We start from the raw sequence: 144179 nt of genomic DNA on the forward strand, positions 1-144179 counted from the left end.
CTGACAACATCAGGGCTCAGACATTCCCCTACATGATGAATTGGCTCCTCCTTGGCCAAGTCTTCACATTCATTGAATAATAACATTCCCCCATGTTTCTCCAAGTGCATGCTTTGAATTAGATCATCTGCCCTCTAGCTCGCTTTGCTTGTCTGTGTTAAATGTTTGATTCATTTTTACATTCAGTATTATCTATAGAGATTGCAGGGCTGAACCTAAATCATGAACTAACTATTTGAAGCAATGAGGACTCCCACTCTGCTTTCCAGTATTCTCTTGGCAGCAACTTGACAGTATGTTCAAAACTCATATTCATATTTCACTCTCTGAGCTAGTTCCTTAGTAATTTCCAGGTTTTAATTAGATATTCTATCCTTCAAGTTTAAGTGTCGTGCATTCATCAGAGGTGTCCTAAAGTTCTGGGTATGTTACATCACAGGACATTGCAGTAATACAAAGCTTTTAGGTGATGTAGTAGAAAACTTTAAGACCATGAAAGAATTTAATGAGATACAGTACATGCCGGGTCCATTGTTGTTGGCTGTATCAACGATTTCAAAGTTCAAAAGTTCTAAATAAATTTAATATCAAAGTACATATATGTCACCATATACTATCCTGAGATTCATTTTCTTGCAGGCATTCATAGTAAATACAAAGAAACACAACAGAATCAATGGAAAACCGCACACAACAAAGGCAAACAACTATTGTACAAAAGACAACAAACCACAAATATAAAAGAATAATAAAATAATAAATAAGCAATAACTATGGGGAACATGAGTTTAGAGTACTTAAAAGTGACTCCATCGGTTGTGGAATCAGTTCAGTGTTGTGGGGAGTGAAGTTATTCTCTCTGGTTCAAGAGTCTGATGATGGACGTATGATAACTGTTCCTGAACCTGAGGCTTCTGGGATTTGGATGGGGACCCACAAAACATGGCTTGTAATTTTGCAGATGGCCCAAAAATAGCACCTTTGACAGTGGCTATCAAAAATTACTGGGGCATCTTGATTAGCTGAGTAAGTGAGCTGAGAAATGGGAAGTGGAGATTGATCCGGGTAAGTGCGAGGTGTTGCATTTTGGAAAGTCAAATCCAGTTGGGCCCTGGTGAGAGCAGCAGAACAGAGGGAGTTGGGAACATGGTACCCTGAACGTGGAGTCACATGGAAACAATGTGATGAAGGAAGCTTTTAGCACATTGACCTTCATCAGCCAGGACACCATGTGTAGACATTGTGAGGTTACATGATGCTAGTGAGGTGGCACTTGTTGTGTTGTGTTCAGATTTGGTTACCATGCTATAGGAAAGACGCTATTCAACTGGAAAGAGTACAGAAACATTTCACAAGGATGTTGCAGGGACTCAAAGGACTGAGTTAAGGAAGAGGCTGGACAGGTCAGGACATTTTTTTCCTTGGAGCATGGGTCACCGACAGGAGATCTTTACAATTGTGAAGGGCATTGGTATGGTTAATGGTTAATTTGCCTAGAGTGGGGGGGGGGGATCACGAAATAGGGGGCATGGTGACAGGAAAGATTTAAATGGGACTTGAGGGACAACCTTTATACACAGAGGTAATAAGTATAAGAAAGAAAATAAGGTGGACCAGTCTCGATGGGCCAAATGGCCTAATTCTGCTCCAATATCTTATGGTCTTGTGGTATATGGAATAAACTGCCAGGGCAAGGGGTTGAATCAGGTTCCATAACAACTTTTGAAAGTCAATTGGACAGATTCATGGATAGAAAGGGTTTACAAGAACATGGGCCAAACAGGCAGCTGGGGCTGGCTTAGGTGGGCATCTTGATCAGCTTGGACCATTTGGACCAAAGGACTTGTTTCCCTGCTGAATAATTCTATGACTCTATGTACAAAAATTTCCATGTAAGAGACACCAGAATCAAAGGTCATAAATGCATCAAAGTCACTAAAACTAGGTGAATTGGCTGTGCCCGGATAGTGGTTAGGATGTAAGACGAACTCAGGCAGAGAGAAATGGAACTAAATGCCATGGAACAATTTATGAGTGTTAAGTAAGCCAAGCCTGTAATGGAGATAGGGACAGAAGTTAATACTGGTGGGAAGGGGAGATTCAGGGTAATTCTACTATCTACAACGAGATTATTTTCTGTACTGTAATGTTGAGTTCATTCTTTGTAAGCTTCATGGCTTCTAGTGTATTTTATTTATGGGAAATGTTGCTTTTTTATGTATCCACGAGCATGTTTAAATGATGATCGTAGTGGACAGCAGATTCTTGTGGTGCACCTGCTTGTCAGCAAGAACTCAGCAACTCAACGTGTAAATACTGTGCTGTCTTGTAACTAACATCAACACTTTGGATATACCTATACCATGTCAAGTGCACTTTAAGAACTTTATTCCACACTGGTTTGCTTATGCCAGGCAGTGCGGAGTCTTTTACTCTCTTAAAGATGTTTATGGCACAAAAGGAGGGCATTTAGCCTCTGACATTTGTATTCACATCCAGAACCATTTCCCAGTCCTCTCTTTCTCAGATTTCTATATCACCTTCTGGATTATGTGTTTACAAATTCAGCAATAGTTTCAGCATCAGTCAATTCCATCTCCCCCCCCCCCCCCCACCCCTATAGAGGTTCCTCAACCAGCTGAATTCATCCAGATTCCAGCATCTGCTGAGGAAATAATCTTTCATTTTTCATATTACCAACCCCTTCATCATTATATTTACCTAAGTGCTTCAGATCTCTTGTTTTATTTTCTCAGACCTTTTGACATTTATTGTAACTAGACCTTTTATCCAAACACTCGCACAGAATCATTTCAGTAGAAGGGAAATCATTCAGTACATTGAACCTGTTCTAGACTTTCGAAAAGGCATTCCAGTGCATCTAAATCACTGGCTCTTTTTTGTCTGTAACCCTACCGACTTATAGAGTCATAGGAACACCACAGCACAGAAACAGACACTGTGGCCCATCTAGTTAGTGCTAAACTATTATGCTGCCTAGTCCCATCGACCATAACCCTTCATTCTTCTAATCCATGTACTTACCCAATTTTTTTTTAAATGTCGAAACCCAAACCTCATCTACTACTTCCATGGGTGGATGCATACTCTCGTTCTACAATCTCACCCACTTCTGAGTGACATTTCCCTTCACGTTCCCCTTAAGATATTTCACCTTTCACTCTTAACTCATGACCTCTAGTCCTAGTCTCACTCAATCTCAGTGGAAAAAGCTTGCATGCATTTACCCTATCTGTACTCATATTTTTGTATACCATAGCACCATAGAACAGTACAGCACAGAAACAGGCCCTTCAGCCCTTCTTGGCTGTGCAGAACCATTTTTCTGCCTAGTCCCACTGACCTGCACCTGGGCCATATCCCTCCATAGCCCTCTCATCCATGTACCTGTCCAAGTTTATCTTAAACGTCAAAAGTGAGCTCGCATTCACCACTTCATCTGGCAGCTCATTCCACACTCCCACCACTCTGTGTGTGAAGAAGCACCCCCCCCCCCAATATTCCCTTTAAACTTTTCTCCCTTCACCTTTAACCCATGACCTCTGGTTTTTTCCTCCCCTGGCCTCAGTGGAAAAAGCCTGCTTGCATTCACTCTATCTATACCCATCCTAATTTTATACACCTCTATCAAATCTCTCCTCATTCTCCTACGCTCCAGGGAATAAAGTCCTAACCTCTTCAACCTTTCTCTGTAACTCAGTTTCTCAAGTCCTGGCAACATCCTTGTAAACCTTCTCTGCACTCTTTCAACCTTATTAATATCCTTCCTGTAATTAGGTGACCAAAATTACCTCTATCAAATCTCCCTCAATTTACTATGTTCCAGAGAATAAAGTCCTAAGGTACAGAATCCTGAAGGCACACACTCAGCAATTCAGGAACAGCTTCTTCCCCTCAGCCATCCGATTCCCAAATGGACATTGAACCCATGACCACTACCTCACTACTTTTTTATTTCTGTTTTTTTTTTTGCACTAGTTATTTTATCTTAACTATTTAATAGACATTTATATATATACTCACTAACTGTAGTTCTGACGAAGGGTCTCGGCCCGAAACATCAACAGTGCTTCTCCCTATAGATGCTGCCTGGCCTGCTGCGTTCCACCAGCATTTTGTGTGTGTTGTTTGTAGTTCAGCTTGTTTTTATTTCCTCTGTATTTATTATGTATTTCATTGTACTGCTGCCATAAAGTTAACAAATTTCACCGGTGACATTAAAGCTGATTCTGATTTATTTTCCTTCAAATTCTTACCTGCTTTCTTTTAGAAAGCTAAGGAAGATTCTGTTTCCAATGCACTTTGGCTGCGAATTCCAGATTACAACTCACCATATTGTAATGACTTCCCCATGTCACGGTGTTGCAATCCTTCAGCTGCAAAATGAATAGACCTTGAATTCCAGGCTCTGATTCTTGCCATTTCCATGCTTCTCCTTAGAGTGAAATCTGCATAACCAGAGCAGGATTCTGCTCTAATTAACACAGCTCGTGTTAAACGGCGTATTGAGGGACTTGGCATGTCTCTGCTCCGGCTGTAGAGTAACCTGCACTCTCAGGACATCTTACTGCCCATGTGAGGGAGTAATTCCGTGATGTTCGTCACATCTGTGGCTGCTCCCTTGAACAGGACTACCCTCGCCCTCTGCTGGCTGGGCCGTGTGAGTATGGTTCTCTTGGTGCATCTCGGAGTTCAGTCTCTTCCTGCTCCGGTCTGTGTGTCTTTAAGGGCTGGTACGCCTCTCCGCGTGCTGCGCAGCAAAATGTCAACAGCTGTGCTGAATTGTGTGAAGTTCTGTTACGGTCCTCTTGGGCGTATTACATCATGATGTTATTTCAAACATTTTTATCTGATTTTGTAGTTATTAACTTTTTTGTAATTTTTTGAGGGAGTTGCGATTTGTTAATAACAACAAATGCCAGTACACATTTTCCAGGCTTGTGTTTTTAAGCCCTCAAGGTTATCTTCTCCTGTACCCTTCAGCGGCTTTCTATGAAATGATGACCTTTATTCTTCGTTTATGCTTATTACACACACACACACACACACACACACACACACACACACACACACACACACACACACACACACACACACACCCCCGCACCCCCCCCCAAGTTTTGGTGCATCTGGCTGAAGTTTAAGGCCCACAATTGTTCTGTTATTATCCATTGATCTTTTTAATTTTACTGTTCAGGTCAATGGGACCTGTTTCCACATTATCTCCTCAATATTTTGTATGACCTTGTTTTTTTTCTGTGGTTAATGTAATGAAGATGTTTGAATGGTGCACTCAAGGAAAATGTTTTTGCTTGTGGAGCAGAGATTACCCATAAACCTTCAGTGTCAGATAGTCATTCATAAATCCAATATTGAATTCAGAATAAGCTCCTTTACCTAAAAGGTTGTAGATGAGTGGTTATGTGGAGCTTGCCAACTCAGGGAATAGTGCAGAAATATTAAAGGCGGGGCTGTTCAAGCAGACAGGAGTGAAGGGAAGGGAAATGAAGGTAATAGAGAATTATACTGGTAGATTTAGATGAGGAAATGTAGGGGGAGGATCTAATGGACCGCGTGCTCTACCTTTGACCTGATGCTTGGCTTATTTCTGTGCAATAAAGTATATACTTAAATCCTTTCAATCTCATCAGGATGTGTGCAGAGGGATAAAAGATTAAAACTTTTGTCCAATAGCCATTTCTCTCCTAGGTGTAATTCTAGTTTTAGTGAGAAATTAGATTCCATAAATAGGGACAAGTCTTTCTGGGTAAATAATTCAGTCAACTAGGATTTATTCTTGGTGAAGGACTTTGGATTATTCTACTCAGAGGACATGTCTATGAGCATCATATAAATAACTTATAACTGAAGCTTAACTAGTTATGATCATCCTCATGTCCACTGGAATGTTGAGAATGAGCACTCTAGCTGGTTGTCTTTGGCGGGGGTTGGGGGTGGGGGGTGTCAATAAGAAAACGCCTGTCCCAGAAAGTTAGCTTTCTCAGTCTCAACTGAAGGTTAGATATGAGGCCCTGGTAATTACACAGAATGGTTAATGGACATCTGTGTGAATTTCATCTACCAGTAACATACTGAACCTTCTGTAATCAAACTCAAGATTGATGTAAAGGGAACCCCAGAAAAAAACTCAGCAAAATGATTAGACTATTTTTCCCTTTCAGCCTGCTTCTCTATAACATATTCTGTCTCTTCCCAATTTCTTGAAGCTTTGGGACCAAAAATCTTCTTGCCTTCTTCTGAAATATATCCAGTGCCTTCTGTGATGGAGTATCCCACCCCAGTAGTTCCAGAATTGTACATCTGTTTAAAAGAACTTGTAGGAGAGAGCAAACAATTTGCAGGGCAATGGCAATTCCAATACAAGTTTCACAAGGTGCAGGGAAGTGATTGATGGCACTGGTCAACCAGGAACTGGCAACTACCCAGCAACAAGAACTAAGATTCAGATTCAGATTCAGTTTATTGTCATTTAGAAACCACAAATGCAATGCAGTTGAAAAATGAGACAACGTTCCTCCAGAATGATATCACAAAAGCACATGACAAAACAGACTACACTAGAAAATCCACATAACGTTTGGCAATCCCCAATCCAGAGTCCGGAGAGGCTGCTGCTGCTAAGGTGTAACTTATAAAGTGTTTCCCTCCAAAGAAACATTCTGGAACAAGCCTGGTAGTGCTACGTACTATATATGTGAGAGTTTCATCTTAATTTCACTGACCTAGACTCTTTGAGAAAGGATGGGTGGTTCCTGGTGGTGACTGTCTTGACAGGCTTTGAGCAAGTATTCCTTAGGTGTATTTCTGTATATGTAGTGTAAAGTTAGTTCACAATTTGGAATACTGTGAGCAGATTTGGGCCCTGTATCTAAGAAATTATGTGCTTGCCCTAGTGAGGATCCATAAGTATGATCCCAGGAATGAAAAGCTTAACAAATGAGGAGCATTCAATGTCTCTGGACCTGTACTCGATGTAGATCAGGATGAGAAGAGATGTTGTGATGGTATTGGGTTTGTTGAGTGCAATGTTCTAATCTCAAATGAAGCCCCTAAGCCCTATCAGATATAACTACCCATAAATACTCTCACTAAAGGGAGATTGTCCTGTAGCTACACAATCTTCAAAGACTTGTTTACTTCACTGTTTATTCTCCATGGAGAGTTAAGCTACCAACACCCCACTACCCAAGTGATGGGTCCCCTCTCCCTACCAAGGAGAAGATACTTCAAGCTAACAAAGTAGTTTAAAACATACTTCTTTTATTTGCAGTGATAACATTTACATCCAACAGTGATTCATATGGATCTGCTCAATAGTTGGGTGGACTTTATCTGTGATGTACAAGGCTGAATCCACTGCCTTTTGTGTGTTTCTCCACTCAAAGGCATTGGTGAGGCTCTGTCTAAAGAAATGAGAAGCAATTTCTTCAGTGAAATGGTGGTGAGTCTGTGGGATTAGTTGCCACAATTTGAGCTGTTGGGGCAAGTTACTGGTGCTTTTAAGGCAGAGCCTGATAGGTTCTTGATTGGAAAGAAAGTTAAGAGTTATGGGGAGAAGGTGTGAAAATGGATTTTAAAAATTCAGCCATGAATGAATAGCAGAGCAGACTTGGTGGGCAAATGGTCTAATTCTGCTCTTATATCTTATGATCTTACTGTTAGACAGAGAATTGTGATGCTAAAGTCGAGGGGTTTGGAAGGAGCAGGCATTTTCACATAGAAACTAATTGAGATTACCATTTCTATTTCCCACTTCAGTAATCAGGAAATCACTCTGCTCTGAATCTACCGTAAATGGAATCAATCTTTGCAGTAGACTCTCTGCATATTCATTGTTTCCACATCTATTTTTAAGCAGGAGTTTTGAGCAATTGTGCCAACATTATTGAAGTAATTGGTCAGTACTTACTGATTTTCAAAGCCAACACTTCTGAATACACACATTGTCCATCATCACATGTAAAGAGAAATGAAGCTGTATTGACCTTCTCAGATTTTAGCTGTACAAATAAAATGTTGTCTGATTGGGAAATCAGCAAAATCTAAAATGATGTCATTGCATTGGGCTCCCTGTCGCCCACACTTCCTGAACCCTACACTAAAGCCAGCTCTCTCCATTACTGCATCTACTTTCCAAGTGCCCACAAATATTTGCTGCTGTTGTATGAAGAACAGTCACTCCGGGTGGCAGAATAAAGCCACGGTCACAAGCACAGGCATCACAGCAGGAGGGTTATTGAATGCTCTCTTCCATTTCAACAATGCAGGTTTTTTTTAACAAAGGTTTGTGGTTTTCATCAGCTTGGTAGATTTTACTCACTGTGTACCATTCACGTGCTTGGGCACTGTAAGCTATACCCCATGGATATGACCTGCTGTTAACTGATTATACTCCAGTGTATTTGGCAACAACTCATAAAATTCTCACTTTGTAACTTGTGACATTTAATTATATAATTCATTGAAATGATACTCTCTTTGGGATAGATGGGATATTGGGATACTGTCCAAATATGATCCAAGTACATGGACCAGATTAAACAGAATACACCTCAATCAAAATCCACTAACCACAACAGAAAGGACAGTATTTCAGTCCATTCACTCCACTCAACATAGCAATCTACTTCCATCACTTTCCCGTCTAATGTCCTACAGTCCAAATCCACCACTCTATTCTGTGCAACGTGGTCCAAACCCATCTGATCAATTCAATGCAAAGCTGCCTATAGAGATGTAAAAAATAGAACTAAGATGCATAAAAGGAGTAAGGATGCTGGAATACAGGCGGAAGGAAGAAGTATCATATCAGATGCAAGCAGAATGAGGTTTAAAATGTGATGAATATGGTTGATAAGCTACAGGCACATGCAACTATGCAGTAACATGATTACCGGTAGATAATATAAGAAATTCACGAATCACCACTGAAAAGTCTGAGATACAGGATAAAAATCCACTATTACTAAATTTACGTGAAAAGTAACAAAATAAACACTTTCTTCAATTTACATTACTTGGCTAATGCACAGATGATACAGCTTTATGTTATTGGAAAGTGTGATGAAGACTCTTCTATAATACAGGAATTGCCTGTATTGATTGCAAATCATGGTTTTGAGCAGTTTGATGTTTGTAGTCTATGTGACAGAAATTGGTACTTGATTTATTAGTGTACACAACATCAAGGAAGGCAGGAATTACTGCTGCCTTGGTAGCGTTTGAGGACTTGATCAAATATTCCTTTCTTCACATGGACAAAGACTATGGTGAAATTGGTGTCATTGATGTCTACCATTGTTGAGATTTATGGCTAGAACCACAGGGTAGTTAAATGGTATGGACTATTTAATGAGAACTTTGCATTAATAACCCATCCACAAACTATGTAAGTAACCTTGCAGAATGGGCATTCATTACTGACTAGCTATAGGGTATGAGTAAGAAAAATTTAGTTACTTGTTTAATGAAATTTAGTGTTAGGGATCAAAACGATTCATGTGCATAAATACCCATGTAACTAAGGGCTGCAATGCTGGCTGTCTTGCTCCACATAAAGAAAAGCAGCATAGGTGGCCTAACAGGGGTGATTAAAATCATGAAACATGGTGATAAAGTGTATGCAGAGAAGAGCAATGGTAATGACCACAATATAAAGTTATGCAATAGACATTTCACTGTATAAGACTGATAATATACATACTTAACTTTACAACTCCTCCCTTGGAGTGTCAGACACTCTGAGCCTATAGGCTGGTCCTGGACTTATTTCCACTTGGCATGATTAACATTATTATTTAATTATTTATGGTTTTGTATCGCTATATTTCTTCACTATTCTTGGTTGGTGTGGCTGTAACGAAACCCAATTTCCCTCAGGATCAATAAAGTATGTCTGTCTGTCTGTCTGTCTCTGAGACTTCTGTTCAATAGTTGTATACATCAGTTAGTGAAGGACAGGCAAAGCCCCTCAACCAACCCAAATCCAAATCACCATAACTAAAGCAAAAGTTATACGATATGTGAGGTGAGACAGAAGAAGTTTGAAAGTGATCTGAGGGGTAAATTATTCACACAAAGAATAATTAGTTTCTAGAGTGAGCTGCCAGAGAAGGAAATGGAGGTAGAAACAGTTAAAAAAATGACAGCAGCATCCAGACATGTAGTCAAATGAGCAAGGTATAGTAGAATTTGGAATTTATGCAGACAAATTGGATTACCATAGACATGGTGAGTTACAAGGCCTGCTTATATGCTGTATAACTCCACACTTTCTCTGCGCCATACAAAAACTACCTAATCTCCTGGAAGAGGAGAAAACCAGATTTAAAAAGCAATCTGGTAGAAAACTAATTCCTCACTCAATCTCCTGAGAGATTAAACTTATTGAGTAATACGTTCCCTTACTCACCTTGAGTTCTCTGTAGAACCTGCTATTTGGATTTATCATAGAATCAGTCACACAGCACAAAAATGCTCCTATAGCCCACCAAATCCATGCCAGTGGTCACCTGTTAATACCAGACCCAGCATTATCTCTGTAGCCTTCTGTACTTCAGCTATTTAAGTGCCTGTCCAGATGTTTCTTAAATGTCATGACTATATCTGTCTTTGCCACATCTGTAGCAGCACGCTCCAGGGATCAACCTTTCTGTGTGAAAAATCTTAGCCTCTAATCCTCTTTAATCCTCCTTCTCACCTCAAAACTACGCCCTCTTGTTTCAGACATTGTTACTTGGAAAAAGGATTCTTACTACCTACCCTTGTAACTTAAGTCTTTCAATTAAGGAATATCTTGGTGAATCTCCTCTGCACTCTTTCCAAGATAATCACATCTATCCTCCAGTGCGGCAATCAGAACTGAAGACAATGTGCAGCTTAAACGGTCCTTTGCAAATTTGCAACACAGCATTCCAGCTCTTACATTACATGCCCCATTCAATTAAGTTAATTTAGATGCATTGTCACATGCACCAGGGTACAATAAAAAATCCTTGTTCACATAGGTGGTAGAAACATTAGTTATCGTTGTATAGATTATGGAACAGAACATTGTATGAGGAGAGATTTGGTTAACTTGATTTAAACCAGGAGATAGACAAAAAACAGAAAGCTTGTCGAACTCTTAACCTGACACTAGTCATAGGGAAAATAAAGGATGAGCTCACAAAATATTTGGCAAAAATCAATAGGAATTGATAAAGCCAATATGTATTTCTGGAAGGATAATTATTTTTACAAAACCTATTGTGATTTTTTTGCCCAGTTCTGACAAAGGGATTTTGGCCTGAATCACTTTTCATTTCTCCTTGCACAGACACAGCCCGATCAGCTGAGTTCTGCCAGCATTTACTGCTTTTTTCTAAATTTTAGATTTCTAGCTTTTGCAGTTTTTTTCTGGTTTTAATTTTTTGGGAGTATTTTGTAACTGGTTGAATAGGTGGGCCAATAAGCAGCAGATATAATAAATGTGGATTTTCAAAAGGCTTTTGTAAATTCCCAAATTAAAGTGCATGATTTTGGTGCATTTGTCATGGACTGACAATTGGTTTGACAACAAAAAAGCAGGAATATGTGGGGCTTTTCTGAGATGGCAGGTGATGGCTAGTGTAGTACCATAGAGATCAGTGCATGGGGTCCACCTGTTCATGATATATTTTTCAGTGATTTACATGAGAGAACCAACCCAACATTTTGAGAATTTGCTAATGACACTAAATTGGGTCAAGTTGTGAACAGGATGAAAAGATGCTTAAAGATAATTTGGATAGATTGAGTGAGTGGGTAAATACATGGTAAATGTGTCACTTTTCGAAGAAGTAACAGAAAGGTAACACACATAAAGTGCTGGAGGAACTCAGCAGGTCAGGCAGCATCTATGGAAAAGAGTAAACAGTCGGCATTTAAGGCTGAGACTCTTCAGGAGTTCTGATGAAGGGTCTCAGTCCGAAACATCAACTGTTTACTCTTTTCCATAGATGCTGCCTGGCCTTCTGAGTTCCTCTGGCATTTTGTGTGTGTTGCTTGGATTTCCAGCACCTGCAGATTTCCTTGTGTTTAGATTAGAAAGGTAGTATTTTTGACTGGGGATAATTTTAGTGTGAGATTTGGGTATTTTGTGCATCTGCCACTAAAAGCAGATAAGGCGGCAAATATTTTGAGCCAGAATCAATGCACCATGTTACAGCTTTACATGGCCTTGGTGAGACCATATCTAGAATATTATATACACCTTTCATTTCCTTATTGGAAAGAGGATTTGCATGCCATTTAGGTAGTGTAACAAAGGGTCACTGAACTGAATCCTGGAAGGTTAGAACTGCAGCATGAGGAGGGATTTGGTCAACTCGATTTGTATTCACTAGAGTTTGGAAGAATGAGATGGTAAGCAGTCTCCCCTCCATGGATTTGGTCTACACTTCTCACAGCCTCAGGAAAGCAGCCAACATAATCAAAAGCCTCACCCATCCCACATACTCTCTCTTCTTCTCCCTTCCATTGGACAGAAGATACAAAAGCCTGAAAGCACCCAACACTAAGATCAATTATAGCTTCTTTCCTGCTGTTGTATGACTACTGAATGGTCCTTTAGTGTAAGACGAACTCTTGACCTCAAAGTTTTCCTTGTTATGGCCTTGCTACACTTTATGGTCTGCCTGCACAGCACTCCATTCTGCATTCTGTTATTGTTTTACCTTGTAGTGCCTCAAAGCACAGTTGTAATTAAATGATCTGTATGGACAGAATGCAAAACAAGTTTTTCACTCTACCTTGGTACATAACAATAAACAGAATATTAATAAGAAGAACTGGGAAAGTGGGAGAAGGAAATGTCAAAAGCTATCGTCTGTGAATGGCGAGTGGTGGGGAAAGAAGGCGAGGGCCTGGGCTGCAGGATTAGAATCAGGTTTATTATCACTAACATAGGTTGTGAAGTTTATTGTTTTGCGGCAACAGTACAGTGCAAGACAAAAAGCTGCTACAAAGTTCCAATAAATAATATTACACACGAGGAATAACAAGTAGTGTTCATGGAGAGCTCAGAAATCTGTTGGCAGATGGGAAGAAGCTGTTTCTAAAACATTGAGCAGGATCTTCAGGCTTCAGCATCTCCTCACTAATGATAATAATGAGAAGAAGGCATGTCCTGGATGGTCCTTATAGATGGTCGCTGCCTTCTTGTGGCATTGCTTTTCGATAATATCCTTAATGGTGGGGTGTGTTGTGCCTGTGATGGAGATGGCTGAGTCCACAACCCTCTGCACTTTGGATCTCTCCACTATACATCTATAGAAATTTGCAAAAGTCCTTGATGACATACAAAAGCTCCTCTGAAAACCTTATGAAATATAGCCACTGGTGTGCCTTCTTCCTGAATGCACCAATGTACTGAGTGCAGGATAGATCTTCCAAGATGTGGGCAAGAGCTGTGGACGAGGACAAGAAGAGGACTTAAAGGAGATGGAGGAGAATAGAAGGAGCTCATGAGAGAGAGTCAGCAAGAATTGTAGAAGGAACACAATGGGATGGGGTGTGGAGATGTGGCATGAACTGGTGTAGGGGAGGCAGTTAGAGTGGCTCAGTTGGATGGGGTGGTGGGAGAGTCAGCAAAATGGTATTACACAGCCCCTATTAAAAAACAAAAAATCAGTACAAAGTATGTTGGTCATTTCCCGTTAATGCAGCATAGATGTTGCATTAGGCTGAATGATGTCACAACAACCAGCTCTCACTCAATGTCAGCAAGACCAAGGAGCTGATTATTGACTTCAGGAGGAGGAAACCAGAGCTCCATGAACCAGCCCTCTTTGGGCGATCAGAGATGGAAAAGGTCAGCAAATTTAAATTCCTTGGTGTTATTATTTCAAAGAACTTGTCCTGGTCCCAGCATGTAAGTGCAATTATGAAGAAAGCACAGCAGCACCTTTATTTCCTTAGTAATTTGCAAAGACTCGGCATGGTATCGAAAACTTGGACTAACTTCTATGCGTATATGGTAGAGAGTATGTTGACTGGCTGCATCACAGCCTGGTATGGAAACACCAGTGCCCTTGAATGCAAAATCCTACAAGAAGTAGTGGCTATGGCAGTCCATCATGGGTAAAGCCCTCCCCACTATTGAGCACATCTACACAGAGTGCTGACTCAGGAAAGCAGCATCTATCATCAGGGACCTCCACCACATGGGTCATGCTCTCTTCTCGCTGTTGCCGTCGGGAAGAAGATACAGAAATCTCAGGACTCATGCAACAAAGTTCAGGAACAGTTACTATCCCTCAAACATCAGGCGTGTGGACCAGTGGGGATATTTCCCGTACTCAACTGTTCCCACAACCTATGGGCTGACTTTCAATTACTCATCATCTCATGTTCTCAATATTTAATGCAAACCTCAGGGGTGAATATGGTGACATAAAAATGTACTTCAATAATAAATTGACTTTGAACTTTGATGCTGCTACTAACCACTTAACCTTGTTGCATTCTTTGTTGTTTCTTTACTGAAGCCTCAATACTACCATGACGAAGTGTGGCCCAGGTGGGGCAGACACCAGTCTGTCCGTTTGGGAGCCAGGGTTGGATCAATCTCATCCACGGCTGTTCCAACATGGGTGACTTGAATTGGCATCACCTGATGGAGCCATTAAACCACGCAAGCCTTTACATGGCATTAACGTGTTGTTGCAGGTTGTGAACATCCTCCACCTGGTCTCACCATGATTGACACAGCTTTGCCACGGTCCATAGATGCAACCATGAGCTGGGGGAGTGGCTTGAGAATAAACAATTAGAATTGTGAGAGGAAAACACCTGCCATACAAAACAACATTACTACCATATCCAACAATTTTAGCAAATGGTAGAGGTAGGACCTACAGAATGGTCACTTTAGCCTAGAGCACTTAAGTGAATTCAATACTTTCAGATAATCAGACCTTTCAGTCTTCTAATTTTCAGCAATTCTTCTTTTCCCTCTCCCCAATCCCTTTTGGAATTTCAGCATTTTCTCCTCCCTCAGACAAGGTGCTGTTCCCAACCATTAACAATTCAGCTGTTACAGTTGTCCTATTTTACACCCTTTCACATCTCTTGCCTCTTTGCCTGCAAATGAAACCATATTCTTAAACTTTCCCTATTCCAAGTAAAGGTCATCAAATTAAATAACTTCTTTCTCCGCATTTGCTGAATGGTCTGCGAAGTAATACCAGTATTTTCTTAAAAGGAATGTAACATGGAACCTTACAATTTTCTCACTGTTAACTAAAGGAAAAATCCCAATAGAATGGAAAGCTGTGGATTGAGCCATGAATGGAAATGTGACAAGCAGTTCTCAGCTGCAGTAGCCAGCAGCAGGAAGAGAACAAGTATAATCTACACCACCATCCACAAGCACAAACACAATAATAGCTGTCCAATCGAATACTATTTTTTTGGTGCAACGTTCTAATTCTACCACATCAAAACCTACATTTGACTGCTTGTAATTAGAGGGCCATATTTTTACAACTATAACATTTTGATTCTAAGCATGATCCACATATCTGGCTTTGTAAGCAACTGTAGTGTGAACCCAAGCATATAATTGCATCTGCTTTTTGCAATGAATGAGTGGTGAATTATCTTCTGTATTTTAACTTCATCAATTTTGCAACATCCATTCTGCAGAAAATAATTCAAACTATGCCCATGTGGTGAGATCCACTTACCAGCAGTGGGATTAGAAAAGTTCTACAGTTGATGTTGATCTTTGGAATATCCTCAACACTGACCAACCAGCTACAAGCTGTAGTTTCCCTATTGTGAAACTATATGTATAAACTAATATTTATATTGTGCCTGTGATAATAACTATATTCTACCAGCTAGCATTGTTATAAGCACACAGTTGTAGAGCAGAGAAAGACCTTTTGCCTCAGCGAATCTCTACCTACATTAGAGGAGGTGCAAGTGACTAGATACCAGAACTTGAAGCAAAAATCCTAATCTAATACTTGCCTCCATTAATTCCATATGTCTGTCCTGCTCACTCACCTATTCAAATATCTCTTAAAACTTGATACTACTTCTGCCTCCACCAACACCTCAAGCAACACATTCAAAATGACAACTACTCTTAAATATTTACCCCTCGGATTCCTTTAAACCAATCTGGAACAGCTGGAAAAATGGCAGATGAAATTTAATTCAGACAAGTGTGAGATGTTGCACTTTGGGGGGGTGGGGGGGTGTAATCAACCAGGGCATGTCTTACACAATGAGCACTAGGGCACCTAGGAGTGCGAAAGAACAGAGGAATCTCAGAATACAGATCCATAATTCCTTGGAAGTGACATCACAGGTCGAGTCATTAAGAAATCTTTGGCACATTGGCCTTTTAAATCAAAGTATTGAGTACAGGAGTTGAGATGTTATGGCAAAATTGTGTAGTACTTTGATGAAGCCAAATTTTGGAGTTGTGTGGAATTTTCGTCGCCTATCTACAGGAAAGATTGAAAGAGTGCATAAAAAATTTACAAAGACGTTGCTGGGACTTAAGGACCTGGGTTCTAGGACAGTGTGAAAAGATTAGGACTTTATTCCCTAGAACATAGAAGATTGAGGGAAGATTTGATAGGAGGTATTCAAAGTCATGAAGGGTATAGATAGGGTAAATGCAAACAGGCTTTTTCCACTGAGCTTCAGTAAGACTAGAACTAGAGATCACAGATAAATGGTGAAAGGTGAAATGTTTAAGGGGAACATGAAGGGATACTTCTTCACTCGGAGGGTGGTGGAAGTGTGGATTGAGCTGCCAGGAAGTGGTAGATGTAGGGTCAATTTCGATACTTAAGAAAAATTTGGATAGGTACATGGATGGGAGGAGTATGGAGGGCAACTGTCCAGATGCAAGTTGAAGGGACTAGGCAGAATAATAGTTCAATGTGGACAAGTCAGCATACAGAGAGGAGGTGCAGCGGCTAACGGACTGGTGCAGAGCCAACAACCTGTCTCTACATGTGAACAAAAGAGATGGTTGTTGACTTCAGGAGGGCACGGAGCGACCACTCCCCGCTGAACATCGACGGCTCCTCGGTAGAGATCATTAAGAGCACCAAATTTCTTGGTGTTCACCTAGCGGAGAATCTCACCTGGTCTCTCAACACCAGCTCCATTGCAAAGAAAGCCCAGCAACGTCTCTACTTTCTGCGAAGGCTGAGGAAAGTCCATCTCCCAATCCCCATCACATTCTACAGGGGTTGTATTGAGAGCATCCTGAGCAGCTGCATCACTGCTTGGTTCGGAAATTGCACCATCTCGGATTGCAAGACCCTGCAGCCGATAGTGAGGTCAGCTGAGATCATCGGGGTCTCTCTTCCCACCATTACAGACATTTACACCACACACAGCTGTTATGACTGTACCACAGCTCTGAGGGGCCGAAGGGTGCAGGGTAGCCCCCTCCTTTGTGAGAATCGCAAGAGCATTATTGGGTTGGATCAGAGGACCCAGGAAATGAGAGAGAGAGAGAGACATGGCCATTGTCTCCTGGAGACGTTTGTGGATTGGGGACTATGCTACGTGCACGCCCTCGGGCAAAGTGGGCAGGTTGACAGAGAGATTGCATCACCCCAACCTGATTGACATCTACTACCCGACAGGTTAAGATAAAAGGGGGGGCTGTAGGGATAGCCCCTCAGATGCACCAGAAGAAACGCTAGCGATCCCGTAATAGCGGGAAGCCACGTGCGTTCGGTTCCCTTGCCTGGGGGCTGGTGGCTGGTACCACGGAAAACGACTTGGAACTAACAACGGGGAAACCAACTCCCCCGACTCAACGGATTGGCCTCATAAAAGACCAGGGCAAGTTTAAAACCATCTCTGTTAAACCCAAAAGGCTGCAGCTTGAAAGGACAGTGACTTTTGTCTTTCCATCGGACAATACAATATCCCCTAGACAAACGGTAGAGCTATTACTTAATTGATGATTATTATTATACCCGCATTTTTCGATTGAGTATTGACGACGTATTTTATCTGAATGTCTGTATTAATCTTATTTTTGTGCCCCTTTATAAATAAAGACTTTAAAAAATAGTACCATCAGACTTCAACGGGCCTCTCTATCTTTGCTGGTAAGTGACCCAGTTACGGGGTTCATAACACTGCATCTGCAAACAGCATTATGAAGGACCCCACGCACCCCTCATACAAACTCTTCTCCCTCCTGCCATCTGGGAAAAGGCACTGAAGCATTCGGGCTCTCACGACCAGACTATGTAACTGTTTCTTCCCCCAAGCCGTCAGACTCCTCAATACCCAGAGCCTGGACTGACACCAATTTACTGCCCTATACAGTGCCTATTGTCTTGTTTATTACTTATTGTAATGCCTGCACTGTTTTGTGTACTTTATGCAGTCCTGGGTAGGTCTGTAGTCTAGTGTAGTTTTTTTTGTGTTGTTTTTACGTAGTTAAATGTAGTTTTTATACCAATTCATGTAGCACCACGGTCCTGATAAACGTTGTCGTGTTTTTACTGTGTACTGTACAGCAGTTATGTTCGAAATGACAATAAAAAGTAACTTGACTAGATGGGCCAAAGGGCCTGTTTCTGTGCTGAGATGTTCTATGACACTACAGCACAGTTTTGTTCTGGCAACTTGGATATATTTGAATATATTTGAATTTTTTCTGAAAACCAGAAAGTAGTTACCATAAAATTATTAAAATCTGTTACGTTCAATTATCTGCTTTAACCAAAGATTTGAAATCTTGCAATATCTGTAAACATGGTGCTTTTCATTCATGCTAATTTTTGCTGACATTTTTTCAGATATTGAGCCTATAATCTTCAGTCCCAAATGCTCCTGATCTGACTTTAGTTTATTCTCAGCATTTTGTTTTTATTGCAATATCCAGCATCTGCTATTCTTTTGACTATCCTGAAAAAAATCTTTGCTCAAGCTTTTGGTAAACCACCTGTACACTTTGATGGACCCGTGACTGATAATGCTTCTGCAAAACACATGATAAACTTACAAGTTTCCAATAATACATGCTGTTTTTTCTTCTTCTTCATATAAGCTACAATACTGATACCCTGGATTCCTACAGTTGATACACTTCAGTTTTATTAGCTAAGAAATACTTCTGGGACATCTTAAGATCCAGAAAATACTTTTGTAAATCCCACATTATTTTATTTTTAATCTGCATTACAAAGTAATGCCCTTGATATAAATCATATGGTTCCACATATGAAAACTGTCTGATATTTGTTTCAATATTCATTGCAACATATTAATGAAAACAATTATTTATTTTACCATGTACTTTTACCATGTTTACCTTGTACTTAAAGCATTGAGTTCATTTGTGCAAAACTGAGAGAGTTGGTCTTATTACTGCCACAGCAGGGTGAAACAGATTCCCACTAAGAGGGAAAAGTCAGCCATTTATAAAGGGCTGAAACAATGAGATTATAAAATCCATTTGGGTGGGAATTACAAACACAGATGCTAACAAAAATGAACAAATGCAAAAAGACAAAAGTTTGTAAACCATTACTGATCATTTAAAAATGCACCACTGGTAATTTAAAAGTACAATCTGAGACATTTGTCTGTACCTTTCTAAATTATTTGGGCACATGCAGTGAACTTAATGTGAACACAGGAATATGCAGGAATTGTCTCTTTAGGTCCATCTTTTGGATTTCAAACCAATACTGTTCAAAAGTTACAAATAATCTTCTGGAGGAACTCAGCAAGTAAGCAGCGTCTGATGGAAAGAGAAGAACAGTGAACATATCAGAGTTCCTCCAGTAAACTGTTTGTTGCTCCACATTTCAGCATCTGCAGTCTCTTGTGCACTTGAAATGTTTACATCTCGGATTAGCTAGAATGAAATTCAATTTATGCACTATTGTTCATTAAAACAAATACAGACGAAGTGTTTAGGAAATTTAAACCTTACAGGCAACTAAATGCTTCATTCAATAATTCCTAAAGCACTTTGTACAAAAAAATCCATAAAGTCTTCAGGTTCTTGACATCTTACTAGTCATTTGAGGCACCGATACTTCAGAAGACACAAACTCCTTTTTTGTATCCAGCGTGCTGCTACCGTGCAACAGTGGAAATAAACTTTCGAAAGCCATTTGGCCTGTTCAAATGTTCAGTGGCTTCCCTGTTTATCTTTAATGAATCCAACAAATTTTTAATTCTCTCACTGGCTGGCTGTTTCCTCCTCTTTTTGCTCCTTCCACTGAACGACTGAGAGTTGGGAAGAAGCAGGGCAGCTAATCCCCAGGCACTGCCATTTGGATGCTTTAGATCTTCCTGCTGTAAGATCCAGGCACTCTCTCTGGCTGCTGTCACAAACCTATCCAGTTGGGTTTGATTGACATTCTTGCTAACATTCTGTGCCTGTTCAAATGGATTCTGGATGTGCAGTGGTGATGCTTCAGATTTATTCTGTTCCTTTCCCTGGAATGGTTACAGAAAAAAATAAGTATTTTGTAGTACCTCCTATTTATAATACTGTCTAAAAAGCAACAAAAATTAATTCATGTAGTTTAATATATTTGTAGGCACATATATACTCTCGGGTTTATTTCTGCCTTGAGTACTGGAACAACTGAAGGTAGAAGGAAGCATCAAAGATTAAACTACATCAATAACTTCCAGAATTCCACAACTTCAGGATTAACAAGTTCATAAATACAAGAATTTATTTATTAATATATTAATACACACAGTGGTAAATGAAATACTTATTTAGAATCAACTTTAATATTCTTGTTCACCTGTACCACAATGACACCTTTAAAGCTTTTATTCCTGTACAAAGATTTTAAAACAGTAAAGACTGCCTTACATCAAGTAAACATCCAGAGTAACATTGTATAAATGAATTGGACTGCTGCCCAAGATAAACTGATGGGTTTTTGGAATTCTGTGTTTGTATTAAATTGTAGGCTTTTGGTTGCATATTCAAACTCTATACATCATTCAGTAAACTCACAGATCACTCCAAAGAGTTCATGGAAATAAAATCCTTCAAACTGCTTTGTGTAAACCCACATTTGGCTTCTCTGCATTAGCAGTATTGACTGCAGCTAAAAATCAAGCATTAGATAGCTCTATCATACCACTCAATTTTGTTTTGCAGTTGGCCAGAAAGAACTATAATGTTTGATAGTATCACATGCTACTATAATACTTATAGTAATTGATAATTAATGATAATTGTAATGTTTAATGTACTTTAACTTAGAAGGTGGAAGGCTGAAATGCTGCAAAAAGTTAGAAGATAATACTCTTAGAAAACAGAAGAGACAATTGGTGGTATAAAGAAAGTAAATGTTACCTTTATCTTTATATAATGCAAGTGTGGTATACCTGCTGGGAGTCCATGGCAGTCCTATGGGCAATCAACAGAATGAGAGGAAGATGATGATCCAAAGATAAATATCTTTGGATCTACAGGGGAATGTTTGCCAGAAAGAACTACAGTCTACAAATCAGTGAATTTGAATGAGTTAATGACAGTGAAAGTAGGCAAAATAGTCTTTGTTTTTGCCATGTGGTTGAAAGAATGGAGGTGGTCATTTTATGAAGTTGTTCTGTAACCTCCATTTTGTGAGCCATCTTGTGAACTGGTTTTGATCAGGATTAACTGTATCGAATTGCTCTAAAGTGGACACAGTGATGATCTTGATAATCTGCTGAACTAGAAATCATTTTCAAATAATACATTATTTGTGAGCTGTTCTTTGGTATGATAGAAAGAACATGCACGTTTCTGTACAGGTTGAGTCAGTGTCTGACCTGAGTAACTTGGGCCTAGTAACTGACTGATCCGCTCTGATTCAGAACAGAGACATTAATTATAAGTTGTCACTTGTGAGAAGTGCAATAAAATGATGCTGTCTTTGACCAGGGCAAATGGGGTGCTGACACACATTAACTAGATAGGTCAGAGCAACAAGATCGAAACACAACATTTGAATTATAAGTGTATAAAATTGAGATGCTTTGAATTCAATGCAATGACATTGTCTATTTTGCCTGTGAATAATCAGCCTTTCTTGCAATATGCACTGGTGCTTCAGGCATATAGCAACAGTGGCACGAGTTACAGCGAGGGATAGAAACTGTATCCTTTGGAAAGTTACAACGTTGCCATTGGAAACGTGACTTTAGGTCTAGTTACTGGAGGATGAATTTTGCCTCAGCCAGTAGTAGACATGGTAACAAGGGTGAACCCCACAATCCAACACACTGATATAGATCAATATATGTGGGACTACGTCGATAACAAGTTACCACTGATTTCTCTCTTGACCATAGAGTGGACACAAGTTGTGGAGGAGGCAAGGGAGATAATCTATCAATGGACTAAATACACTAAAGTAATTAAAACATACACTGATAAGGCAGAAGTAGTATTTAGTGACTCAGCTTTTGAAGTAAGTTTTGAAATTGGGGATCAAATGTTCAAATACATCCATGGGTGAGGACAGTATCACATGCTGCTATAATACTAATTTTATACATGTTGGTAACTGCAGTTCTTAATGTACTACAACAGAAGGTGGAAGGCTGATATCTTGCAAAAGGTGAGAGGATGATACTCAGAAAACACGAGACAATTGTTGTACAGCATGTGTGAATTCAGTAAGTAAATGTTACCTTTATCTTTATATAAGGCAAGTGTGGTATACCTGCTGGGAGTCCTTGGCAGTCCTATGGGCAATCAACAGAATGAGAGCAAGTTGATGATCCTAAGATAAATATGTTTGAGGGAGATGGTTGCCAGAAAGAACTACAGTCTACAAATCAGTGAACTCGAATGAGTCAAGGACAGTGGATGCAGTCTTTGTTCTTGCCATGTGGTTGAAGGAATGGAGGGGCCTTTTTATGCAGCTGTTATGTAACCTCCATTTTGTGAGCTGTCTTGTGAACTGGTTTTGCTCAGGAATAGTTGTATCAAAGTGCTTTAAAATGGACACAATGATGCTCCTGATAATCTGCTGAACTGGATATCATTTTCAAATAAGTTATCTGTGAGGACTTCTTTGGTACGATAGAACATGCAGGTTTCTGAATAGGGGAGGCTGTATCTGACATGATTAACTCAAGTCTAGTAACTGACTCGTCTGCTCGGATTCAGAACAGGGACATCAATTACAAGTTGTCACTTCTGAGAAGAGCAATAAAATGGTGCCACATCGGACCAGAGTCAATGGGGACACAGAGGGATGCCTGGCGAGCGTAAACTCTTTATCCTGGGTATTACCTTTTCTCTTCTTTGACTGCTCATGGAGAATCAGGGAAACTAATTGTTTACATAGGTATTCAGTTGTATAAATTGACATGTTTGTGAACTGAGCCACTAAACGTACTTGTCAGTAAATAGATTCTTTCCGTGCTTAACTGATAATTACTATTGAGGGTTAATCCTTGTAACAGTAGAATCATTTGTAAATAATTGAAAATAGAATTGCTTGCTTTATTACAACATATTTTGTTAGAAACTGTATCAATTTCTATTTTATTCTTTTAATAGCACATGAAATTTGATAAGCAAATTATTAGGAATACTTTGAGAGAAGAAAATACTTGCCTTGGCCTAACTTATAAACAGTCCATTGACAGGTTGACAAAACTTTAGTTCTGGCTTTTAAGTTTAAACATTAATCAAAATATCCTCTGAATTCTCTGATGGTTCAAGTAGTGTTAGTGATCCCTTTGGATAAATAATCTTCAGTCCTAATGTTTTAAAAGCAAATTAGCCCAAAAATCTGGAAGGATTATCAGTCTACTCACTGCCATTTAGATTAACCATTTAGTACAAGTTGCGTTTTCCCTGCAACATCCACTTCAAAGTATCTGATATTTAATTCTTAATTATCAGTTATTCATTGAGTAAATTTTAAATAATCCTATATTTGCTATTTTTAACTCCAGCCTTAGATATGCCACTAAGATGATTTAACAAGGAAAAACAGGATACTTATGTAGAAGAGGATAGTTTTTATCTTCGCACCTCCCAGTTTTGGCAAATGTACTTGAGGACCGAGGACGCGCTGGCATTATGACATTACTTAAAAAAGGAAAGAAGGGAAGAAATAACCAATCAGTTTAACTTCAATATTGGGAGTCAATTCAGAAAGACAGTATAAAAGCCTTTTTTTTCTTAAATAGCATAGATTAATCAAGAACAGCCTCTGTGGATTTATTACAGGAAGACTGTGATCAACGATTCTTTTTAAAGGAGGTCATTGAGGGTGATGATGAGGGTAGTGAGTCTGCAGCCTACAAAGCCTTTCAGTAAGGCTTCTAACAAACATTCACAAAGGTCAAAATAGTAAAAGCCCATGCAAGCCATGGGAAAGTGGTAAAAAGGATCCAAAGTGAGCAAGGAGCAAGTTTGTAGGAAGTTGGTATCAGTATACTTCACAAGGCTCAGCATTCAGTTTCTTAGTTTTATACTATATGTTAATGACTTAGACCTGTATGTCATTAAAAAAATAAAAATAACACAAACAAAAAAACAAAGTTCCTTTTACAAATTATCACTCTGCAAAATGAACAAAGTGTTCAGTTTTACAGCATTAAAGGAAGTCCCCATTAAAGAATATCTGTGGATTGATAGTTATAACTTGTCTAAGTCGATGGTTTCCTCTTGCTTCATACAAACTCCAGCACAGATTATTTTGATGTCTACAATCCTGTTGAAAGTTCCATTAAAACAATGCTAAATTATTATTTTAATCTAGATCACAAGTATCTCTATAATACAAAAAAAAACAAACGTATAATTATCAAGCTACTAACCTTTCTGATATTGATGGACATTTTACTAAAAGGAAAGGATCCATAAAATTCAAAGAATTCCTGTAAGAGCTCCTCTGCAAAGAAATTTAATGAATGCCATTAGATTTACAAACCAGAATTACATGGTACTTTCACACAATCAATTTCACATTTCCATATTCATCCTGGAGGTGGTGATGGATGCTAGAAAATTCAGGTAAGTGTACAATGATAGTACAGATATTATGAAAGAGCTGATGTGGTCTTGAAGCATATTAAAGTGGCTAAATCCCCAAGGACTGATCAAGACTATCCTAGGACATTGTAGAAAGCAAGGGATGAAAATAATGGGGAATATTTTTATCTTCCTTAGCCATAGGTAAAGTACTAGAAGAATGGAATGAAATGGAACTAGACGAATGTTGTGCATTTATTTAAGGGGGGGGGGCTGCAAGGTCAAGGTAGGGAACTAAAGACAGGTGAGCTCAACCTCAATGGTCGGTAAGTTACTAGGGGGATTGAGAGAGATAGAATCTATCTTCACCTGGAAAGGCTGGGACTAATTAGGGATAGACAGCATGTTTATTGTATGGGAAATCATTTATCAAAAATTTAACAGAGTTTTTTTTTTAAACAGCTGACCAAGAAGATTGAAAAGGACCGGAGTAAACATTGACTACTTAAGACTTCAACAAGACTTTTGATCAGATCCCACATGGTAGATTAGCCTTTAAAGTTAGGTCACATCAGACCTAGTGTGAGTTAGTTAACCAGATCCAAAACTGACAGTGGAGCAGAGGAGAGTTGTTTTTCCAGATGAGAGGCAAAGGAATCAATGCTTAGGCCTCTGTTGTTTGCCAGACATTAACATAATGTATGAAAAAGGTGGGGCATGAACAGCAGCTTTGCAGCTGACACCAGGATTTTTGCTGTGGTGGACAATGAGCAAGATTATCCAACACTACAGCCAAATCCAGATCAACTGGGAAAATGGGCAAACAGCAGATGAACTTTAATTCAGACAAGTGTACAGTGATGCATTTTGGGAATTTCATACAGGACAAGTCCAACACAGTTAATTAGTGTTCTGCTGAGTACTGTAGAACAGAGACACGACACAAGGCAATCTAAACCATTTTATTTCCATGTTAAAGTACACAGTCTCCAGAAAGCAGTTAAAATGGCAGACAAAGTGGTGAAGAAGGCACATGGCATGCTTGCCTATATCAGTTGAGACAGAGCTGGTACGAAAACAGATGACATATCTTTAAGGTGAGAGGGGAAAGATTTGAGGTACATGTTTATTCAAACAGAATGGTGAATACAAGGAATTAGCTGACAGAGGTAGAGGTGAGCATGGAAGATTTAGAGGTAAATGAACTAAATAGATGAAAGTGGGATGAGTTCAGGAGGCACGAGGTGGATCGAGAGGCCTGTTTCCGTGCTGCATTACTTTGATTAACTTACCCAGTGTCTCTCCATTTTGGGAAGGCTTGACTTTGATATCAGAAGCAAATGTGCAGTCGTGACTTTCAATAATATGTTTATCCTTTTCTTCTAAAAAGAAAAATCAGTATTATTGTCAATGTTACAGTTAACACAAATTATAATAAGACAGAAGGGAAGATTAATCAGGTTGCAATTAAAGCTCTAATATTGTCACAGTCAGGTTTACTATCACTGACTTGTACAGTGGCATGCAAAAGTTTGGGCACCCCGGTCAAAATTTCTGTTACTGTGAATAGCTATGCGAGTAAAAGATGACCTGATTTCCAAAAGGCATGAAGTTAAAGATGACACATTTCTTTGATATTTTAAGCAAGATTAATTTTTTATTTCCATCTTTTACAGTTTCAAAATAACAAAAAAGGAAAAGGGCCTGAAGCAAAAGTTTGGGCACTCTGCGTGGTCAGTACTTAGTAACATCCCCTTTGGCAAGTATCGCAGCTTGTAACTTTCTGTAGCCAGCTAAGAGTCTTTCAATTTTTGTTTGGTGGATTTTCACCCATTCTGCCTTGCAAAAGGCTTCTAAGTTCTGTGATATTCTTGGGCTGTCTTGCATGCACTGCTCGTTTGAGGTCTATCCAGAGATTTTCGATGATGTTTAGTTTGGGGGACTGCGAGGGCCATGACAAAACCTTCCGCTTGCACCTCTTGAGGTAGTCCATTGTGAATTTTGAAGTGTGCTTATTATCATTATCCTGTTGTAGAAGCCATCTTCTTTTCATCTTCAGCTTTTTTTTTTCCAGACAGTGTGATGATTGCTTCCAGTATTTGCTGGTATTGAGTTCATTCTTCCCTCTACCAGTGAAATGTTCCCTGTGCCACTGGCTGCAACACAAGCCCAAAGCATGATCGATCCACCCCCGTGCTAACAGTTGGAGAGGTGTTCTTTTTATGAAATTCTGCACCATTTTTTCTGCAAACATACATTGCAGCCAAAAAATTCTATTTTAACTTCATCAGTCCACAGGAATTGTTTCCAAAATGCATCAAGCTTGTTTAGATATTCCTTTGCAAACTTCTGGTGCTGAATTTTGTGGTGAGGACACAGGAAAGGTTTTCTTCTGATGACTCTTCCATGAAGGTCATACGTGTGCAGGTGTCGCTGCACAGTAGAACAGTACACCACCACTCCAGAATCTGCTAAATCTTCCTGAAGATCTTTTGCAGTCAAATGGGGGTTTTGATTTGCCTTTCTAGCAACCCTATGAGCTGTTCTCTCGGAAAGTTTTCTTGGTCTTCCAGACCTCAACTTGACCTCCACCATTCCTGTTAACTGCCATTTCATAATTTCATTATGAACTGAGGGAACAGCTACCTGAAAAAAATTTGCTACCTTCTTATACCCTTCTCCTGCTTTGTGGGCATCATTTATTTTAATTTTCAGAGTGCTAGGCAGCTGCTTAGAGCCAATGGCTGCTGATTGTTGGGACAAGGTTTGAGGAGTCAGGGTATTTATGAAGCTTTGAAATTTGCATCACCTGCCTTTCCCAATGATGACTGTGAACAAGCCATAGCCCTAACAAGCTAAGTAAGGTCTGAGATCTTGGTAAAAGTTATCTGAGAGCTCAAATCTCTTGGGGTGCCCAAACTTTTGCATGGTGCTACTTTCCTTTTTTTCTCTCTAAAATTGTACAAAACAAAAATAATACACTAATCTTGCTTAAAATGTTGAAAAGAATGTTTGATCTTTAACTTTATGACTTTTGGAGATTAGTTCATCTTCCACTGACTATTCACAGTAACAGAAATGATTCTCAAACTTTTGCATGCCACTGTACCTCATGAAATCTGTAGTTATGAGGCAGCAGTGGACTGACTGGCCTCCAGTACTAGATGTTCTACCATTCTTCAAGGTAGAATTTTTATACACCAAAAGGAATTGCAATGTGATGGAATGCAAATGTAATTATAAACATTCTTTTAAAGTGATTATTCTGCATATTTCAAATTAACAGGTGTAATATTTTTCTAGTAGAAGTGAGGAAGAGTGGAATATAGATCCCTATTCCTTTAATAGGAAAGTTATAAACTATTGCATTATTAAGGTTGCTAGCAGCAAAAACCCTATTAGTATTGCAGATTGAGGGAGATGTGAAGTGATTTAGTTCTGTATGAAAGGTAGGCAGAGTATTCATTAAATGGTGTTCCTGTGCATCAGTCACAGACAGCAAACATGTAGATGCAGAAAAGTTAGGAAGTCAAATGCTTTCTTGGGCTATATTACAAGTGGTTTTGACTACAAGGGCAAAGATGCCTTAGTATAATTATAAAGATTTGTACTGAGACCACACCTAGAATATTGTGTGCATTCACTTTGCTGTACTGGGAGTACAAGGAAGGTGATCAGGCTGAATCTTTGGATAGCAAGATTGTCGTCTGCAGAGACATTTGTTTGAGTGTGCCTCAATTTACTGAGTTTAGAAGAATGAGAGAGTGTTTCGTTGAAACACAGAAATTCAGACAGGGCAACACAGATTGGATGAGGGAAGGATGATTGTTGGAATGAGGGCTAGGATATTAAGATTATTGTGTTAAACAGTTGGATAAACTCAAAGGCTGAAGGCTTCTCGCCTGAAAGCTGTATGTTTAATTAAAATTACCTTCACTAATCCTCCCTCAAGAAGCCACAATTCCCTAAACATGATCTCCAAATGATAGAAACTATTTGCATTTCACCTAAGTGGCCATCAGTTATGAGAGCACAGAGGTGAGAGAAGTGGTCAAAGAGGCACAGCTAAATGGACTTTCAGCAAGTCCTTGTGCAAACCTCATGTAAATTAATTTCCAAACAAGGTTCTTTCAAGAGCGACAAGCAATTATTTACAAATTATTTCAGGATCCTCCAGACTGAAAAAATATTAAACAATTGCTTAATTGGCGCTCACAGGAACCTCAAATACCTTGGCATATTTATCACAACCCTGAAGTTAAATTTGGGACAACCTTAAACATGCTATATTATGAACTTATCTACTGGGCTGACAAAAGTGGAAGAGAGTTGCTAAACTGTGCATCCAACTTCAAGACCTTTATTTTCACTAACAGCCATCCCTGCAAAAGCTGTACCACTACAGAGCAAGATCTCCTGTGGCAATTGCTCATGTGAAAAAGGTCTGATTTCTAGGAAGAATCCTCAAGTCACTTCCTCTGGGGTGAAGTTAATTTGCAATTACATTCTGCACCGGAGTTAACCTCTTTGTGATGGATTTTCACAGAGTAATATCCAGAGCTGCAATGACCATGTTATTTATTGTGGCGCAATCTTTAACTCACGTGTCTGGGACTACAGAATACAGCTACATTATTTGTACTTAATTTCTGCAATTATACAAGCAATTATGTTTCTCGTCTATATTTGGGACATGATTAATCACATCCATTGTTGGAAGAGAGCACATGATGAATGCAGCCATAAAAAGATTAACTCACTTCTGTCATGTGACACATACCGCAGTTTAAACAGAATTGGATTAGCAGAATAGCGTCTTACTTTTAAGCAGTAACAGTGCACATTATTAAATGATTTACTGAATTTTGTAGATATAGAAATGAATATCTCAAAACAAATTAAAAAGCATCTAATTTGCTTGGTTCTGCATAATCAGAGTTTGAAGTCCGTACTCATGTTTGAATGAACTCCTACGTCACTATAAATATGCCTATGTTTCAATTAATTTTTAAAATAGAAATCAAGGAAACCTCCAAAAACAAGACACAAACTAGAAATCGGACTCATTAGAGATGAATATAGTTACCTATGCGGTAAACAAGGATATTCAGTAGTTCCAAATAAATGCTTTCTGCCTGTTTTCTTAAAAGGTAACTAAGAAGATTGTGAAATATTAAAAGGAATAGGAAGGAAATGTTATAAGTTTTGTATCTTTAAAAATGGATTAAGCACCAGACCCAGCTGAAATTATATTTTTTGAGAGAAGAATGGAAGTTATAAGCTTTTTCTAATCCTCCCTGGATAAAGTTGCATGGTCAGAGGTTTTAAGGATTCCTCATGATAAACTGCTGCTTCAGTAGAGAGAACAGGCAGAATTGTGGCCAAGTATTTAGTGGCAGCTCCAGGGTTTGATCCTGACCTTGGGAGCTGGTCTGCATGGAATTTGTATGTTCTCCCTTTGTCTGTGCAGTTGTTTCCCTCCATATCTCAAAGACATGCTGGCATCTGTAAGCTATCCTTCATTAGGTACGTTTCAACTGATGGAATTTAATAATGTGCAATCATCAGCAAATTTCCCAACATCTGATCTTATGAAGTATTTGAAAATGGTTGGATGATGGACACACTGAGCTAATTCAGTAGCAATGTTCCCAGACTGAAATGATCAGCCTCCACAACTACAACTATATTTCAATGTGCAAATTTATGACTCCAGCTATTGAAGAGTTTTATCTCTGAAATCCATTGACCTCAGTTAAACAAAGGCTCCTCAGTGCTGCACTCAGTCAAATATGCCTTGATATCAAGCAAATTCAACCTCAGCTCTGGAATTCTCCAACAATTTGGTTTAGTCAAAGACGCCATACTTTTCGATGACATTGCTGAGGGCCAACAAAAGGTGGAGGCGGGGGGGGGGGTGCAAATTCAGAAGACCTTTGGGCAAAAAAAAAAATGATGGGTGCAGACAAAATGATTTTTTGGATACAACTGCTGGATAAGGTCAGAATGGTAAGGTCCTAACCCCAGTGGACTGTGGCAGAGGTGTTAGAGGATGCTGCTGCAGTCAACTACTTTAACTGACTGCAGCAAATTTCAGTGGGATTATGAATAATAGATTATCTTTGTCATATCACATAGAATCTCACTTTGAAATGAGCTGTCAGGGGAAGTGATTGAGGTAGGTACAATATCAACATTAAAAAGACATTTGGACAGTTATTTGTATAGAAAATGTTAATTAGAGATCAAAAGTGGGGCAGGAAAATAATTGGACTAGCTTAGAGGGCACCTTGGTTGGTGCATTAAGTTGGGCTGAAGGTCTTGTTTTCTCACTGTATGATTCTAAATAGGTGTTTCGCCCATGGCAAAAGTGTAAACTAGATTGGAAGAATTCAAAAACTGGAAAGAAAACATGAACCTGGGAGGCTACACTACATTTAAAACTTGAGAGGAGTTCGGATGGAGCTGGGGTGGTAGTTTCCAAGGTCATGGGATCAAGGGTAGGTGTTTGGAGCAGAGGGTTGACGACTATAAATACGGAAGAGAAGTGGACAAACCCAAAAGGGAAACAATGGCTCAGAAGCAAAACACTGCCCTTGCTGGAAATTTTAGTAAGTCAAGCAGCATCTTTAGAGAAAGAACCAGAGTTAACATTGCAGATCACTAATCTTCATCAAAACAGTTATTGATATTATCTAATACAGAGGCCAAGAAAAGGAACCAGAGTAGGAACATGGATAAATATTTTGGATAAACACGTTCAGAATTGGTGCTCAGAAGTAAACCGAAGGTAGATGAAATATTTGCTTCAAAGTGCTCTTCCAGTAGCGCTTCGTCAAATGTTATATCACAGATGTAGAAGTGCTCATTTGGGTGTATAATCAATTGAGGAAATGAAGCAACTCAATGAGGCCACAGACTAACTTTACAAGAGCAATGAGCTTTGAATTACTTGGCTTGATGTCAACATCCACTTAAGCAAATTGAATGTGCTTTTCAAAAACAAAATTAATTAGTTGTGGAAACAATGAAAGAAACTAAACCTCTTCTTATTGAACCTCATTGAGACTCTCCTGAAAGGTGAGATTTGATAAGAGAATACTTCTATTGTTCACTATATAAGTATATAGTCAATAATTAGAAGGATAAAGAGATTAGAAAAAACTTTTACTTGCACGCGCAGGGCTGTTAGGACAAGAAAAACCATTACAAAAAAGTACATTAAATAGAATCTGTAATTTATTTTAAAAGGCAATAAAATACTAGAACATGTTGAGGGTATATAAATAAAAAAAACAGATATAGGACAGAATGTGCATGTATGGTATGAAACCATTGTCAAAGGATATTGAAATCTATGTCTGTATTACCTGCTAGGTCTTTTAGCTGGTCTAGTGTTGGTATAATTGGTGGATTTCTCTTTTGCAGCAGAAAAAGAATCATCATAGTCAAGGAAAAATTAGTGATCCAGGCTCCAGGAATACTACTGGTGATACCATGGACACGAGCCCAATATCGAATGCTGAACACCAGGGCCCGAACCCGAGGGTCAATATTAGAATAAATATAAAGGAGTTCTGTGCTTCTCATAGCAATTCTGTGACAAAAATAGCAGTTAATTGAGCATATTAATAAATGTAATCAATATGTTAATTTCCTATCATTGCTTTCTCAGAAGCTGAAGGGTGGCAATCCAAATTTGTCCAACCTCTCCTTTTAGTTATTGTACTCTAATCCAGCAAGATCCTGGTTAGCCTCTTCCGCACTCTCTGCAAACTCCCAAAATCCTTCCTAGAGTGTGGTGACCAGAACTGCACATAATATTCCAAATGAAGCCTAACCAAGGGTTTATCCTCTGCAAAACAACTTTGCAACTTTTATTCTCAATACTTCATTCATGAAGGCAAGCTACCTTATGCCTTCATTTTGCGCTTTCAGGGAGCTATGGACACACCCCAAGATCCTTCTGTATATCAATGCTCCTAAGGGCGCTGCCATTTATACTTTCTTTTTCCATTAATCTCCCAAAATGTTAAATCTCACATTTGCCCAGATTAAATTTCACCCAATACTTCTTTGTCCAAATCTCTTATAGGTCCTAACTTTGCTGTATCCTTTCACAACTTTCAAAACTCAAAACTTCATGTTTATGTTTTAAGCAATTCATTTTCCCAGTGAATTTCTTTATTTACTACTCTGTACAAGAGCAAAGATGTCCTGAAGATTTTAATAATGTTGAATCAGTGGTCACAACAGAATTTGCTTTCATGAATACCCATAAACTCTTCAATGTTTTTGTTGCATTTTTTAACCTTCTATTAAGTTCTGATGAAGGGTTATTAATCTGAAATGTTAATTGTTTCCTTCTCCATAGACACTACCTGGCTTGCTGGTCATCTGCATCATTTTCTGTTTTATTACAGATTTCCAACAATAACAACTTGTTTTGTTTATATATAGTTACAGATAATGCAATTAATATATGCCATTGTATTTCCTGAACAGGTATTGATTTTTTTTAAAAGTCAAAGCAAAAGGAGCTCCAAATAATTCAAAGCTCAACTCAAAACAATTAACTTTTTAAATATACAGCAAATTAAACTGTAGAGTTCAGTTCCCATAACTAATTTTTAAGCTCATACTTGAAATGCTGTTCTACTACACCCTATGACAAATTAACAGTTGACAATGAAATGGTGAAAACCTAATGCACATGATTATGAGGAGGCTGACAAAAGAAAATCAAATGATAACTTCCATGATTTAAGGGTGTCAGTTGAGAGCAGCTTTTAAACATCTGTTCCTCTAGGTTGATAATCAGCTACTGTGCAAATAATCTTGAAACATGCAAGATATGGAAACAGCTTTGACCTTGAATATATGGGAAAATGTCCTCTTCACAAAGAAAGCCATTTTAATTCCTAATCTCTTTACCTCACCTCTTCATAAGTTTGCTAAGAAATGCACAATAGTAAATAAACAGTAGCCCAAAAAAATTGTTTATTTTTGCCACAATTACAAATTCTGAAAATTCAAAGAAAAATGAACTGGTAATCTTAGAGTTTTTGATGAAAAATTAAATGCTTTTAAAATTAGGGTAAGGTGCAGGAATGTAAAAATATATAATTACACACTGCTCTGAAAAGTTACGTTTGTTGATTCCTATCCATCAGCATCAGAAACTTCCACAGCTTCTTTCCAGGGCATTTCTTACACCCACCCAAGAAAACAGAAAACTTCTGATGAAACTGTGGCTTAACTCTGACACACGAGTAAGAATACTTTCACTAAGCCAAGGTCAAAACCATAGTTAAGATTTAAGTATTTAGAATCAAATTCAATTCCCAAATTTCCAGAATCAATCAAATTCATTTCTAAATTTCAGGTATGGCTTTTAGAAAGGAGACCTATAATGATTCACTTGCAGCGATCACAATAACTACAATGGTGCAACAATTGGCTCTCTTTAGTTAGTCTTCAATGCCTATCATGAGTAGTCACCTCAAAAAATTAACATTCAAAAAGTCAAAAGGTAATACAGATAAATTAAGTAAAAGAAAAATGCTTTAACTTTGGTATTTCTCACCTATTATTGGCAGTGAGGTCACACTGAAATCCTGAAGGCTGATGTGAAAATCGCACCAATGGGCATCGAGCATTGAGTATCTTCTGCATTCCTGTACAACCCGGGGCAAACTGATCAATGCACTCCCCTATCACAGAAAGGATGCTTTGTGTTGCCACCCGCTCTGATGCCACTCTTTTTGTCTGGTACTCCATGGAGAAAGCACGTCCTGTCTAAACAAAAAGGAAACTAGTTGGCAAATGGCTCTTCAAATTTCCAATGATGTGCAAGGACATTTGACTCCTTTGATTGCACGCCAGATCTCATGTTATTGTAGGTGCAGCTGATATATGCTATAAATGGAAATAAATGTAAGCAATTAACTTAATCGTAATTTACACTTAGAATCTACAAATTCTGATTCATCCTAGGCATCCTTAAAAATCACAAAACATCAACTTAACAAGGGAATTAAAACATTGTGCAATGTATGATGATGCATCATTTCTACCTTTTAACATTTATTGCAAAAACAAATTTTATTCCACACATATAATTCTTAGATAGTTATTTGAAAATTCTGTAAGGGTGGACTTTTGTTATCCAAAGGCAATAACGTGGGGGGGTTGCCTGTAATTGCAAATGAAGTCGATGGAGATTAGATATCTCCATGATGTCAAATGCATGAAGTTCAAAGAAATGGAAAGCTGGGAATATCTAGAATCTTCAAAAGAAGAACCAAATTCCACCAGTGAATTCTTTTTAAAAATGCTAAGATCTGTTAATTACAGGAAATAGCAAAGTATTATACTTGTTCAGCTGAAATATTTTTAAGCCTATTCACTTATTCAAGGCGGCAGCATTGTATGAGGGGTGATTGATAAGTTTGTGGCCTAAGGTGGAAGGAGATTGAGTTATACAGCTCTTGTTACATCAACGTGCAGTTCAACTCTTTGAGTGATTATGCAGAAAGTTTGAAGTTAATAACTCATCTCCTTCTACCTTACACCACAAACTTATCAATCACCCCTTGCATAAAGCCTAGTATTTATTTCCCATTACCCTTTGATCTCAAAAGTAAAGGCTAGCTTCTTTATCAGCCACAGTGTTTGTGATGAAGGCATTTTCATTATTCCACTGGTGAGCCACTTCCAAGGTTTATAGCCAGTGATAGACATTTTGATACTAGGTTCTTGTGTCTTGGGTCTGAACTCCACAAAGTACATGGAGAGAAACAAAAACAATGAAATTAAGATACCTGAAGTCTGTTCAGGGATTTCTGAGAGACCAAGGATGTACTTCTTTTACAAATGTGTTGATAAAGTTGAACCCCAGACACTGGTGGGATCATTTTATATCATTTGCCCTTTCAACTGATTTCTTGTCATTCTCTTCTCAGACATCAGAAAATATACTGCAACGGCTTTAAGCATATATCTATATTTACAACGTTATTTACAAATAGAAGGCAAGTGAAGAAGGCCATATGGCAGAATCCATGAGCAACACTTATAAGTGACTAATAACCAGCTTATTAAAATATTTTTCAGTGATAGATTTTCATATTCTTCTAAGTAATATTAGAAATAACACTTTTAATTTTGATCAGCTCTGGCTATAATCACTTGATTGAGAAGCTTTTGATCACTGGCTATAAACCTTGGAAATGGCTCACCAGTGGAATTATGAAAATGCCTTCATCACAAACACTGAGAAGCTAACCTTTACTTTCGAGATCAAAGGGTAATGGGAAATAAATACTAGGCTTTATGATGGGTTGAATAGCATATTCTGCTCCTATGTCTAATAATCTATTAAGGAAAGGTAAATTGACTATTTTTATCAGTAAGTTACTTCAAAATCAAAACTTACAAAGAATATTAATCTATATAACCTAAACATCGACAGACAAGGGGAATTCATTAAAGTCAGCTGAAAGGTTCTGATGTATCATTAAGGACAGCTTGCAGCAACAAGTGTTTTCTAACCACTTTGTGATTAGCTGTCTACTCCGCCTCTGCACTGATGAGCAGATAGTGGCTCAGACTTCAGTAATTGCAATTAAGGTAAATATAGCAGTGACTCAATTTTCTAGGAAAGTAGTTGTTTGCAGACAAAACTGACATCCTTACTCATGAAATAACATTAAAAGCAGTTTTCAAACTCTGAACCAATACTCAAGGATTTTATCCTAATACAGTTGGCCCTCCTTATTTGTGAGGGATTGGTTCCGGGACCCCTCGCGGATACCAAAAAAAGCGGATGTTCAAGTCCCTTATTCAACCTGTCTCTCAGTGCAGTGGACCTTAGGACCCAGCGGAACCCCAGACCTTATTTAACCTGTCTCAGTGTGGTGGAGCTCTGATTCCGCAGTGTTTCTGTTCACGAAAATTATCACAATCACGATTGAAAATAAAGTGAAAATAATAAAGCGATCGGAAAGAGGTGAAACGCCATCGTTCATTGGAAAAGTGTTAGGTTAAGTCGGAATCGGAATAATTTTAAAGGATAAAGTGGGAAAGGCCCTGCCCTGATGAAAGCTACAATTATTACTAAGCAATGCAGTGGTTTAATTACTGGATTTTGGATCCTCCCAGCACTGAAACATATGCTCTTAAGCGTTTTATATGCATAGAAAGGTAAAATATATACTATATACTAAGACAAACATTTGGCTGACGCTAAATAATACTAGATGTATCTGTTCCGACTTACTTAGTAAGAGAGCTTCCAATTTTTTTCGATCCACGATAACTCACGCACATCCTCCTGTATACTTTAAATCATCTCTAGATTACTTATAATACCTAATACAATGTAACTGCTATGTAAAATAGTTGTTATACTGCATTGTTTAGGGAATAATGACAAGAAAAAAAAAGTCTGTACATGCTTGAACAACAAGTGCTGGAAGAGCACTTCTGGGTTTTCTCAATTTGCGGTTGGTTGAATTCGCGCATGCGGAACTCGCGGATAAGGAAGGCTGACTGTACTTTACACTCTTAAAAGATTATGAAAATGTCTTACGTCAAAGCATACAATATTAATCTTGCTATTATACTACCTAACAAACTCAGTATTTAGCTCTCCCAAGGACATTGGGTTACATTTTTATTCTTCAGGTTTAATGATAAGTATTGCTTTAATCAATTGTGACCGAGTATACTACCCAAGAGCTGCTACATGATTGGATATAGGATTCTAATTTTTCGACCATTACTTCAACAAATATCAGTATAGATCTTTACAGGCAGCAGCAAAGCTGCAGTACTTGCTTGCAATGTCAAAGAAACAAGCTACAATGATTTGCCAATTTATATTGGTAGGATTTTCATCTTTTCCTATGCCAACAGCAGCTCTCTGGTGTTCTAAACTGTACTCATAAGAGTACAATCCCTACACTTCGCACAAAAACGCCCTCATTTGTTATCAATTTTCTCCAGTTGTTTTGGTAGATCATCTTTTCCAAAATATCCTCTGCTTGCTCTTCAATTGCTCCTTCGACATAACATTGAAGAGGACTTCACCACTTGGGAGATTGATTCCTCGAGCAACAAGAGCATCTGCAGTCCATTTAACTCCTGCCTTGATTCTCTCTGCTGGCCCTTTGCCATGCTTGGCTTCCAGTAAGTTCCAGGTCACACTGCTGAATCCAAACTGAAATGGCAGAGTGGATAGGAAGTTGTAATTCTTTGTGGATTGGTACTGAGTTGTTGGGCCATCACTTATGACATGGAGGGTGGTTGCAGAGGAGTTCTAATCCTTCAAGTAGGCAAGCACATGAGAGAGATGTGCCCAGACAGCTGCAGGATCATGCCTTGTTGATAGTGAAAATGAACAGAGATTACACCATTGCCAGTGTAGGCCACTCCTATGTGGAGAGAGATTTGTTTGTGTGACTCTCCAAAATGCACCAACATAATTCCTGTAGAACTTAAGACCAGCAGGCCTTTTTTTGTTTTACACATTATCTTGGCAGAGCATCCAAGTTGCTGTTCTGCTTTTTACAGCCAGAATCTTTGACACTATTTGTTGTCTATCATGCCTGATTGCTGATACAGTCGTCCCTCGGTATTCGCGAGGGATTGGTTGCAGGATACCCCGCGGATACCAAAATCCACGGATGCTCAAATCCCTTATATTAAATGGCATAGTATTTGCATATAACCTATGCACATCTTCCCGTATACTTTAAATCATCTCTAGATTACTTGTAATACCTAAAACAATGTAAATGCTATGTAAATGGTTGTTATACTATATTGCTTAGGGAATAATGACAAGAAAAATGTCTGTACATGTTCAGTACAGATGCAACCATTGTAGCTCTTCTGGGAACGCTGATGCTGGCTCGGTATCAGCCAATGCCGAATCTCCCACGATCTTTAAGTTCTTGAGGCTGTAGCGCTTTACATAGCTAGCCAGCCATTCTTAAACTAGCCTTAAACTCCGTCCTCTCGCTCATAATACAAGTAGTGAAAGAATGAGACGAGGGGCGAACAATGCTCAAACAACGAGTGCTGGAGAGAGATTGAGGATCTGTGAAATGGCAGGAGGCTACACATCACTTCATTCACCTGGATTCAGCATAGTGTTCAGCACACGGCAAATTCAAATTTTGCTTTTTGGAACTTGCTGGAATTTTTTTTCAAATTTTTTGATCCGCGGTTGGTTGAATCTGCGGATGTGGAACCCGCAAATACATTGGGCTGACTGTATGTTTTTTTTAAGTACAGAGAGCATCACATTGTGGAAGAGCAGTGTCTTCCTTAGGATTTGGATGTATTTGTTTCTTCACTTACATTTTTGAGGATTCTGGTGTTCAGCTTTATACTTTAATAGAAATAAAGCTGATAAAAAATTGATCTGTCCGTACCACCACTGTGTGTTTACCATCACGGTGTGAAGGCTGAGATAAGATAGCAATGAGAATAGTCTTTTTTTAAAAAGAAAAAGTTGGCTAAGTTTCGCACTTGCTAACGCGACTGGATAGCTAGCTTGTAAGTGCAATTTAAATATACAGAAATAGAGTGAAGTTATTTATTTCTCAGTTAAAAAACTCAAATAGTAACTCATTTGGTGATAACATGTAATAAACATACTCTCAGAACAGGAGGTATATATCTTTAAATTGCTCACACTTCTGGACATCAAAATGTCAGTCTTCTGCCATGACAGCCACATGCTCCCCTGTCACTTCTCATTTCCATGGCAACCACTTAAGCAGTTATTTGAAAAAACTTGAGTGGTCTCTAAAATGTGTTGCATGTGGTAATGGCAGAAGTGTTGGGGTAGCAGTTCTGTCATAAAAAAATGTACAAATTGTATACTAAACTCACATGAATTTGACATGAGAAAACACAAACTAAAAGTTTCATTAATTTAACATTAGATTAGTTTACTTTGAAGACAAAGTTACAGAATCTGGGTAGGAGACAAGCCCAAAATAGTGGAAGCAACACGCACAACACGCTGGAGGAACTCAGCAGGTCAGACAGCATCTGTAGAAACGAGAAGTCAACGTTTCGGGCTGAGACCCTTTGTCAGGACTGAAGAGGGAAGGGGCAGGGGCCTTATAAAGAAGCTGGGGGGAGGGTGGGAAGGAGAAGGCTGGTAGATGCCAGGTGAAAAACCAGTAAGGGGAAAGATCAAGGGGTGGGGGAGGGGATAGACAGGAAAAGTGAAGAAGGAATGTAAGGGGAAAACACTACGGGTAGTAGAAGGCGGCAGAGCCATGAAGGAGGTGATAGGCAGTTGGAGGAGGAGACAGAGAGGAACTGGGATGGGGGAAGGGAGGGGGAGGGATTCCTCCCTCATGGTTCCGCCTTCTGCTACTACCCATAGTGTTTTCCCCTTACTGGTTTTTCACCTGGCACCTACCAGCCTTCTCTTTCCCACCCTCCCCACCCCTCAGCTTCTTTATAGGGCCCCTGCCCCATCCCTCTTCAGTCCTGACGAAGGGTCTCAGCCTGAAACGTTGACTGTTCGTTTCCACAGATGCTGCCTGACCTGAGCTCCTCTAGCACGTTGTGCATGTTGCTTTGACCCCAGCATCTGCAGTGTATTTTGTGTTCCCAAAATAGTGAAACTCTGGCATATTCAAGTTTTAACTCAATTTAAAAATTAAGAAAATATTTATGAAGCATACTGAAACAAAAAGTTTAAGAGTTACTCTTACTTAACTTTTAAAACTACAGTACTTGTTTTTGTAAAAACTTTAAAAAAAAATCTACCCCAGGGAGAGAAAGGTTACCGTAATTAAAGAATCACCCACATACAGACTTGATACCATTTCCATGTTTGCTTCCCCTATGACCTTCATTGTCTGTCACCCATTAAACATTCTGCTTCCTAACCCAATACCACTTAGCACCATCAAGCAGTCATTATAATTGAGAAATACTGTAAATCAACAGTTTCAATTGCTTGAATATATTATATAACTAAAAACTGATAAATAGAATGATTTTATGTAATATGATTTTGATTGAAAAGCATGAAAATTCAATTCCCTCTACTGAATTACAGTACTTTTTACCTTGGTGTTATTTATTCCACTAATGCTGTCCAGATCCAAAAACATGTCTAGATCACAGCCCATCTTGCCAAAGTTATTCACAGATGATCCAAATGGTTTAATTGAACATTCTGGAAAGTAAGCTGATGAAACTTCCTTCAGCAAGGAGCAAACAAGGAAACGAAGGCATATGTTCTCTTCAGTAAGTTGACTCTCGTTGAGGACAGTGTACAATTGTTCATCTATCTGAGAGAAAAAATCCCAACAATAGTAAATCTACAGCCCTCAGGTAAAACCCCCTTACATGTCCAATTAAAAGACTTGTATGGCTCATAAGATCTTGTCTTTTTCCTGTACTTGAAGTGTTTAAGTTCTAAGCACACTCCTCAATCCAGGTGTGGAAAGGCAAATCTAAATGTCACAGGTTGTTTTCTTACAAAACATGCATCACAGCTCCAAATCAACTTCACACTCCATCATTACTAATCCAATTACTAATACGTATATGCATATTAAGTAGTTAATTAAAAATAGTACAAAAACAGAAATAATAAAGGTGAGATAGTGTTCATGGGTTCAATGTCCATGTATGGCAGAGGGGAAGAAGCTGTTCCTGAATTGTTGAGTGTGTACCTTCAGGCATCTGTACCTCCTTCCTGATGGTAACAATAAGAGGACAGGCCTGGGTGATGGGGGTCCTAAATTATGGATGTCGTCTTCCTGAGGCATAGGTATGATGGAAGCTAGTACCCAAGATGGAGCTGACAAATTTTACAACTTCCTGTACTTTCTTTTGATCCTGTGCAGTAGCCACACACCACCCCCCACCATATCAATGCTCTCCATGATACATCTATAGAGGTTTGAGTGTTTTAGTTGACAAACCAAATCTCTTCAAATAAAATACAGTCACTGTCTTACATTCTTTATAGCTGCATAGATATGTTGGGACCAGGTTAGATCCTCAGAGATCTTGACATCCAGGAACGTGAAATTGCCCACTTTCTCTGATTCCTCTATGAGGACTGGTTCACTTTCCCTTGTCTTACCCTTTCTGAAGTCCATTATCAGTTCTTTCGTCGTACTGAAATTGAAACCAAGTTTGTTGCTGCTCAACTAGTTGGTATATCTTGCTCCTGTACGCCCTCTGATCTCCATCTCAGATTTTACCAACAATGGTTGTATCATCAGCAAATTTATAGATGGTGTTTGAGCTATACCTAGCCACACAGTCATAGGTATGGAAAGAGCAGAGCAGTGAGCTAAGCACATACCCCAGAGGTGTGCCAGTGTTAACTGTCAGTGAGGAGGAGACATTATCACCAATCCACTCAGATTGTGGTCTTCCAGTTAGAAAGTTGAAGAGCCAACTGCAGAGAAAGGTAGAGGCCCAGGTTCTGTAACATATCATTCGGGATTGTGGGAATGGTGATGTTAAATGCTGAGCTATAGTCAACAAACAGCATACTGATATAGGTGTTTGTATTCTCCAGGTGATCTAAAGCTGCGTGAAGAAGATCTGTTGTGGCAATTGGCAAGTTGCAGTGGCTCCAGGTTCTTAGTGAGGCAGTTCATTCTAGCCACTCCAACCTCTGAAAGCATTTCATCACCACAGAAGTGAGTGCTACTGCGTGGTAGTTATTAAGGCAGGTCACACTACTCTTCTTAGGCACTGGTATAATTGTTGCCTTTCTGTAGCAGGAGGGAACTTCCAACCGTAGCAGAGAGAGGTTGAAAACGTCCTTGAATACACTCGCCAGTTGGTTAGCACATTTTCAGAGCCTTGCCAGGTACTCCACTGGGGCCCACCGTCTTGCAAGGGTTCACCTTCCTAAAAGACAACCTAATATCAGCCTCCAAGTCAGCGATCACAGGATTACTGGGTGCAACAGGGATCCTCACAGCTGTAGTTATTTTCTCCCTTTCAAAGTGGGTATAGAAGGCGTTGAGGTCATCTGGTAGTGACGCATTGCTGCCATTCATGCTGTTGGGTTTCACTTTGTAGGAAGTAATGTCTTACAAACCCTGCTAAAGTTGATATGCATCCTATGTCACCCTTGAAATAGCCCTCTACAAATCATACCTCGTTTCCTTAAACAGACCTAGGTCAGCAGATTTAGATGACGCAGATCTAGCTCTCAGCAAACAACATACCTCCTGGTTCAGCTTTGGCTCTTGGTTTGAGAACGTACTGCAAGTTTTTGTAGGCACACTCACCTACACAGATTTTAATGAAGTCGGTAACAACTGCAGCATACTCACCCAGATGCAAAGGTGAATCCCTGAATGCAGTCCAGTCCACCAAAACAAAGCAATCCTGTAAGTGCTCTTGAGCTTCCCTTCTCCGTACCTTCTTAGTCCTCACTACAGGTGCTGCAGTCTTCAGTCTCTGTCTATTCTCAGGGAGTAGAAGTACAGCCAAGTGATCAGACTTTCCAAAGTGAGGACATGGAATAGCACAGTAGGCATTCTTGATGGTCCAGTGTGTTGGTTCCTCTGGTACAAGTGATTTGTTGATGGTAATTATTTAGTGATTTTTATTTTCAGGCTAGCCTGGTTAAAATCCCCCAAAATGATGGTGAAGCTGTTGGCGTGTGCCGTTTTAGGCATGTGATCCCATTGCTCAAATCATCTAAGGCCTGTTTGACATTGACCTGAGGTGGAACATATACCACTACCAAAATGATCACAGAAATCTCCAGCGGCAGGTAAAGTGGACGGCACTTAATTATGAGATATTCCAGTTCTGGTGAACAGAATTGGGACATCACTGTCACATTCTTGCACCAAGAGGAGTTGATCATGAGGCATGTACCTCCACTTCTGTTTTTGAGACTCGATAGCTCTTTCCTGACAGCATGTAATAAACATGTATCTGCATTTACACAATTTATTTACAGTTCCAGATATTTAGTTTACTGTTACTGTTTTGTAGATTTGCTAAGTATGCCTGCAGAAAAAGAAAACAAATCTCAGAGTTGTACGTGGTGACATGTATGTACTCTGAAATAAATTTGACTGACTGAGATATTGAATTCCATCACATTATTGAACAAGTGAAATACTTATGAAGTTTCATTCCCGTTTCAATATAAATGAAATGCAAATTTCCCACTGCTGTAATATTATGGAATGGTCTTCTGGTATAATAAGATTAACCTCAGATTCCACATAATCTACCTTCCATGTTATTTTCTGCCTGCACTTTCTCTGTAACAATTTATCTTGCATTGTTACTGGTTTTTGCTTATAATGCCACAACTCACAAATGTAATGAAATGGTCTGCATGGATAGCAAGCAAAACAAAGTACATGACAATAATAAATTATTTACTAACTTACACTCTTGGCCCGAGAGAGTTTCTGTCGGAGTTCATTAAGAGGGATGACGGATTGTTTAAGCAGTGGTAGAGAAGGATGAGTGGAAGTCAATGATCCAAGATGGTTATTCCTCAAATTGAAAAATCTGGATTTGAATGGAATAGCACATTCGTGCTGGAGGCTTGGGATAGTGGAAGAGTGTTGAATTGCTTCTATACTTTCCTTATCAGAGAACTCCACAAGTGCATAAATGCCCTGTGGAACATTAAGAAAAAAGAAAGAAATAAACTGTGATTGTTTTTAATCACATAAATTTGTATACCATCAAAACTAAAATAGTAATGCAAAACTCATCCTATAACATATAACATTTCAAAGAATTTACTTTAAGTATGTTACTAAATGTCACATGTATTAAACATGGATTTTAGCAAGACAAATAGTTCTGAATGCAGCTGAATCATTGAAAATAAAAATCTTTATTAAAATGAAGCTATGCTGAATCGTATAATTAATTGAATATACACTGAACAAAGTACACAATTTCAAGAAGCATTATGCACACAAAATAGCTTTCTTTTACAAAATTAGGGTATAGAAGTATATTGCACTACATTATTGTACATTTTCTCTCTATTGAGGTTATTGAGACCATACTAGCATTAGAATTAAGTGCAATAATAAGGCATTACACCCATTGTTGTTATTTGTCATTCAATAGCATCATGTCCATCTTTTACTTCAAAACTACCTTCCTGTAGTAACATTTCTAACTGTAGTGTCCGGGGCCAATTTTACTTAAATTCATAATAGTTTGTAACTCAATTTTTAGGTTCTGGTTTACAGCACTTACGAAAGTTTCATAGAAGAAGTATTTATTGATCGTTCCATAGCTTGCTAAGTATTTGTAGAATTTCTTTTCAGTGACATTGGGAGGACAGCTAATCAAAATAGTCCGTTCTGCTTGTTCATGCCTTGCTGCCTGCAGTGCTGAGAATGTCTTTGCAACAGTTCCCTCAGGTAAATCTGAAAATAAAATGTTAAATAGTGCTTAAAATAAAATGAAGCATACAATTAACAATTATTTCTCAACAAAGTGGCTAACTTATGAGGAAAATAGCACAATGCAAAATCAGTACACAAACGCATTACTACAAAAGCCCTTAGTCAATTTTGTGTATTCCTAACTCTATCAGTTTGTTATAGAGGCTAATCACAGGAGATTAGTAAATGTTTTGAAAGTTCAGGAAATTGACAGCCAGTTGCATGTAATGAAGTCTAAAAATAAGGAAAGGTACAGCAGGTTTAAGAGACCAGTGGGCTTTCCTTGAACAGGTCTATTTATTTAGAGATACAGCACAAAATAAGCTGATCCAGCCTGAGCCCTGCTGCCCAGCAACCCAATGATTTTAACCCTAGCCGAATCACAGGCCAATTTCCAATGACCAATTAACCCATTAACTAGTACATCTTGGACTTTAGGAGGAAACACACGTGCACACAGGAAAGAATGTACAAACGTACTTACAGAGGACACCAGAATTCAACTCTAAACTCTGACGACCCAAGCTGTAATAGCGTCATGCTAACTGCTTCACGGCTATAGCTATAACAGTGAGAGAACTAAGAAGGGAACATGGCTGCTCATGTCACAGTACGTCTTTAAATGATCAGTAACAAATATTTACAAAGCTTAAGCACACAAAATGAATCACTGCCCCAAGTTGGTTTCTGTATTTGGTTCTTTAAAAAGTTTATTCAATCTTTTTCAAATTTAAAACCATTTAACTGCTAGTGCAACAACTTAAGATTACCGTAATTTTCTAAGGCACTTCACAGGAGCATTCTCAAACACATTTCTTTTTAATCCACAAATGGAAACAGGTGATTAGATACCTGCTCCAAATAAAATCTATTAAGCAGCACAATACTGGAGCAAAAAGAGCACGGCAATCAACCAAACTTCCAAACAGCCAACCCGAGCTACCAATACTCCACAGATGGTGGGATAACAGCAAGATTTAGAAAGAAATGTCCAGAGCATAAGTGTTGGGATGCTGGTGATAGTGTGATTAGAATTAGGAATTGCCAAAAGGCCAGAGAATATTTTAAAGATGAGGGGTAAGGTCATGGCAGTCACGTGGGGTGAATATTAAACTGAAAATTTTATGTGGCTCAGTGAACAAAGGGGTTTGGTTTCTTTCTTGAATAATATTGCTTAATTTATGTCTCTTCTTTGTTATGTATCTGATGCCAGGTGCCTGTAATGTTGCTACAAACAAGTTTTTCATTCCCCCAGCGCACATGACAATAGAATTCTTGTGCAGATGATAATAAACTTAACTTTGAGAATTCCCCAACATATGAGACTTAGTGAGTACAAAAAAACAAGAGATTTTCAGGTGGGTTGAGTTAAATAAAGGAATCCAGGGTGCCAGAATAATGAGGATTTGAAGTAATAAAAACTTAAAGGTGTCAGCAGCAGATGAGCAGGGCAGGATCCGGTGATGTTTCGGAGATGAGAAACAAAAAAGCCACAGTGTTAGTAGAGATATATCCAAAACCTATGTAGTCATCAACCAAACAGCCTACAGATAGAGATGAAATCAGTGGTTGGGAAATCATGTTTTCCAGTGGCAAGTTTAGTCAATGGTTTCAGTGTCCTTAATGTTAGAAATTTCTGCTTGTATTTCACAGGATTTTCCCCAAGCTAACCAAAGTTGGAGAGCACATAGTAAATACCTTGAAAGAGCTGAACAGAGAAATAGGAATTAAGAGACAGCAGACTTTTGGAATAAATAATCTGCATTCATTCATGATAAGGGAACTCCAGGAGAACAAAGAAAACCTCCCTGTGAAAGTGTAAAGTTTTTACAAAATCACATCTAGTTCCTGACCATCAAAAGTGGAGGAGAAACAGCAGCCAGAAAGACTATACAGACCTTGAGTTTTGTGGCCATGCACAAACAGTAACTGGAGTACACAGTATACTATTCACACATCAAGATCCACATGCTCTTCTTATACCAGAATCCCCAACAGTGACCTTCAGCCTGGCTACCAAATCCAAGTATACCCGAAAGAATGCAACTTTACAATTGATATGGGTTGGCTCGTATATATTTTTATAAAACATTTAGATTTCAGTCACATCTAAGCAACTAAACATTTGGGGGATGCAGTAAACAAAGCTTTCCTAAGTTGCTGCAATGCATCTTATGGTATGAGATGATGCAGCCATGGCAGAAGGAATAATTGAAGCTGGTGGGCAGTTGTACTTGCATTGATTAATTCTGAATTATTTTGGTTCAACACTTTATTGATCTTAGGCTAACTTGTTTAGTCTCACAATAAAAAAGTAGTTTGAGATGTTTAAGATCATTGTGTTAACTTCACCAGTTGAAATGTACCAAGCTGACTGTGTAAAAAAACCAAATCAGGGGTTCACATCAGGTTGGATCTTCTCATATTCAAGAAGTTTTAACATTATATCTGAGTCACCTCATACAGAACCCAGGGAAAAGTGGAAGCAAGTCATCCCTAATGCTGCACAACTGCCTAGGAAGAAATCGTCAGTGGTGTTATACAGGGAAATTCCAATATTTTCACAACTTTAATGAATAATTGCAAATACATTTCAAGGAAGGATCATGGCTTCACTGAAAACTTGCAGTTGAGGTTCTCATATGATTGGCACCCTTTTTCTTCAGCTGGTGATCATTGATTTGGAAATTGTCAAAATTCTATCGAATTGTGGAGCACCTTAAACAATACTGCAACTGTGGTGCACTAGCAAAAGGGAATAAATGCTAAATGGGGAGAGTGAAACTCTATTGCCTCATTCAGGACCGAGGTTTAGTTAACAAAAGGCAGGACAGATTTCCAAGATGTAAAGTGATTCAACCGAGGGACTGGGGTATTCTGGCCTTAACAGAAATGTAGCTGAGAGGAGGACAGGACAGGCAGCTCAATAATTCAGATTACCAATACTTTAGGCAAGACAGAGGGACAGGTAAGAGTGGATGGGATGTTTCCTTTTTTATAAAGGTGTACATAACAGCAGTGCTTTGAGAAGATAATCTTGAGGGATCATCTAACAACCCGTTTGGGGAGACCTTAGAAATAAAAAGGGGCTGGTCACCTTGATAGGGCTATATCATAGACCCCATAATTAACAGGAACTCAGGGAGAAGATGAGTCAAGAATTGCACATAGTTGTGAGAACAGCAACATCAGGCGAGTGGAAGATTTCTATTTTTCTGATATCAACTGGACCACCTAATACACAAAGGGCCTCAATGAGACAGCAGTCGTGTAGTGCATTCAAGACAGCTTCTTCACGCATAGGAACCTACTTAGAAAAGAGCAATATCTTGATCTGAGATGTCCCTGACCCTGGCACCTGAGAGGCAATAAATCATCCGGAAATCTCATTCTCATCCACAGAACCTCATTTGTTTCCCTAACCAACGAATCCCCTATTACTACAGCTCCTCTCCTCTCTCCCCACTTCCCTACTGAATCAGAGAGCAAGAATCAGCGCCAGAGACCTGACCACTGTGGCTTTCCTCTGCTAGGACATTCCCCCCCCCCCCCACTCCCCAAACAGTATCCAAAGCATTGTACCTATTGTTGAGGACAAAGACCTCGGGGTTCTCTGCACTGGCTGCCTATCACCTTTCTCCCTCCTAATGGTCATTCAGTTAGCTGTGCCCTACACCTTGGGTGTAACTACCTCACATATTTCATGTCTAACAACCCCTCAGCCACCTGAATGCTCCAGAGTTCATCTAGTCCCAGCTCCTTAATATGTCTGTTAGATGCTGCAGCTGAGGCACTTCTTGTAGGTGTAGCCTTCAAGGCCACTGGAGATCTATCTACCTTCCCACATTCCACAAGAGGTGCATTCCATTACCCTGTCTGGCATTCCACTGGTCTAAATGTGTAATAACAAATAAATAAATAATAAATAATGGAAAAGAAAAACCCATGGCTTAGCCTCTCCTCACCGAAGTCTCAATGAACCAAAACTTAAAATGCCCACTCCCACAATGGTCACAATGGAAGCTGTGGTAGTTTAAAGTTCTGGGGGAGGTGGGACTGGTATAAACAGGATGGTCTGTACCTGGGCTGAACTGGAACCAATGTCCTAGGGGGAGCGTTTGCTACTGCTGTTCAGGAGGCTTTAAACTAATGTGGCAGGGGGTTGGGAACAAGTGCAGAGAGACAGAGGAGTGTAAAATGAGGGTAGAAGCAAAAAGCAGTAAGGTGAAAAGTAAAAGTGGCAGGCAGGCAAATCCAGGGCAAAAAGCAAAACGAGCCACTTTTCAACATAATTGTATAAGGGCTAAGAGTGTTGTAAAAACAAGCCTGAAGGCTTTGTGTGTCAATGCGAGGAGCATTCGTAACAAGGTGGATGAATTAAATGTGCAGATAGTTATTAATGAATATGATATAGTTGGGATCACAGACATGGCTCCAGTGTGACCAAGGATGGGAGCTCAACATCCAGGGATATTCAATATTCAGGAGGGATAGACAGGAAAGAAAAGGAGGTGGGGTAGCATTGCTGGTTAGAGAGGAGATTAACGCAATAGAATGGAAGGACATTAGCCTGGAGGATGTGGAATCGTTATGGGTAGAGCTGCCTAACACTAAGGGGCAGAAAACGCTGGTGGGAGTTGTGTACAGGCCACCTAACAGTAGTAGTGAGGTTGGGGATGGCATTAAACAGGAAATTAGAAATGCATGCAATAAAGGAACAGTAGTTATGATGGGAGACTTCAATCTACATATAGATTGGGTGAACCAAATTGGTAAGGGTGCTGAGGATCAGGATTTCTTGGAATGTATGCGGGATGGTTTTCTGAACCAACATGTCGAGGAACCAACTAGAGAGCAGGCCATTCTAGATTGGTTATTGAGCAATGAGGAAGGTTTAGTTAGCAACCTTGTCGTGTGAGGCCCCTTGGCTAAGATTGAACATAATATGGTGGAATTCTTCATTAAGATGGAGAGTGACATAGTTAATTCAGAAACAAAGGTTCTGAACTTAAAGGGTAACTTTGAAGGTATGAGACGTGAATTAAGCGAAGATAGACTGGCAAACGATACTTAAAGGGTTGACGGTGGTTATGCAATGGCAAGCATTTAAAGATCGCATGGATGAACTACAACAATTGTTCATCCCAGTTTGGCAAAAGAATAAACCAGGGAAGGTAGTGCACCCGTGGCTGACAAGGGAAATTAGGGATAGTATCAAGTCCAAACATATAAATTAGCAAAAAAAAGCGGCACACCTGAGGACTGGGTGAAATTCAGAGACCAGCAGAGGAGGACAAAGGGCTTAACTAGGAAAGGGGAAAAAAGATTATGAGAGAAAGCTGGCAGGGAACATAAAAACTGACTGTAAAAGCTTTTATAGATATGTGAAAAGAAAAAGATTGGTCAAGACAAATGTAGGTCCTTTACAGTCAGAAACAGGTGAATTGATCATAGGGAACAAAGACATGGCAGACCAATTGAATAACTACTTTGGTTCTGTCTTCACTAAGGAGGACATAAATAATCTTCCAGAAATAGTAAGGGACCGAGGGCCTAGTAAGATGGAGGAACTGAGGGAAATACATGTTAGTAGGGAAGTGGTGTTAGGTAAACTGAAGGGATTAAAGGCAGATAAATCCCCAGGGCCAGATGGTCTGCATCCCAGAGTGCTTAAGGAAGTAGCCCAAGAAATAGTGGATGCATTAGTGATAATTTTTCAAAACTCCTTAATTCTGGATTAGTTCCTGAGGGTTGAAGGGTGGCTAATGTAACCCCACTTTTTAAAAAAGGAGGGAGAGAGAAACCGGGGAATTATAGACCGGTTAGTCTGACATTGGTGGTGGGGGAAAATGCTAGAGTCGGTTATCAAAGATGTGATAACAGCACATTTGGAAAGAGGTGAAATCATCAGACAAAGTCAGCATGGATTTGTGAAAGGAAAATCATGTCTGACGAATCTTATAGAATTTTTTGAATATGTAACTAGTAGAGTGGATTGGGGAGAGCCAGTGGATGTGGTATATTTAGATTTTCAAAAGGCTTTTGACAAGGTCCCACACAGGAGATTAGTGTGCAAACTTAAAGCACACGGTATTGGGGGTATGGTATTGATGTGGATAGAGAATTGTTTGGCAGACAGGAAGCAAAGAGTGGGAGTAAACGGGACCTTTTCAGAATGGCAGGCAGTGACTAGTGGGGTACCGCAAGGCTCAGTGCTGGGACTCCAGTTGTTTACAATATATATTAATAATTTAGACAAGGGAATTAAATGGAGCATCTCCAAGTTTGCGTTTGACACAAAGCTGGGCGGCGGTGTTAGCTGTGAGGAGGATGCTAAGAGGATGCAGGGTGACTTGGATAGGTTAGGTGCGTGGGCAAATTCATGGCAGATGCAATTTAATGTGGATAAATGTGAGGTTATCCACTTTGGTTGCAAGAACAGGAAAACAGATTATTATATGAACGGTGGCCAATTAGGAAAAGGGGAGTTGCAACGAGACCTGGGTGTCATTGTACATCAGTCATTGAAGGTGGGCATGCAGGTACAGCAGGCGGTGAAAAAGGCAAATGGTGTGTTGGCATTCATAGCAAAAGGATTTGAGTACAGGAGCAGGGAGGTTCTACTGCAGTTATACAAGGCCTTGGTGAGACCGCACCTAGAATATTGTGTGCAGTTTTGGTCCCCTAATCTGAGGAAAGACATTTATGCCATAGAGGGAGTACAGAGAAGGTTCACCAGATTGATTCCTGGGATGGCAGGACTTTCATGTGAAGAAAGACTGGATCGACTAGGCTTATACTCACTGGAATTTCGAAGATTGAGGGAGGATCTTATTGAAACATATAAAATTCTAAAGGGATTGGACAGGCTAGATGCAGGAAGATTGTTTCTGATAGTGGGGAAGTCCAGAACGAGGGGTCACAGTTTAAGGGTAAAGGGGAAGCCTTTTAGGACCAAGATGAGGAAAAACTTCTTCACACAGAGTGGTGAATCTGTGGAATTCTCTGCCACAGGAAACAATTGAGGCCGGTTCATTGGCTATATTTAAGAGGAAGTTAGATATGGCCCTTTTGGCTAAAGGGATCGGGGGTATGGAGAGAAAGCAGGTACAGGGTTCTGAGTTGGATGATCAGCCATGATCATACTGAATGGTGGTGCAGGCTCGAAGGGCTGAATGGCCTACTCCTGCACCTATTTTCTATGTTTCTAAAGGACCCTATCGAAAATCCTGCCAATTCTGGACAATGTTTCTCACCCACTGCATGCCACCTTGCCTGAACAGAGGAGCACTTTTAATAATAGACTAAGACAACTGCACTACTCCAAAGAGCATGATATAAGGTCATTCATACCCTCAAACATTAGGCTCTATACTGAGCCAATCTATAGTCGAGGAAGTGATGACCCCTCCCCCACCTGTTAGACTGAGGTAACTTATCTTTTAATTCTTTCTTACTTCCCTTCTAATTTGTTTATTTGTCTATCAGTCCATTTGTAATGCTACTGTGACACTGATTTCCTTTGGGATCAATAAATTATCAATCCATCTATCAATGGCTGCTCCACTTAAATCTAAATTGTTTTTAAATTGGGCCTTGCCAAGTGCCTAATTATGTGCAATCCAATGTCTCCTTGGGGCTGTGGCAAGCAAAATGTGGCAACCATCCTCACCCGCTTCTTTTAAACACCCTCTCCCTCCGAGCAACCTGGTTGTTTCTTGGGACTGTGCAATGCAAAATAAAGTCCTTTTCAGACTCCCTGCCTACTCAATGCTACTTGCTCCTCTACCTATGTTCGTGTTGTCTGAGAACTTGGCTACAAAGCCATCAATGACATAAAACATGGAGGAATCCAAATATCGACCCCTACAGATCTAGTCACTGGCAGCAAACCTGAAAAGGTCTCCTTTATTCCCAGCCTTTGCCTCAGCCAGTCAACCAATCTTCTACCCATACTAATACATTCCTGCAATACTAGGGGCTCTTATCTTGTTAAGCAGCATCGTGTAAGTCAAAGGCCATCAGAAAATCTAAATATACAAGTTTCCTTTGACTATCTTGTCTATTATTTCCTCAAAGATTTCCAACCGATTTGTCATGCAAATATTTCCCTTAAGGAAACCATGCTGTCTTTGGGTACTTTATTTTGTGCCTACGAGTACCCCGAAACCTCATTCTTGGAAACGGACAATAATACACGTAGACCCGACCCAAATTGATGGCCTCCTGACCTGTCCGTCATGTTTACTGCTGATGTAAGTTACGCCCTGTGATCTCCCAACCCACGTCTTCCTACGGATGCCTCCGTCCTTCCTTCCCCTCCCCCTCATTTCCACCCTAACTCTCCCTCCTAAGCCCATTACTTTGCTGCCATTCCCGGACCCTCAAGGACTCCGACTCCATCCTCCCCTGACCCAAAGAACAGGCTCCCGGTCCCAAGCGAACCGCTTCCCGTGTTCATCCTGCTCGAGATTTAACCGTCACCTGGCTCCTGGCCGCCATCCACGACAGGCGCTGCCTTGGCCGAGCTGCTGCTTTTCCTGCAGACGCCGCCAGGCCACAGCCGCCGCTCCGCCGCCTTCAGCCCGCGGAACCACACACAGTTCGCCATCTTCGTTAGCCCCACTGCGCCTGCGCACAAGCGGTACGGGCTGCTGCAGGAGCCGAAATAGTTCGCGGCTCGCCTTCAAGAGCGTCAGAAAATCCTCGAAATGCTCGGCAGACCGGGCAGCTTTCACGGAAAGAGATACTGTTAACGCCTCAAACTGATGATCATTCAGCAGAAACAATGTTTAACATCTGAAAGTAAGGAGCATTTATTTGTTGAAGCACCGGATACAAACATATGTTTGAGGAATGGAGCCCTATTCAATTAAAAGTCTCCTTTACTCGATCTGGTTGTATCTCCACGTTTCTCTTCCCCACCCCCAGAACAATTTAATAAAAGAGCTTGAGCCAGAAAAGGGTTTTAAAAATAGCTATTAGAGAGAGCTAACAAAGCCATGTTTGTGGTACTCGGGTAGATCTCGGAATGCAGAGTGATTTGAGAAATTCTGAATACATCGAATTTGCCTGTAATCTTGGCTGGATCTGTAATTTGAAAGATGGAATTTCAACTGAATCCATGAGGTGTAAGTCAAAGCCAGAAACATTAACTAAAGAAAGAGTTGTGGCTGTGGAAATGAGTTCAGTAAAAACAATAAGGAAGCAAATGTAAAACGTGCAGCTGAACAAGATAATGGAAAGAAGTAGAAATCTTATCAAAGAAAGGAAGAGAACTTCAATGTTTAATTTAAGAAAATTTAAGAAATTTATGAAATTTAAGAAAAGTGGCAAAACATTTCTCAATAATGGAAATGCAGAAAAAAATATGCTAGAAATTCTAGATTAAGCAATATCTGTGAGAAAGAAAAACATCTATCATCTAAAGTTCCACAAACAAAATAAAATAGCAGATGCTAGAAATCTAAAGCAGCACACACAAAATGCTGGAGGAACTCAGTGGGCCAGGCAGCACCTATGGAAAAGAGAAAACAGTCGACGTATTAGACCGAAACCTTTCTTCAAGACTTTTTTGTTGTGAACTCTCAACATATAAAGAAATAAAGAAACTTAAGAAATAAAGAAACTTTGGAATGTCATATTCACAGATTCTTAAAGAAGCCTGTGTATAGTAGTTAATAAAATAATTGGGATCCAATTCCCAATAAGCCAAGACATAGATGAAGGACCAGGATGATCATGCCAGAACTGTCTGATATGCATGTTATACTACCGATTGAGGTATGGTTGGTTGATTTGTCAGTCATCATTGACTATAGATATTGTGTCCTTGCTGTCTGGATACGCAAGCCTGGCCAGTACAATATGGGTAACAAGCTGTTGCCCATGTAACAAGCTCACCCTCTCCACAGACTCAAAGGAAAGTAAGAGACCGATATATTTTGTTATCAGAAGCGTCACAGGAGTTGCCAGTCAGCATTAAACCCAATGTAGAACTGTTTTAGGGACTTCAGCTCTGGATTTTTCCCTCTGGGTTTACTCCCGAAGCCTTCCCCATGAGTGGGTATAACTGCAAGGCAGCGGGGCTTTGAGATCAGAGTTTTCGTTCTCCTAGATGAGCTGCCAACCATGGCCGATGAGCACCATCTGCCAGAAGTGACAGGTTTTAAGGCGCTAGTAACCCACCTTTGCCCTTTCTCCTGTCAGTAGAAACAGTTCTGTCAGGCTTATTAACTAAGCCACACGTGAAGGCCAGGAGCTGGACTTGGCAATTTTAGGTGCACACCATTGGGAGTGTTTAATGGGTAGTGGGAACTTGTCCCCATTACCACCCCCAGCTACAACAACCTTAAGGAAACACAGACTGAGTACTGCATACATATCTGATCATCATATTACTGGGAACGTGATTGCAAGGAATAAGCAAAAGGTTCAAAAACAATGAATCTGATGTAATTAGTGGAAAGGTTTGGTGATATTAGTGGAAGTAGGTCACTCAGTAGAATGGAGAAACCTCAAGATAATATTAATCAATAGTACAAGCAAAAACCTTCATCCCATTTACTAAGTGCCTGGATAGATATGTGATGAACTGTGACCTGCTGGGCTACATATCTACAATTCAAAAGTGGGATTAGATGAAGTTAGCTCCCTTTCAGACAAGACAGATGCAATTGGCCAAAACACCATTTTTATCATCAATTTTATATGATTCTATAATGCAAAAATGTAGAACAATGAAATTATTAAGGAAAGCCCGATCGTCAATAAGGATTTTGAAAGAAATGAGGGAGAGATGAAGTGGGTCTCAGGCAGCTAACGGTTCTATTGCAGAGCAAAGAGTTTAAGAGAAGGATTGACCTTGTATTGGTTGAATGAGAGAAAAGAGGGTGCTGGCAAAGGTTATGAACTGGGTGTGAAAGTGGCCCTTTTTGATTCATGACATTAACTATGAAAGAAAGGAAAAGTATTTGCTTTGTCCTTTCACAACTTCAGAATATCTAAGGAGTTCAGCAAACAAGTTAGTCACTCTTGTATTATGGGAAATAGTTTGTCATAACAAAGTCATAAGATCAACAGTAATGCTAACTAGATAATCTGTTTCAAATTCAGTTTGTTGGAAAGAGTGAATATTGCAGGACAGCTATATAGTAGGAAGTTTGATAAGGGAATTAGGAATTGATCAAAGACAGCCTTTTTAGAAGTTGAAATGATGGATGTAAGTAAGTCACAGAGCAGGCCAACCTAATATTGCTGGGGGCAAGTGTGAATATAAAATAATGGAAGAAAAATGGAAAGCTTTCAGATCAAGATAAAAGCCTAATGTTCTGAGAAGCAAGAATTTTTTTAAAAATCTGCTATTTATACTCAACAGAGAAAAATGGCTAAATGGTATTTAGGAAAAGCCTAACTCTGAAGAGAATCTGTTACATTGAGTCATCTCTTAGGGAACTGAGCATCATTGCCAATGCTAGCATTCATTACCCATCCCTGTTGGACCTTGGGAAGTTGTTGGTGTATGCTATGACTAATGAGCCACATGGGCATTGAATTGTGGATGTACAGTCCTGGCACAGTTCTGCACAACAAGCAGAGATGTAGGGAGATGCTTGACTGGAAAATCTCTTGGTAGAAGTTCTGACCTAGCAATGGTAATGTCAGGGGTAGATGTTAAATACTCTGATGTTGATGATGATTATTTCTGGCACTTCCATGAAACAAATTTTACTTGACTGTTTTGAGCCAGTGTCTGAATATTGTCTAGGTCATGTTGCATGCAGGCAAGGGCTGCTTTATTTGCTGAGGTGCAAAGAATGGAATTCTATCAAGAGAAGTTGGCACAATATTTCAATAATTCTTTCTATCTGACAGTTTTTTTCTGAAAGCAGGATACCATAACTGTTCATTAAATACAAACAAATAACGGCATAGAATTGTGGAAGCACTGAAAGTTTTCAGGAGACATAATAACCAATAAAATGAATATTCACTTAGGAAGGCAAAACCAATTACCATAATAAAGTGTAACACTTATGTGTGGAACTAATAGGTTAAATGGAAGTCAATAGAGTAGACTGATGAATGTTTTCAAAAGGCACAGGGAAGAGATCACAAAGGAAACAATTATTCCATTCAAGTTCTGAGTATTAAAGACAATGGCAGAATGGATAGAAAGTTTAATTGGGAACAAACAAAAAATTGTGAGTCATAGCTTAGATTTAATAGCGCGACATTTGTGAAAGTTTTTGTGGAGGGCAATTCATGGAATTGTTTTTCTAAGAGCCATTGACTGTCTTGGGTTGTTTTTTTTTTGAAAAATCCATGTACTGTTCTGAGCAAAAATTATGATGTTCTCCCAGAATCAGTCAGTGTACTTTCCAACTAATAAAAAATAAACAGATACTCTGGGATCCTGATACCAAGCACATCTTTCACTCCCCTTCTCTACTGTTTTCCACAGTGATCACTCCCTACGTGACTCCCTTGTCCATTCGTTTCCCCCCCCCCCCTTCCCTTCCCACCGATCTCCCTCCTGGCACTTATCCTTGTAAGCGGAACAAGTGCTACACCTGCCCTTACACTTCCTCCCTCACCTCCATTCAGGGCTTCAGACAGTCCTTCCACGTGAGGCGACACTTCACCTGTGAGTCAGCTGGTGTGGTATACTGCGTCTGGTGCTCCTGGTGTGGCCTTTTATATATTGGTGAGACCCGACGCAGACTGGGAGTCCATTTCGCTGAACACCTACACTCTGTCCACCAGAGAAAGCAGGATCTCCCAGTGGCCACACATTTTAATTCCACGTCCCATTCCCATTATGATTTGTCAATCCATGGCCTCCTCTACTGTCAAGATGAAGCCACACTCAGGTTGGAGGAACAACGTGTTATATTCCGTCTGGGTAGCCTCCAACCTGATGGCATGAACATTGATTTCTCTAGCTTCTGTTCTTCCCCTTCTTACCCCATCCCTTATTTATTTATTACCCCCCCCCTTTTTATCTCTCTCTTTTTTCTCTTTTTCTCTGGTGCTCCCTTCCCCCTTTCTTTCTCCCTAGGCCTCCTGTCCCATGATCCTCTCCCTTCTCCAGCTGTGTATCCCTTTTGCCAATCAACTTTCCAGCTCTTAGCTTTATCTCTCCCCCTCCTGTCTTCTCCTATCATTTCAGATCTCCCCCTCCTACTCCCACTTTCAAATCTCTTACTACCTCTTCTTTCAGTTAGTCCTGACGAAGGGTCTCAGCTCGAAACATCCTCTGTGCTTCTTCCTATAGATGCTGCCTGGCCTGCTGCGTTCCACCAGTGTTTTGTGTGTGTTGTTGTTTGAATTTCCAGCATTTACAGATTTCCTTGTGTTGTCCAGTATTTGTCACTTTGCTGATTATGGTACTTTGTAGTAACCATGAATATAATTGACTGGGCAGAATTTTGGTTCATATTAATGACATAATAGGAGCCACTTGAAAGTATTTATTAATTATTTTTGAATTTAATGTGAGATTGCAAGGGTTTTTCTTTGCCTTCTTGGTGGTAGACAGGGAAGTTAAATTACATGAGAGTTACCACTGTTTTACAGTTGGAGATGTTAAAGAAATGTGGAGGCAGAGTAAGAAAATTGTGCAGATATTGACGATCTATCAAGATCTTGTAAAATATTATATGCAGTTTATGAGGACAGAAGGAAATGAAAGTAAATTTCTCAAGAATCAAATGAAATCATTAGACTCTGTTAGTGTTGCATCTAATGACATATAATAAAATAAAATGTTCCCTGGAAATCTGAAGCTTTGTGTCTAGTTATTTTTTTGTTTAGAGAAACAATGCAGAACAGGCCCTTCCTACCAAACGAGTCACACCACCCAGCAACCTACCAATATAACACCACCCTAATCATAGGACCATTCACAATGACAATGTGGGAGGAAACTGCAGCACCTGGAGGAAACCCACCTGGTTCATGGAGAGAACATACAAACTCCTTACAGACAGTGCCAGAACTGAAATCCAAACTTCTGAACACCCCAAGCTGTAATAACATTGAGCTAACTACTATGCCATCGTGATGTCCAAAGTTAAGCATAACATAGGAATATGGAGGCCTAATTTAAATTTCCCCCCTTGAAAGTTGGTGAGTTTTTTTTTCATATCTGTTTTGAGTTAATAAATACGTGGGTGGACCTGATTTAAATATCTTTGGTCTACCTGAACCACAGAGTGAAATTGAAATTTTCTACACTGAGTTTCTGTCAGCAATTCATTAGACAATAATATCTTAGATTCAGAACCTAGTTTAATGAGATGGCAAAGAGATACCTTTAATAGTTTACAGGGTTGTTTACAATGACCAAAGAATCACTTTTCTTTGGATGCTTCTGATGGATTAGAAAGAAATTTCCATATTATTATCTGTTTGGTTTTTGTTTGAAGTCATATCATGTATTGTGTCCAAACTTCTGACATAGAGGAGTGCTGCACATTTGGATTTTAAACATCTTTTAAATTTGACAAGTGTGAATTGAATTGACTTCATTACTTACACCCTTCACATACATGAAGAGTAAAAATCTTCACGTTATGTTTCCGTCTAAATGTGCAATTCATAGTAATTTGCAATAAATAGTACATACAACAGGACAATCAATATAACATAGAAATACAATTGTATCAACATGAACTAATCAGTCTGATGGCCTGGTGGAAGAAGCTGTCCCGGAACCTGTTGGTCCTGGCTTTTATGCTGCGGTACCATTTCCCAGATGATAGCAGTTGGAACAGTTTGTAGTTGGAGTGACTCGGGTCCCCAATGATCCTTTGGGCCCTTTTTACACACCTGTCTCTGTAAATGTCCTGAACACATTTACAGATGCATTGGGCTGTCTGCACCACTCTCTGCAGAGTTCTGCGATTGGGAGAAGTACACTTCCCATACCAGTCAGTGATGCAGCCAGTCAGGATGCTCTCAATTGTGCCCCTGTAGAAAGTCCTTAGGATCTGGGGACTCATGCCAAACTTCTTCAACTGTCTGAGGTGAAAGAGGCACTGTAGTGCTTTTTTCACCACACAGTCAGTATGTACAGACCATGTGAGATCCTTGATGATGTGTACTCTGAGGAACTTAAGGCTGGTCACCCTCTCAACCCCAGATCCATTGATGTCAATAGCCTGTCTCCATTACTCCTGTAGTCCACAACCAGCTCCTTTGTTTTTGTGACAAGGATAAATGTACAGAAGCTCACAAATCAACCAATGAAGCAATAGATTCAAATATGGCAAGACTGCAGGATATTAATAAATTAACACAAGGTGTTCCTTTAGTGCCAGCTGAAGATTTTCATCAAGCACCTGCCAGTTATTCCACAAGATCCTATAACAGATGATCTAAAACCCCACACGTGTTTTGGAAAACGTTAAATGGTTACATTTGAAAACCAATATGTAAGTGAATTTGACAGGTGGTTCATCTGCAAAACATTTTGCCACTAATTTACTCAAATTAGGGGAAATTGAACACAAAATCTCAACAGGAATGACTTCAATGGAAAGCTTAGGTTGAATTGTTAATTCACCTCTTGATCTGGTGCAAGAACCATTTTATCACCAACAAGTGTAAATATTCTCGTTTGAAGTTTCCTGGAGAATCAGAATCAGGTTTATTATCACCGGCATTGACATGAAATTTGTTAACTTAGCAGCAGCAGTTCAATGCAATACATAATATAGAAGAGAAAATAATAATAAATAAAAAAATAATAATAAATAAGTAGATCACCTACAATATACATATATTGAATAGTTTTTAAAACATGCAAAAAACAGAAGTACTGTATATTTTAAAAAGTGAGATAGAGTCCAGGGGTTCAATGTCCATTTAGGAATCAGATGGCAGAGGGGAAGAAGCTGTTCCTGAAGCACTGAATGTGTGCCTTCAGGCTTCTGTGTCTCCTGCCTGATGGTAACAGTGAGAAAAGAGCATGCCCTGGGTGTTGGAGGTCCTTAATAATGGACACTGCCTTTCTGAGACACCGCTCCCTAAAGATGGCCTGGGTACTTTGTAGGCTGGTACACAAGATGGAGCTGATAGATTTATGATCTTCTGCAGCTTCTTTCAGTCCTGTGCAGTAGTCCCTCCATACCAGATAGTGATGCAGCCTGTCAGAATGCTCTCCACGGTACATCTATAGAAGTTTTTGAATATATTTTTTGACATGCCATACTTCTTCAAACTCCTAATGAAGTGTAGCCACTGTCTTGCCTTCTTTATAACTGCATCAATATGTTGGGACCAGTTTAGATCCTCAGAGATCTTGACACCCAGGAACTTGAAACTGCTCATTCTCTCCACTTCTGATCCCCCTGTGAGGATTGGTATGTGTTCCTTTGTCTTACCCTTCCTGAAGTTCACAATCAGCTCTTCTGTCTTAGTGAAGTTGAGTGCCAGGTTGTTGCTGTGACACCACTCCACTAGTTGGCATATCTCACTCCTGTATGCCCTCTCGTCACCACCTGAGATTCTACCAACAATGGTTGTATCGTCATCATATTTATAGATGGTATTTGAACTATGCCTGTTTACACAGTCACATGTATACAGAGAGTAGAGCAGTGGGCTAAGCACACGCCATTGAGGTGTGCCAGTGTTGATCGTCAGCGAGGAGAAGCGATACGATATAAATGTTTAGACAGTTTGACAGATGTTAATAAAGCTCTTCAGTTTCCTGTTGACTTTTTAAAACTCTCTGTTACCACCTGGTGTACCATCACATAATCCTGAACTAAAATAAGGATCTGCAATTATGCTACTCAGGAATAATACTCCACTAATATTATACGCAGCTGCATAAGATCGCCAGTTAAATAAATCACTAGCAGATGTAATTGAGGCTACTATAATGCCTTGAAATGCTGCTGTGAAAGATTTTATACCCTTAGAACCAATTATCCCAGCTGATCTACCTTTTCAATTCAAGCATTTCAATTCCCTGCTTCACCCTTAGTTGTGCTATGAGTATTAACAAGACAATTATGGAATTGCTCAAGTAAAGGGGGAGTTGGCCTTAATATCAAAACTCAACGTTGTTAGATCCAGAGCTGGAGAAAGATGTAATATATACATTTTTATACCTAATTCCAAAAAAAGAAATATTGTGTAATTAGAAGCACTTAAGGTAAATTTAAACATTGTGCATACAGTAGGTATATTCTTATAACTCCAGAAATAGAATAGTTTTCTCTAGCTTCCAGTGATTTTCTCCACTCCCTCGTCTCTTTTTCTATTCCCTATTCTCGTTCCCGTCTTGTCTCTGCTCTTCTATACATACCCATCCCCTCCTCTGATGCTCTCCTCCTCCCCCTCTCCCATGGTCCACAGTCCTCTCCTTTCAAATTCCTTCTTCGCCTTTTCCACACGTCCCCTCCCAGCATGTGACCACAAACCATGCTGCCCCATCCACCCGCCTTCCCCTTCGCTTGGCTTCTCCAACCACCTGCCAATTGGTACTCCTTCCCCTCCCCCATCTTCTTATTCCGGCTTCCTCACCCTTCCTTTCCAGTGCTGGTAGAGAGTCTTAGCCCAAAGCTCTGACTGTTCACTCCTCTCCATAGATGCTGCCTGAACTGCAGAGCTCCCCCTGCATTTGAGTGTACTAAATGTGTTTTTTGTTTATATATTGCTTTTCAATTTGATTGGTGTCTTTAATTAAATACATAACTTTAACCCCAATGATATTATTCTTCAAATGACTCTGCATTTACTGGAGTGTTATAAACTGCAATTGCATGCAAATAAATGGGAATATCGTTATCACTAACATAATAATCTGAGCACTGCCAGATCGGGCAGCATGTAGGTTATAAAAATGAAATTACTGTACTTCTTGAAAGTCAGGGCCAAGTACTTCACCACCTATCTCCAGCAGATGTCATCTACCAGAAAGTGAACTGGAACCAAACATCTGAAAATTCTAGTGACAAAAGAATATTGAAAGGCCTAGAAGAAATTTCCTATAGTGGTGAAATCTAGACCAGAGGGCATAATCTCAGAATACAAGGACATTCCATTATAATAGAGTTGAGGAAGAATTTCTTTAGCCAAAGGATTTTGAATCTGTGGAACTCATTGCTACAGATCTGTAGAGCACAAGTCATTGAATATTTAAAGCAGAGGTTAACAGGACCCTAAATCAGTATGGGTGTCAAAAGTTACAGGCAGAAACAGGAGGATGGGGTTGAGAGGGTTAATAAATCAGCCATGAGGGAGTGGCAGACCAGACTCGATGGTTTAATTCTGCTCCTATGTTGTTATGGTCTAAAGTAGGCTAGGAACTGACCTTTTGGCATTTAGTGTTCTGGCTGTTGATTCTTTCTCTTCACTTTCTAAGATAAGGAGGATGTAAAAGTGACCTACAAAAAAGTGGTGGATACAGCCCAGTTCATCACAGGAAAACCCTCCGCACTGTTGAGAACATCTACAAAAACCACTGCCACAAGAAAGAAAAATCCATCACTGAGGACCCCACCATCCTGGCCATTCTCTTTTCTTCCTGCGACCATCAGGTAGGAAGTCCAGGAGCTTTAGGTCCCATACCGCTAGTGTACTGATCTTTAGAGGTGCAGTTTGTTTTGTATGGACATCGCTTCCTGTATATACGCTGCTTTTTATATCATTTTCTACGCAGGTTAATTTTGATCCGATTTGAAGCAGATGGTGGAAAGGCTAAGATTAACGTCATGGGCACCCAAGTTATTTCAGACTGTGTGAGAGTAGAATCTGTATAAACGAGAAGATTGTATGCAAGCAAACTAAACACACTGACATACTTAACACTTGTCACTCGGAAGATGTTTATAAGCTGGTGCCTTCCATTGATGAAGAGGTCTTCCTTCAAATCATGAACAGAGTTTTGCAAAGGCTAGTTATGTGGCTCCTCTTCCTTTCTGCTCTCCTACCAAACAACAGAGAGCAGGCCCTTAGCTGCACATTGAGACGGAAACCAGAAATGAGAGGTCACTATGTGGAGTTCATGGAGAGACTCTTCAGAAAGATTCATGGTGATGTGGCTCCTCCACTGGATCCCAACAAAGAAAACTGGTATTTGCCCAGCTTTGGAGTTTAACCCCCAGAACCCTGCTAAAATACAAATTTTCTTTGATTCAAATGAACAGTTCAAAGGCATATCACAGAACAATATCCTCTTGCAGGGTCTAGACCTCAATAAGTCTGCTCGGGGTCCTCATGTGCTTCAGAACTGAGTCTATCACAGTGATGGCAGGCATCAATTAAATGATCCACAGCTTCCTAGTGAGAAAGGATTATCGATATTCTCGTGGTTTTGTGACCGCAAGACAACTAGATTCTGGAGGACCACACGAGAGTTCATGGATTTGGAAACTGCCCCTCACTAGCTGTGGCAATCTATAGCCTGAAGAGGACAGCTATCAAGGGAGAGAGGGAATTCAGGACCAAAGCACAAAGGTATATAGAAAGGTATTTCTATGTCGATGGTGGTCTTAAATCATTTTCTAGTACAGAAGAAGCATTCAGTTTGCTGAAGGCAGCACAAGACATGTTGGCACAGTCTAATCTCAGACTGCATGTCAGAGCTGAGGTCGTGTACTGTTTCCCATCCGAAGGCCTGGCCAACGGTCTCTGGAATATTTACTTTGGACAGGACCTCCCTCCTATGTAGTGCAGGCTGGGCCTTGGATGGACCTCATTACCAAGACCCTCACTTTCCAGGTCACTGATACAGGAAGACCCTTTGTGTGCTATGGCGGGACGAACAACAGTCTATTTGGCCCTCTTGGAATTGCTGCTCCAGTCAGTATCCAGGGACACTTTATACTAAGAGATTTTATCTTGGACACTTGTGGATGGGATGTCCCACTCCCCAAAGAGAAAGACAAGCGGAGACAACAGTGTTGCTCTTTTCTTCAGGAGTTTTCAAGGTTTGAAGATTCTGAGAACCTTCACTACAGATCTGCTATCTAAAGCTCAAAAGAAAGAACTCTGCGTCTTCTGTGATGCATCAGCTAAAACTATTGCTGTTTTTGTATTTCTGAAGGTTACATATGCTGCTGTATATAGTGAAGTTGGATTCATCCTGGGCAAGGCAAAGCCTGCTCCCAAAACAGATCTCACCGTACCAAGGCTTTAACAAAAAAGCTGAACACAGAACTAAACAGTATCAAGTTCTCAACCAACAGCAATGGTGCGCTCGGTAAAACATCCAAAGAAACAAAGAGATTCTATATTTTTAAGACCATAAGATACAGGAGCAGAATTGGGCTGTTTGGCTCGTCGAGTCTGCTCTGCTATTTCATCATGGCTGATTGAATTTTGCTCTCAAACCCAATCTCCTGCTTTTTCCCCAAATCCCTTTATGCCCTGACCAATCAAGAATCTATCAGCCTCTGCCTTAAGCATACATAAGGCCTTGGCATCCACAGCTGCCTATGGCAAAGAATTCCATGGATACACCACTCTCTAGCTAAACAAATTCTTCCACATCACCATTCTAAAAGGACGCCTCTCTATTCTGCCTCTAGTCTTAAACTCTCCCACTATAGGAAACATCTTCTCCATACCCACTCTATCAAGGCTTTTCACTGTTTGCTAAGTTTCCAAGAGGTCATCCCTCATTCATCTGAATTCCAGTGAATACAGACCCACAACCATCAAGCACTCTTCATATGACAACACATTTAATCCTAGAATCATTTTTGTAAACCTTTCTTTGAACCCTCTACAGTTTCAGCACATCCTTTGTAAGGTAACGGGTCCAATCTGCTCACAGCATTCCAAGTGAGGCCTCATCAGTGTTTTATAAAGTCTTAACATTACACCCTTGCTTTTATATTCTAGTTCTCTTGAAATGAATACTAATATTGCATTTGCCTTCCTCAACAAAGACTCAACTTGCAAATTAACTTAGCCTGGCATCCATATGTCAAACTTAGCTACTGAAATTAAAAGTCATTTGGTGACACATGTGACCTTTGATAATAAATTTACTTTGAAGGTTTTCCAGATGTTGATGAAAAGAATGCATTTAAATGTTGTTTGCATGTATGTTTAATAAAGTCTCGCATAAAAGATTGATTTACAAAATCAAGAAAGGGTCATTAATATTAAGAAGAGATATTGGCTTAAACATGTGATGCAAAATGCAATGGCAAATAATTAATTTTCAGGTTTGGAAGATAATAGTGGTGTTCCCCAAGGGTGACTGCTGAGACCTCTGCTTTGCTGCTGTGAGTGGCTTGGACTTGACCTGCATGGTAAAATTCCAAATTTACACATGACAATAAATGGACATTTTGGAAACAGTGACATATGAAATTAAATGCACAGAAGTTTATCAGAATTTTTTGAATGTTAGAGTAAGTACAAGGGGAGATCATATTAATAAAATGGCAAAGTTCTGGATGTTCAGAAAGTATGGAACCTGGTTATAAAAGTTGCTGATGCCCATTATCACACGGCATCACCTCCCAAACTCACGAATTTTCCACACACGTAAAAAATATGTGAGCATTTGGGTGGTAACACCACAACCTCTCAGGAACCTCTTCTCAAAATGAACAATGAATTTTGAGAACCACACCACAAGAATTGACTTCTAAAAGTATCTATACTGTCTTAAAAGTAATTGCAGTGGATGTAGATGCACAAGGAAAAGAAATACTAACTGGGGTAGTTCTTGAGGGCCCACTGGCTACAGTTAGTGGCCACAATAACTGATCCAGAAGCAAAATAATCTGTACTCCAGCAACGAGACTTAAACACCAGTATTATCTCATATGATTCAGTGGGGTAGTCAAATCCCCAAAACTCCCTCAAAGCCTTTGACATTTGATAAAATCCTGTCCTTAACTTTGCTAAGAATGACCATGAATTTTAAGAAAACAAAACTCAGTCCTACATCAATGAGGAGTAACCTAAGTAACTTCCCTAAATTACTAAAAAAGCAGAAAGTACAGGGATCCTTCATGTCGATGTGTGAGGCTGGGGTTGGGTAGTTTTGGCAGAGATATTAGCAAGTACTGAGAAATGGATATCTTTCCTGTTGCAGCTGTTAACTCTTAACAAAGTGCATCTCATGACAAATTTAATTCACCCCAACGTTGTATGGTGGACATTCAGAATCAATACGGCACTATTAAAAATGAACTCAAGAATTTTATGAAGACTAAGAATTTTTTTTTAAATAACCTGAAACACTTTGAAAACGAAATCTGTCCACCCTGCAATCCTAAAGTCCGATGAAATCAATGGAGAGAGAAATTCTTATTATTGTTGTTTTAATTGCTTTAATTATTATGAACATTACTGTCATGACATAAGAGGGGACTGTTTGTTCCCTCAAGTCTCTGTAATCATATCAATCCCATTCCAGTATTGTACAAAATTGAACCTCTCAGGATCTAAGACCCAGTTTCCCAGAGTGAATACAAGGGGTTCTCATCAATACACACAAAATGCTGGAGGAACTCAGCAGACCAGGCAGCATCTATGAAAAAGAGTACAGTCGACGTTTCGGGCCTAGACCCTTTGGCAAGGCTGGAAAAAAAGATACATTTGACGTTTAGGGCCGAAGCAGATTCAAAACCCAGACTCCACTGCATCACTGCAGCCTCCAACAACCTCGGACACCTGCATTGATAGTGGTGGAGTTTGGCTTTGGAATCTGCTTTGGCCCAAAATGTTGACTGTACTCTCTTCCATAGATGCTTCCTGGCCTGCTGAGTTCCTCCAGCATTTTGTGTCCGTTGATTAGATTTCCAGCACTTGCAGATTTTCTCTTGTTTATGACAAAGGATTCTGAGCAGGCCAGCACTAGGCTGTTTGATCCCTTGGAGATGCTGCGGCTGAACATTTTCAAACACACACCTGCAATTTGCCAGTAAATTTAAGACGTGCCTTTAATGACAAATGCCTAGTTATCCTGGACTTGCTGGTAGTTCAGCAAAATCTGGCCCATTATTTATGATTTTAAAACTAATTTAGCATTTAGAAATGTATTGTAGTACTGTGACTTCACTTACAGATATAAATATCACAATAGTGCCTGTGTAGATTCACTTAAAATGTGTGAAAACACTTCCCAATGGAATGCCAGTTCTTTAGCATTTAAAAAAATTAACCCACTTTTTGTTTTTGCCTTATTTCCTTATCTGTTAAGTTGGTTTATGCTGATTGTTCAATTGGATCTAGCAACATATACTCACTCATCAAAATGATATGTGTTGGTCAACATTGTAAAGGCACACTTTGTAAAGGCCTTTTGTTTAACAGGAAAACTTCCGAAGGTTGAGCAGTGTCTGTGGGAAGAGAGAAATTGTTGACATTTTGTGTCAAAATCCTGCATCAGGACTCAGAGTGGAGGGGCAGAATGGACAGAATAAAGAGGAGAAAGGAAGTGGTGAGGGAGGAGTCTGGGAAGTGAGAGACGATAGCAAGAAGGTAGTGCCAGCTCGGGGAGGAGAGGGGGGAGTTGGGGGATAGTGGCAGGTGAATGGTAGATGGAAGCAGATAAAGAAAAACATGAGAGGTGAAGGGAAAAGAGCATGAAGGTTGGAGAAAGCAGCTAGAGTGAGATAAGTAGGTACAGAAAGGTACAGAAGCCTGAAAGCACACACTCAGTGATTGAGGAACAGCTTCTTCCCCTCTGCCGTCCGATTCCTAAATGGACATTGAAGCTTTGGACACTACCTCACTTGTTTAAATTATTTATTTCTGTTTTTGCAATATTTTTAATGTAACTATCGTGTGTGTGTGTGTGTGTGTGTGTGTGTGTATTTATTTTCTATATTTATATCACGTACCTGCATTGCATTGTACTGCTGGCACTATTCACAACATATGCTGGTGATATTAAACCTGATTTTGATTCTGATTCTGAAGGATATCAGTGCTGTAATCTGATAAGTAAGTAAGTTGTTATGGAAACTATGGGGGAAGAGGTAATAGGTAGATGCTGAGGGAGCCTGTGGGTGAACTGTGTGCGTAGTAGATGGATGGAAACCGGAGGGGGAGGGTAACAAAGGTGGTTGATGGTAAAGGTATGTGGTTCGAGGAAAAAGGTGCACATTTGGAAGAACCCCAGGAAGGTTGGAAGGAGGGAAAAGCTGGAGGGGAGGTTACTTACAACTGGAAAACTCACTGTGCTATATATTAGGTTGTGGACCATCCAGGTGAATTGTGAGGTGCTGTTCCTATAATTTTAGTTGTGCCTCACTGACAAGAATGGACAGGCCAACCTGGGAATGGGAAGGAGAACTGCAATGTCATGCAATTGGGAACATTGACCAAGTGTAGGAGTTCTGCAAAATAGTTGTCCAGTCTGCCCTTGGGCTCACTGGTGTGGAGGAGGTCACAGCAGGAGCACTGAATGCATCAGGTGAGGTTGGGAGAGGTGCACATGAACCTTTGCCTCGCCTGGAAGGACTGCTTAGCTGAGAGAAAAAGTAATAGAGAACAAGTATTACTTCCTCTGTGTGTGTGACTGCAGGGGTAAGTATCAGGAGTCAAGGAGGGATGAATGGACCAGAGACTCATGGGGGAGTTGTCCCTGTGGAAGACAGAAATAGAGGATGAGATGATGGGATCCTGGATGAACAAAGGATGATGTGCTGGTACGGGAAAGGTGAGGACTGGAGGAACACTGTCTCTGTTCAGACTGGAGGTAGTGGGGTGACAGCGGAAGTACGAGAAATGGAAGAGGTGTGAGAATGACAATTCCTTTTCCCACCTAAAGGCTGCTCAATGCTCTAAGTTCCTCTAGCAGATGTTTATTGCTCCAGATTCCAGCATCTTCTGTCTCTTGTGTATACTATCCTTTTGTAAAAGTGTGAGGCAAAGTGTTTCTGGTGTGATGGTTTTCAAATGGACTTAATTAACTGAATGTTCCTCTATGAGAAATTCAAACTGGAATTTTCTTGGTCTATAGTACGTGGTCAAATAGATATTCAAGCAAGAGTTTCTGCCCTAAGGTCAGTAGATATATATATAACAGAAGTGATGTAAGACAGGCTAGGGCTTAACTGTTGGTTGTTTTACAATAAAGCACAAAGTCAAAATGAAACCTCAGAAGTGGAAAGTCTTAGCTGGGAGTTCAGCTGTTCCCTTCAGAAACATCAAGCCCAAATATGGATTGCGCTATTCTTTGCTTTAATAAATGGGCTCAAATGAGAAGGAGTAACATTTCAGACATCTGCTATTCTGCTGAATCTAATGATTATTGAAACAAAAGCTGGGTTTGGTCTGTTCCTAAAAGCGAATGCAAAATGTGTTTGAATAGTGGAGTGATGGTAATAGAGTTTCTGCTGTCACTGTAAATATTGGATCAGGCCATGTGGCCAACCTGCCTTTCCGTATGTTATGGATGACATTACGTCACCCTGATTCAACCTCTCTTCCACAGGAGTTGAAGAAATATATTTGCAACCCATGGCCTTCTCTAGTCCTTTTATGGTTAAAGAACATAGTAAGAACAGAACATGCCACTTTGTCCATCATAAATGCACCGACCATGATGCCAAGTGAAACTAAACCACTCTGCCTACACATGGTGTGTATCCCTCTATTCTCTGTGGTCATGTGTCTGTCTAAACGTCTCTCAAATGCTGCTTTCATATCTGCTTCTACCACTTCCTCTGGAAAGTGTATTCCAGGCACCTGCACTCATCGTGGAGGGAAAAAACAATTTGTAATGCTAATCTGCTTTAAATTTTCCTCCTCTTGCTTAAGCTCTTTTCTATTTGATACTTTCACCTTGGGGAAAAGTCTCTGGACCTACTCTATTGATTCTTTCTCATAAGGTAATTCAATTCAATCCGTTGCTTCCAACACTCCTGAAAAATCAAACCACATTTATTCAGTCTCTCCTTAGTTAATAAGCATTCAATTCAGGCAACACCTGGTAAACACCTTCGGCATCTTCTCTAAAGCCTCCCCATCCTTCCTGTCGTGTGATGATCGGAAATGGACACATACACTAAATGTGGTTTAATCTAAGTTTTATACAGTTGTAACATGACTTCCCAACTAAAGAAGGACAAACATGCAGTACACCATCTTTGCCACCCTATGCAGTTGTTTTAGCACTGTCGGGGAACCATGGACTTACACTCCAAGATTCCTCTGTACATCACTGCTCTGAAGGGCCCTGCATTTATTGTATCCTTTCCAAGATGGTTTAAACACTCTCTGTGCTTGGAACTGCTTGGTAAAGGAGCCTTTTTAAACTAAACAAATCAAAGTAAAAACAACACAAAATGCTGGTAGAACACAGCAGGCCAGTCAGCATCCGAACGCTCTGCTCTCCGCTCCCTCCGCACCAATCCCAACCTCACTATAAAACCCACTGATAAGGGGGGAGCTGTTGTTGTCTGGCGTACTGACCTCTACCTGGCCCAGGCACGGCGACAACTCCCTGATACCTCCTCTTATTTACCCGTTGATCATGACCCCACTAAAGAGCACCAGGCCATTGTCTCCTATAAATGTAGATGCTGCCTGGTCTGCTGTGTTCTACCAGCATTTTGTGCGTGTTGTTTAAATTTCTAGTATCTACAGGTTTCCTCGTGATTGCAAATCAAAGTAGAAGTTTTTTTTTCCTTGGAAAGATCTTTGGCTGTAATTATTTTAATGATCCTTCATGGTATACAGTGAAAGTTAGATATGGCGCAGTAGAAAGCCATTCAGCCCATCAGATTTGGATTTGATACTACAGTCTTTTTGGCTGTTAAGTCAGCAATTGAGCTTACAGTTTTCATGATTGGAATTGGCTGGAGGTAATCAAATACTAAATGTAGTTTACTTAAACATGCAAATTTCTTTATTTATAGTGAAGATTACAATATATTGTACATATTTGCATAGCTAAATCCCATAGGGAAAGTAACTGGCTAGATAACCTGCTCTTCTTCAAATGCTGCTGTGGGTGCATTGAACAGACTGAATTTTGATTTTACATTTCAACTGAAATCCAATATTCTCTTCACCACCACTCCCCACAAGGCCGTAATTCTCCAACATGAACATATACAACAGTATTACATTTGGGTTGTTGTCTGGTCCTGTAGCTTTTGCTTTATACACTGCCCTCATCTGGTTGTTGATCTTACTTTATCACTAGTATCTGGCCAATGTCAGATAGGCACCGGAGGAGCTAAGCACATAACCAGCAGGCAGGAAACCCAGCATCCCGATATCTTCCCTATCATTGCGGGAGATTTCAACCAGGCCAACCTGAGCAAGTCTGAACAACTACCACTGGACTAACCTTAAATCAATGAGGGATGCAGGGTTTGAATGCTGTAACATCTTACAAAGTTGGATTAAGTGACATGAGCGACAGCAGGGCTTTGCTTCCATATGAGCTTAATGCCTTCAATGCTTGTTTTGACCATCAGAAGAGGGAGGAATCATCAAATCCCCACATCTCCTTTGGTCTCAGTATCTGAAGATGACATGCAGGCTGCCTTCAGTAGAGTGAATCCAAGGAAAGTTTCTGGTCCAGCCAGGATACCTGGCCAAGTACTAAAGGCCAGTGCTAACCAACTGGCTGGTGTGCTTACGGATATCTTCAACCTCTCGATTCGGCAGAGTGAGGTAGCCATTTGCTTCAAGAAGGCTTCAATTATACCCAAGAAGAGCATGGTAACCTGCTTCGATGACTATCACCCAGTTGCATTTACATCCACAGTGAAGTGTTTTGAGAAGCTAGTGATGAAACATAACAGCTCCTGTCTGAGCAGTGACTTGGATCTGCTCCAATTTTCCTACTGGAGCAAAGGGTTCACTGCAGGTGCTATCTCGTTGGGTCTTTGCACAACATTGGAACATCTGGACAACAAAGATACATACATCAGGACATTCTTTATCGATCCCAGCTCAACATTTAATACCACCGTCCCCTCAAAACTAATCAGTGAACTCCAGGACATGGGCCACAATACCTCCTTGTGTAATTGGATCCTGGATTTCCACACTTGCAGACTCCAGGGAATTTGGATCCGTAAAGGTAACACCTCCACGATCTCTGTAAGCGCAAGAGCACCACAAGGATTTGTGCTTAGTCCCTGCTCTACTCACTTTACGCCTATGACTCTGTGGCTAAGCACAGCTCCAACACCATATACAAATTTGATGAAAACCTCTGTTGTGGGTCGTATCAAAGGTGGTGATGACTCAGCATACAAGCGGGAGATTGAAAATTTGGCTGAACTGTCTCGCAACAACAACCTCTCACTCAATGTCAGCAAGACCAAGGAACTGATTGTAGACTCGCACCACCAGGTTCAAGAACAGTTACTACCCCTCAACCATTAGGCTCTTGAACAGTTACTACCCCTCAACCATCAGGCCCTTGAACAGTTACTACCCCTCAACCATCAGGCTCTTGAACAGTTACTACCCCTTAACCATCAGGCTCTTGAATTGTTACTACCCCTCAACCATCAGGCTCTTGAACAGTTACTACCCCTTAACCATCAGGCTCTTGAATAGTTACTACCCCTCAACCATCAGGCTCTTGAACAGTTACTACCCCTTAACCATCAGGCTCTTGAACAGTTACTACCCCTCAACCATCAGGCTCTTGAATAGTTACTACCCCTCAACCATCAGGCTCTTGAACAAAAGTGGATAACTACACTCATCTATTGAGATATTCTTACAACCAATTATCTCACTTTAAGGACTCTTCATCTTGATATTTCATGCTCTCATTATTTATTGCTATTTATTTATAGTTTTCTCTACTTGATCTTTCATTGATCCTGTTTTAGTTACTATTCTATACATTTACTGAGTATAACCACAGGAAAAAGAATCTCAGGGTTGATTGTGCTGACATATAGTACTCTGAAATAAAAAACTTTGCCTTTGAGATGTGGAACCTGTGTAGCCAACACACTTGTCCACTGTTATACCACCATCAAGAACACCTACTGTGCCATCCCACACCCATACTTTGGAAAGTCCGATCATCTGGATGTACTTTAACTCCTAGTGTATAGGCAGAGACTAAAGACCTCGGCATCAGTGGTGAGGGTCGCTGGTTAAGGATTGTGGAGGAATGCTTACAGGGCTGCTTTGAGTCAGTGGACTAGAAAATATTCAGGGATTCATGTTTGTGTCTGATTAGTGTTATGAACCCCGTAACTGGGTATCTTACCAACAAAGATAGGAGTATCCGTTGAAGTCTGATGATACTATTTTTAACAGTAGTTATTAGTAAAAATACACAAAAAATAATATCAATGCAAATATACAGATAATATACATCATCAATACTAAACATAAAAGTGCGGGTATAATAATAATCAATAAGAAATAAGCTCTATCATTGCCTAGGGGATAATGAATTGTCCGATGGAAATATAAAGTTCGGTTCAGTTCATGCAGGCTGTGGTAGTTGTTGATCACTGTGTTGCAATTGTTGGAGAGAGAGAGAGAGTAACAGCTATTGATTTGCCGACTTTCCTTTTATGATCTTGATCCGTTGATGTGTTGTTGTTGTTGTGGCCATTCACGTATGACCCCTCCATCCTTTAGCTAGACCGTTCCGTGGAGGACTCGTCACCCAGGCAAGAGTGGACACACACACAAGCCCCCACCGGTCTCACAGCGTCTCTCCTGGTGCGTCTGAGGGGTGTTTCCCCAGACCCTACTTTTATCCCCACTCACGGGGTCTCAGGTGTCAATCAAGTTGGGATGATGCAACCCATCAACCAAACCTCTCTGGTTGTCCCCTGAGGGGTTTCAATGAATAGAACAGTACTCAATACACAATCCTTCTCCAAGAGACAATAGTGGTTCCATTCTGCTTTTGTTAGGAGGAGACATTCCACTTTTGTGTATCTCTGCATTGTCTCTCTCTCATTTCCTTGGTATCAGACCTGAAATAATAGTGATTTTGCGATTCTCAAAAGGGGGGGGGGTGACGTTGCACCCTTCTGCCCATCAGAGTTGCTCCTCATTTGTAACACCCCCATCCTTCTAAGAATTTTCACCCAAAAGGGGAAAATTAACTAATACAGTCTTACAGAATTTCAGAATCTAACACAATACAAAAGAGTTTTCACTACAGAGTAATACAGTTATGCATTCAATTTAGCATCTAAACAGTTAGCGATTACATTGTCACTTTCTTTAATATCTTAATATTTTGTACCTTAATTAATTCCTGTAGCATCAGACTCCAATTTAATAACCAGTTATTTTCTTTTATTCCTTTTCTTCAGCAAAAACAAAACTAAAGGGTTGTGATCTTAATTATATAATACAAAATGTGAACCAATACATGTGTGATTATTCTGTAGTACATTACAAAAGTTTATGCAAATACTAATCTTTATTTTACTTTTAAATTTAACAGTCAATCTTCCATGGTGTTGTCTTTATTATTTACATGCTTTGTCGAAATCCCTTAAAACCAGATCCTGTTATTTAAAGTGGCATTTTTTCAACCTTCGCCTCTTTTCCACTTGACTCCCACATGGTTAGCTTGCTCACCAGTGTGGAATAGGCTTTCGCATGCTCCTTTCATAGGAGTTATTTTATCAACAATGTTTTCCAAACTTAGCCCATCTTCTGAACTTCCACACAATTCTTTATTTTTAAGCAAGTCGTTAGTTTTATCTTCAGGACCCTTCATTCTATTAATTTTCAGGGTAACATCTGCAAGTGATCCCTCTTTATCCAAACAACATTTCAAGTTCTGCCTCTTCACAGCACACCCATGAATAATATTAGCAAGTGGGGTACCTTTACATTCCAAATCAAACTGTAATTGATTCGCAGGCACCTTGTTAACAAGCCATTGTTCCTTCAGCCTGGTTACTGCTTCTGACACCAAAGCAGACTTTAAATTTTCTTTATTCAATTTAGGAACTACACTTTTCCCTTCACATGACCAGCTTCCATCTCCTCACTAACTTTTAACACACCTTCTAACACAAACAACTGGGAATTCTCACTTCCCACTAATACCAAGGTTAACCCTTTTTTCACTGAACCAAGCCCATCTGACCCAAAAGGACTGCATTCCTTTTCAACTAAATCAGATACCTCAGACTTTTCCTGAGTTTCATTACTAGGTTCAGTACCACGTGCATCCACATCTTGAACACACTCAAAACGGGACATCTGCCTCTTCCAGGCTTTCAATACCCGTCCCCTTTTCAAATTCTAAGTTCCCCTGATCCTCCCAACTACTCTCTGGGCAACTCCCATCCAGAGTAAACTCAACCTTGCGGGCTGAAACAACCTCATCTGCCAACCCAGCAGACTCCTTCAAGATAATGGCATCCTTTTCATCTAGGACTGCCCTTACTTCATTATTGGGAACACATTTAAATTCTTCGACTTCTTCAAACAGTTCTGTCAAGCCAGACAGATCATTCATGTCCAACCCTGGACCTTCTAACTGCCTTATCGGTTTCTCAATTTTACTCCGTGCCTCTATAAATTTCCTCCTGGCTAAGGGTAGGTTTACCTCCTCTCCTTTACTCTCTTTCTCCTCCCTATTCTCCGTTTTACCATCCCCTAACCCCTCTTGGTACAGGGTCGGTAAAAATGTCTCAGCCAAATCGACACTGGACTGATTTAAACTGGTCTCTTTCTCAGCTGCCTTTCTCGACATACTGCGAGTGATCGCGCATGCGGGATAGATCTTGGAATCTAGGGGTGGGTCCTCAACACTTACAGGCTTGCTCGTCAGCTTCACTACTGCACACATGTCACCACCAGGACGTCCACGCCGTCTCCCGGAAATTCTGACTGTACCCTTATTAACTGGTCCAGATACCAGATCACAGTTTATAATGATCCTATGCAAAGGCACAGCTTCTGTCCCTTTTCCTATGCCTCTCAAAGCTACCTCTCCAGTCTCAGGACCAAAATCCAGTACCTTACTGAGAATCAATGACTGCTCAGCTCCAGTATCTCTCCAGATCCGCACTGGAACTGGGGTTTCTCCCACTTTCACAGACACGGTCCCTTCTGAAATAAATTTCTCACGCCCCTCCCGTACTTTATCTACCTGGGGCCTCGTCAATTTGCTGATCGACTCAATTCAGCCTGTAGGGACTGCTGCTTTCCCTTTTCCTGTTTCCTTCCTTGGAGCAAAGCACTGAGATGCAATACGACCAACCTTTCCACAATTAAAACAGGTCAAGCCAGGAACCCTCCTGCCAGCCTGCCTTTCCTCCTCCTTACTTTTACCACTAGCTCCCGGTTGAATTTCAACCTCAGCTGGTGGGCTTTCTCTACCGTTCCTACGGTCTTTCTGGTAACTCTTATTTGAGGAAAACCTTGTCTTGTGGGTTAGGGCATATTAATCTGTGAACCTGGCAAATTCTGATATAGACTTCTTTGGCTTCTCATTCAAATACATCTGGATATCATCCAAAACACAACCTTTAAATTCCTCAATCAGAATTAACTCTCTGAAATGCCGAAAATCCTCATCCATCATTTCTGCTGCACACCAACGATCCAGGAGCACACCCTTCTCATAGGCAAACTCTGCATACGTCTGATTCCACCCTTTCCTTAAATCTCTGAACTTTTTTCTATAGGCCTCAGGTAGGCCCGAAGAATGGCCTCCTTTACTTTCTCATAATTCTCAGACTCCTCCTCCTCCACAGACAATGCCGCATATGCCCTTTGTGCCATCCCTTTTAACACACTTTGTAACAACGCCACCCACTGACCTCTAGGCCACTTCTGATTCACTGCCACCTTTTCAAAATGCAAGAAATAACTATCAACATCTGTCTACTCGAACAGAGGTACTAACCTCAACTCCCTACTAACATTAAACCTCTCCTCTCGGTCTGCCCCTTGGACCCTTCTCTCTTGCTTTAACTTCTCCATGTCCAACTCATGCTGCCTCTGTTTCTACTTCTCCCTTTCAGCTCTTTCATGCTCCCTGCTTTTCAGCTCTTTCCTTCTTCTTTTCAGCTGCTTCCAGCTGTTTTAACCTAATTTCATGCCCCCTCTTCACCTCTAACACCTTCAGCTGGGGCTCATAATCCCTTTTCTACATCCAGCCTCAATTTTTCAAACTCTAACTGAGCCGTCTCAATAGCTGGTACCTTTTTAGGGATCTGTTCCAATACCTCAACCGAAAACACATCCTTCTCAATATAATACTGAGTTATGGCCCTCCGCATCTCCCACTTTTTCATTGATGACCTCACCTCTGCGAGATTTAGTCCTTTCACAATATTTACCAAGTACGTCTTTGTGGCCTCCTCTAGCGTCTTCAAAGTCGGGTTTTGTGTAAATTCGTCTACGTCCATCTTTTCTGGTTTCCCGTCTGGTTACCTGCACAACCAGATCTAAGTCTGGACTTAAAAGCCCGATTCACTGGCCCTCCAATTTGGTATCAAATCCCAGACGAGCCCCCAAGTTGTTACAAACCCCGTAACTGGGTATCTTACCAGCAAAGATAGGAGTATCCATTGAAGTCTGATGATACTATTTTAACAGTATTTATTAGTAAAAATACACAAAAATAATATCAATGCAAATATACAGATAATAGACGTCATCAATACTAAAGCTAAAAGTGCGGGTATAATAATAATCAATAAGAAATAAGCTCTATCATTGTCTAAGGGATAATGAATTGTCCGATGGAAATATAAAGTTCAGTTTGGTTCATGCAGGCTGCGGTAGTTGTTGATCACTGTGTTGCAATTGTTGGGGGGGGGGGGAGGAGAGAGAGAGAGAGAGAGAGAGAGAGAGAGAGAGAGAGAGAGAACTAGGGTGCCCAATACTTTTGCTCAGCACTGTAGTAATTTTATGTTTTGCACTGTACTGCTGCCAGAGAAAACAAATTTCAGGACATATGTGGGTGATGATAAACCTGATTCTGATCTGTGCATCTGGTGACCCTGTGATCTCTGTCTCAGAGACCAACGTCAAAATATCTTTCATGATCGTGAAACCGTGCAAGGAATCAGGTCCTAATGGTGTACCCGGGGCGCTAAAAACCTGTGCCACCCATCTGGTGGAAGTGTTCAAGGACAACTCCAATCTCTCACTGCTGCAGTTGAATGTTCTCACCTGCTCAAAAGGGCAATAATCAAACCAGTGCCCAAAAAAAGCAGGGTGAGCTGCCTCAATGAATATTGCTCACATCTACAATGATGAAATGTCTAGAGAGGTTGGTCAAAGCTAGAATCAATATAAACAAAGACCTGGCCCTGTTGCAATTTGCCTGTTGCCCCAAAAGATCTATATTGGATGCAAACTCATCGGCTCTCATCTTGGCCTTAGATCAGCTGGACAACAGCAATAGCTATGCTAAGCTCCTGGTTATTGAAAACAACTCAGCATTCAACACAATTTTACTCTCAGTTTGAATCAAAAAGCTTCAAAACCTGGGTGTCCTCATGTTCTTCTATAACTGGATCCTTGACATCCTCACCAGGAGACCACACTCACTGCAGATCAGAAATAATATCTCTTCCTCACTGACCATCTACACTGATGCATCTCAAAGATGTGTGCTTAGCCACTGCTCCACTCTCCCTACGCCCATGAATGTGTGCCTAGGCACAGCTCAACTCTATCCATTCATTTGCCAATGGCATAACTATTTGATAGAAATTCAGATGATGTGAAGGCATACAGGATCAAGATAGATTAGCTAGTTGTGTGGTGCCACAACAACAATCTTGCACTCAACATGAGTAAGACCAAGGAATTAATTGTAGACTTCAAGAAGAGGAAGTCAAGGGAACACACAACAGTCCTCAGCGAGGGATCAGAAGTGGAAAAGGAGAGCAGTTTCAAGTTCCTGACTGTCAGCATCTTTGAGGCCCAAAGGATCGATGCAATTACAAAGAAGGCACAACAGCAGCTATATTTCATTATGAGTTTGAGGAGAATTGGTATGTTACCAAAGTCACTCACAGATTCCTACAGATGCAACATGGTGAGCATTCTAACTGGTTGCATCACTGTCTGGTATTGAAGGGCCACTTCAGTGGATCAGAAGAAGCTGCAGTAAGTTGTAAACTCTGCCAGATCCATCATGGGCACTAACCTCCCCTGCATTGAGGACATTTTCAAAAGGTGATGCTTCAAAAAGTCAGCATTTATCATTAAGGATCCCAGTAACACAGGACATGCTCTCTTCCCATTGCTACCAGCAAGGATGAAGACACGTACTCAACACTTCAGAAAGAGCTTCTTTCCCTCTGCCATCAGATTACTTAATGGAAATGAACCCATGAACACTGCCAAAATCAGCATGATTTCCTTAAGAGGAAACCTTGCCTAAAAATCTGTTGCAATTCTTTGAGAAAATAACAAGCAGAATAGACAAAGGAGTCAGTGCACGTTGTATACTTGGATCTTCAGAAGGTCTTTGACAAGGTACCACACATGAGGCTGCTTAACAAGGTAAGAGCCCAAGATATTAAAGGAAAAATATTAGCATGGATGGAAGATATAGGAGCAGAATTAGGCCATTTGACCCAACAAGTCTGCTCTGCCAGTCCATCATGGCTGATCAATTTTCCTCTCTGCCCAATCTCCTGCCTTCTCACCATAATCCTTCATGCCCTGACCAATTAAAAATCTATCAATCTCTGCTTTAAATCCACATCAAGACTTATCCTCCACAGCTGCCTGTGGCAATGAATTCCAGAGATTTACCACTCTCTGGCTAAAGACATTCCTCCTCATTTCCATTCTAAAAGGACGCCACTCTATTCTGAGGCTGTGTCCTCTGAGCTGAACCTCTCCTACCATAGGAAACATCCTTTCCACATCCACTCTATCAAGTCCTTTCACTATTCAATAGGTTTCAATGAGGCCATCCCTCATTCATCTGAATTCAGGTGAAATCAGTCCAGAACCATCAAATGCTCTTCATATGACAAGTCATTGATTCTGGAAATTTTTTTGTGAACCTCCTTTGAACCCTATCTAGTTTCTGCACATCCTTTCTAAGATAAGGGGCTTCAAACTGCTGACAATACTCCAAGTGAAGCCTCACCAGTGCTTTGTAAAGTCTCACCATTACATATCTGCTTTTATATTCTAGTCCTCTTGAAATGAATGCTAACATTGCATTTGCCTTCCTCATCACAGACTCAACCTGCAAAATAACCTTCAGGGAATCCTGCACAAGGACTCCCAAGTCCTTTTGTGTCTCAGTTTTTTTTTGTATTTTCTCTCCATTTATAAAATAGCCAACCCTTTCATTTCTTCTACCAAAGTGCATGAATATGACCACACACCTCCCAAGACTGTATCCCATCTGCCATTTCTTTGACCATTCTCCAAATCTGTCAAAGTCCTTCTGTTGCCTCTCTACTTCCTCAATACGACCTGTTCCTCCATATATCTTTGTATCATCTGCAAACTTTGCAAATAAGCCATCAATTCTGTCATCAAAGTCATTGACATATAACGTAAAAAGAACCGGTCCCAACACAGACCCCTATAGAACACCACTAGTCACCGGCAGCCAACCAGAAAAAGGGTCCCTTTATTCCCACTCTTTGCCCTTTGCCAATCAGCCACTCTTGATCCTTGCTAGAATCTTCCCTGTAATATCATGGGCTCAAAACATGTTAAGCAGCCTCATGTGTGGCACATTGTCAAAGGTCTTCTGAAAATTCAAGTACACAACAATAACCTTTGTCTATCCTGCATATTATTTCTTCAAAGAATTCCACCAGGTTTGTCAGGCAAGGTTTTCCCATGCTGACTATGGCCTATTTTTACCATGTGCCTCCAAGTGCACTGAGACCTTGTCCCTAATAACAACATCTTCCCAACCACTTACGTCAGGCTAATTGGCTTATAATTTCCTTTCTTCTGCTTCCTTCCCTTCTTGAAGAGTGGAGTGACAGTTGCAATTTTCCAGTCCTCCAGAATCTAGTGATTCTTGAAAGATCATTACTAATGTTGTGACTGTGGTCAAAGTCACTGGAGAGACACTGATGCTGGCTGTGTAGAAGTCTTTATTCGTCACAAGCAAATGTTCTCCTGGAGACCTTCTCTGTAGAGTCTCACAAACTTTGCATTTTTATAACCTGAATATCAATGGTCATAGTAGATCATTCAATACAATTTCAATCATTGCAATGATATTTGTTTTCTTCAATACTTTGAGTTAACAATGCTTCCATTGAATTGCATATCTTCAGTGCCAGCCAAACTTTGAATTTGCAAATACCTTTGCTGGGGAAACCTGTTGACATGGTAATATCAGTCTGGACTGCAAGCTTCTTTTAACTCAAGTTACAATGGTACAAATTACTTACACCCATAGTTGCCAGGATTGATGCTGGTCAACTAACACAACTCTTAATATTTGGCTGATGCATATTCAAATATCTCATGGTCACCATTTTGCAAACCATATCTCTTAGTCAGCTTCTATCTTCCATTTACTGCTTGTAATTTATATTTTACATTGAGAACTGAAGAATGGCTCTTGCTTGAATTAATACCTGCTATATTCACATACATCCAGAATACTCAATAATCTCTTACAGCTACCCCTTTCAGAACATTGGGGAGTAGTCCGTCTGGTGCAGGTGATCTATCTGCCTTCAGAACTCCCAATTTCCCAAGCACCTTCTCCTTAGTAATAGTAACTGCACTCACTTCTGCCCCCTGACACTCTTAAATTTCTGGCATACTGCTAATGTCTTCCACAGTGAAGATGATGCAAAATACTTTCTTCAGTTCATCTGCCATTTCCTTGTCCTCCATTGCTACCACTCCAGTGTCATTTTCCAGCAGTCTAATACCCACTCTCTCCTCTTTTACTCTTTATATATCCGAAAAAAACTTTTAATATCCTCGTGTATATTATTGGCTAGCTTACTTTCATATTTCATCTTTTCTGCCCTTATGGCTTTATAGTTGGCTTTTGTTGGATTTTAAAAGCTTCCCAATCCTCTAACTTGCTGCTAGTTTTTGCTATATTATGTGCCCTCTCTTTTGCTTTTATGCTGTCTTTGACTTCCCTTGTTAACTACATTTGCTTCAACTTCTCTTTAGAATACTTCTCCTTTGAGACGTATCAATCCTTCACCTTCCAAATTGCTCCCAAAAATTCCAGCCATTGCTGTTCTACTGTCATCCTCGCTGATGTCCCCTTCCTATCAAGCTCTGCTCTCATACCACCATAATTCCCTTTACTGTAAAACAGACACGTTTGACTTTAATTTCTCCCTCTCAAACTGCAGGGTGAATTCTATCTGATTATGATCTCTGCCTCCTATAAGGGATCCTTTCCCTTAAGCTCCCTAATCAAATCTGGTTCATTACACAATCCAGAATTGCCTTTTCCCTTGTGGGCTCAACCACAACCTTTTCTAAAATTCCACCTTGTAGGCATTCTACAAATTCAAACTTGGGATCCAGCACCAACCTGATATTTCCAATCAACCTGCATACTGAAATCCCCATGCCAATTGTAGCATTCCCCTTTTTTCATCCCTTTTCTATCTCTCATTGTAATTTCTACCCACATCCTGGCTACTATTCAGAGACTTACATATAGCTCCCATCTGGCTCTCTTTAACCTTGTAATTTTGTAACCCTGCCCACAAGGATTCTATATCTTCTGATCCTTTGTCACCTCTTTTCAAGGATCTGATTTCAATTTTTAATTAACAGATCAACCCCTCTGCCTTCCTGCCTGTCCTTTTGATACAAGGTGTATTTGTGAATTTTAAGTACCAAATATTATATCTTCTTTCAGCCACAACTCAGTGATGCCCATATCAACATACCTGCCAATTTTGAATTGCACTACAAGATCATCTACTTTATTCCGTATATGGCAGGCATTCAAATATAATATCTTCTGTCTTGTATTCATCACTCTTTGCTATTTTGCTCCCATGTTACACTTGAACTCATCCACTGACTGCAATTTTCACCGTCATCTGCCTGTCCTTCCTCACAATCTCATTACACATTGCACCTATTGTATACCAACTTCCCATCCTCAGTCCTGTTCTCCGACTCTCAACCGCCAACAGCGCTAGCAAACCTGGCAAAGACATTGGTCCCCCTTGTGTTTTGGTGTACCCCATCCTTTTTGGGCAGGTCATACCTTCCTTCTCCCAATGGTCTAGAAATCTGTAACTTTGCTTCCTGCACCAATTCCTCAACCACACATTCATCTGCTAAATCATCCGATTCTTAACCTACACACACACAAACTGCTGGTGGAACACAGCAGGCCAGGCAGCATCTATAAGGAGAAGCACTGTTGATGTTTCGGGCCGAGACCCTTCGTCAGGACTAACTTAAAGGAAAGATAGTAAGAGATTTGAAAATAGTGGGGCGAGGGGGAAATACGAAATGATAGGAGAAGACTGGAGGGGGTGGGATGAAGCTAAGAGCTGGAAAGATGATCGGCGGAAGTGATACAGAGCTGGAGAAGGGAAAGGATCATGTGACGGGAGGCCTCAGGAGAAAGAAAGGTGGGGGGGAGCACCAGAGGGAGTAGGAGAACAGGCAGAGTGATGGGCAGAGAGAGAGAAAAAAAAACTAAATATTTCAGGGATGGGGTAAAAAGGGGAGGAGGGGAATTAACAGAAGTTAGAGAAGTCAATGTTCATGCCATCAGGTATATAAGGTGTTGTTCCTCCAACCTGAGTGTAGCTTCATCTCGACAGTAGAGGAGACCATGGATAGACATATCAGAATGGGAATGGGACATAGAATTAAAATGTGTGGCCACTTTCTCTGGCGGACAGAGCGTAGGTGTTCTGCGAAACTGTCTCCCAGTCTGCGTCGGGTCTCACCAATATATAAAAGGCCACACCGGGAACACCGGATGCAGTATACCACACCAGCCGACTCACAAGTGAAGTGTCGCCTCACCTGGAAGGACTGTCTGAGGCCCTGAATGGTGGTGAGGAAGGAAGTGTAAGGGCAGGTGTAGAACTTGTTCCGCTTACAAGGATAAGTGCAGGAGGGAGATCGGTGGGAAGGGATGGGGGGGATGAGTTGACAAGGGAGTTGCGTAGGGAGCGATCCCTGCGGAAAGCAGAAAGGGGGGGAGGGAAAGATGTGCTTGGTAGTGGGATCCCGTTGGAGGTGGCGGAAGTTACGGAGAATTATACGTTGGACCTGGAGGCTGGTGGGGTGGTAGGTGAGGACAAGGGGAACCCCTATCCCAAGTGGGGTGGCAGACGGATGGGGTGGGGGCAAATGTAAGGGAAATGGGAGAGAAGCGTTTGAGAGCAGAGTTGATGGTGGAAGAAGGGAAGCCCCTTTGTTTAAAAAAGGAAGACATCTCCTTCATCCTGGAATGAAAAGCCTCATCCTGAGAGCAGATGCAGTGGAGACAGAGGAATTGTGAGAAGGGGATAGCATTTTTGCAAGAGACAGCGTGGGAAGATCCAGCCTACAGCTGTGAGAGTCTGTAGGCTTATAGTAGATATCAGTAGATAAGCCATCTCCAGAGATGGAGACAGAAAGATCAAGAAAGGGGAGGCAAGTGTCAGAATTGGACCAGGTAAATTTGAGGGCAGGGTGAAAGTTGAAGGCAAAGTTAATGAAGTCAACGAGCTCAGCGTGCATGCAGGAGGCAGTGCCAATGCAGTCGTCGATGTAGTGAAGGAAAAGAGGGGGACGGATACCCATATAGACTTGGAACATGGACTGTTCCACAAAGCCAACAAAAAGGCAGGCATAACTGGGACCCATGTGGGTGCCCATGGCTACACCCTTGGTTTGGAAGAAGTGGGAGGAGCCAAAGGAGAAATTATTGAGAGTAAGAACTAATTCCGCTAGACAGAGGAGAGTGGTGGTAGAGGGGAATTGGTTAGGTCTGGAATCCAAAAAGAAGCGAAGAGCTTTGAGACCTTCCTGGTGGGGGATGGAGGTATATAGGGACTGGACGTCCATGGTGAAAATAAGGCAGATGCCTATCTGGCATCCCCACTACTCTGATAGTGCAATATGAAAGAAAGAAAGAAATAAAAATTAAATTAAAAAATCTACCTACAGCATTTGCACCTCCCCACCGAAGCCCCTATGAGCCAAAGCCTGAGCTCCCCGTTCTAACTCTGGCCCACTCCCACAATGTCCACTCCTCTTCGGCCTAACCTTTTTATTGGCTCTTGCCAAGTGCCTAATTATGCACAATCCAGCATTCTCCCTGACCTTTCTCATTAAAATGCATTTTTGCTTACAGAACTGCCACTCACTGATATTTTTTTGTTTCTTGTACCATTCTCTGTAAACTTTAGAGACTGTTGTGTGTAAAAATTCCAGAAAATTGCCCCATCTGTCACCAACAATCGTTCCACAGTTAGTCACTGAAATGACATTTCTTCCCTATTCTGATGTTTGCTTTGAACAACTGAAACTCTTGATCATGTCTGTATGCTCTTGTGCAATGAGTTGCTGCCTCATGGTTGGCTGATTAAATATCTACATTAATAAGCAGGTGTACCTAATAAAGTGAGGCATCTTCACCAAATCGGCATTTCATCTTTAGGTGCGCCTGGTGTTGCTCAGAGCGTGTCATTCATCATGAAATTGGGATGTATCCCCTTGCTTGATTGTACGTAGAGAAGTGCAACGCAAGAACAATCCCTTTGGCCCACACTACCGGTGCTGAACAAGCCGAGCAAATGGTAGGTTTGAAGGATAACCCGGCCACCAGGTTACAGGTGGTGTTGTTGTACATCTCTGCCACCGAGGATTATCTACAGAGCCACATGGAGGGCCAGTTTTGGATCTGTTGTAAGCTTATACCATGCAGCCTGATTATATTGCCATACAAAATGACATGGAGTCGAGTGCAGAAGTTGCAGGGGCCCTGGCAGAGATATTTAACACATCCTTAGCCATCAGTGATGGGCTGGAGGACTGGGGGATAGCTCACGTTATTCTGCTGCAAAATGAATAAGCCAGGGAATTATAAACTAGTGAGCCTGACAGCAGTAGTGGATAAATTACTGGAGGGTACTCTAAGGGACAGGATACCTAAGTATTTGGACAGGGTCTGCTTGGTGTGTGGCAGGTCTTGTCTAACCACAATGCTTTTTTGAGGATGTTACCAAGAAGGTTGATGAAGGTATTGGGCATTGTCTGCAAGGCCTTTGACAAAGTCCTGAATGGGAGGTTGATCCAGAAGGTGAACTTGGCTTGGCATTCAGGATGAAGAAGGCAGTTGCACTCAATGTTGGCTTAGCAGGAGAAACCAGAGATGGTTGTCTCTCTGACTGGAGGCCTGGGACTAGTGGTGTGCCATGGGGATCTGTGCTGGATCCATTGTTATTTATCATCTATATTAATGATTAAATGTTAATGTGATAAACTGGGTCAGCAAATGTGTGAATGATCCCAAGTTTGGTGGGATAGTGTACAGTAAGGAAGGCTATCAAAGTTTGCAGAATGATCTCGCTAGCTGAGAAAATGGGCTGAAAAATGCCAAATGGAATTTCATGCAGACAGGTGTGAGGTATTGCACTTTGGGAGGACCAATCAGGAGTAGAACTTACAGAGTGAATTGTAGGAAACTGAGTGTAGTAAAACAGAGGGATCTGGGAATACAGTTCCATAATTCCTTGAAAGGGGTGTCACAGGTAGATTGGGTTGTAAGGACAGCTTTTAGAACATTGGCCTTCAAAAGTCAGGGCATTGAGTACAAAAGTTGAATTATTATGTTGAATTTGTATAAGACATTGGTAGGGCCTATTTCAGAGCCCTGTGTGAAGTTTTGGTCCTCTCCCTACAGGAAATCTATCAATTATATTGAAAGAGTGCAGAGAAAATCTACAAGGGCGCTGCTAAGGCTTGAGGTCCTGAATAGGGTAGGACTTTTTTCACTGGAGAGCAGGAGAATAAAGGGGATAGGGTGAGTGAGTGCACGCAGGCTTTTCCCCTAAGATTCGATGAGATTAGAACTAGAGGTCATAGGTTTAGGATGAAAGATGAAATAGTCAAGGGGAATCTGAGGGGGATTTTCTTCACTCAAAGGGTGGGGCAAATGCGGATGAAGCTGCCAGTGGAAGTGGTAAATGCAGGTTGAAATGAAAGGTATGGAAGGCTATATTCCTGGTGCAGATAGATGAAACTAGGCAGAAGACCCAGCTTGCATGAACAGACAGAAGGGCCTGTTTTTGTGCTGTCATGCTGTATGGGACATGGTGAGAAGGCAGGTGTATGGGGTTGAGTGGCATCAGGGATCAGCCATGATTGAATGGCGGAGCAGACTCGATGGGCTGCATGGCACAATTCTGCTCCTATGTCTTGTGGTGTGGCTATTGCACAACTATCATTGGGTCTTAAGAGAGGCCTAAGTCCTATGCACAGACTTTGCATATATATGGACTCACATGGGCAGATGTTCTAAGCATAGAGGACCATAGACGCAGCATCTCGTCCATGCCCACGTCCTCCTTCACCCCTCCCTCATTACCCTCTTCTGATTCCTTCCCTGCTTCATCTTATCTTACTACACCGGTGTCATTTTGAACGGAAATGAGCAAGAAGGACGCTTAAAGGGCAGTGAATCTTCGGAATTCTCCAGGGCAAGTCTCACCACAAAGGTTTTCTTTCCTGATTCTTCAGAGGGGCTCAAAAACAAAAGAAATGATTCATTTTTGAAAGTTTTATTGAAAACCTTCAAAAACTAGGTCAAAGGGCTCAGCAGTAGTGAAACCGGGGCTTCCCGTTTTTATGCGATACGGGGAAGTACACGAGCAAGCTCAGACCCTGTCAATCTCATGTATGAATCCCTTAATTTAGGTGGAATAACTGATCTAATATATTACCTGTACTTTGAAACTGGGAACCAGCCGAAAAACAACTATACAGCTTTGTCAATTCATCCCGAAATCCACTAATATTCGCCGTGTGTATTCGTTAGGGATTGTAAACTAAAGTCAACATGCGCACAATTCTCGCTAACCCGCTCAAGCGGCGAAACTAGCAGCGAAAGCAAAAAGGCGTTTTTGTTTTGTGAGTTTCGATTCAGTTGTACGGGCACTACCTATCAGACTTCAGACTGATCGACCAAGCGTTTTGCGTTTTTCCTGCAATCAGGGCGAACTCAGCATTTACGCCGACTTCAGAGAGAAAGAGAATGCCAAATTGCATCGCTTAAATTTAAATGTATGAGCTCATGCGTATGTCTGTATTAAGGTGACCTTTAGAAACGAGCCTCATGATCCAGTGAGGAAGCCAGCTTATTCCCTCTTCCCTGGAATGTCAGCAGTGCTTGGCGTTATGCAAATTCGATCACATTGGCGCACGATTATATTGTAATGTAAAAACTATGCCAAGCAGACGTGGAGTATGCGGGTTTCGGGTTATTGAAACTCGACCTAAACTGAGATATCACCTAAGGCGTTAACTTAGTTTAATGGATTAAATAACAGGAAAGGTTGATTCATTAACAACTAAGCAACAATCATGAATCACACCATCTGTTTTAGAAACATATAAAAATGTACTGCCCCAGTTAAAGTGTCCGGCTGCTATGCTATTAAAACGGGTCAATATCGCTGAAAGACCACATTCCCCGATAACATCAAGCTTTGTATTTGGAGAGCTCTTTTCCCCATAAGCATAGCCTTACAGTATATATACGAGTCAGGGGACAATCTGATCAAAATGTTTATAACATTATATCGTGTAGACACAAAGGCAATATTTTCACAATGGACCAGAATAAGAATAAGGAGTATAATATCGGACTCAGAATTAGACCATCTAGGAGGGAAATCAGAATTAATTGGGCTCAGAATTGGACTGTCTCTGAGATAAATCAGAAGTAATTTTCACACAAAAGGGAACTGAAATTCAAAGATAAAAAACTGCATAAAAATCTGAAATAAAAACTGAAAATGTTAGCACAGCTTGCCCTGCAGCCTTGTTATTCACATGGATTCAAGTTTCTTTATCTATACTCTCACTCCCCAACTCTTCTCATTCTGGTAGCTTTGATTTAATTTTTCCCACTAAACAGACCCACAGTTGACCTCACATATACCCACTGCAACCTTACCCTCTCTCTATCAGAAGTATTCCAGTCATCCTTTCCATCATTTACCTATCTTCTCTACAACTTAAAACTAACTTGTTTTATTTTTAATGATTCTTATTAGAAGTCACTGACCCAAAGCATTAGTTCTGTTTCTGTTTCCATAGATGCTGCCAGGCCTGTTTAAAACATTTTCTGTTTTAAAGCAGAAATCTGATTTCTGTAAAAGAAAAGAACCTGAAGCTGGTTTATGGTAATGTATACATACTTCAATCATACATTGACTTTGAACTTTGGTATTCTGGCCTCCTTACAGCCATGGATGTTTAAGGATTGTAAATTAAGGATTGCTTAAGGATGTTTAAGGGTGGTAAATTTGTGGAATTTGTTGCCACGAATGGCTGTGGAGGTCAAGTCACTGGGCATATTTAAGGCAGAAATAGATAGGTTATTGATTAGCCAGGGCATCAAAGGGTATGGGGAGTAGGCAGGGGAGTGGGGATGACTGGAAGAATTGGATCAGTCCATGATTGAATGCCAGAGCAGACTCGATGGGCTGAATGGCCTACTTCTGCTCTTATATCTTATGGTCTTATGGTGATTGAAGCATTCAGGACTGAAGTTGGCCTTACTTCCAATTTAATCTTTTGCCCTCTAACTTCAAGTGGTAATAGGCCAGAAAATCACCAAGAACAATGCAATTCTTTGAGAAAACTTGAACACATCCTTGAATCTTTTCCTCTGCCCACCCAGCGGGATGATCACTCCAGGTGAAAGAGTTTGGTATAGAGCTTTGGGAGTATGGTGTCAGGCATGTAAACGACAATGTCTGCTCATTGGAGAAGAATATAATTAAGGCCTCAGTAAAGGGGATGTTGGTCTGGAACAGAAAGAAGGTTTTGTTTAACCTTCCAATTCATTTTGTTGAGACTGTATTGGTAAAACATCAACTATGTATTGAGGTACAGGGTGTAGGTAGTCAAAGCCTCAGGAGCGTACAAGGGGGCACAGATCACTACCGCACCATGGAAGACGGGTGTTGTTCTGCGTTTGAAGTCTTGACCTTCAAGCCCTCACTTTCTTAATCTTTCAGAGTCTGTGCTTAAGTACTGAAAGGAATAGTGACTCATCATCAATGCCTGTTTTTTTCCCTGAGAGATGGCTTTCCAAGATAAGAAATTCACTGTGGTGAACTACATATATCTGTCTGGACACGCCCCCTGCTGACTGCTCCTATGGTTCCTCCCACTGACCCCTGCAGACAATAGACAATAGACAATAGGTGCAGAAGTAGACCATTCGGCCCCTCCAGTCTGCACCGCCATTCTGAGATCATGGCTGATCATTCACTATCAATACCCAGTCCCTGCCTTGTCCCCATATCCCTTGATTCCCCTGTCCATCAGATATCTATCCAGCTCCTTCTTGAAAGCATCCAGAGAATTGGCCTCCACCGTCTTCCAAGGCAGTGCATTCCACACCTCCACAACTCTCTCACAACTGTATAAAGGCGATTGAGGCCTGAGCCCGGCCTCTCAGTCTCCAGGATGTAGTATGGTGGTCACTCACTGCTTGTTCCTTCTTCCAGTCAATGAAAGCCAATGTCTCGCCTTCACGTCTCAGAGAGAGTTATTGATGGTGCATCATTCACCATGAACTTTTACTTTTGGAGGGTGGTGTTAGGCAGATGGAAGCTGATATCTAGCGACAGACAAGATCGCCCATGATTTCATTGCATTATATCACAGTCGCAAAGGCCTAATCTTACTTTCATTTCTTTCATGTCCTCATTGTTGTTTAGACATTGACAAACAATGACAACTTTCAATTATGGAGCGCCTTTAGTGTAACAACAATGCCCCAAAGTGCTTCACAGGAGTATAATCAAACAAAGTAAATTGACATTGGAAATGATAATGGAACACGTGACTAAAAACATGATTCAACAGATAGTTTTTAAGGAGTGTTTTAATGGGGGAAATGGAAATAGATAGGTAGGAAGTTTTAGGTGGATTTCCTGTGCTTAATGTCTCACCTGAAGACATGAATACCAGTATTGGACAATTGGAGAACCTCAGATAACTTGGAGGGTTATAGGGCTGGAGCCTTGTACAGTGATAGAGAAGTGAAACAGTGCAGAAATTTGGACAACAAGCATGGTAGAAGGAGATGATGTAAGTTAGGACTTGGGAAGCATCAGAAGAATGGTGGGTAGATTGAAGGAGGCTGGCCAGAAGCACTATATTAGTTAAGTCTTGCAGTAAAGCTGAAATAATGAGAATTTTGGGAGCAGCTAAATTGAATCAAGGCCAGAATCTGGCTGTGTTGTAGAGGTGGCAATCCACATTCAAAAAATTGATTTGAATCTAAATCCAGAACTCAACTCAAGGTCTAATATGGCATTGTGATTTAGTTTAAAAAAAAATGAAAGAAAGAGTAATAGAAATAGCTTGTGTCAGGGATCTAAACTGATGGGCTTACTCTTCCTAATATTTCTTTCTAATATGGATCCAAAGCTGACTTGGTAATAAAGGGCATTTGAGGATTGCTTTTGCAATTGAAATGGATGAATGCTGAGGCCTTTACTGTTTCTTATACACATTAAAGACACATTAAAGAATTAATATGTTTGCAAATGACATGAAAATTGATAATAAGTATATTTGAAGCTACCCAACAACATTGATCAATTGGACAGAGCAAGGGAAGACAGAACTCAATCTTGATAAGTGTGACATGGTGCATTTTTGCACTATGAATAGAGGGGTACTGCAGTGATGAAGAAGGCATACTGGATACTAACCTTCATTAGCCAAAGGTATAGAATGTAAGAGCAGGGAGGGTATGGTACAACTATATAAAAAATTAGTCCACTACAGATGAAATACAGTGTGAAGTTCTGGTCATCACTCTACAGGAAGGATGTGATTATACTGGAGAATTTGCAGATTTTGCCTTAGAGTGAGCATTTCAGTGATGCACTGCTGGGTTTGTTTTTCTTGGAACAGAGGATGTCACGACCACAGATTTGGCAGCGCAGTAGATACGACAATTGAGCTTCCGAACCTGGATATGGCCCAAGTGCGGAGTGGGAGACACAGAAGCAGGTTGATGGTTTACAAACTTTAATGCGAACAGTGTTAAAGGGAAAATAAAACAATAAATGCTAGGCCAAACAGGGCTGTAATTAAAACTCTCAAACGGAAAACGAAGCCTACATTGCGTCTGAAAAGAAAATCTAACCATTAAACGAATACCGTTGGTCTTCAGGGTCAGTTGAAAGGCCAAAAGCAAACAGGCAGCGAAGCTTTGTTGTGCTCTGTCCAAATCTCGACAAGCACTTTGAGAACAGGTATGGAGTTAAGTACTATCACGATTAAATGATAATTAACTGACATGTGCAAATTCACAAGCGCAATTGCCGACTCTACTGCGCTGTCGAATCTGTTGCTGTGACAGAGGAGGCTGAGGGAGAAGTAAATACAGGAGTACAAATTTATGAGCAGCATAAAAAGGATGGATGGCCGGAACCCTTTCCCTGTAACAGAGGTGTCTATAATTAGAGAACATAGAAGGTGTTCTCTAATTATAGATCATCTTTACTCAGAGGCTTGTGGCAATTTGGAAAATATAGCCTGACTTGGTTGTGGGGGCAGATACTCTCCACACATCAGCGTGGGTGCTTGGATAACCAAGGCATAAGAGGTTGTGGACCAAGTTCTGGTAAATGGAATTTGTATACTGTATCACAATGCTTAGTGATGGATCTGTTTCATGCTGGATGTCTACAATTTTTATTTGTAGGAAATTTCTTCTGAGCTAGTCCTGGACACTAAGCTAGTCCACATCTGTCTCTCAAGATTCACAAGCTGGAGCTTGTTATCTCCTTACCACGTACTTTCTCTGGTGACACAAAGGGACTGTAGATGCCGAAATCTGTGTCGGCATACAAGAATTTGGAGCAGGCAGCATCTACAGAGGAAAAATAGACAGTAGATGTTTCTGGTCGAGAACTTCCATCAGGACTGGAGAAAGAAAGGAGATAGACAGCTTTAAAAAAAAGGTAGAGGAAGGGGTGTAGCAAGAGTTGATAGGTGACAGGTAAATCCAAATGAGGCGGCGATAAGCAGATGATGGAGGAGAAGTCGGAATGGTGGCAGAACTGGAAGGTGATAATATGCCCATCATTCACACAGTTGTCCCATTTTCCCCACCTCCCTCTCCTACCAGATTCCATCACCTTCAGCACTTTGTCACTTCCGCCTACCACATCTCAGCTTCTGACTTTGCTTCCACTCTCTGCTCCCCCATTTGCACCTCACCCTTCCTCATCTGGGTCCACCTATCACTGCCAGATCTCCCTCCATCCTTCCCCTCCAACTCTTTGTATTGGCTATCTCCTCTCTTTCTTTCCAGTTCTGATGAAGGGTCTTGACCTACAAAATTGATTGCCAATTTCCTTTTGCATAGATGCTGCCTGACCCGCACCTCCCTCCAGCTTTTTGTGTGTTTTTCCATCTTTCTCTCCTCTTGCTCACTTCTGTAAACCAATTTCTGTAAATCAGTTTAGTCTACTCAGTGAGTAACTGCATGTGGTTTCCTGCAGCTCTGTAGGTACTTTATTCTTGTCACATATACCCTCTCACGCTGAAAAGCTTTGTTTCCCGTGCCGTTGCATTACAAGGCAGAACAGTAGCAGAATGAAGAATAAAATGGAGTAGTTACAGAGAAAGGACAATAAGGTGCAAGGCCATTAACAAGGAAAATATCTAGGATCTGTGGGTCCTGGCAGCTTCACTGAGGTAGCCAGAAGTATAGACAGAGTCCGGGGAGCCAAATGCATTTAAGTCCTAGTGTATTCATCCAGAAGGCATAATCCCCTCCATCAGCCTCTGCTCCATTCTCCCTCCCCCTACTTCCCCTTTATGTGAGCACCATAGAGGCAGAAACAGACCTTTAACCACCCCCACTGAATTGGGCCCTAGCGCAGCAGTGTATCTCCTTTTTGACACAAGAGGTACTGCAGGTGCTGGAAATCTCGAGCAAGACCCACCTGGACAGGCGCAGCAGGTCGGGCAGCATCTATGGGTGGGAGTAAACAGACGACGTTTCCTCTGGTTCAGTGTGCATGATAAAATGCAGGCTTGCTGTCGCCTTTTTTTTTCATTGTTTAGTCTGTATACCGGTCAAGCTGCCGAAGATATTGCTCTTTAACGTGAAATATTTAAGAAAATCCTAACTTTTTAATTTAAAAAGGTGGAGGAGAGAGTACTGGTAGTGGTAGTACGGGTTTGCAAGCTCCCGAGCACTGTAAAAATACAATAGAACCGTGTCTCTTTTACTATTTGTGGATCTCCCCAAGTGTTTCTTTGGCCACGTATTAGTTATTCTATGGCGCTATTAATTAATTCCGTGACGTGTTTCAAACATAGATGAAAAGGGAAGGTATCCTACAGAGACAAGTAATTCTTTTGGTCCACTCTCCTTCCCACACGTCCGCGTTACCATCAAACGTGAGTGATGATGCAAAGTAGCGAAAGGCCAAATAAAAAACAATCCTCGATTACAAAGAGTAAGCGTGTCCGCAACTAATGTCGACGCATTGAGTTATTAAAACCCAGTTGTGTCTCTATTTTTCATATCTTCGCGCTGCGATTCCATTGCATCCAAGCAAACGCGCCATTACACAGATCTGAGGTTTGAAACGGATATATTCACGCTGGGACAAGGAAGATAAAAGCTCTGCGTAATGTTGACGTGTGGTAGGCCACGACTTTTTACGCACAGTGATGGAGTGTGTAAGAAAACAGGAAGTGATTTGTACTGGCAGTGGGGGAAAAACGTTTTAAACTGCCCGTCCTCTAGGGGAGGTAAAGTGACAAGATCATCCTTTTTGTGTATTTAGCAGCGTTACGGGCTTTGCAGGCGCTCCCACTCCCCTGAGCATTTTATATTCTGCATCATTACATGAACACACTGTAGCCAAAGAACTAAAAGCCAGTAAGGGCTGTTAGAGGCGACTTGATATTCGCCTTAAAATGTATCTCTAACAATTATTTTAGTAATTGGTTTAATTGATTGATATTTATTTAAGACATTGGATATTATTAAATAATTGCAACAACGAAGTCCCATTGTTAGTTGTTCTGGCCCCGATCAGCAGCAGCTGTGGCGCCGGTAGCGCCGCGATAGGCGCGGGGCTGGTCAAGCGATCTTCCCGCATCGGGGTGGACGTGCATACTTATTGCCTCACTGGCCCGTGAGACAACTATTTCTGTTTTCATTTTTGTTATAGGGGCCCGCTTCAGGTAAGGCGGGGGGCAGGGGGAGGAGGCGCAGGGGTGGTCGTCATTACCGATCTCTTTACTGCGGTGATCTTTCCCTCTTTCTTTCCGGACTTCGTACCAGATCTCGGATACTGGCTGCAGTTAATGTGTGCAGAATCTATTTAAAACATTTAATAGACAGCGTTCCGCTCTTGTTCAGTGAGGGCCAAGATGTTCTGGGGAGCTCTGACAACAAACAAGACGCTGGAGGTACTCAACGGGTCAGGCAGCGTTGGTTGAGAGAAATGTGCCGTCGACCTTTCTGCATCCTGCTTGTTGTTATGGATTCCAGCATCAACAACCTCTCGTGTCCTTTACTACAATATGTAAGGACAAAGTCTGATTAAGTTTCTATTCCACATCACCCTCCTTTACGTTGCCTTGAATTAACTTGACTTGAACTTAACTTGAATTAATATATGATAATAAACGATTGCTTGAACTGATAAGGTAGCATACACCGTTCATGGGTTTGCTTTGCTGACATTGATGGTGTTGTGATATTTTCGTGACTTTCAGATCTGGGGCAACCCCAGGCGCTCTACCCTCCGCCCCCGCTGATTTCCATAGCAACGCCCCATATGCCTATGTGCCCGGGAATCCCAGCACGTCACTCAGTCAGGCCGGTCAACAGAGAACATCGGAGTATGTCCCAGACGCCGAGAGGAACGGCGGGGTGAGCTTGTTTCCGAGCAGCCCGCTGAGCTGATGGTACCTGCCGACCCCTTATGCTTAGCACGGACGGCCGGGAGCGACAGAAGGCGATGGATTCCATGTTGACCGAGAGCATCCAGAACGCAAGCTTGGAACTGCTTCTGGAACAGATGGACGACATGATGGATGCGCTGGAAGTGCTCTTCCCGCTGGAGGAGTGCACGGCGCTATACCAGCAGAATCTCCTGGGGCTGACCCAGGGCTCCGATGAACTAGAGCGGGGTCTTCGAGAGGAGGGAGGCGGGGACAGTCTTCAATCGAACTTGCTCGCCACTGTCAGATATGGGACGGTGGAGGACTTACTTAACTTCACTAATCAGGTGACAAGCACTTCCCATAGTCTCAAACGGGACAGAAACTACCAGGCAGGAGTCATGTTGAATAAGGTGAGGAATTTGCAAATCCAACACTCTAAGTTTACTTACGATAAGCGAGTATTTACTGCGTGATGGTTCGGACCAATAACATAAGAAGTTTTACTGAGGCGGATGTCGACCATTTTAAATGTGTTCAGAACGGTGAAAGAAAAGCTGCGTTTATGCCGCTTAGGATGGTTGCTATTGTAACGTCGCGGCAAGATCTTACAGATGGCAGTGCCGTAAATGACCCAGGTGGTCTGTTTCGAAAAGTTTGTTTTCAAAATTACGTTAGGGAATGCATACAAGTTTTCCTGCGCTCAGGGGAAAGTTCCTGGGACGATGGGAGCCCGCACTTCCACCTATCGAAGAGGTAGAGTCATATAGCAAACAAGAGAAAATCTGCAGATGCTGGAAATGTTGGAGGAATTCAGCAGGCCAGGCAGCTGCTATGAAAAAGAGAGTCCCAAATCAGCGACTGTACTTTTCTGTATAGATGCTTTCTGCCCTGCAAAGTTATATATTCTTTCCCTGCCGACCGTCAAGTACTCTTCAATACCAATCTACTTACCAGAGCCTGATATATAACTTTCTTGGAAATTCAAATGCTGGTCTAGATATTTATTAAATATTGCGAGATGCTTTATCTCATACAGAAGATGGGATTTTACCGGTTTTGCTCTGCGGTGCATTGAAGTGTCACATTCAGTGACAGCAGAAAATATTTTGCATCTTAAGCTAACTTAAATTTATTTCTCAACACATTTGATATAGGTTGATGAATGCATTTTTAATCCATTCAGCGAACTGGGTCGGTAACATGAATTCTTTTTCTTGCTGTAATTCTTGATTGTTGATTCTTAATTATTCTCAAAAGAAACAAATCCGCCTTTTTTCCAATGCAACCCTTGGTGTTTCACAATTAGAGTGCTATCAGTGTAGCAGTGAAAGATAGCAGCTAATTTGCACACAGTACGCTCCCAGTAAAGAGCAAAATGATAATGACTCGAGTTTTTACTTCCGCAACGTTAAATTATCAATCCATTTATTTAACAGACGGCAATAACTATCAACAATGGGCATTATTGGGTCAACACTGATGTCTCCTTGTTTCCATGGAAATTCGCCCATAGAAATATCGGGCCTGGCTACATCCCTCGAGGTACTTTTGGAAAGTGCCACCTTGCACAAGATGAGAAGACAAAAAAGCGTATGGCATGCAAATTGGTAAGCTGCAAAAGATATTTCTAAATCAAACTTCCTCCCTTACAGAAATACATATTCAACTTCAGAGAATAATTTTTTTGACACGAAGTATTTACACAATGCAGTAGGTTTGGTAATAGAAACTTGATGGCACGGCGATTCATTTCCACTTTGGTTAGTCTCAAAATCATGTGTTAAATACATCATCACATCCCGTAAGTTCTCTTCTCAGTAAAACAATTAGTTGACCGTTAAATCACGTCTGTTCATCTTAGAGTTATGTTACTGGAACTTGCACCATCATTCTTTATGTAGAAATAATTTCCGTGTGACTTCCCTTAGTTTGCAGCCTGCTTTTAAATTTGCCACAACAATAGTAAGCCTGGATCAGACTTTTGCTAATTGTGTTCCTGATCCTTAAAATTTCATTGGTTTCTGACACAAGAGAAGGGAACTTAAATGGGCCAGATACCTTTACCAGTCTGTGTTTTGTCCTCAGTTTTCAGACAGTTGGGCACCCGTGCATTCCTATACTGTACTGTAGAGGAAGCTCTCCTTGTGTTTCTGTTTAATTTTGGTGAAGGAATGCAAATGTGTACTTTAAAAAGTAGACTTATTTTGTGGAGTTTAAAAGAATGAGGGGTCTCCTTGGAGGGGTCTTGAGGGATCAGCAGGCTCACTGCAGACTGTTAATGAGAAACCTGGAACTAAGGGTTCCAATCTCAGAATAAGGTGCAAGACATTCATGATTGACATCTATTTTCTTTCTAGCTTCTCTGCACTTTTTTTTCTGTAGCTGCTGTGCTATATTGTGCATTTGGTTTTCTTTCTACTACCCTAATGAACTTATGCGTGGCATGAAGACCACACAGAGCAGAACTACTTCATGGTATCACAGTACTTGTCACAACATTAAGCTTTTAAGTCATATTTCCATGCAGTTGATGGTGTATCCTTGTAACTCAATGTATTGAGTTCATACAAAGCTGAGATTTTGGGGAGGGAAGAGATACGAGAATAATGCAAGAAAACAGCGTACTGGTAAATGTTCAGCCATCAGCTTAAGGAATTTGGAGAAGACTCCAAGGGCCAGATGGTTTACTCCTGTTTCTAATTCTTCAGTATTTATATTCTTATGAAGCTTATTTTAAAATTAGATCACAGTGCATACAGCTGAACTTTCTGAATGAAATGCAGAACATGAAACAACTGCAGTAAAGCTGCAAAACAGTTTGCTTTCACATATTTAACAGCATAATTATTTAATACAGTGGTGTGTCCCTAAGCAAATAAAAGTTCTCATTCAGTTGGAATAGGACGGTTGTAGCAGAGGGAAAGCTGAAAGGAAATTACAAAAAACTCAAAGTAAGAGGAAAGTTTTTAATTTACAACATGAAAATTCTATCTTTGGTAAAAGTACCCTTAATTCCTGCAATACATATTAGCGGAAGGAATTCCCCAGAAGGCTCTTGTGGTGAGGTAGATTGTGAGCTACTTTACTGAGCTGGCTAGGCTGGTATTGTTGCCACTGACAGAGATTTATCTACTTGACCTCATTATACTTTGGCAAAGGGTGTAATAAAGTGGCTAAGAGGCTATTGATCAGCATCATATAAAATTTTGCTCAAAAGTCTGCAGTCAGCAGGTGTGGAATGTGCGGCACTCCCTAAATGTTGAAATGACTTGGACAGTCTATATTCTTACTTCAATATAAGCTATTTGTATAACATAGACAGAAAAAGAGCAGAAATAAACGTGTTTCTTTGTATTCTATATAGTATATAGGATGTATTGCAAATCCAATTTCTTTAATCACACAGTGCATTTTCTTTTTAATTCTAAGATACCGATGGAATACTTCAAACCTGCCGACATTAAGATCCAAGCACGGTTCCGGCATGAGAACATTGCAGAATTGTATGGGGCCTTACTCTGGAATGAGACCATACACCTCTTCATGGAGGCAGGAGAGGGAGGTTCCGTCCTGGAAAAACTGGAAAGCTGTGGGCCAATGAAAGAATATGAAATCATATGGTTGACTAAACATGTCCTCAAAGCCCTTGACTTCCTACATTCCAAAAGAGTGATCCATCATGACATTAAACGTAAGTCTTTTTTTTTTTGAGATGTGTGAATAGCAACAAATCTGCTAAAGGATATTGGTGCATAAAATAATAACTGATTTGGTCTCTTCCTCACAGCCAGCAACATAGTTCTCATGTCAACCAAAGCAGTGCTGGTAGATTTTGGACTCACTGTACAGATGACTGAAGAAATCTACATTCCCAGAGATATTCGAGGGACAGAGGTAAGAATGACTATTCTGATAGTAACACTTCAGTTATTTCAGCCAGTATTTTTTTTTATCTATCATGTTTCATCCCTTGAGTTCTTACTAACTGGATGGGTTCAGCTTTGATTCTTTTTCTGTGTATCTCTGAAATATTAACTCTTCCCCAATTTTTAAAAGTATGAAGGTAATTTGATATATGTTATGTTTTTCTAGCTCTTTGCATTCTCTAGTTCTCTGCAACTACAAAAGGGCAATAGTGTTTCTGATTCATTATTCAAACTGTACAGAAACTAGCGGAATCAACAGATCTGTTATTTTGCATGACCTCAGAACTGAGGTTTCAATTCCTTTTAGGGATTTCTGTTTTTAACTGCTTTAACAATTTGGAGTGCCTATATCCCTGATGTATTTTTATAATAGTGGGATATTTTCACTAAGTTTTGCTGGCAGACATTCTCCACTTTTGGTGATTGCTTCTTATGTGAATGATTTGCTCCATGTTCCGTACCCATTTTATGGTTTATATTGACAGTAGCTGAGAACAGGGAACTTATCAGAGGGGGCCTAGTGTAGGAGAATAGAGAAGGTGGTCGAATGAAGGACAGAACAAGGGAATTTTGAACCCAAGCACTCTTGTGTTCAGCAAACATTTGCTCCAAATAATCTTATCATGTTGTCATCAAAACGTCAATTATAATTAACACCTGTACCCAGCTGGAAGCAGGAGAAGAGTTTATTCATCACATATGCCGGGAAAGTTCATAATTTTTAGCAATATTTTTATATGCAAAATTTTCAAGTGGGAAATTGCAATGCAAAGTTAGAGGCAGGATAAAGGTCTATAGAAAACTAAAGAAGCAGATAAAGATGTGATAGCATATAACACAAGATTTGCATTTGTAATGGTGCATTCCAAAGAGATATGGTTGAGAATGTTTTGAATTCTCTATCTCAGAGAATTGTGGAAGTTTGATCATTAGGTAGAGTTAAGGACTAGATAGACATATTTTTGGACTATTAGGGATTCCAGGATTATGATGGAGTTGAGGCCCAGATCAGAACAGTAGTGATCATGTTATATAATGGAACAAGTTGAGGCTTATGCCTGCTTTTATCTCTTACATTCTTATGGTTGTGCTTACCTGATTTACGATCTGATACTGGAGATGAGGCAGGTCAGCCATCCAGAGCCTAATGCAGGGAGCAGTGAGGGAGTCTAGAAATACTTAAATGGTTTCTCAGCAGAAACTTACACAATGACATGGGAAGATCACGGCAGCAAGGGAATTACAAAGGTAGTTATTGTGCAGGTACAGAGACGTGTTCAAACTATTTCAACTGATTACTGAATACAAACTGGTAATGTTATAGATACAGTCCCTGAGCAACCAATTTTGTGACCTATGCCAGTGATATTAAACCTGATTCTGACTCTGATTCTAAGCCCCACTCATCATGGAATTGAGCCAGCATGTCAAGTTGGCCCAAATTCTGTGCAAGGTCTGTTGAACTGACCTCATGGGAGGAAGCAGTTTAAATGATGAGTGTCAGGGCTCCTGGGACATGAGGGTCTATGCATCCCTCAGGTTCTTTTCTCATAGACGTTATCCAGTCATAGCTGCAGATAAATGTGGAGATTGCTCAAGAATTGGTCAAAGTGCCAAGGAAATGTTGCTAGTGACATTAAAGGTGAAAGTATTGATAGAAGGTAGCATGAATGGGAATGAGTGTAGTGGTGTTAATAATAGCTTATCATTTATTTAAATCTGCATTAAGCCATGGGATGCCTTTCCCCCAATGGCTTATGTGAAGAATGATGAAGTTCAATCAAGCAGAAACCTGCAAATCTGAACGTGAATAGAAAATACTAAAATTAGTATTAGGAAACGTATGAACTGAGTGACAAAGTTAAAATTTCAGGTCAAATATCCTTGTAAGAACTCGGTGTACAAATAGTTTAATTTGCAGAGAGGATGGGGGAAGGGATGCAAATTAAATCTAACTCATTTCCTCTTCTTCCTGGTCTTGGAAAAAGGTCATTGACTGAACTGTTAATTCTGTTTCTCTTTCCGCTTAATGAAGTTTGTTTCTAAGCATGAAAGGCAAGGAACTCATTAATAGATCCCAGATTAATTTATTCCAGTTCATTTTTTCTTTTGGTAGTTGAGGAATTAATGATGTATTTCTCATCAGTAAAGAATTCATTCCAAATAAAAGATATTAGATGGAATTACCCAGATTTTTATCTGTAAGTCACAAAGGACAGATTGCTGCCTTTCGTAGCATTTATGAATGCTACCTCATTGTGAGTCTTTAAAATGGGATAAACACAAATCCAGCAAAGTAGGTTCTACCATCAAATGTGGATCCTAAAGATTGTTAAATGTTGTAGAGGATGCAGGCTGTCACCAGATTTTTCATGAAGTCCAGTGGCAAGGCTTTGATAGGATTTTCCAGTGTTACCCTGGAGAATTACCTTAAAGATAGTGCATCAATCAGACATGATGAGTCATCTGAATGGCCACTGACTTCACTGGGGATTATGTACTTGCAGACAGGAGGCAATAAGGTTTTTAATCATTTTTAAAGATAATTTGTGTGTGCTTTTAATGATTTTAATGGAAATATTTACTTAAGTTTAAATAGTTTTTAAGCAAAATCAATGGCAATATGCAGTGTGATTGGGGATGGGGAGACAGACTGCGTGCAGAGGATTGCTTTTCAGATTAGTGGTCTACCATAGGGATCGGTTTTGGGTTGACTATACTTTAACAATTTGGAAGAGAACTTAGGTGGGCAGATTAATACATTTGCAAATAACACCAAGATTGGTGGTGTAGTGAACAGTGAAGAAAGTTGTTTCTCAGATCAACTGAGAAGGTAAGGGATTGCCTGAGGAAAGTGCAAAGAGATGCATTTTGGAAAGTTAAACCAGACAGTTCATGAACCCCTCCACACTCCCCCCCCCCCCCATGCACTAATCCCTGCAGTCAGCAGTGTTAATACCTGCCTCTATACCACCCTCAACACCATTAAGGGCTTTAAAGAGCCCTTTCAGGTGAGCCATTCCTTCAAATGTGAATCTGTGAGGATCATTTATTGCAGCTGGTGCACCTGGAGTGGCCTCCTCTACCACAGTGAGACCCAACACAAATTGGTGAGTGGGGGGAGGAATTGCTTCATTGAGTACCATTGTTCCACCTGCCTTAACAGCTGAGATTTCCCAGTGCCCAGCCATTTTAATTCCACTTCTCACTCCTATACCAACATGTCTGTCCACAGACTCCTCTACTGCCAGGTTGAGGGTAGATACAGATTTGAGGAACAACACCTCATATTTCAGTTTGGTCGTTCCAACCTGAAGGCATGAGCATAGACCTCTCTAACTTCTGCACCCTACTGTCTTCCCCCCCCCCCCACCCACTTCTTTACTTCTTTTGATTTCTCTTATCCCTCCCATCCTAGCCCCCACTTCTCTTTCTGTCCCCATCCTCCCAATCTAACCACAACCCATTTCTCCCTTTGGTGCCCCTTCCCACCTCTTTCCCTTTATTACGTGACCCACTGTTCTCTCCTATCACGTTCCTTCTTCTTTGTCCCTTTGTCACTTCCACCTATCGCCTCCCAACGTTTTGTACCATTCCCATTCCTCACCCCCCTCAACTGCCTGTCGTCGCCCTTTCCTCTGAAAACCCCCTATCACCCACCCACCAGCTCTTTCTCTATCCGTCCCCCCATCTTTTTATTCTGGCTATCTCCCTGTTTCCTTCCAATCCATGAGTCTTGATCCAAAAAGTTCTGTCCATTTTCCTCCATAGTTTCTGCCTAGTCAACTGACTTCCTCCAACATTTTGTATGTTGCTACATACGCATCAATGGTAGTTATTTTTTCTTAAGCAGTTATTAAGAGAGAGTTATTAAGCAGTAAGACCTTGGGGTACAAGTATATAGTTCCCTGAAAGCAGCAACACAGGCAGACAGAGTGGTGAAGGAGGTATATACTATGTCACCTGAGGTATTGAGTATAGGCGTTGTGATATTGTGTTACGGTTGTACAAGTGGCTAATTAGGCCACACTTGGAGTATTATGTGCAATTCTAGTCACCATACTATAGGCAGGATGTGATTAAGCTCCAGAGAATGCGGAGAAGGTTAATAGGACTGTTATCTGGACTGGGGAGTTAGACTTGTAAGCAGTGATTGCATAGGCTGGAATTTTTTCTCAGAGTGAAAGAAGGTGATTTTAGAAAACTCTTACAACACTTATAGAACTTTTAATTCTTGTAGACCTTATAGAATTTTATTACATTCTAAAGCGCATAGATAGTCACAGGGTAAGATACAATAGGTTGAAAGAGGCTCTAAAGGCCATGCTTTTCATACAGAGAAGATAGTTGGTATATTGAATGATCTACCAGAGGAAATGATAGAGACAGACGCAACTGCAATGTTTAAAAGGTACTTGGATACCTACACGAATGGGAAAGGCCTAGGTGGGTCAAATGCAGACAAATGGGATTAGCATAGATAAGCATCTTGGCCAACATGAATAAATTAGGCCAAGTGGCGTGTTTCCATGCTATATACTATCTGTATATATAATATAATATAATATATAATTACTTCAGATGTGACTTAGTTATGGTACAAGGTTTGTCCAAATTTTGATCCAAGGCAAATCTGTCTGTTGTCTCCAATCAACATGTACCAGGCTAAAAACTCCAGGTGGGATTACAAAAGATTATGACATTTTAATCAGAATAAAACATGAAATGAGCTATGTTATGTAAGGAGCAAATCCTCTATTTGGTTTCAAAATTGAACATTAGTGTTTATAATCAATCTTTATGTCATTCCAACAACAACTTTTCCCTTTTTAAATTCAAATTCTCACACTGACCTGGTGGAATTTTGAGATTTTTGGATTCCTAAACCATAGCACTATGATCATATCTATCTTTCATTTATTGGTTTATTAAAAAGTGCTAACCATATAATTTGACGTGGTATTCTACATGGAATACACTTTATGAACACAAACACGAGAAAACCTGCACGTGTTGGAATACCAAATAGCACACACAAAATGCTGGAGGAACTCAACAGGCCAGGCAGCATCGATGGAAAAGAGTTTTGCTGAAGGGTCTCGGCCCAAAACATCAACGGTATCCTTTCCCATAGATGCTGCCTGGACCACTGAGTCCCTCCAGCATTTTATGTGAATTCTACCTTATAAACATTCTTCATGTACTTGTGTAGCACATTGATGAATAGTAGAGGTGCTTAACATAGAATGTTAATATATTTGGTACAATGTATTCATTGGGCAGACTGTGACTGTGTCTTGTACGTTCTGTTCCTTTTCAACTGATTAATATGGCATTATATCTATTCAGTGTACATAGAAACCGCTCAATTTCTCTGCTTTGTGCTGCGGGGGACAGGAGGTGGTCTAGGTGCCAAAGATCAGTTAAAGCCTATTCTGTAGTTTAATTTATCAGTTAAATGGGGGAATCATTATGGGGGTGCTGAATGTATGTCTTAACACTCCTGTAGATGCCTGCAAGAAAATGAATCAAAAGGTAGTATATGGTATCATATGTGTACTTCGATAATAACTTTTAGTTTGATTTTGACTTGTGTTGAATGTGAAATACTTTCTACACATTTTGAAAGATACTGAAGAGTGGATCCTTGTATGTCTAAACACAGAGTGTAACTTTTGTATTGAGTGCTGAACACTGGACATAGATTGCATGTGTAGAAATTTTATATTCTCCAGACACTAAAAAAGTAATATTATCTGAATTCAATATGAAATCCTTTTGACCAACTTTCTTTTTTAGACTGAGTAGTAATGATTTCATATTTAAAATGACCAATTCCGTGGTCACTAAATATTCTTAGCACAGGTGTATATTGTATGGATAGAAGGTAAAAACATTTATATCTCAGTGGTTCTGTAATTGCCAAGTGGAAAGATATTGTGAGAGTAATTATAAACCATGAATTAACCATAGATTTACAGTATACATTTTTCAATTTTAGTTTTATATGAGTCCAGAAGTTATTACCTGCAGAGGACATTCAACAAAATCAGACATCTACAGTCTTGGTTCTACGATTATCCACATGCAGACTGGAAATCCGCCCTGGGTGAAGAGATACCCTAGATCAGCTTACCCATCATATCTGTACATTGTAAGTTTCCACCACAAAAGATCTGAATAAAAAGCAGGGATTGTTTCAAATTTAAATATGTTTTTTAAATCAAACAAATGCAGTGCTTGTTAAGATCATCTACATGGGATAAGGAGATAATCTATTTGATTTGCATTGAAATTGGTCCCTGTAATTGATGTAAAACAGTTGATTCCTATCTTAAAATTGAAGAATAATTGGGTGTGTGGCCAAGGCATGGATTACGAGAAACCAGAATAAGTGAAAGAAGTCAAAGGGATGGTGAGACTGGAAAACATTAACCTTCAAAGAATCTGAGCATCATTATACATAAGCTACTGGAAACTAACATGCAGTGGGTATTTTAGAAGGCAAACGGCTCAGTGGTGTTTATTGAAAGAATACTTGAGTGCAAATGTAGGGATATCTTTTTGGAATTACTGCATATAGGATCTTAGTGAGATCACAACTAGGGTACTGCCAAATTAACTTAAACTGTTCTGCATGTGTATGATTCATATTCTTCCGTTCCTTGCATAATCACATGCCTATTTAAGATCCTCTTTAAAGCCACTTTTGTATCTGGTTCCATCAACACACAGATACCCACCACTCTCTGTGTAAGAAATGTGTCTTGCACGTCTCCTTTAAGTTTTCATTCTCTCACCTTAATGTTTTTCAATCATTTCATTCTACCCGGGAAAAGATTCTGACCGTTAACCTTTTCTACACTTATAATTTTATAAATTTCCACTAGATGTCCCCTCAGCTTCCAGCCCTCTAAAGAAAACAACCTAAATTTGTCCAACCTCTCCTTTTAGCTCACCCTCTAATCCAGGCAGCATCCTGGTAAACCTCTTCTGCACCCTTTCTAAAGTGAAGAGATTTCTTCTCAGTTCAGACTTAAATAGCATACCTCTTATCTTGAGCATGTGACCTCGAGCTCTTAGCTAGGGCATACATCCCTTCCTGTAACGCACAGTGACCAGAATTGCACACAATGGGTATGAAAATCCAAAACACCGTAAGGACTTGAGTGAAAATTAATAATAAGTAACAAAAATATCAAATATAAAAATGTATTCCTTACTTCATTTCTGGTTTGTAAAATCTACATTTATTTTTGGTAAATTCTATTCTTCTGAAGATTCACAAACAGGCTCCGCCGTTAGAAGATATTGCAGGGGATTGCAGCTCGACCATGAGGCAATTCATTGAGGCTGCATTGGAGAGAAATCCAAAGGAGCGCTGGTCTGCAGCGGAGCTGTTGAAGCACGAAGCACTGAGCCAACCAGCCGAAGATCAGCCACGCTGCCAGAGCCTCGACTCAGCACTCTTTGAGCTAAGTCGTACCTTCAGGAGAAAAGAGCTGGAGCTGCCTGAGCAAATTTGTGGTAAGCCCTTTTGTTTTCTTAGGAATGAGGGAATTAAAGGTTTTTTTTGGCAGCAACTTGAGTGGATGATTTTAGCCCCACACAAATTGTGGAACTTAGAGTCATGTTACTTTCTGTTCAGTATCACATTGTGCTGGGAAGTGAAAGTGGCATTGCACCCAGTCCCATCAGTCTGATGATGGGCAAGCTAGTTTGTAATATTACAACACCTCACTGTTGGCTTCAGTGGTGCTCTATCTACCAAAGGAAAATCTGTTGACTCTTTTGTACAGGGTTTGACTGCAGTAATTAGTCTCACCATCTTTGTCTTGGGGAGGGTGGAAAGTGATCCAGAGCTCCTACTTCTAATCCTGCTAATTGATCATTGACTGAGAACAAAGTGCCATTACCTCTGAGTTCCTCCAAACCCTGCACATTACCGCCCCTTCTCGGTGTAAGCTTGTGTGAACCAACAAGCACAAACATCTGTTGGAGGAGAATTTCTCAAGGTCATTAAAGTCTCGGTAGTGGTTTATAGAAGGGGAACTCCTTTGTGGTAAAGTAAGTAACAGGACGTGGAAATCTGAGCAGAGCTACAACATAACAATTACTAAGGCATTCTGTGATTCAGGAACAGCTTCTTCCCCTCTGCCATCTGGTTTCTGAATGGACATTGAACCCATGAACTCTACCTCACCACTTTTTTATTACCATTGTTGCACTACTTATTTAATTTAACTATTATTTATTTATGCTTCCTGCAATTCATGTCTTTTCTAATATTATGCATTGCATTGTACTGCTGCTGCAAGGTTAACTAATTTCATGACATGTGTCAATGATATCACACCTGAATCTGACCCTGATCTTGATTGTGAGGTAGGAGCAAGACTAATTTTCCAATGAAATGACCTTCATGTGATCACAGGATTTAAACATCTTCTGGAGGGAACAGACTTGTTCAAGAAGGCTTTGACTTAATGTGCCATCTGAAAACTGGCACCTATAACAATGCAGTATTCCAAGTAGCTCACTGCGAGGCCTCCGCTAGATCATAAGGAATGCTGCTGAGGTGACTTACAGAGGCTGGATCTATCTGAGTACCAGATATCAGGACCTTAGGGTATATCAGATATGATAATAATAAAGAGAAATATAATTGAAAACATGCTGTAGCCAATCACACGGATTTGGGCATTTCAGTTCAAGCTCAGGATAAAATTCAGATTTTTTTTGCGTTGACTGAAGTATCAGACATAAACTGAAGTGAAAAAACACATTGACAGGAAGAATGTCTTGGTGACAATGGTTAGCTCCAACATTAGGCACAGTATTTCCACTGTTTATGATCCATTATAAATAACATGCTTGGGTTTAAACAGATTGTAAAATAGACCTTGTTTAAATAACAAACAAATGCAGGTCATCTGAATGCATTAAATGGTTTGTTCAAGATGACAAAAAAGGAATTTCTACTCAGACTGTGGAACACTGTGACCTGAGTGACAGAGTCTGTTGGCCCAATGCAAGAGATGGCTGAGTGTAATTTTCAGCCAACGTTTATCACCTTACACTGACAAGATAGTTTTCATTGCTTCACCTATTCTGAACTCGCTGCTCAAAAACTTCACACTCAGTTTTGCATTTACCACCAGTCCCATCCCCACCACTGGATTTCTGCTTCCCTCTCCCCATTGCTCAGTCAATACTGTACTTCAAGAGTGATAGATGAAACTGTTGGTAGTAAGGCTCCATGGTATTTTCCTTGTGCCATTTGCGGAGAATTAAATTATTGTTTGTTGTTGCAATAAAATCTGCTGGAGTTATTCACTGGGGCGAGCAGCATCTGTGTGAGGAAGGAAAGTGTTGACATTTTGGGTCAAGACCTTGCATTTTGAATTGGAACGTTGACAGTTTCCTTCTGCTCCATAGAACCATTGAGTTCTCCTCATTAACTGTCTGGTGTTCCAGATTCCAGCATCTGAATTCTTTTGTGACTCCAGTAATATTTCACCTTTCATCTTTGCACCCTCTCCTATCCAAAATAATGTGAACCAAATTTAACAGTCAGTCAGCAAGGAGAAAGAACATGTTCAAAGTCGTTTCCATATGATATGTAAAGAGGCATTCAGCTGATTTTCTCTGATGTTCAAAACCCATTCCCATCAGTCCTACTCCCCAACTTATTTCCCTGAATTATATACTCTAACACATGCTTTTTAACACCCATTCTAATTCTCCCACAGACTGCCTACCTAGGAGCGGCTTCCAGTAGCCAACAGCCACCACATGGTACAGCACAGTTAGGGAAATGTAACTACAGAGCCAGCAGTCTATGTTCAGTGGTGCCGCTGTCTGTAAGGAGTTTGTATGTTCTCCCCACGACTGTGTAGGATTCCTCCAGGTGCTCTAGTTTCCTGCCAGATTGCAAAGGTGTACCGTGAGTAGATGAATTAGTCACGTGGGTGGCAAAGGATCATGCTACTGTGGTGTATCACTAAATCTAAAGCGAAGGCACCGATAGGGAAGGAAGGCAGGGCGGACCAAGGAAACATTTGCAGTCACAGGGACACTGTCAGAACTCCACACAGGCAGCACTGGAGGTCAGAGCTGAAGCTGGACCACAGAAGCTGTGACCTGGGATTAAGATTTCTGTTTATGTCGATGATAACTATTAACACAGACACACTTCATCAAATGTGCAGAGCTGCATATAAATCGCTGATTCTTTTCATGAATTCGTACGTCTCCTTCCATGTCCAAGAAACTTCACATGAACCATTGAACCAGCTGTGACTTCCCAAAGACATTTTTGAATATGCAGATAAAAGTTGGCTTTGCTTTGATGTGCAGATATTTAGATCTCATACACAGCAAAAGGAGGGAATATCCTCCGCAGGTCATGGTGGTGATGTGAATCAACTCTCGTAAGAAAGTGGGAAAATGAATCTGGCACTACATTGCTTGCAGCTGATTGTGCAGTGTTTTACACTTGATTAGGCTCTTTTGCTGCGTGCTGACAAAACAAAGATATGAAGTGGCTATCCCTTTAATAAAACAGACTAAATCAGTCCTTTGACAAATATAAGGGATACATAAACTAAGAAAAGAATTTAAATGTAGCAGATGGAACCTTCCACTGCATAGTATCTTCTGGGAAAGGAGATTAGGTAAACAATTCTATTCAGTGTTATATTGTAAATATAATCTCAACACAATCCTTGATGTAATGTTTCCAAATCTGTTTTGCACCAGCAGTCTGCATAGCACTGCACAAAGCCATACTGAAAGCCATCAAGCCATGATGTGTTTGTTGAGCCAAGATTCTCAGGAGGAAGCAAACAGGTTGCTGGTAACTGGAAGGCTGTACGTTGGGCAACTCTGGTGTCTACCCTGCATGAAAGACCAGCTTTGCTGGAGTGTCAGGAGTGGGTTTCTACTTGCATTGTCTAGCGTTGCTTTGGGGTGAGTTCTTGAGGGTTTCGCAGGCTATGAGGCACATTCTGCTCATTACATCTACATTAGTTATGCCAGTCGAACTGCCATGGGTGCCATTTTGGATATGTTGCTTTGCCGTCTCTCTGGAGGTCATCAATGCAGTTGGCCAGACAGCTTCCTGACCTCAGCGAGGAATGGGACCTTACTGTAGATACAATGACCCTGGAACTTCAGTGTCACTTGGCGCAAATGAGTTCTTGGAACTCTCTTTGTTAGCCAAAAACCGCAGCAATTACTCAAAGACACAAGAGAAAGTAGATGCTGGAAATATGAAGCAGCAAACAATCTGCTGGAGGAACTCAGTGGGTCGAGCAGCATCTGTGGGAGGGAAGGAATTGTCGGCGTTTCAGGTCGAAACCCTGGGACTTCACTAGAAGGTGGCTGAAGCAGTGTTTTGATTTGAAGCATCGACAATTCTATTCATCCTGCAGATGCTGCTCGACCCACTGGGTTTCCTCCAGCAGATAGTTTGTTGCAACCTTTACTTGCTGGCCAGAGGAACTGCAAGAATCTGCTAGGCTGGAGTCTGAGAATTGAGACCCTGCCAACGAAACAAGTTTACTTTTGTTTCCTTTCGAGTCCATAACATCATATCTCGTCGTCTTGAAGCTTAAGAGTGTTTTTTTCAATCAAGCTTGGTTTTCCTAACTTGCTTTTACTTTAATTCCAGATAATTCCATGTGCAGCACAGAAGAATCAACTGTGGGAAAACGGAACCGCTCTCTTTACATAGACTTTGGTGCCTTGGCTGGATATTTCAACATAATCAGAGGTCCTCCAGGATCAGAATATGGCTGACTTTTCTCCAAAAGCTCCGAGTGGCCCCTGGTCTCGTCAGGCTTGAAAATATTGTAAACCGCTAGAGGAAACAGCAACGGGCTGCAGTTGTGTGGATTGAGAAGAGTAAGCAGGAGGGTGGACAAGGGTAGTTGTGACAGCGTGCGGGGGTCACAGATTCTTTTTACTCATTCTGATAGCAGCATTAAGGGAAGAAATATTGCAGAGATGTATTTTATCACAAATATATTTTGTTTAGCAAAACATCCGTGGTGTGAATGGAGGACAGTGCCAGGAAGACGAATTTTTGCTCAGTTTTCTGCAGCTACTTTATTATCCTTTGCTGCAGCTGGTGGTTTGAACGGTGCATCGTTACTCCTGCTCGTTCTCTTTGTTTTCAGTGATGATCGCTGTTTAATGTATTTCTCTAATGAAAAATTACTGAAGATGATGAAAGTCTTATCAAAATACACGTGTTCCTATGGAAACAAGAGCATGTACATAATGAATGCCATGCAGCCAAATGAATTGCACACAAGGTGTGTTGTGGGTTCGCAGTGACCTAGTAGCCCTGTAAAGGTTTTGAGCTGATAGTTCTAGTATACCCTATGGGAGGGGTTAGCCTCTGCTTCATTGAGCAACTAATTAAGGAATAGTGCAAATACTTCATGTGTTAACCTTATGCTCTGCATTTTAGTCACATTACTTCATTAGCTGCTAAAATGAAAATAAATGAAACTTCAAGATAGTTCTCTATATTCTAAGCGTAACATTTCAATGTGTTGTAACTTCTAGTGTGCTGTTATTAGTTGTTAACTTTAATGATGTGTGTTGTATAATACAAGTTAATTTGTTGCAAAACAAAAGCTGTGAGAATGTGTGCAGCTGGGTTAAGCTAACATTATGTACTGTACTGATGCCTGCAATATTCAAATCAATATATCTCTCCGATAAGTACTCTCTTTTACGATATTTGCCCTGATATCTAGTGGCTTGGATTGAGCTAGAGATTATTGGAGATCAAATTCCATTAAAAAGGAGATAACGAGCTGGTGTTAGTAAACTGCCTTGGAAATTATTGAGCTGTTGCAAAGACAAGCCAGTTCTTAACAGAAAAAAAATGCCTAGAAATCAAGTTTCACTCTAGTATTGTGCACTGAATGAACAGATCTGTCCCCACATTGAATGTCCAAAGAGTAGCAAAATTGGATAAAAATCCTTTATAGCAGGTCTTCGGCATTCGCACACAGATTCATGCACTATAATGGCATCATGAATAAAATGTTTCTGTACATAAAAATGTACAATAGCTCAAGTTTCCTGGCCTTTTATCAAGATCCAGTTGATAATATACTGTGTTTATACGTGACTCTAGACACATTTCTAGCAAGTTTCTCTAATAAGATTGTTCAAAAATGCACCATCAGTACATTCTCTGGCAGTTAATGTAGAGATTTCATTATGCTTAGGACAAATTCAGCATCTGAAAATACACATTTTTTTATAAATTTCCTTCAAGTCCTTTTGTATAACAATTGTTGGCCTATTTTTAATTGTGGCTTCCTGAAGATGTAGATTTGAATCTTGCAGTCACCCATAATGCATAGGTTGCTTGAGTTTGAGTCCGAGTTTTTGTTTTACATCTTGTATCACTGTTTTACGGTCAAATAAAAAGTGTTAAGATTCCAGACCAGAGTTTCGTTTGATATTGGACGTTTGTTTTTAAAGTTGGCAATATTTGTAAAACCATGACCTTCGTTAATATCTTTAACATTTTGAGCCACAGTTTATTGGTGATTTGTATTTTTATAATACTGATGCAATGTCCAGTAACTGTGCTGGTGGGAAATCGGCTCGAGTATCTTCTTGCACAATGCCATAGGGTGCACAGCGTAGCTGTGTGCTTCTCTCTGCCATATATGGACTTCCCCAGATTGACCAAAATCCGTAATAAGTGAAGTGAAACACTGACCCTCCCCATTCTCAAACACTGACCCTCCCCATTCTCACACACTGACCCTCCCTCACTCACTCTCACACACTGTCCCTCCCTCACTCACTGACCTTCCCTCACTCTCACACATTGACCCTCCCTCACTCTCACTCACTGACCCTCCCTCACTCTCTCACACTGACCCTCCCCACTCACACTCACTGACCCTCCCTCACTCTCACACACTGACCCTCCCCACTCACACTCACTGACCCTCCCTCACTCTCACACAATGACCCTCCCCACTCTCATCACAATATAGTACTGTACGGCCCATAGTGTTTTGCGGCAATTAAAGTAGTCTTGAAGTGTAATCAGACAGACAGACAGACATACTTTATTGATCCAGAGGGAAATTGGGTTTCGTTACAGTCAATTCTAATGTAGGAGAACCACAGCAACCAATTTGCACACAGCAAGTTCCCACAAAAGGCAGAGACACTGACCCTCCCCCCCTCTCACACACCGACTCCCTCGCATTCACACTCTCCCACTCTCACTCTGACGTAGTGATGCCCTCACACCCAGACTGTCTCAGACACTGGCCCTCTCACACCCCAATGCTCTCTGTTGAAGCTTCCTGGTCCAGGAAACAGAAACAGAAAGGGAGTGCATTGGCATTGTGCAGCATGCGGAGAGATCTATGAGTGTGGACCCTGGTCAGGGGTCAGTGATCATCGGAGCAGGGGAAATCTGATGAGCGAGGCCTCGGGGAAGTCAGCCCATCTCACAGGAGCAAGACAGCAGGATCTAGAACCTTTTCCGGTGATTGAATGGCAGGGAATGTTGCAGCCACATCCTCTGCAGCTCAGGCACGAGGGGAAGTGAATGGGTCTCGTCACCCTCTCTCCCCTCATTCCTGGCAATCAGGCCAAGTATTATCCCACTCACTCCCCTTGCTTCCTTAAGGATGAGGCCTGACAGCTGAGGAAGGAAACCAGCTGGTCCTCAGCAGCAGCTACAATAAATCACCATTACTGGTAATTTCCATCGATCCTCGGGTCACTTGAATGAAGCCAGATCAATAACAGTTTGCGTACGGTGACATTCACAGCTGTCAAATATGAACTAATAGTTCATCAAATACTCTTCAGAACTGAGCATCTGTTTGCAACCCTTCTGTCATGTGTCTTAAACATTAGTGGAAAACATTGGCATATTTCCAATCAATGTCAACATTGTTCGTTCAGTGCTTGGAAGCTTGCAGATGGCTACTTCCAGTTTTTAAACCCTCTGAGATTAGATTGTGGAAACAATTTAAGGTCTTACTTGAACTTCATGTACTTTCTCTTCCTGACTGCTGACCCTTCTAAAGATTTTGGCTGCTTGCTTGGGTCCAGTTGCAGGGGCATCGGGTCACCCTTGCAACAATATGCTGAAACTAACCTGAACGAACAATTATTTGAATTGACTCTTTATTTTGGAGCAACCAGCAGAGTCTTGAGTAATTCTTCCACTGATTGTCCTAGGATGTATCTCAGCATCAAAATTCAGCAGAAAGGGGAGACTTGGGTTCATTAAAGTGCCTTTCACCGGAGCTTACAACTGACGGGATATCTCTGAGGTGTTACTGCTATATAGGCTGCACAGAGGTTCATATGGACACAGCCAAGCTCCCAGCTGTGGTGATTCACAAATTCATGTGATTTAGTGATGATGTGTGAGGAACTAGTTCTCTGCTCCTCTTTGATAATATGTTCTGTTGCATTCATCTGCTTATTTAAAAGCTCATTGAAAAGGCAGTGCTCGTTGTGTATGAAATGGTTTAAAAGATATATGAACAGGCAGGGAATGGGGGAATAAAGACCACACTCAGGCAGAAAGGAATACAAATTTTTCCTATATCCCCCGCCTGGCAGAAGGCGTGACAAATCCATACTGCTGATCTCCCAAATGCCCGTTCGTATGTAGGGGTTGTACATAAATAGGGCGCTGTCACCTTGTCATGGTGGAGAGGATTGTGTGGTCCTGAGATCCTGAGAGTGATGCTGTCTGGAGCTTTGCTCCTGGTAGGGTCACCCATGGTGGTAAGGTTGAGGGTGAGGTCCCTGACAAAGAACAATCCAATCAGGACCTCAACGGTGGAACAGGCTGACGAAGTTACTCCGAACTCAACGGCTGTGAAGGCGGATGAAGGCTGCAACAAATCTGTGAGCTCCAATCATTGTGGTTTCCATGCCATTGGAATCAGTTGGTTGATTTGTGAAGTATCGTGTGCTTCTTGGAACATCAAGTACACGTTAAACAAATACATGCACAGGCATCTTCGCTCTGTGGGCCAATAGATCAACGGAACGAAGACCATCATCCTCGACCTCGAGGGATAGCCACGATGACAAGCTGGGAAGATTCAGCATGGGATGTGCAGCCTAACTCTCTGTATTCAAACATCTGGAATGAGACTTCCATCCAGAACTATCTGAATCAAGAAGTATTACTGACCCTTATTGTTCAGTTCAATATAGTTTTGCTCTGGGGATTCCAGACTGCTTACAACAGCTGATAGTAAATTTAAGTAGCGTTCAGCAGTCACAGTGTCAACTAGAAGAGATTAATGATTTGTTCCATGATGGACCTCAGGTTTCAAATGAAATAGAATAGAAATGTCTATTTTAGACCTAGAACAATAAAGGAAGAGTTTATTGGTGGAAGAAAGGAGATGGCCTCATAAGCTGGCATCAAACTCTTAAACTCCTCTTTTCCCAAAAATATACTTTATAAATAAAATTTGCAAATAAGTAACACATTCATTTGTTGCCATTCACAGTACAAAACATACCATCCCAACTTGTTTATAAGATTTATACTATAACAACATATCACTTTTTCTAATACATGCATGAGCAGGACAGTGTGAGAGATCTTTAAATATAGCAGCCCCTGGTGTGCAATGGTGGGAAGACCTTAAACTGATGTCTTTCCCCATAGAAACTTTAGTGCATTCCTCAGAGCGTAAACACAGGATCTGTAAGATGCCAGTGGCAATTTTACTAGCAAATTTCAGCCAGGCCAAAGTGAAACTCTCACCAAGTTGATTCGACAGCAGCAGATATTTATCGCAGGGCATCTTCCCAAGAATAGTTTGCAGACAGCAGAGTCCTGCATCACACAGCTATTGGAGGCAAGCTTTATTATAGCCAAGACATTGTTTTCCAGATCTTCTTAGCAAATGGACATTCCCGAATGAGGTGGATGATGAACTCATTCCCATCTCAGTCCCCTGAAGCAACACAAATGGTTCTGTGACTCTGAATGCATGTTAAGGATTTAATGGGGAGGGCCCATTTAACAATCAGCCAAGCAAAGTCTTCATTCCTGCGTGCAAGTTACAGTGAGTAGGCAAAATACCAAACAGACTTTGTCAGTCAGTTCAGGAAAGCACCTAAAATAATCACCAGCTTATTTCCCTGCAGCGCCTCAGGGACCTTCCATGCAGAACATTGCCTGATTTGACTGTTGGTGAAAGATGTTCAAAGTTCAAAGTAAATTTATTATCAAAGTACATATACATACGTCACCATGTACAGCACTGAGATTCATTTTCTTGTGGGAATACTCAATAAGTCCAATAACCATGAGAGAATCAGCGAGCGACCGCTCCAGCGGGGTGGACTGCCAATGTGCAAAAGACAACAAACTGTACAAAAGCAAAAAAGAAAAATAAATAAAAAGGAATAAGTATGGAGAATATGAGATGAAGAGTCCTTGAAAGTGAGCCCATAGGCTGTGAGAACAGTTCAGTGATGGGGCAAGAGAAGTTGAGTGAAGTTATCCCCTCTGGTTCAAGAGCCCGATGGTTGAGGGGCCATAACTGTTCCTGTACCTGGTGGTGTGAGCCCTAAGGCTCCTGTACCTTCTTCCTGACAGCAGCAGCAAGAGAGAGAAGAAGAAGATATTCTGCTGCACAAACATTTCTACAAACATAGGTAGCATGCCATGGTCCAAATGAATGCCAGCCCTGTCCTTTGAAATACTAGGGACAGACAGATTCTGATATATAGTAAGACTAGGTACTTGTACGCCAATGATTTCCGTGCAGCCACACACAGAAGTGTAGTGTTATTATTTTCTACTCCTGCTGAGCTATCTTTGGGGAACCAGGGTTGACTTGCTTCCATTCCTGTGTTGAGGGTTCTGAGGTGATTAAGATTGTGTAGATGGGATGCAAGACAAGCTTTCACTGTACCTCTGTACACGTGACACCAACAAACCAACCTACCAATTTGTTTGATGTGTCATCTTGCTAACAAATTACTAACAAAACCTTCAAAGCTTCGGCTGCCTGAGTACTTCAAACTGCATCTCACATTTGCTAATACCAAAGGGGGGGGGGGGCGCTTCCTTTCAATAAACATTAACAGTTATATGGCCTGTAAAAAAAACCTCAACATTCAAGCTCATAACAATTCATTTCAGTTTGTGGCCGAGATAAAAGAGATGGTGTTGGACCCACACATCTGTGCCCATGGTGGACTGTGTACCAAGCTGAAAATTGTTCTGTTTGCTAATAGTTCAATGCAGGAAGCTGAGGGGAATGGTTGCTAGATACCTCATTGACTGGAAGGCTGCAGTTAGAGAACAGTCCCACTCAATTTTCCCTCATAAATAATCCATTCATCACAGAAATTAATCTGGCAAAACTTCGTTGCATTTCCAAGGCCCTAGGCTTTGAAATTCCTTCCTTAGAGTGCACCATCTCAGCACCTCTCTTTTCTCTCTTAATCTACATCATTTATCAAACATCATTAGCTCTCTTAACTTCTCTGCTGTAGCTTGGTGTCAGATCTGTCTGATAATGCTCCTTGGAGGAGTTTGGCCCCTTAGTTGTGAAAAGGTGCTATGTAAGTGAAAATTGTTGAGTCAGTTTTGTCACCGTGCATCAATAACAGCTTCTGCACATTACCGAGAAAGAAAGCTGCTGAGAGAGCAAAGAGCAGCAGGGATAATTTAGGTTAAAAATGCTGGAAACAGTCAGTCAAGCAGCATCTGTGGGAAAAGACGCAGGGTTAACATTTCATGTCTGATATCTTTGTTTAGAAGTGGGAGAGAGATAAAATAAATCAATTTTAAATTGCAGAGAGTGTGGCGAATGCTGAGGAGAAGAAGCAGGTGAGGCCAAATGGGTTAATGTGGTTTCGTTGTCTGTGTTTTGTGTTGCTAATAACAAGGATGTGGGATATATCCAGCAAGTCAGACTATACTAACAGTAAACATAACCATATAACAATTACAGCACAGAAACAGGCCATCTCGGCCCTTCTAATCCATGCCGAATGCTTACCCTCACCTAGTTCCACTGACCTGCACTCAGTCCATAATCCTCCATTCCTTTCCTGTCCATACCTATCCAATTTTCTATTAAATGACAATATCGAAGCTGCCTCTACCACTTCTACTGGAAGCTTATTCTACACAGCTACCACTCTCTGAGTAAAGAAATTCCCCCTCGTGTTACCCCTAAACTTTTGCCCCTTAACTTTCAACTCATGTCCTCTTGTTTGAATCTCCCCTACTCTCAATGGAAAAAGCCTATCCACGTCAACTCTATCTATCCCCCTCATAATTTTAAATACCTCTATCAATCCCCCCTCAACCTTCTATGCTCTAAAGAATAGAGACCTAACTTGTTCAACCTTTCTCTGTAACTTAGGTGCTGAAACCTAGGTAACATTCTAGTAAATCTCCTCTGTACTCTCTCTATTTTGTTGACATCTTTCCTATAATTCGGTGATCAGAACTATACACAATATTCCAAATTTGGCCTCACCAATGCCTTGTATAATTTTAACATTACATCCCAACTCCTATACTCAATGCTCTGATTTATAAAGGCCAGCATACCAAAAGCTTTCTTCACCACCCTATCCACATGAGATTCCACCTTCAGGGAACTATGCACCATTATTCCTAGATCACTCTGTTCTACTGCATTCCTCAATGCCCTACCATTTACCATGTACATCCTATTTTGATTAGTGCTATCAACATGTAGCACTTCACACTTATCAGCATTAAACTCCATCTGCCATCTTTCAGCCCACTCGTCTAACTGACCTAAATCTCTCTGCAAGCTCTGAAAACTTACTTCATTATCCACAATGCCACCAATCTTTGTATCATCTGCATACTTACTAATCCAATTTACCACCCCATCATCCAGATCATTAATGTATATGACAAACAACATTGGACCCAGTACAGATCCCTGAGGCACACCACAAGTCACCGGCCTCCAACCTGACAAACAGTTATCCACCACTACTCTCTGGCATTTCCCATCCAGCCACTGTTGAATCTATTTTACTACTTCAATATTAATACCTAACAATTGAACCTTGTCAAAAGCCTTACGGAAGTCCATATAGACAACATCCACTGCTTTACCCTCGTCAACTTTCCTAGTAACCTCTTCAAAAAATTCAATAAGATTTGTCAAACATGACTTTCCCCACACAAATCCATGTTGACTGTTCCTAATCAGACCCTGTCTATCCAGATAATTATATATACCATCTCTAAGAATACTTTCCATTAATTTACCCACCACTGATGTCAAACTTACAGGCCGATAATTGCTAGGTTTACTCTTAGAACCCTTTTTAAACAATGGAACCAATGAGCAATACGCCAATCCTCTGGCACCATCCCTGTTTCTAATGACATTTGAAATATTTCTGTCAGAGCCCCTCCTATTTCTACACTAACTTCCCTCAAGGTCCTGGGGAAATTCTGTCAGGACCCTGAGACTTATCCACTTTTATATTCCTTAAAAGCGCCAGTACTTCCTCTTCTTTAATCATCATTGTTTCCATAACTACCCTACTCATTTCCCTTACCTTACACAATTCAATATCCTTCTCCTTAGTGAATACCGATGAAAAGAAATTGTTCAAAATCTCCCCCATCTCTTTTGGCTCCACACATAGCTGTCCACTCTGATTCTCTAAGGGACCAATTTTATCCCTCACTATCCGTTTGCTATTAATATAACTGTAGGAACCCTTTGGATTCATTTTCACCTTACTTGCCAAAGCAACCTCATATCTTCTTTCAGCTTTTCTGATTTCTTTCTTAAAATTCTTCTTACATTCTTGATATTCCATTTACTCTATGCTGCCTATATTTATTGTACAAATGTTTGTAGATCTCCCTCTTTTTCCAAAATAAGTTTCCAATATCCCTTGAAAATCATGGCTGTCTCAAACTTTTAACCTTTCCTTTCAACCTAACAGGAACATAAAGATTCTGTACCCTCAAAATTTCACCTTTAAATGACCTCCATTTCTCTATTACATCCTTCCCATAAAACAAATTGTCCCAATCCACTCCTTCTAATTCCTTTCGCATCTCCTCAAAGTTAGCCTTTTTCCAATCAAAAATCTCAACCCTGGGTCCAGTCCTATCCTTCTCCATAATTATGTTGAAACTAATGGCATTGTGATCACTGGGGCCAAAGTGCTCCCCAACACATACCTCCGTCACCTGACCTATCTCATTCCCTAACTGGAGATCCAACACTGCCCCTTCTCTAGTCGGTACCTCTATGTATTGCTGCAAAAAACTATCTTGCACACACTTTACAATCTCCAAAACATCCAACCCTTTTACAGTATGGGCTTCCCAGTCTATGTGTGGAAAATTAAAATCTCCTACAATCACAGCCTTGTGCTTATTACAAATATCTGCTATCTCCTTACAAATTTGCTCCTCCAATTCTCGCTCCCCATTAGGTGGTCTATAATACACCCCTATAAGCATTACTACACCTTTCCCATTCCTCAATTCCACCCAAATAGGCTCCCTAGACAAGCCCTCTAATCTATCCTGCCAAAGCACCGCTGTAATATTTTCTCTGACAAGCATGCAACACCTCTTCCTCCTGCCCCTCCGATTCTATCACACCGGAAACAATGAAATCCAGGAATATTTAGTTGCCAATCACACCCCTCCTGCAACCGTGTTTCACTAATAGCTATAACATCATATTTCAAGGTATCAATCCATGCTTTAAGCTCATCCACCTTTCTTACAATGCTCCTAGCATTAAAATAGATGCATTTAAGAAATTCTCCACCTCTTAATCTCCATTTATCCCTAATGGTGCAAACAACTTTGTTATCTTTTATCTTCCTTCTCGCTTACATCTTCGGTCTGAGCGGTCCCCTTCTCTATCACCTGCCTATCCTTCCTCACACACTGGTTACTAGCTTTCTCCATTTGTGAACTAACCTCCTCTCTTCTAGTCTCTTCAAATTGATTCCCACCCCCCCCCCAACCATTCTAGTTTAAAGTCTCCCCAGTAGCCTTAGCAAATCTCCCGGCCAGGATATTGGTCTCCTTAGGATTCAAGTGCAACCCGTCTTTTTTGTACAGGTCACAATTGCCCCAAAAGAGGTCCCAATGATCCAGAAACTTGAATCCCTGCCCCCTGCTCCAATCCCTCAGCCACACATTTATCCTCCATCTCATTCCATTCCTACTCTCACTATCGCATAGCACAGACAGTAATCCCGAGATTACTACCTTTGTGGTCCTTCTTCTCAACTGCCTTCCTAACTCCTTATATTCTCCTTTCAGGACCTCTTCCCTTTTCCTACCTATGTCATTGGTACCAATATGTACCATGACCCCTGGCTCCTCACCCTCCCACTTCAGGATATCTTGGATGTGATCACCAGGGAGGCAAACTACCAATCACCAGGTCTCCTGACTGCGTCCACAGAATCACCCGTCTGACCCCCTAACTATCGAGTCCCCTATTACTATGGTCCTCTTCCTTTCCCTACCCTTCCGAGCTACAGGGCCGGACTCTGTGCTAGAGACACGGCCACTGTTGCTTCCCCCAGGTAGGCTGTCCTCCCCAACAGTACTCAAGCAGAAGTACTTACTGTCAAGGGTTACAGCCACTGGGGTACTCTTTAGTACCTGACTCTTCCCCTTCCCTCTCCTAACTGTGACCCACTTGTCTGCCTTCCGTGCCACCTGCCTGTAACTCCTCTCTATCACCTCCTCACTCTCCCTGACCAGACGAAGGTCATCAAACCGCAGCTCCATTTCCATAACTCGGTCCCTTAGGAGCTGCAGCTCGGCGCACCTGACGTCCAGGAGGCTAGGAGACTCCAGGACCTCCCTCATCCAACAGCAAGAACAACAAGCTGCCCTCACACTCATAATTCCCCCTTTCCTCAAATAACAGGAAAAGCTGAAACCGAAACCTACGTCGCCTCGCCTGTTTCTGTTTAAGCCCGATGAGCCAAAGCCCTTAAGGCTTCACTCTGCTCCCGGCGCACTCTGCTGCCTGCTGTATAAGGCTGTGTTCCTTTGAACTCTTCCCCGCTTCACTGCCTGATGTCGCATGCCTGCGCAGTCCTGCCGCTCTTAACTCTGATGAGAAGAAGAAAAAATCAAAATGGCTCCTGCCGCATTCTCGTTCTGATTCTCAGACTTCCTTCTCCAAATTAAACCTGAACAAAACTTACTCAAAATCACACAAGGATGACTGACAGAAATAGTGAGTGCTAAAGTGAGCTGGTGTAACAAAATATAAAGTTGGCAGACTCACTAATGAGTCTGGAAAGTTGGTACTTGTATAGATAGACAGCAGATGCCGTTTCACAATGCTGAAGGCCACAGATAGAAAAACTCAGGGGCATGGTTTCAACTTGAAGTGTTGAGAGCTCCTTTCGTCTCACAGATGCAGCTTGACCTCCTGAGTTCCTCCAGCAGATTGCTTATTGCGCCCAATTCCATCATCTGCTGTCTCTCGGGTCTCCAGCAGAAACAATGATGGATAAACTGAGGCCAAACAACTGGAACTAAAAAGGGACAGTGCCCAAACAATTATATCAGCTATAGAACTGTGTGTAGGATGTTGGGGATATCATTTTTGCAGCAGATAGTTTTTACGTGGATTTTATAAATATTTTGGAACTTTTAATGTGGACAATTACTAGAATTGTTAGTCCAATTTATGCACTAAGTACTTCAGCTCTACTGACCTCTGAAACAGTTCATGCTTTAAACTTTTGGTAACATTTCACATTATTGTAAAATTCTTCTTTCTTAGTTTCAGAATACTTAGTGGACTAGTGCTGAAACAAAACTTATGAGCATGTTAATTTCTCACAAATCAGTCAGTAGAAACGGAAGAGGCATCCGGCTCAACACCTCAATAAAAGGAAGTTGTGGTAGCCTAAACTGTAATTTGTTTCGTAAACCACTTGGAAAGTACTGCTTCATTGGAACTGCCGCTCCTATGGTAAGTGCCCTGAGCCTGTAGCTGCCTGTTAACCACTGTGAAATGTTTGTTTTGTGACTGTCAGAGGATGTCAAAAAACTAGTTACCATAATAGTGTTCCGTATTGCTGTCAATCTTGCATAATGTCACGATTGCCACTGAGATGGAAGACAATGGACTCTGCGGCACACCAGAGGCTGCCAAGACTGGAACTTCACTACATCTGAGAAAGAGATTGCGAAAGTACCATTTTCCAGATTAAACATTTAATGAAAACCCATTCTATTATATTGAATGGAAATAAAAGATTCAACCATTCTATCTTGTTTTCTTGGCAACGTTAATATTTCAACTACCATTGATTTTTTAAAATATAGATTATCCAAGTACGTCATTGATGTTTGAGAAATCAAGAAATAAAGGAGGGACAATGATGTCAAGGAAGTATATGCTGGTTAGTCTGACATCAAAAGCATAGAATATGCAATGGCCAAGAAAGCATACTGACACATCTACCTTTTCAGAAATTCCGCATGTTCCCGACAACTCTTGCCAGTTTTCACTGTTGCGCCATGGAAAACATATTTTCCAGATGCATCAGGGTGTAGTACAACTGCTCAGCCCAAGACTGTAAGAAATTGCAGCCCAGCCCTTCAAGCAAACCAGACTCCCCTTTCCTCGGCTTGTTAATATGGTGCTAAGTGCCTGTCTATATTTCTAGAATGCAGCTGACATCTTAAAGGACCTTCACCTGAGTCACTCTTCCTTCTCCTCTCTCCCATCTGTCTTGTCATGACCTTGCATGCTTTTTGCCTAACTGCACTGCACTTTCTCTGTACTGTAACACTATATTCTGCATTCTGTTTTTCCTTTTCGCACTACCTCAATGCACTTTCATTGTCTGGATGGCAGACAAACAAAAACTTATCACTGTATTTGGTTTCATAATAAACCAATTATCAGCGTAGAAGCTATTATTACTTATTATGATATGAAAGAGTGTTTGAGAGAACAGTAGAGAGTTATGAGGGAGTGGGTGAAACTGGGTTGCTGACTGCATTTAAGAGGGGCCAGGTGAGTAGTTGAAGCAACTATGTGTAAAGGGCGTTAGACCAAACGCTGAGTGATACAGAAAGTTGCCCACTGGTCAACATGGATGGAATGGTTAGCTTCCATGGTGTATAATTCTTATAACTTCTATCATAAAGAAAGTGGACATTTGGGCTATCAGACCATGCTAGCCCCTCGTCAAGTCCTGTCATCAGTGCTATTTCCTCTTTTTTCCTGACACCTTGCAAACTATTGCCTCTGAGATGCCCATTAATTCCACTTTTTTTGGATTACTCACTTATACAGTGGGTATTTTAAAGAAGAATCATTAAAGGCCCTCACTATCCAGGACCCAACCTCTTCTCATTACTGTCATTGGGGAGGAGGTACAGGAGCCTGACAACCCACACTGAATATTTTAGGATCAGCTTCTTCCCCTCCACCATTGGGTTTCTGAACAGTCCACGAGCCCATGAACACTAACTCATGATTTTGCTCTCTTTTTGCACTACTGTTTTTTCTTTATATATTTCATATTGTAACTTGTAGCTTTTTAATGCGTTGCACTGTACTGCTGCTGTAAAACAACAAATTGCACGACAGACACTCAGTGACCATTTTATTAAGTATACATGTACACCTGGTCGTTAATCATCCAATTGTGCAGCAGCAACTCATTGCACAAAAGCATGCAGACCTGGTCAAGAGGTTCAGTTGTTCAGAAAAAAACATCAGAATGGGGAAGAAATGTGATCTAAGCAACTCTGACCATTGAATGATTGTAGGTGCCAGATGGGGTGTCTTGAGTATCTCACAAATGCTGATCCCTTGGGATTTTCATGTACAACAGTTTTTAGAGTTTCCAGAGAATGGTGCAAAAAACAAAAAATATCCAAAGAGCATCAGTTCTATGGGTGAAAACATCTTGTCCATGAGAGAGATCCTTGACTTCCTAACTGGAAGACCACAATCTGTGCAGATTGGTGATCCTCGCTGACGATCAACACTGGCACACCTCAGGGGTGTGTGCTTAGCCCACTGCTCTACTCTCTATATACACATGACTGTGTGGCTAGACATAGCTCAAATACCATCTATAAATATGATGACGATACAATCACTGCTGGTAGAATCTTAGGAGCTGACGAGAGAGAATACAAGAGTGAGATATGCCAACTAGTGGAGTGGTGCCACAACAACAGCCTGGCATTCAACGTCAGTAAGACGAAAGAGCTAATTGTGGACTTGAGGAAGGATAAGACAAAGGAACACATACCAATCGTCAGAGAGGGATCAGAAGTGGAGAGTAGTGAGCAGCTTCATGTTTCTGGGTGTCATGATCTCTGAGGATCGAACTGGTCCCAACATATCAATGTAGTTATAAAGAAGGTAAGACAGCTGCTATACTTTATTAGGAAATTGAAGAGATTTGGCATGTCAACAAATGCACTCAAAATCTTCTATAGTTTTACCGTGGAGAGCATTCTGACAGGCTACATCACTATCTGGTGTGGAGGGGCTACTGCACAGGACTGAAAGAAGCTGCAGAAGGTTATAAATCTAGTCAGCTCCATCTTGGGTACGAGCCTAAAAAGTACCCAGGACATCTTTAGGGAGTGGTGTCTCAGAAAGGCAGCATCCATTATTAAGGACCTCTAGCACCCAGGGCATGCCTCATATCTTACTGTTACCATCAGGTAGGAGGTACAGAATCCTGAAGGCACACAGTCAGTGATTCAGGAACAGCTTCCTCCCCTCTGCCATCTGATTCCTAAATGGACATTGAACCCTTGGACATTACCTCACCTTTTAAAAAAATATACAGTATTCCTGTTTTTGCACATTAAAAAAAATCTATTCAATATACATAATTGATTTACTTGTTTATTTATTATTATTATTATCATTTATGATTTTATTTATTATTTTTTTCTCTGCTAGGTTATGTATTGGAATGAACCGCTGCTGCTAAGTTAACAAATTTCACATCACACGCCGGTGATAATAAACCTGATTCTGATTCTGAGGTCAGAGGAAAATGACCAGGTTGGTTCAAGCTGACAGGAAGGTGACCTTAACTCAAATAACCATGCTGTTCGTATGTAGAAGGGCATCTCTGAATGAGCAGAATTGAAGTGAATTGGCTACGGCGGCAGAAGACCACACTGGGTGCCAATCCGGTGCCTAATTAAGTGGCCACTGAGTGTACTGTATATCCATACAGAATCGGATTATGAAACCACACAGGAAGGTGTGCAAACTCCACACTGGGTTCACTCTGAATCAGTATCACGAGGGGCAGCAGCGCTAACTGCTGCATCGCTGTGTTACTCATGCATTCAGAGCATTTTGCAGAGACAGTCTTCGTGCTATTGAGATGCCTGCTGCAGCTCTCAAAAGCAGACATCTTTGTGCCTGGTCTGTGGTCTGGTGTAGCAGAACTGCTAACCAGTAGAATTGGCATTAGTGAGCCAATTGATGTGGTATACCTGGAATTTCTGAAAGCCATCACAATGGTGTTATGTATAAGATTAGTAAACAGGCAGTACAGGAACGCACACAAAATGCTGGAGGAACTCAGCAACCCAGGTAACATCTGTGGAAAAACAGTACAGTTGATGTTTCAGGCTGAAACCCTTTGGTAGGACATGGAGAAAAAAAGCTGAGGAGTAGATTTGAAAGGTGATGGGAGAGGAATGAGAAACACTAGGCGATAGGTGAAACTGGGAGGGGGAGGGATGAAGTTAAGAGCTAGGAAGTTGATTGGTGAAAGAGACAGAAGGAAGGCCTTAGAAAAAAGAAGAAAGTGGGTTAGGGGGAGGGGGAAGAGCACCAGAGGGAGGTGATGGGCGGGCAAGGAGGTAACGTGAGAGAGGGACAAGGTGATGGGAAATGGTGAAGGGGAGGTGATGGAGGCATTACTGGAAGTTTGAGAAATTGATGTTCGTGCCATCAGGTTGGAGGCTACCCTAATGGAATATGAGGCGTTGTTCCTTCAACCTAAGTGTGGCCGTATCCCAGAGGAGGCCATGGATGGACATATTGGAATGGGATTGGGAAGTGGAATTAAAATTGGTGGCCAAAGGAGATCCTGTTTTTTCTGGAAGACAGAGCATAGATGCTCGGTGATGGAGGAAGGGAAGGTCGTTTCTTTGAAAAAGGAGGATATTTCCTTCATTCTGGAATGAAAAGCCTCACCCTGACAGCAGATGTGGCAGAGACAGAGGAATTGAGAGAAGAGGATGGTGTTTTTACAAGTAGCAGTGTGGAAAGAGGTATAGTCCAGTAGCTGTGAGAGTCTGTGGGTTTATAATAGACATCGTTGGATAAGCTATCTCTGAGACAGAGATAGTGAAATCAAGAAAGGAAAGGGAAGTTTGCCATTCTACGTCAATGACTGCATTGGTGCTGCTTCCTGCACCCATGCTAAATTCGTCAATTTCATCCATTTTGCCTTCAACTTCCACCTAGTCCTAAATTCACCTGGTCCATCTCTGACACTTCCTTTCCCTTTCTCAACCCATCTCCTCTATTTCACACACATCTGCTCTTACTCTATCCTCCAGCCGCCCTACCAAGGATAGGGTTCCTCTTGTCCTTGCCTATCACCCCACCAGCCTCTGTGTCCGGCATGTAATTCTCCGAAACTTCCGCCACCTCCAACTGGATCCCACCACCAAACACATCCTTCCCTTCCTCCCCACTTCCTGCTTTCCGCAGGGATCGCTCACTATGCGACTCCCTTGTTCATTCATCCCTCCCCATTGATTTCACTCCAGGCACTTATTATTGCAAGCAGAGCAAGTGCTTCACCTGCCCCTACACCTCCTCCCTCACTACCATTCAGGGTCCCAGACAGTCCGTCCAGGTGAGTCTGTTGGGGTCATGTATTATGTTTGGTGCTCCTGGTGTGGCCTCTTGTATATTGGTGAGACCTGATGTAGATTGGGAGACCAGCTCACCAAGCATCTAAGCTCCGTCTGCCAGAACAAGCGGGATCTCCCAGTGGCTACCTATTTAGTCCTCTTCCTATTCCCATTCCCATTCCGTTATGTCCATCCATGGCCTCCTCTGCTGTCGGGATAAGGCCGCACTTAGTTTGGAGGAACAACACCTTGTATTCCATTAGGGTAACCTCCAACCTGATGGCACAAACATCGATTTCTCAACTTTCCAGTAATGCCTCCACTGCCTACCCCCACTTCACTATTTTCCAACCCTTTGTCCCTCTCTCGTGTTATCTCCTTGCCTGCCCATTGCCTCCCTCTGGTGCTCTCCCCCCCCCCCCCAACTTCTTTCTTTCTTCCACGACCTCTGTCTCTTTCACCAATCAACTTCCAGCTCTTTGCTTCATCCCTCCTCCTCCGCCTGTTGTTTCTCTCTCCCCTCCCACCCCCCACTTTTCAAATCTACTCCTCAGCTTTCTTTCTCCAGTCCTGCCAAGGTGTTTCAGCCCAAATCGTCAACTTTACTTTTTTTAATAGGTGCTGCCTGGGCTGCTGAGTTCCTCCAGCATTTTGTGTGTGTTGCTCGGATTTCCAGCATCCGCAGGCTTTCTCTTGTTTGTGGATGGCTTTACACGAATGATATTAGCATGGTTTGAAGGTCAGCTGGCTGGCAGGAGGCGAAGAATGGGAATAAGGGGCTTTATCTGGTTGGCTTCCGGTGACTAGCGGTGTTCAGTGTTGGGACTGCATCTTTTCATGTTATATGTCAAGAATCTGTATGATGGCATTGACAACGTTGTGGCCAAGTTTGCGGACGATACAAAGATAGGTGGAGGATCAGGTAGTGCTGAGAAGGCAGGGAGTTTGCAGAAAGACCCCCTGACTGGGAGAATGGACAAAGAAGTGTCAGATGAAATACATTGTAGGGAAGTATATGGTTACGCACTTTGGTAGAACAAATAAAGGCACAGACTATTTTGTAAATACAGAGCAAATCAGAAATCAGAGGTATAAAGGAACTTGGGAGCCCCAGTGGAGGATCCCCTGAAGGTTAACCTACAGGATAAGTCAGTAGTAAGAATGACAACTTCAATGTTACCATTCATTTCTAGAGGACTAGGGGGGTAAAAACAACAATGTAATGCTGAGACTTTATAAGGCATTGGTCAGATGGCACAGATTAGTTGAGATTAGTTTTGGGCTTCTTACCTAAGAAAGGATGTTCTGATATTGGAGAGGGTCCAGTGAAGACTCAAGAGAAAGATCCCCAGAATGAAATGGTTAATGTATAAGGAGTACTTGAAGGCTCTGCAGCTGTACTATTGGATATTGAAAGGCTTCGATAGAGTGGACACGGAGAGGCTGTTTCTCATATTGGCAGAGTCTAGGACTATAGGGCACAGCCTCAGAGTACAAAGATGACCCTATAGAGAACATTCTTTAGCCAGGGGGTGGTGAATCTGCAGAATTCATTGCCGTGGAAGGCTGTAGAGGCCAAGTCTTTTTAATATATTTAAAGTGGATGTTGCTAGGTTCTTCATTAGTAAGAGTGTTAAAGGTTACTCGGAGCTGGTAAGAAAATGAGCTTGAAGGGGGTAATAAATCAACCATAGATAGAATGGCTGAGCAGACTCAATGGGCTGAATGGCCTAATTCTGATCCTACGTCTTATAGTCTTATGTTCCAAAATCATGGTGCACAATACTCAAACTTTATAGTGGCAGGGATTGGGGATTGACTATTCAACAAAAAAAGACAAGACAGAAATAAATGGTTCATTATCCAGCTGAGAGGGTGGAAATAGCAGTGTGCCTCAACAGTATTTCCTGGGTCACTAGATGTTCACACTCTGAATGTTCTAACAAGGAGAATCAAGTATAACATATCCAAGTTTGAGGATCATACAAAACTGGGCTGACAATGAAAACAAGGAGTGGTGAACGGGATAAATGAATGGGCAACAAAATATATAATAAATAAATTATATAATAATATAAATTATATAATATAAAACAATAAAATATACAGTACAAAGAGGTAATCAGTATTGTGAGATTGAAAGGATTTGAAATTGCTTATCTGACATAGGAAGGCTATCAAATCTTGCAGCAGGATCTGGACCAGCTGGAAAAAAGGGTTGTAAACAGCAGATGAAATTTAATGCAGACAAGCATGAGGCATTGCACTTTGGGAGGTCAAACCAGAGTAGGAATTATACAGTGAACAGTAGGGAACTGGGGAGAGTGATAGAATAAAGAGATCAAGGGATACCAATCCATAATTCCTTGAAAATGATGTTACAGTTAGATAGGGTCATGAAGAAAGCTTTTGGCACATTGACCATCATAAATCAAAGCACTGAGTACAGGAGTTGGGAAGTTATGTTGAAGCTTCATAAGTCGATCGTGAGGTCAAATTCAATGCAATTCTGGTCATCTACTTACAGGATAGATATCAATAAGCTTGAGGTAGGCACCATGGTGGCACAACATTTAGCATGACTCTATTATATATAGCTCAGGGCGTCAGGGTTCTGAGTTCAATTCCAGCATCATCTGTAAGGAATCTGTACATCCTCCCTGTGGAATGCATGGCTTTTCTCAGGGTGCTCTAGCTTCCTGCCACATTCCAAAGACATGATGCAAAGTGAATTTTGCAGCCAGCAGGCAGCAGATGATCCATTTCTGAGTATATTCAAGACAGAGACTTCTAGGGATTTGGAGAATCGAGTGGTATGGGGTTTTGTAGACAATTAGTACAAATGATCAGCTAGTTCTTATTGAATGGTAGTGCATGCACTCAAGGGGGGCTGAAAAGCTTAATTCTGCTTCATTTTCTTATGTTTGTGAAGCCATATTATATGAAGATTGTCTAACTTACCATGTTGTAAATGTTACTACACTTTTTTATAGAGTTATAACTATTAACAAGACATTGTCATTGCTGGATATTTCCAGCAACTGGCATTCTTTCCAAATTTTCCCTGAGCTGAAGAGGCAGTTAAATCTCAAATGCATTGATGGATTTGGAAACAGATGGCAGATTTTAAACACAAGAGATTCTGCAGATGATGCGAGTTCAGAGAAACACATAAAATACTGGAAGAGTTTAAAAGGTCAGGTAGCATCAATTAAGGGAAATAAACAGTTGATTGCTTGGGCCAAGATCTTCAGAATCAGAATCACTGGGGAGGCTAGTGTCCTTGATGGAGCTGGCAGAGTTAACAACTTTCTGCAGCTTTTTCAGATCCTGTGTAATGGCTCCCCCAAACCAGACAGTGATGCAACCAGTGTTCTCCATGTTACATCTGTAGAAATTTTTGTGTCTTTAGTGACATAGCAACTCTCCTCAAACTCTTAATGAAATACAGCCACTGCCTTCTTTGTAATTGCGTCAATACGTTGGGCCCAGGGTAGATCTTCAGGGAAACACACACAAAATGCTAGAGTTACTCAGCACGCTAGGCACCATCTATGGAAAAGGGTAAGCAGTCGCTGTTTTGGGCCGAGACTCTTCATTCTGACTCTTTTCCATAGATGCTGCTTGGCCTGCTGAGTTCCTCCAGCATTTTGTGTGTGTTGCTTGGATTTCCAGCATCTGCAGATTCTCTCATGTTTTAGATCTAGAGATGTTGATACCCAGGAAGAACCTGAAACTACTCACACTTTCCACTGCTGATCCGTTGATAGGACTGGTGTGTGTTCCCTTGACTTTTCCTTCCTGAAGTCCACAATCAATTCCTTGGTCTTGTTGCTGTGGCACAACTCAATCAGCTGATCTATCTCAATTCTCTACGCCTCCTTGTCACCCTCTGAAATTCTGCCAATGATAGTTGTGTCATCAGCAAACTCATAGATGCATTTGAGCTGTGCCTAGCTATTGTCCAAAAGATCTAATGCTGAGTGGATGAAAGGTCTCAGTCTGAAATGTTAACTGTTTATTCCCCTCCATAAATGCTGCCTGGCCTGCTGAGTTCTTCCAAAATTTTCTGTCCTGCCAATGACAGATTTTGCCTCCTGAAGGGGATTAGTTAGCCTGAGAAGATTAATTGACAATTCATTAGTTTCTTGGTTAATTTTACTGAGACGACATTTTTTAAAAAAATTTGTAATTTATTTAATTACTTGAAATTGAACACCTGCCTGCCATGGAAGGAATTGAACTTACACCTTTCAATCAAAGGCACAAAACCCTGCATGCTAATCCAGTAATATAACCACAACACAAAATTCTATATGATCTTTTAGTCTAGTTCTCAATCTGGATATAAAAGCTCATGGCACAATTTTAGAGAAGTGCCCTGGCTAATGATGCCTCACTTAGCATCATAAGGTAAGATATCTGGTTATTATTTTAAAAAACTGTTAATGGATGTTACTGGGTGAAAATTTTCAATTTGTGACTCATATATTAAAACAGTAACTATTATCTGTGAAACTTTAATGTGCCCTATAAAGTTTTCTAGAAAGCACACTGGCAACCTTGAGGAAGATAAACGTGATCTTGCATAGGTGGTAAACACTCAAGACGTTTATCTTACAGAACACTTGAGCTGCAAAATAACACAGGAAGTGGTTTCTGTTGGTGAGAACTCATCCATTTGTTTCCTGAAGTGATAACCTTCACATATGTGATGGGAAAAGCGTCTTAATTATAATTTCTGTAAACGAGAAATCCAAAATCATATAGATAAGAAATTCTAGCAGCTGATATCGGGCGATCAGGTTCCAAAGAAAGAACCGATTCATGTCAAGGGTTCTTTCCTAACCAAGACCCGCATTTTATTGTTACATATGCAAAATCAAGTATCAATTGCGGAATTTCAGTTTCTTTATTCTTTAGATCTTACCTCTTGATGTAGCACAGAGCAAAATCCACCTTATCTAGTTCTACAGTTTCTTTTCATGTGTAGTGCACCTTTATACTGTATTTGAGTGGGTGTTAGGCTTCCTAAATTATTATGATCTAATTGGTGCTGGAGACTTACTAATGCTTAGACCCTCATGAGAAATATTAGTGCACCCTTAAGTAAAACCTCTTTACCTCAGCCTGCAAGTCTCTGTTAGGGAAGATTTAATCCTTTGCATGATTGCCATAATCTGCTTATGCTTAAGACATGAATGCAGTGTTTCTTAAAGTGAACTGGCAAATTGGGTGAAGAATTCAGTGAATGGACTGAGAGATGTAAAGATCATTTACTTGGTTGAAAATTCTTATCAATGAGCTGATTGTATCGTTAGTTTTTATTAACTTTTATCATATTGTAAATCCTGTTCAAACTAACTGTTCAGGAGGCCCACTGCTGCCCAAGTAATAAATTTCAATAAAGAGTGAAATTTTTTCACAGTTGCTGTCCTCCCTTGTCTGACCACAACTGTTTCAGCCACTACAGTATGTTTATGGTGACACGGTGTGTCTCAGCCATGACCACATCCTTCCTTCTTCAGTGCATAGCGACATGCTAAGCACACTCACTGTCTTAACAATAAATCTTTTTTAAAAATGTGCTTCTTTGTCCCAGAAATGCACACAAAATATTGGAGGAAGCCAGGCAGTATCCATGAAGGGGAAAGAACAGTTGACATTTCTTATAACCATATAACAATTACAGCACGGAAACAGGCCATCTTGGCCCTTCTAGTCCGTGCCGAACGCTAACTCTCACCTAGTCCCACCTACCTGCATTCAGCCCATAACCCTTCATTCCTTTCCATAGAACCATAGAACATTACAGCACAGAAACAGGCCTTTTGGCCCTTCTTGGCTGTGCCGAACCATTTTTCTGCCTCGTCCCACTGACCTGCACCTGGGCCATATCCCTCCAAACCCCTCTCATCCATATACCTGTCCAAGTTTTTCTTAAATGTCAAGAAAAATATTCCTTTCCTGTCCTGTCCATATACCTATCCAATCAAACCTGCCTCTACCACTTCTACTGGAAGCTCGCTCCACACAGCTACCACTCTCTAAGTAAAGTAGTTCTCCTTTGTGTTACTCCTAAACTTTTGCCCCTTAACTCTCAACTCATGTCCTCTTGTTTGAATCTCCCCTACTCTCAATGGAAAAAGCCTATCCACGTCAACTCTATCTATCCCCCTCATAATTTTAAATACCTCTATCAAATCCCCCCTCAACCTTCTATGCTCCAAAGAATAAAGACCTAACTTGTTCAACCTTTCTCTGTAACTTAGGTGCTGAAACCCGGGTAACATTCTAGTAAATCTCCACTGTACTCTCTCTATTTTGTTGACATCTTTCCTATAATTCGGTGACCAGAACCATACAGAATACTCCAAATTTGGCCTCACCAATGCCTTGTACAATTTTAACATTACATCCCAACTCCTATACTCAATGCTCTGATTTATAAAAGCCAGAATACCAAAAGAAATTTCAGGCCGACACCCTTATAAAGTTTAGTTTGTTTCTATCTGTGGATGCTGTCTGACTTGCTTAGGTCCTCAAGCATCTTGTGTGTGCTTGTGAGATGGTAATTAGGGCCGTGAAATGCTCTTCCTGCAAGATGTGGGAAGTCAGGTAAGCTTAGAGACTCCCTGATGCTTATATGTGCACCCAGGTGCAGCTCCTAGCAAAGCAGATTAATGAACTGAAACCGGAGTTGGATGCACCTAAGGTCGTCTGAGATTCTGAGAAAATCATAGATGAGACTTTTATTGTGGTGGTTACACCCAAAGTACAGGCTTCAGGCAAATTGGTGAGCATCAGGAAAAGTAACAGGAGTAGGCAGTCAATGCAAGGGCTCCCTGTGGCCATTCCCCTCACCAAGAGGCAAAACTCTTTGTATACTATTGGGAAGGATGATCTTTCAGGGGCTAGCAGCAGTGGTCATGTCTCTGGCACTGTGACTGGCCCTGAGGCTCAAAGGAAAGGTCAGTCTGACATGATGATAGGTATAAGAGACACGATAGTGGGAGGGACCAACAGAAGATACTGTGACCGCAGAAGAGTCACCAGGATGGTGCGTTGCGTCCCAGGTGCCAGGATCGATAAGGCCTCTGAGTGACTGCAGAATATTCTCAAGGAGAAGGGAGAAGTCATTGTATTTGCTTATATAAATGTCATAGTAAGAACAAAGGATGAGGTTTTGCAGAATGAGCTTCGGGAGTTAAGCAAGAAGTTCCGGATCAAGGTTGAAGAATCAGCATGATTTGCCATGTACATTTACATATGTTATGAATTTGCTGAGGTATGTTGGCACGACATGCAACAAGAAACAACGTTCAACAATTATAAAAGATAAAGAATTACATAAAAATAAGTTAGAGATTAAAGTACAGATATGGAATAAAATGTACATAAATACAAATACCGGCATGTATTTACAATGCAAACAGCATTATAAAAAGTGGTTTAAAAGAAACAGGACCTCAGTGGTGGTGACCCCTTGATTACTCCTGGCGCCATGTTCTAGAGAGCTCGGAAATAGAAGGTTAGGCCAAATGAATTTGTAGCCTAGGAGCTGGTGCAAGGGGAGGGTGCTATGTATTCATGTATATTTTAACCTCACAGCTTGTCAAGCTTCCCTGCGTGTTACATACTGAGTGTAATGTGAGAGGGCATTCTGGGTAGATGACCTGCAAGCAAAATTAACAGCTGCAGCGTTTATTCCTCACCCCTCCATCTCTCGTGTGTGCCATTCTCGGCCACCCGACTTCCCCGGGACTATAGACATAACAAATGGCAACGTGGTGGCAAGTGTTCACGTGATGTTTATTGTTTTGCACCCTCTGGCAAACAAAGTCTACATGGAATGCTGGCAATGCACTGCTACGCATTGTGGGTGAGCGAAGAGTAGGCGTCACACGCCACAAGATAAAGGCCGCAGCAAGCATAGTGAGTGAAGAATCCGAGGGGAGAGAACAAGAATGGGACAGTTAACTGAAACAAATAAGGGAGGGAGAGAGAGAAAACAGATAAGACAAGTTAACTTTTCTGAAACGTGACTGTGTTTGTAAATGGCAACAATGTTCAGAAGCATGATGAAGACAGAGCAATGGAGTTCATATAGGGAAAGATTTAAATATTTTGCACTGAAAAATCAACTTTCGAATAATATTTGTGTTTCAATTTTTCTGACTCTGATGGGTGCAAAAATATTTAATTTTTTACAGAGCCTAGTGCAACCTGCTAAGCCTGGAAATAAGCCTGAAAAGGACATGGTTGACGTCTTAAAGGATGGCTACCCATCCATGGACTATCCACACTTCCCTTAACCATTATCGCTTCAGAGAGATCCTTTACTTTAAGCAAGTACCTACAGCTCTAAAAACTGCAGTTCAAGTCTGGAAGCACACATGCACTGACCCTATTCTGCCTGAAGTGGTGGGTATGGTAACTCATGAATGGAAAGGAGCGCCAACCATAGAATCGAAACTCAATGGAAAGAGCTCACAGACCAAGCAGGATGTTTATATTGGGCTCCTATATTGTCATTTCTTCACCATTGAGGAAACAACTGCTTGACGAGCTTCATGCAGGACACTGTGGCATAGCGTGCAAGAAAGAAATAGCATGCAACTACTTCTGGTGTCCAAGGCTGGATGAGAAGGCCAAAGCATGACAACATTGTCAGCAAGTGAGAAATGTTCCCCAACTTCCTCTTTTGCACCCTTGGGAATGGCCTGAAGATCCATAGCAGGGGATTCACATAGGTTTTGCAGGACCTGTAGAAAGACAGATTCCTGATTCTTAGTTCGCACAACCTCAAAACGATTCCTGGTTGTAGTGGATGCACACAACGAATGGGCTGAGGTTGCCATCGTGAAGAGCACTACCTCTGAAAAATTGCATTATGGAGCTTCATTTAAATCTTTAGCCATTTTGGGCTTCCACAACAGCTTATAAGTGACAATGGCCCACAACTCCTGTGTGAGGAGTTCAAGGCATTTATGGTAACTAACAGTATTCAGCAACATATCATCCAGCCACTAGTGGCCTGGCTGAACGATTCGAGCAAACAATGAAACAGGCCCTCAGGACTTCAGTGGGGAGTGGATCCCTCAACCAGTGTCATAGCACTTTGTTGCTGACCTACCACAATCTGCTGCATACCACCAGCAAAATGGATTCAGCCACAGTTTTGTACTAGACTGCGTCACACCTGGCTTTACCTGCATGGACCTCAAAACACAAAACAGATTTTGCTAAATGAGCAGTCAACCCAAGCAGAGGGATGTGCCAAAACTGAAGTACAGAAGTTTCACAGCAGAAGAGAGAGCACTTGGCTGGAACTATCATATCGGAACAAACAGAATAGCTGTGACAGTGGAGGCACAGAATGGTCCTGTGTCATACACAGTGGAAACTAGTGTAACACCCTGGTTAAGACTTTACTGCTAATGTATTAGGAAATTTAATGTCATGGCTTTCTGTAGAAGCAGTGTGTTCTGCTGGTAGTGTTTGGGCTACAGTTAAAGTTAGGGGTTGTGATGCTCAGCTTAGGAATGTTGGATCAGTTAGTGGAAATGGGAGAAGGTTCTAGGGAATGCTGGGTGGAGAAGTTTTCTGATGGACACAGAGGTGGGTTGAGGTCTTTTTCAGAGAGAGAAGAAGCTGAGAGAACAGGCCATAGGATTCGATCCAATGAGAATGCACAATTCGATGGAGTCCAAGAGTGGATATCCTACAAGTGATTGGTGAATAGAAGTTGGCTCTGTGAGTACATCGGACAAATCAGCTTCTGGAGGATCTGTGCACATTTGACTGTTTTAGTCATGGTGGGCCCTTTTGTGTTTTTTCTTTTTTCTTCTTCTTTAATAATGGTCTGGTTAAATTAACATTTATAAATATACTTTCTCTCTAACTGTATGCTATTTCTTGCCGACTGGTGACTACATGAGGCAGTAATTACACAATATTCACCCAGACCGGTGTTCGGGTGGGTAAGTCATCCCAACCTCCTGGGTCTGGTGGGACCCAAGTCATATCAACCCGAGACGTACAAAGCCTGAGAAAAGTGCTTTTCTCACTGCTGAGTCCGGCGGCTGTTCGCGAGGGGCTAACGAGCTGCATCTATAGAGATACCGGTAAAAAAAAGGGGGTTTCACTAGTAACCACGGCATCTGGAGAAGGCATGTCGGTCATCTGTTGCCCACTTCTGGGGCTACTGAAAACCAACGCAAACTGACCAATTCAAATCCAGTTGTAGAAGTGGGACAGGTGTCTGAGACAACAACTGCAGAACCTCTGTTAAGATCAAATAACTCAGCCAGAGCTCCCCCACATCTGCACTTTCTGAAGTGCCACCTACTGATGTTGCAGAACCCAAGTTTCCCTGTGTTTTGTACTGAATGTAATGGGTAGATGACTTATAAGTAAAATAAAACGGCGACACGTTTGTTTCTCACCTTTCTGTCTCTCATGCGTGTTATTCACAGCCACCCACCTTCCCAGTACCACAAACATAACAGAAAGGATTTAGGTTTTCGACCACTGGGGTAGAGGTGACTTGTCAAGAGGGGTAGGTTGCACTTGAACTGAAGACGGACCTTGCAGGGAAACTTGTGGAAGGGCTTAAACGAGATTGGTGGGGGTTGCGCTGGGACTCTGCGCAGGAGCAAGTCATGAGATAAGGCAGTGGTCAGTGAGAGTGGGGCACAGAAAATGCAAGGACAGGCATACTCATTTATTTCAATGCACGAGGTTTAACAAGTAAAGTGAATGAGCTCAAGAGAGTGGGCTGTTTTGCCCTTAATAGAGACATGGCTGAAAGCGGGGGGAGATTAGAGGCCCTCCAGTAGTCGGGCTTGGCCATCTCAGCTACCTACGTGATATGCAAGCCTGGGCAGTACAGAATGGAGAGCAAGCTGTTGCCCATGTAGCAGGCTCCCCGTCTCCGTGCAACTGATAAATAAGAAAGGAACGGCAGAAACAGGCACAATTTGAAACCAGCAGTGTCACAGGAGTTGCCAGTCAGCATTGAACTGAGTGTAGGACTGCCTACTCTGGAATTTTCCTCAGGGTTTGCTCCTGAAGCCTTCCCTATGAGTGGGTATAGCTGCAAGGCAGTGGAGGTTCAAGTTCAGAGCTTTCCTTCTCCTAGATGCTGGCAGCCACGGATGGCAGCCCGTCTGCCCAAAGTGATTGGTTTTAAGGTGCCAATAACCTGCCTTTGCCCTGCCACCTGTCAGTAGAAATGGTTCCTCCGGGCTTCATAGCTAAGCCGCATGTAAAGCCTAGGAGCTGGACATGGCTTAGAGAGGCTATTTGAAGACACATGCCACTGGGAGCATTTAATAGATAGTGGGAGCTACTACCACCCCTGGATAAAACAATATAATGGAACCTCAAGCAGACGACCGGCAGATCCATATTCCACTATACTGATGTTACGGGTATGATAGAGGTACAGGTAAGAGAGAACGGCTGTAGACTTTTTGATAAAGGGAGATGTAACAGCAAAATTCAGAGATGACATTCTTGAAGGAAGTCCATATGGGTAGAACTTAGAAACAAGAAAGGAGGGTCACTCTAGTGGGGCTGTATTATAGACTCCCCATCCCCAAAGTCAGCATAAATATGAGTAACAGGGGTGCTGAGAAATTGCTCATTGTTATAAGAATGATAGAGTTGTATTAGTGGGAGATTTTATTTTTCCAGGCATAGGCTGGGTCACCTGAAGTGTTAAGAGTCTGGAAAGGGTGAATTAGTGAAATGTATCCAGAAAGGATTCCTAAGTCAATATATGAATGGTATAATACTGAACTTCCTTTTAGGGAATGAGGCAGGGCAAGTAACTGAAGTGGCAGTCGGGGGCACCTTAACTCTGGTGACCATAATCCTATTAGTTTTAATATAGTGATGAAAAAGGATAGGACAAATATACAAGTTATGGTCCTACACAAGTGCAGGGCTAATGTTAGGGGAATTAGGTAAAATCTAGCAGAATTTGATTGGGTGAGCCTGTTTGGAGGGAAAGGTAATAATGGCAAAGGAGTTTTTTAAGAGTGTGATATCAGGAGCCCAGGAGGAGCATGTTCCTGTTAAGGAGAAGGATGAACCTAGCAAGGTTGAGGAAACTTGGCTGATGAGAGATATTGAGACTCTGGTCAAAAAAAGGAAGGAAGCATACATTAGGCTTAGGAATTTGGGAATGCATGAATCCTTCAACCAAACAAAGATCAAGAATACACTTAAGTGGAAAATTAGTAAAGCAAAGAAAGAACAAAAAGAATGATCTGGCAGGTAAGATTAAGGAAAACCCCAAGAAGTTCCGTAGCTAGATTAAAATTGTAAATATGAGATTGACCTAGTAGAGAGCGGGTCCCCATAGAGATCAGCTGGGCTGCCTAAGTCTTGAGGTGAAGGAGTTCGATGTAATTTTTAATTAATATTTCTTCTGAGTGTTTACTGTGCAGAAAATAATGGTTACTCAAGGGAGAGAGGAAACAGGTCGAGATGTTTTGAAGGCATTCATATTACGAGGGAGGGGGTATTTGCAGTTTTACAGCACATTAAGGGGGACAGATCCTCAGGGCTTAGAACAGAGTCTGTCCAGGAGGAATCAGCATTGCTTCCTGCATGGAAAGCCATGTTTGATAAAACTTTTAGAGTTTGTTTGAAGAAGTAACCAAAATGGTAGATAAGGGTTGGACAGTGGATTTTGTCTACTTGCACTTTAGTAAGGTCTTCAAGAAGATCCCACAGAACAGGCTGGTCAGGAAGGGTACGTCCCATGGAATCCAGGGAGAAATAGCAAGGTAGATTCAAGATTGACTTGGAGGTAGGAAGTAAAGAGTGCTGGTTAAAGGTTGTTTCTCGGAATGGAGGCTTGTGATCAGTACTGTGCCACAGGGATCGATGTTAGAATCCTTGTTATTCATCATTTAAACAAATGATTTTGATGCAATTGCACAAGGCTTGATTAGTAGTTTTATGGATGATATGAAATTTGGAGGTGTTGCTGATAGTGAAGAAGGTTATTGTAGATTACAGCGAGATCTTTGTCAGTTAAGGAAATGGTTCAGGACTGGAAAATGGACTTCTCGACAGTGATGCACAATGGAAAGTCAAACAAGTGTAGGATTTATTCTAGGAATGGTAGGGCACTGGGAAGTGTAATGGAACACTGAGGAGGACATGTGCACTGTTCATTGAAGGTGGTGTCACAGGTAGACAGGGTGGTGAAGAAGGGGTTTAGCACTTTGGACTTCATTAGTCATGGCACTGTGTACTGGAATTGGAGTATTATGTGATACATAGTTGTTTAAGTTATTGGTGAGACCACTGTAGGTCAGAAAGAATTGCAATATACAAATCAGTGAACAGAAACGACGTAAGGGCAATGGAAACAGACAAAATGGAAGTCTTTGTTCTTGCCAAGTGTTGACAGGAATAGAGGTGGCCATTTTGTGCCACTGTCCTTGAAGCCACTGTTTCGGGAACTGATTCTTGTTCTGAGATAACTTAATCAGGGAACTGGAGATGCAGCTCAATGACCTTCGCCTAGTCAGGGAGACCGAGGAGGTGATGGAGAGGAGTTATAGGCAGGTGGTCACTCCAGGACCACGGGAGACAGACAAGTGGGTCACAGTCGGGGGTGGGGGGGAAGGGGAAGAGCCAGATACTAGAAAGTACCCCTATGGCTGTACCCCTTGACAATAAGTTCTCCTGTTTGAGTACTGTTGGGGAGGGACTGCATACCTGGGGGAAGCGGCAGTGGCTGTGCCTCTGGCACAGAATCTGGCCCTGTGGCTCAGAAGGGTAGGGAAGGGAAGGGGAAGGTAGTAGTGACAGGGGAC

The 144179-nt window shown here is 41.0% G+C and overlaps 2 protein-coding genes across 4 annotated transcripts; one reads left to right on the forward strand and one right to left on the reverse strand.

Moving 5' to 3' along the window:
* Nucleotides 1-19321: 19321 nt before the first annotated feature.
* On the reverse strand, nucleotides 19322-54091 carry mtpap (mitochondrial poly(A) polymerase). The gene is made up of 9 exons (XM_059971999.1): nucleotides 53950-54091; nucleotides 45275-45447; nucleotides 44443-44676; nucleotides 41122-41346; nucleotides 34605-34816; nucleotides 32389-32615; nucleotides 26311-26400; nucleotides 24865-24938; nucleotides 19322-20508 (listed from the first exon to the last, which is right to left on the reverse strand). The coding sequence occupies exons 1-9, from the start codon at nucleotides 54074-54076 to the stop codon at nucleotides 20143-20145; spliced, it is 1728 nt and encodes a 575-aa protein (XP_059827982.1). The 5' UTR covers nucleotides 54077-54091; the 3' UTR covers nucleotides 19322-20142.
* Nucleotides 54092-94341: 40250 nt separating this feature from the next.
* map3k8 (mitogen-activated protein kinase kinase kinase 8) lies at nucleotides 94342-114880 on the forward strand. Of its 3 annotated transcripts, none has more exons than XM_059972002.1 (8): nucleotides 94342-96339; nucleotides 97315-97895; nucleotides 98922-99092; nucleotides 100915-101176; nucleotides 101273-101379; nucleotides 107413-107565; nucleotides 108692-108938; nucleotides 113086-114880. In XM_059972002.1, the coding sequence occupies exons 2-8, from the start codon at nucleotides 97524-97526 to the stop codon at nucleotides 113211-113213; spliced, it is 1440 nt and encodes a 479-aa protein (XP_059827985.1). In that variant the 5' UTR covers nucleotides 94342-96339; nucleotides 97315-97523; the 3' UTR covers nucleotides 113214-114880. The 3 variants fall into 3 exon arrangements, with proteins under 3 accessions (XP_059827985.1, XP_059827984.1, XP_059827983.1); XM_059972001.1 differs by lacking the exon at nucleotides 94342-96339 and adding an exon at nucleotides 96711-96777; XM_059972000.1 differs by lacking the exon at nucleotides 94342-96339 and adding an exon at nucleotides 97029-97121.
* Nucleotides 114881-144179: the final 29299 nt, after the last annotated feature.

Source organism: Hypanus sabinus, chromosome 6, assembly GCF_030144855.1.
Source record: "Hypanus sabinus isolate sHypSab1 chromosome 6, sHypSab1.hap1, whole genome shotgun sequence".
Classification (NCBI taxonomy): domain Eukaryota; kingdom Metazoa; phylum Chordata; class Chondrichthyes; order Myliobatiformes; family Dasyatidae; genus Hypanus; species Hypanus sabinus.

Excerpts from the sequence above, each read along its gene's own strand:
- map3k8 (XM_059972002.1), top strand. The coding sequence starts at position 97,524 with ATGCTTAGCACGGACGGCCGGGAGCGACAGAAGGCGATGGATTCCATG. Across the intron at positions 107,566-108,691 it reads ACCCATCATATCTGTACATT|ATTCACAAACAGGCTCCGCC; the intron begins GTAAGTTTCCAC and ends ATTCTTCTGAAG. Across the intron at positions 108,939-113,085 it reads GCTGCCTGAGCAAATTTGTG|ATAATTCCATGTGCAGCACA; the intron begins GTAAGCCCTTTT and ends CTTTAATTCCAG.
- mtpap (XM_059971999.1), bottom strand. The coding sequence starts at position 54,076 with ATGGCGAACTGTGTGTGGTTCCGCGGGCTGAAGGCGGCGGAGCGGCGG. Across the intron at positions 44,677-45,274 it reads ACTTCTTCTATGAAACTTTC|GGCATTTATGCACTTGTGGA; the intron begins GTAAGTGCTGTA and ends AATGTTCCACAG. Across the intron at positions 26,401-32,388 it reads CCAGCTAAAAGACCTAGCAG|AAGAAAAGGATAAACATATT; the intron begins GTAATACAGACA and ends TTTTCTTTTTAG.